The sequence below is a fragment of the Eleutherodactylus coqui genome, chromosome 2 (assembly GCF_035609145.1).
Source record: "Eleutherodactylus coqui strain aEleCoq1 chromosome 2, aEleCoq1.hap1, whole genome shotgun sequence".
NCBI lineage: Eukaryota > Metazoa > Chordata > Amphibia > Anura > Eleutherodactylidae > Eleutherodactylus > Eleutherodactylus coqui.
Genome location: NC_089838.1, coordinates 15914612 through 16058790, shown reverse-complemented (window position 1 = coordinate 16058790; position 144179 = coordinate 15914612). Strand labels below are relative to the sequence as shown.

Genomic DNA, 144179 nt, shown 5'->3' with positions numbered 1-144179 from the left:
CTGTGACAGTGCTGTCACAGTGTTCAGTGACAAGGGGACTCCCTGTGGGGAATATCTACATGGCAGCGGCGGAGAGGTGAGTATATATATATATATATATATAGATATGTATATATTTTTTTTTACACAAACCTAGGATGATTTTTCAGGGAAGGGCTTATATTTCAAGCTCTTCCCTGAAAGTCACTGCAGGGGTTGCCGGCATCCTATTGCTTTCAATTGGGCCGTCGGCAGCAGCTGCCGCCGCTTTGCAAGCAATGCTGCATGGACCTGCATTCACTTGTGTTTGTGCACATACTTGGGCACATGGTTTTGTGCGCACCTTTTTTTTACTGTTTAGATTTTTTATGGGGAAAATGAAAAAAAATTTTTGGGAACTTTTTGAATTCTTTATTGTTTTTTATACTTTCATTTAGTCCCTAAATAATCATTTCATCATTTCCTTGCTTGTGCTATGTACAATACTTCACTATTGCAGTATATAGGGTTATATAGCCCATCAACATCCTCCTCCCACTGACTGTTTAGACGCAGTATCAGCTTTGACAGTGGCATCAAAAGAGTTAATTGCGTCAGTTACCAGTGACTGTCAGCTGTCAGTAACAGCTGATAGCCACTGGGTATGGAGCAGACTCAGCTCCTGAGCCCACTCCCTACACACTTTAGGACTGCAGGACGTAAATTTACATTAGGCGTTTGTAAAGTGGTTAAACTGTGACAAAGGCACTACCATAGTTTGATTCCTAAACATGATGCTTATCAAACTACCAAGGACCACTTGTCATTGAGTATGCATGTGAGTGCTTCTCATGCTCCGCCCCTGCTGATGTCATCGCTCCCTCCCCACCCTGTTGACATCACTGAAGGTCCTACAACATATATAGAACACAGATCCTGATGGACAGGAGAACAACAAAGTTAGGGCTCTTAAAAAGGGAGGACAAAAATAACGAAATGAGAATACAACTAAGCCGTTATTATCTCAGACACAACTCAGCGGTCCTGACAGAAGACACTGACCTCCTGCCACCACAGAGATTAGGCGGGCTGAAGGGCCTGTGGTGACGTGTGTGTGTGATGTGTGTGAATCAGGATGTAGCAGAGCTGTGTGTGATGTGCTGTGTGGGAATCAAGATGGATGTAGCAGAGCTGTGTGTGTGATGTGTGGGGATGATAATGGACATAACATGCAGCACAGCTGTGTGGCGCATTGTGCCACCAGAAACACTGGTACTATAATTTCCTAATAATTATTACTGATTTCACATCTAACAAGCTATGATATTTTTGTAAGTCTAGAGTTGTGAAAACAGTGAAATCGCTGTGATGTTGTTTCTGTAACTCGCATTCATTGCTACTGGGGTTATGGGAACAGTGTATAACAGCCAGTTTCTGCAATCACGACTACTGTGGAGGTGGGAGACTTCTCTTCTGGCAATAGCTGCAGGTCGCCAAGGTGGGACCAACATTTATCAGAAATTAAAGGCATATCCTGTAGCAGGGGTGTATATAGAAATCATGGGGCCCTGTAGAAAGAATTAGTATTCCCCTAAAGAAAATACTAATCTAGCTATTATTAGACAGGCTTTATTTGACATAATTTTTGATAATAAAATGTGTATTCTTTGGAAACAGGGAGAGCATAAGTAGATTATGTTTCATTCAGGAGTCTCAGAAAGCTGGGTGACAACACCTATGGGATTTGCTGATCGTATTGGTTATCACCCAGCTTTCCCAGAGTCCTAAATCTATACCAAGGGGGAGAGCATCAAATCATCAAATCATGCTCTCACTCTTCGTGGATTCATCATTCTGGGAAAGCTGGGTCATAACTAATATGTTCACTAGATCCAACAGGGGTGGTCGACCAGTTCTTTTACAAACTTCTGAATGGCATATCATCCCATTTTTACCCTTTCCCTCCTGCACTCTGGGCCCCATTGTCTCCTTTGTCATGAAAAAAATTAAATACCACCCAAGGACAAAGTAGGTGTGCTTAGGAGCATGGCTTATAATGACATATGTTTTAACCTCAGTTTTTGTAGTGGTCACAACCAGTAATAGTGGCCCTAATAGTAATAATGCCCCCAGTTGTGGCCCTAATAGTAATAGTGACACTATACTAATAGAGCCCCCTCTGTGCTCTGCACACCCTGAGCTATGGGCTGGGCAGCAACCCCACAGCTATATATCACTCATCCTCTCTTCCCTTAGCTCTGTATGGTAGCCATAATCACAGCTGTGACACATGGCCCCTTCCCCTGGCATTTGTGATACATTTAGGATGTGCAGGACACAGACACCAGGAGGAGAGGTCAGGGGTCCCAGCTCTGATTACAGCAGCCGAATGGGAGCTAAAGAGATAGAGAGTCAGTAACATACTGGGTGGTATGGGGTTGCTGCCTGGTCCTGCTTCCAGCTGACAATTATTTTTTACTGGCCATGGCCAGTAAAATCTAGATACCTGCAACCAGCCCTTGTATATAATTTCTGCTGCAAACTCGGCATGCAGTTACATCTCAGGTAATATGCCAATGATTAGAGTTGTGACTTGATTATATGAACAGTTTTGTTACCTAAGGCCCTAAAAGTGGTTCCCTTGGCCTATAATAAAGCTCTCAGAAGCTACTTGTGTGTTGTGGACCTCTTTTTCGACTTGTGAAGAGCTTATTGACCACTAGATGCCACTAAACTAAGAGATTTTGCCCAGTTAACAGAGTTTGAGAGGGGGTACATTATTGGAATGAGAAAAGCTGGATGGTCATATTGATGAATTGCCCACCACCTGGGCTGTTCTGACCAGACTGTTAGGAGGTGTTGGGACTAGTAGATGCATGAGGGCACACACACAAGGTGACCGGGCCTCGACAGACCAACAGTAGAGAGGGTCGTCTGATCATGCGAAAAGCATGAGCAGCTCCACCTGTTTCATTGTCCACCATCCAGAGACAGGTGGTACCTTTGTTACAGGAACTGTGTCTGTCGGAACCATATTCAGTGCTTGGTAGAAGGGCAATTGGTCTCATAGAACCCATTACATGTACTGCCTTCGACACCCATCCACTGTCACCTCTGTTTGCAGTGGTGTCGCGAATGATGAAACTGGACTGCTATGGAGTGGAACTGGATTGTCTTCAGCTACGAATTTAGTTTGGGCACTGACAATGGCTGTGTTTGCATCTAGAGACATAGGGGTGAGTGCCTCGATCCTGCCCTCAGTGCCAGTGTGATGGTCTGGGGAACATTGCATACGGCAGTTGGTCACCTCTAGTAGTGGTACTACGTGTTGCATCTCATGGCAGGACTTCCAAGAGGCATGTTCAAGCAGGAAAATGCCCGACTGCACACAGCAAGGGTGTTGCCTACACAACATTGCCACAATTCCGCGGGCTTCATAGTTGCCAGATTTATTGCCAATAGAACCTGTATGGGACCATCTGACATACCAACTTTGACAGCCTACATGTTTACACAATCTAGAGGCTCAGTTACAGAAAATGTGGAGCACTATGCCACAGGATACCATACAGAAAATGTATGCCTCCATGCCCACCCATATCACATCTTGCTTCCAAGCTATGAGACCCAACATAGTACTAGAGCCTCCCCTCAAGGGTTCAGTGTGCTGCAATAAATGATTCTTTTGCTCTGATGTTGTAATTACTTATATCAATGTTATAGTCATACATATAAACCTAGGATCCTCCGGACGTTCCATAACAGCAGTTTGCCTAGACCTTACAGTCTTCCCTCTCCCCCATCTCTCTCCTTCCATGCCCCAACCTGGCTGCTGAATACTACTCCACTACCCTGAGATACGTCCTGGAAGAAGCAGCACCTTCTGTTACCCGAGCCGTCCACCGCAGATCACAACAACCATGGTTCACGCCCCAAACGCGCTTCATCCAGCGATGCTCTAGGTGTGCTGAACGACTGTGATGCAAATCCAAATGTAGTGGCCCAGGTGGTCCTCCAGAATAGTCACATCCACTTTTGTCCTGGCATGCCTGTCTATGCACTTTCCTTAGGCATAGAAAGTGCCGCGCGTCAGAGAAACCCTGTTTCTCCCCTTCCTAAGCTGAGATCTTAGTGCTGGCGATAGCTGGTTACCTATTGGCTATATGTCATACCTCCACTGATTGCTGAGTGAATCCAGGGCGGGAATGCTTAACATGAGTCCCTATGCAGAGTAGGTGGAGAGGAGGAAAAAGTGTTGGAAAAGAGAGAGAAAGTGAAGGAGGAGTCAGGAAGGTGTGAGGAGAGGAGTCGGAGGAGAAAGATGTCTGTAGCAAGTCATAGTCGGAGAGGAGGTGTTTTAGCAGTTCAGCCGTGGATGCAGTGTTCTACAAAGCCAGCAACGGAAGCGAGATTCCTTTCCGCTCCCTTGTCACCCCTGCAGTAAGGAGATCTGAATTGGAGGCCAGTGTTCCACTAAACAGTGAGTGTAACTACCTGGTGAATTCAAAGCGGCCATTTTCAACCATCATCCAACACCTGCATCATACACTTCCAGTAAACCCATCAGCTAACCAATACTGAGTAACCTCTAGGAAAATAGAGAGAAAAGCGTTGAAGAAAACTGTTGTGTGAAGTACAAATTTGTTGTTTCAACGTGTTAAACCACTGTATCATTGCTAGCTCTGCTACATCCTCAATGCTACAAAGTTCAACTGTATTTCATTTGTTACATCACAAAAAGCTTCAGTAAATCCGCGTGCTCCCAGTTTTACTAATTTAACACTGGACTCGTCTCAAGTTATTCCACCATCATTAGACTTGCGAGTTCAGGTTGGAGTACTGGCGTCACCCGTGACAAAACAAATTGTTTATGTTCAACGTATCCTCATATGTTATTCTTGCCACTGTGCAACGGCTGAGCAGAGCCCCGTTATCACCACTGTCAGGAGGAATTACAGAGCCACCCGTGACAACCATTTTGCAAACCCTGTTGTCCCCCCCCCCACTTTGGCATGCTCAGCTTGGCTGTGGCATACTCTTAGCTTTGGCATCATGAACAGGATAAAGCCACCTCAGTGCCACATACACGTGGTTGCAGTAATGCAACAAACCTCAATTGCAACCACTATTTTCAAAAATTCAAAACTCAAAATAATCCTCATTCCAAAATGTCGGATAATACAGATAACCCCGCTGACATCCAGCCAGTTGTAGTAGATGCCCCTCTGGACTCAGCACAGGTTGCTACGCCAGTTGCCATAGCACCTGCAGATGCAGCCCCTGCAACAACTAGTCCCTCTAGTTTTGCGCCTCTAACCATACCCTACTCTTTAGGAGTACTGTGGCAACCCAAATATAGTGGCGAGCGCCTTACCCTCAGAGAATTTAGAGGAAAGGTGGGAGCTGTGTTACGCTTATACCTGTTAGCAGAAAATAGAAATTACTTATGGGTCAATTAGAGGGTCCCGCTGCCAGAGAAGTTAAAACATGGCTGCATGAACACAAAAAGACGGTAGAGGACATTTTCGAAAGGTGAAAAACTATCTTTGACATGCATTCCATGTCCGAAATCAAAAAGCGCTTCTTCAGTAAGAAACAAAAGTTTGGGGAAACTTTAAGGGAGTGCGCATTATCTTTACACCTGTGATCAAACAAATTGTTCATGTTCAACATATCCTCATACGTTATTCTTGCCACTGTGCGACAGCTGAGCAGAGCCACGTTATTGCCACTGTGAGGAGGGCTTACAGAGCTACCCATGACAACCATCTTGCAAACCCCATAGTCTCACCCACTTTGGCATGCTCAGCTCGGCTGCTGCACAAACAGCCCACAGTTTTCACCCACTTCAAATTTATGCTCAAAACCTACAACCTCGCCTTCCACCATGCCAAACAAGTTTATTTCACCTCCCTCATCTCCTCACTATCCCACAACCCCAAATGAATCTTCAATACTTTTCACTTCCTCCTCAGCCCCAAAGAACAGGCCCCCATGACGGATCTCAGTGCTGAAGAGGTAGCCGCCCACTTCAAAAGAAAAATCGAAAACATCTGCAAAATCTCCGAACATTACATGGCTAGCCCTGATTCCGGTCTCTTCAGCACTGCATCCATCACTCACTCACTATCTATACTAGAACCAATGACAGAGGAAGAAGTCTCCAGACTGCTTTCCTCCGCCCGCCCCACCACCACCTACACTAGCGACCCTCTTCCCTCACATCCTCTTCTGTCCCTTTCGCCAGCAGTCACTACCAACCTCACCACCATCTTCAACTTCTCCCTGACCTCTGGTATTTTCCCCTCCTCATTCAAACAATCCATCATATGCCCACTGCAAAAGAAACAGACCCTTGACCCAACCGATGCTGCCAACTACCAACTCATCTCAAACCCCCCCCTTCATCTCCAAACTACTTTAACGCCTGGTCTTTTCCTGCCTCACATGCTTTCTTTCTGATAACTCTCTCCTCGACCCAGTCCAGTCTGGCTTACGCCCCCTACATTCGAACGAAAGTATCAAACAACCTCATGGTGGCCAAATCAAGGGGCTACTACTCCCTACTAATCCTCCATGACCTCTCCGCTGCATTTCACACTGTTGACCATGACCTCCTCTTTGCTATGTTTCAGTCCACTGGCCTAAAGGACACCGCTCTCTCCTGGTTCTCCTCCCACCTCTTTGACCGTTCTTTCAGCGTCTCCTTCGCTGGCTCTATTTCCTCTCTACTCCCCCTGGTTGTTGGGGTCCCCAGGGCTTGGTCGTTGGCTCCCTTCTCTTCTCTATCTATACAGCCCCAATCAGATATACCATCTGCAGATTCGGACTCCAATACCACCTCTACACTGACAACACCCAGCTCTATACCTCTTCCCGCGACATCTTTGTACCTTTTCTCCAAAACATCACCAACTGTCTGCTGTCTCTAACACCATGTCCTCACTTTTTCTCAAACTTAACCTCTCAAAAACTGACTTCTTTGTCTTTCTGCCTTTAACCAGGTGACCCCCCCCCCCCCCCCCACACACACACACACAACATCTCCATATGACACCACTATAACCCCCAGACAGCACGCCCACTGCCTTGGGGGCACACTGGACTTGGACCTCTTCTTTACCCCCCATAGCCAATCTCTGGCCCGAACATGCCACCTGCACCTCAGGAATATTGCTAAAATGTGTCCGTTTCTCACCAGGGACACGCTAAAGACACTTGTTATCACCCTCATCCATTTCAGACTCGAGTACTGCAACTCACTGCTTATTGGCCTTCGCTGCACCAGACTCTCCCCTCTCCAATTCCTATTAAATGCGGCAGCTAAACTCATCTTCCTATCCAGCTGCTTCTTGGATGCCTCCACGTTATGCCAGTCGCTGCATTGGCTGCCTATACACTACGGAACTGAAGATTCAAACTCATCATTCTCACCCACAATGCTCCCTATGGCACCGTGCCACTGCATCGCTTTGCACCTGTCCATACATCACCCAGCCCGCATGCTCTGCTCTGCTAACACACTCAGACTAAACACCCCTCTAATACGAACCTCATATCCTCGCATCCAGGACTTCTCTAGGGCAGCAGTGATCCTCTGGAACACTTTATCCAAAAAAAATCTGCACAATCCTGGATGCACGGAACTTCAGACACGCCTTAAAGACGCACTGGTCTTCAACGAAGCATACCAAATCTCCTGATCTAGTCCCCAACCCCCACAATATGCCCGCTGCCCTTCCTTATAGCTTTCCACTTTTGCCTATCATGTACATTTCCTGCCCGCACCTGCTGTACTATCCCCACCCCGTTTGTGTCCCTAAGACTGTATATCACATGGTATTGTCGCATTGCTGTGTTCTCCCCTTCTCCTACACTTGTTTCTTCTGTTATCACCCCCACCCCCTTTGTTTCCAAATAATTGAATACCACCTGCAGCTTTTGTAATTTTCTGTAGTTTTGGTATAATGATTGTGTCCCCGTGTGCCTCGAAAGCGCTGCAGAATAAGTTGGTGCTATACAAACAAAGATTATTATTACTTTCCAATGACTCCTTTTAGGGGCTGGATTTTTTTGGACAATGAGTGCATCTTGTGAATTTCTTCTTTTCAGGAGCCACGAAGTCCTTCTGATATCCGTTTATTACAGGGATATTATATTAGATAAGCACATTTTTGGTGTTACAAGTCAATAACTATTTTTGCAATACAAAAACTGCAAATCTTAGTGATTTCTGCTTTATCCTGCAGACTTCTGTTTTCTCTGTCTGTCGCAGGAACAGATGCCTGAACTCATCTTGTTGTCACAAGTGGACGTATAGTCATATAATTCCTTCCCCTCGGTTTTCCCGCCTCACTGCTGCCTGTAATCCATACTAGCCTACAGTTTACTTGTCACCTACACAGTTGTCCCCCCTAAATCTTTGTCTCAGCCCCGCTCCTTGATGCCCTGCTGAAGGGAGATTATCAGTTCATGCCTTGCATGCCATGTGTCCGTCTCTTCTCTGCTCTCCGCTGCCGTCGAGCTGGCAGCAGGAATGGGCACTCTACAGTTCACAAGTGAATCCTTTTACGGCTCCAGCCTCCTTTAACCTAGTGCCCAGCCAGTCTGGCCATGTATGGGCACCCTGCAGCCAGTCTGGAAGCCCAAGGGGGGCAAGGTCGTTGCCCAGAAGCCTAATATGGGGAGAGATCACCGAGTGGTAGAGTGGGCAGAGAAGAGTGCATGGGTTATATATAAATATGCTTTAGAGGGGACAGCAGCCTGAGCTAGCTGGAGAGGTAGCCATAGCATCACCTGCACTGCCTGAGATAGTCCGGAGCCCAAGGTGCGTAGACTGTGTGGCTGATCCACTGGGGGAGGGGGAGGGGCCTAAACTTCCTGTACCTGCTGCCCGGGGCGGGAAAAGTGAATGGGGACTAACTGGGTAATAAAACAGACATATGAGGGAATTGGATAATGAGAACTGATGAGTTCTGGGCTTCTAGAGCCAATCTGACATACAAAGCCATTATTACAGTATAGGAAGGTGAATATTTAGAAGAAATGTCACTTAAAGGAGAACTGCTAAATGTACAGGAACTTGGAAACCTGATTGAAAGTCTAAGGCTTGTGTTACACGGGCGTATGCGCATTTACTTGCGCTTTTGCGTTGTGTATTTGTGCAATGGGCGTTGTGTTTTTGCATGTTTTAATGTATTTTGGCACGTGTAAAATCTCACAAATCGTGCACATTTGCAAGTGTAAAAACACAGGTAGCCATGGTCCCATTGATTGTAATGAGCAATTAGTCTAATTAGTTCAAAATGTGCTATTTTATAAATATGCAGGAAATAGATCATGCTGAGTATATTTTTGCGCAACTGAAATGCGTGCACAAAATACGCTAATGTGAATGAATCCAAGTTCTACTCACTGAGTATTGCACATGCAAAAGCTGCACAGATACGGCCGTGTGACACAGGCCTAAAAGTGGGTTTTCTGAAATAGTTAAAAAAGTTATGGCATACCTCGGTCTGCAGAACTAGAAGGAAGTGCGGCTGATTTATTCTTATCCAGTGAGTTTAGTCACATCTGCTCCGGCGTATCATTTACAGCTGCAACAGATGACATTCCAATTAGACTTCGGGTAGACAAGTTGTCTTTAACTGTCTAGGAAATGTAAACTGAAGGAATTGAATATATCAGCACTGACAGATTTTGCGTAAACCAAATTAAATGCCGGATCAATTCCACCAGCTTTTTTTCTTATCAAAGTATTTGTTATTTTAAAGAATAATAAAATAGTATAAAACCTACACATTAAAGCGTTTTTCTGGGAATTTTAAGTTTTTTTTTAAGGGCTTAAAGGGAATCTGTCACCATGTTTTTTGCAGCACCATAAGATAGTGCCCGTCACACTGATTACAGTGATATGTCTGCTGTATGTATCTGTGCAGTAGTTTAGGAGAAACTTGCTTTTTATTAGTAGCAGCTATACACAGACCTGCTCCTGTATGTTCATAATCTGCAGGTTGGCCAGACCCATCCAAACCTCCAGCCAATGATTGGTAGATATCTATCAATACACAGTATTAGGCAGACAGCAATCAATCAGTGGCTGAGGGGCGGGGTAGGTGGAGCTAGCTTGCAGCTCATGAATATTCTTGTAGTTCTCTTTGCATGTGCTGCTAGGGATAAAATCACTGACTGGGTTGATCAGAGAAATGTATTAGGCATAGTATAATCTTGTCTTTAGTAAAGCATTTGACAAAGTATCTCCTACCATCCTTATTGAAAAAATGACCAAATATGGGATTGACAAGGCAACTGTTAGATGGATTCACAACTGGCTGAGTAATCGTACTCAAAGAGTGGTCATAAATGGCTGCACATCCAAGTGGAAGAATGTATCAAGTGGAGAACCACAAGGCTCTGTCCTAGGCCCAGTGTTGTTCAACATTTTTATAAATGATCTGGAGGAGGGAATTGATGGGAAACTGATCAAATTTGCAGACGACACAAAGCTAGGAGGGATAGCTAACACTAGGGAAGAGAGAGGATTCAAAAAGATCTAGAAAAGATTGAACAGTGGGCAGCGACTAACAGAATGGGATTTAACAAGGAGAAATACAAAGTCCTACATCTGGGCAAGAAAAATGGAAAAAGCACATACAGAATGGGAGGAATTAAGCTAAGCAACACATGTGAAAAGACCTTGGTATACTAATAGATCATAGACTGAACATGAGTCAACAGTGTGATGCAGCAGAAAAAAGGCAAACACAATTCTGGCAAGAAAACCATAGTGTCTAAATCACGTGATGTAAATATTCCCCTCCACTCTTCTTTAGTCAGACCTCATCTGTAGCTTGTCAGTGGCTGAGCGGTCATGTGTACAATGAACGGCATGTGACCACCCACCATCGGGGCTGAATGGAGAGTTTTACATTTCAGAAAACCCCTTTAAACATATTTAAATTAGAAAAATAACTACTTTAATATGGGGCTTTTCAGCAAGAATAATGTTGTTCCCGTCTAAACGTGAGTTTAAGAAAGTTGTTCAGGTTTACAAAAATGGTCTGTTTTTTTCAGAAACAGTGCCAGGCTTGGACCTGGTTTTGCCTGGTACTACATTTCACACTTATTTAAGTCAAATTCTTGCACCGCAGTACAAGACACAGCCCATAGATATGAATGGCCCTGTTTCTGGAGAAGAAAAAAAAGCACACTTTGTAAATCATAGATAATCCCTCTATCGCCATCACAGCGAAGGACGTACAATTCACATCATGGGGGTGCGGGGTTTGTATGGATCGGGAAAAAGAGCTAATCCTGCTCCATACCTGACAGGTGCCTGCTGTCTATCACAGCTGACACCCGCCTGCAATACCGGCAATCAGTGTGAATGCTGATCACGGCTGTTAATCCCTTAAATGTTGCTGTCTATTCTGAAAGCAACATTTAAATGTCATCATCTGTATTCCTTAAAGGATTCCCTATGATGAGATTGCAAGGTGCCATTCGATTGCTCAGACCCTCGTATCTGCGATCTTCCAGGATAATTCACTATTGCTTTCTACGAATGATCCCAGGTCTTCTGCTGCGGAAATCCGCATGTGTAATCCAATCTGTTTGTGTGAGCCTGGCCTAATGTTGGAAGGGGATTTACCTGGTGCTAGTAGACAGTGTAGTTGGTGGTTGGAAATATTACTATATGTATGGATGCTGGCTTATATACCGTATTTTCCTGATTATAAGACGCAGTTTTCAGCAGGATAAAGTTTTGTTGAAAATCGTCTGCGCCTTATTGTCAAGAGGCAGGGGGGTCTGATAGATCCAGAGCCCCCTGACTGCTGCCTTAATGATCTAGCAGTGTGCTGATGCTCATCGGGAGAACTCTGCAGCCATACATACTGCGGCTGCACTCTTGCGTCTCCCCACCCTATCAGTGCAGGCTAGGAGCGGTCCCCTCCAGCAGATAACACTGGAGATCACTTGCATATCACCCCTGGGGTGCAGATCCTTCACTGCAAACACAAGGAAATTGTCTTGTAGTCTGAAAAATACATTTATTGGTTTATTATTGCCACTGAGTATCATACAGTCTATTATAGTGCAGATATTTTAGCATATAATGAAAAGAGGAGGTTAAGTCCAACCTTTGATAATAAAAGCCTGTTTTATGTGTATTCCTTCAGAAAGCTACCATCATGTGTGACGATGAAGAGACCACCGCACTTGTGTGCGACAATGGCTCCGGGCTTGTGAAAGCTGGATTTGCTGGAGATGATGCCCCAAGAGCGGTATTTCCATCTATTGTTGGTCGTCCCCGCCACCAGGTATACATAGGCATGATTCACAGTAACATATTTTGGCATGCTACTTTCTTAGGGTGGTTTCACACCTGCGCCCGGGTTCCACCTTCCTACTTCTTTCGGGGAGCAGGAAAGTGTAACCCCCCAGGCCAAACGACTCTATCTCAGGACGGAGCCAAATAGTGCCGAACAGACTCCATTGACTATACTGGGTCTGTTCGGTTTCCGCTCAGCTGCCTGGCTTTTAGACAGAAGAAGTACTGCATCCAGTACTTTCAGCCGGAGGTTCCAACGCCGATGTGAGACCCCCTTACATTGTTAGATTACAATATAATTATGTAATCATAATATGTATAATATATTTCATGTATTACATAAGGAGTCACATAATGATGATCTCGATTTTAATAATGAGAGCAACGCAATTACCACAATTCACTTCTGGAAAGAACATAAATGGTTTTAATTCCGACTGTCTAGAGTAATTGTTGGCAGTAATGTCCGGCACGTACTGCGCTATTTCCCACCTATTTTTTTTTTTACATTTTTCAGGGTGTCATGGTTGGTATGGGGCAAAAAGATTCCTATGTAGGTGATGAGGCCCAGAGCAAAAGAGGTATCCTGACCTTGAAGTATCCCATTGAACATGGTATCATCACTAACTGGGATGACATGGAGAAGATCTGGCATCACACCTTCTACAATGAGCTGCGTGTAGCCCCAGAGGAGCATCCCACCTTGCTCACTGAGGCTCCATTGAACCCCAAAGCCAACCGTGAAAAGATGACCCAAATCATGTTTGAGACCTTCAATGTCCCAGCTATGTACGTTGCAATCCAGGCAGTGCTTTCCCTGTATGCCTCTGGCCGTACCACCGGTAAGAGTTCGCACACACACTGACTGAAAAATAAAAAGTATTTATTGTACTTTATATATATGTAGTTTGGCTAAATTTATCTTCATAAATATATTTTAGTTTAAAGATATTTTTCCAACACTTTAGAATGTATCAGAGAATGTGTGTTGTGAGGGGTGGAGAAGACTTGGGTCATACCATTCATTCATCACATTTCTCAGTGTTTTAATGCCCTTCATCATAATTTACATCTTAGCCTAAATAGTGGAGTTTACACTGTCTTATATGAATGATATTTGCTTGCAGGTATTGTGCTGGACTCTGGTGATGGTGTAACACACAATGTGCCAATTTATGAAGGTTATGCCTTGCCACATGCAATTATGCGTCTTGACTTGGCTGGTCGTGACCTGACTGACTACCTTATGAAGATCCTTACAGAGCGTGGCTACTCTTTTGTCACTACTGGTAAGCAAAACTTGGGCAATTCCCCCCTCTCTGTACATGTATATAGATACATATAGATATACATATATAGTGAGGTGATAAGCTTGGAATCACCTTCTTGCTTGGGTCAAAGGACACATCTCTTTCAACAGCAAATCCTGTATGACTTTAAGGGGGTTGTACCACAATTGCAGGTTATCCCCAATTGACAGGATAACTTCTTAATTGGTGGAAGTCTCACAGCTGAGATCCTCACCAATCTCAAAAACAGGGGATCTGGATCCTGCTCTCTGTTTAACGCTCTAATGTGACTGCAGAGTTCACTTGTCCCTCCGCAGTGACATCACTGTAAATGTCGAGGATGCGCAGTCAGCATTTCAGTGGGGCTAAAGAAAATAGTCAAGTGGCACCTGCTCAGGTATCTCTGCAGTCCCACTGAAAGTGAATTTAGCGCTAGTGAAATTAGCGCACCATGCAGTCTCCTCCTCATTGTCGGGGGCAATAACACAGCAGTGAGGAGAATGGGGACACAGAACCCCGTTCTTGAGATCGGCAGGGGTCTCAGCTGTGAGACCCCCTTCCCCCATCAGCGAGTTATCCTCTATCCTGTGGATAGGGCATAACTTGCAATTGTGGTAAAACCCCTTTAATACTTCCATTAATTTTATTCAGATCGCTACCTCTAGTGCCTACGGAATTTACAAAAAGTCCCAGTTACTTTTCTGCAGTTCAAAGGAGCAGCTTGTTGAGCACCTTCTGTTTGACACAAGCATACCTCATCAAGCTTAGGAGTCTAAGGAGGTGCAAAGGTTCACAGAGTGCCACTTTTTACACCCCACCCCTGCCACTGAAGTCAAGAAATCCCCAACCCCCCAAAAAAAAATGTTATTGCTGGACAGAGAAGAACTAGTGCCAAAAAGTTTGGAGTGTGTCTCCCCAATTTTCCTTGCTTGAAACAAAGAAAACTCCCATGAAAGTGTCACACCTAGATAAATGGGCTAAGGGGTTTAGATTTCAAAATGGGGTAATTTATGGTGGGTGTTCTAGAAGTGAGTAACGGAGCCTGGAATTTATTCAGTTGCACCCTGAAAGCCAAAGGGTATACCCTCCATTATAGGCCTGCCCATGTGTCCAGTAAGCAGATTTTTCTGAGCACAGGACAAACAGGGGTATCTATTTGTTGATGCAAATCCTCATTTTAATGTGCACTATAGAAAAAAATCTGCCTTTAAAATTGACATCTATGAGGCTTTACAATCTTGGCTTGGTGTAGAAAAACAAAATGTTCCCCAAAATTTTAATACGTAATGTTAGATGTTATATCTCCTAAATGGTTTAAAAAACTAAAGTTTTTCAAATGTGCTTCCCGAATAAAGTAAACAGATGGAAATATATATCTTGTCAAATATTTGTACAGTATGTTTTGCACATATTTGGCATATTGCAGTCGAAAATGGGAAAAAATATTTTTTCCCCCCAGTGTTGTCCCTTTTAATAAATATACGCAAACTCTATCTGCCCATTTTTACCACCTAAATGAAGTACAATATGTGGCAAAAAAACAATGCCTGAATTACTTGGATATGCAAAACCTTTTCGGAGTTATTCTACGTTAAAATGACACTAAGGCGCAAACAGGCTTGGTCACTAAGGGGTTAATACACCACAGGGTTTGTATATGCATAATATTTATCTATATGCGTTTTACTAAATCCAATATTGCCCACAACAGCTGAACGTGAAATTGTCCGTGACATCAAGGAAAAGTTGTGCTATGTAGCTCTGGACTTTGAAAATGAAATGGCCACCGCTGCCTCCTCCTCATCTTTGGAGAAGAGCTATGAGTTGCCTGATGGGCAGGTCATCACCATTGGCAATGAACGCTTCCGTTGCCCAGAGACTCTCTTCCAACCATCCTTTATTGGTATGTATTCTGTATTGTTATTTGTATGGTATTGTTTTCGCACAGCAAACATAGAATAGGCTCTATTAAGGCTAACTTTTCCATAATGAATATTCTAGGTATGGAGTCTGCTGGTATTCATGAGACGACATACAACAGCATCATGAAGTGCGATATTGACATCAGGAAGGACTTGTATGCCAACAATGTCATGTCTGGTGGTACCACTATGTACCCTGGTATTGCTGACCGTATGCAGAAAGAGATCACTGCTTTGGCTCCCAGCACTATGAAAATCAAGGTAATGTCACCGTACATACATGTTATATGTGTAACAGAGAACCCAAAAATATAGGCTGGCACCACTTGATTACCATTCGGAATAAAGCCGGCTGCACACCATATAACACCAAATACAAAACCAAAGAGTCTGAGATGTGTAGAATCAGCAAAAAGGACAATCTATATTTATTATTTATGTCTTATGTAAATATATTCGACACAGAACTCAGTCGCTCCCAAACATTTTTTGAAAAAAATTAAAAAAGCTTATTGGAGGGTTCAGTGCTCAAGCAAGCATCAGAATTTTCGAGTAACTGATTACTCGTCCGAGCACCATGCGGGGGAGGGGGGGTGGCGAGGAGGAGCAGGAGAGAGAGTTAGAGAGATGTCTCTCTCTTTTTCCCCCGCTCCCCGCCGCCCCCCGCATGGTGCTCGGACGAGTAATCAGTTACTCAAAATGACCGATGCCCGCTCGAGCATGAGCCTTAAACGAGCGTACTCGTTCATCTCTATTCCCTGCATAATACTTCAGTGTGCTTACCAACAAATAACAATAATCTGAAATAGTCCAAAATGTATAAAAAGTACAAAATAGCAATCCTTGATTCACCCTCAGAACTCAAATGTACAAAAATAGACAATCACAGTTGTAAAGTGCTATTCAAGCTGAATGCTGCACTCACACCTATTCAGGACGCCCTGATAGGAACATGTATAGACCAATGGTTAGAGATTCCCTGTGAGGGGTGATGCTACCTCTTCCCATCATATATCCTCTATTTTGCTCTAATAATGCATCCATAAGGCACCTCTGTGTGTCCAGAGGGGGGTATGAACCCCATACATATAACACATAATGGCTTCGTCAGGCCTGTTAAAATACATCCATAAGAGCTAAAAGCTCACAGTCTGCAGGGTCTCGAAGGGCATCAGGTTGCCAACTTGCCGGCAATTACTTTTTTACCAGCCATTAAAAATTAATTGCCAGCTACAAGCAGACCTGCAGCAGCCCGATAAGCTCAAGTTTGCAGGAGGCCATCACTGCTGTGATCCTTAACATCCCCCCCCCCCCCAGTGTCTGCATACCTGCACATAGTAGCGGTCGCCACTAGCGGACCGGAGCTTGCCGGCTTCATAAGTGATTTGCCTGCCAGGTTGCTGCCAGTCAGTGGCCAATAGGGATGAATCTATTACTCTTGGAGTCACTATGGGGGACACTATTAGTACTGGGGCCACTATGGGGGAAATTATTACTGCTGGGGCCACTAATGGGGTCACAATTACTATTGGGACCACTATAGAAATTTGGGGTCACGATTACTACTGAGAGCACTAAAGGGGTCACTATAACTATTGGAGCCACTACTGGGGGCACTAGTACTCTGCCACCTCAGAATAGTCTCAGTGGTTCAAATATGTGTTGTATATCTTGTGTACTGGCTCCTGTAAAATGAGTGTTTTTTCGTGAGGGGAGGAACTATTTCACCCTTTGCCTCAGACAACATAAAGGCTTGGGGCCCTGCTGTATACAATATATACCTACATCTTTTAATCTTATATTTAGTTTATCACTTCTTCTCTCAGATCGTTACAACCTTTTACATATCTCTTACTATTGCAAATCTTCTTTTCAGACGTCCGTGGAAGCTATTTCCTATTCCCCATGGCATAGTTTAACTGTATACTATTGCCCTTATCATTTATAACATAGCTAGTCTTCATATAGTCATGCAATAAATAATTTGTATCTCCTAAATGCAAAAGTCCTAATGTCTCCTGACCTTTTACAGATCATTGCCCCACCTGAGCGTAAGTACTCTGTTTGGATTGGTGGCTCCATCTTGGCGTCTCTGTCCACCTTTCAGCAGATGTGGATCACAAAACAAGAATATGATGAAGCCGGCCCATCCATCGTTCACCGCAAATGCTTCTAAACTCGCTCATTTGATTCTTGGTATCATTTTCTGTCTCAGGTTGACAATGTTCTTTGCGCTGAGCTGCGCTATATCATCCAGCAGCCATATTACTTTACAAATGGCAATATCTGTCATTCTTCCCCGATACTTCTTGTGACTCAAAAATATGTAAAGTGTACATAAATTGTAATTTATTTTAAGATGTTTTATAACTTCAAAAACATTGAACTGATGGAAACAAAGAGAAATGTCAAGGAACAATAAATGAGTCACGTCCCACATGTGGTGGTGTTTTTTGGCTAACTTTTATGGACAGTCGTCCATAGTATGGGCTCATGAATGTACCTGTGAAAGTAGATTCTTCAAAGTAGTCCCCTTTTGCTTTGATAACAGCTTTGCACACTCTTGCATTCTCTCACTCAGCTTCGTGAAGTAGTCACTTGAAATGGTTTTCCAAGAGTCTCGAAGGAGTTCCCAGAGGAGCACTTGTTGACTGAGTTTCCTTCACGCTGCAGTGCAATTCATCCCAAATGATCTCATTTAGGTTTAAGTTGGTGGTTGTGGAGGCCATGTCATCTGAGACAGCACTCGATCACTTTCTTTCTTGGCCAAATAGGCCTTACATAGCCTGGAGGGGTGTTCGGGGTCATTGTCCTGTTGAAAAACAAATGATGGGCCCACTGAGCCCAAGCTAGATGGGATGGCATGTTACTGCAGAAGGCTTTTGGTAGCCATGATGGTTAAGTGTGCCTTGAATTTTGAATAAATCACCTATATGATCACCAGCAGAACACCCGTCACCATCACACCACCTTCTCCATGCTTTACGATGCGAACCACACATGTAGAAATCATCTGCTCACCTTTTTTTGTGCCTCACAAAGACATAATGGTTGGAACCAACAACCTCAGATTTTGACTTATCAGAACCAAGTACAGATATCCAATGGTCTAATGTTCATTGCTTGTGTGCTTCTTCTTGTTAAAGTTTCTCAGTACCTTCTGAGATCCCCTGCCTGCCCTTGCACAGCTCTCTGTTGAAGTATATGAAAGTTGTATAAGGAAATTAGCAATTAAGCCTTGTAACTACTATAGATTTCGATGGACAAGGCTTCACACGCTCAGGGACAACTCTTTTGGCGGCACTGCAATGGAAAAAGTGTTCTGGGGACCAACATTCTCACGAAGTGGGAATACTTGCCGACTCTCCTGGAATGTCGTAGAGACATTTTAAAAAGAGCCCATGTTCCCAAATCCTAGAAGAAATCTAGGATAAGATACAGGTCCTCCACACCGATTGTGTTTTACTGGTTGCAGCACTTTGAGAACGCCATGATACTCAATAGGTCTATGTTCACATGGTATGCCAGTTGAGCGCAATTCATACCATGTAAGTGTAGACTCCTGTAAGAGCTAGTGAATCTTACAGGTGCCCCAGATATCCCCTACAGAGAGTGCTTTAGGAGAGCAGCCAATCACACTTCCTTTCGGCATTCTCCGCTTACCTTAATTCTACTCTGTTACCATGGCAACCCCTTAGGGAAGCCACGTACATGGCTTCCTATCGAACAGCTGTCTGACAGGCCAGTGGCATGAGGGTCGCGGCTATTTTTCAGGCATGTGACATCATGTTCATTGGTCATATGGCATGAGAACAGCTAAGTTCTATTCAAGTGAAAGTGATTGAATTGCTATATCAGGCACAGCCACTTTACAGTGTGTGGCACTGTGCCTACTATGGACTGATGCATCCGTAGTGCCACCTAAATCAGCTGATCAGCGGGGGCTCTGAGCGATGGACATTAAAGGGGTTGTCCCGCGGCAGCAAGTGGGTCTATACACTTCTGTATGGCCATAATAATGCACTTTGTAATGTACATTGTGCATTAATTATGAGCCATACAGAAGTTATAAAAAGTTTTTTACTTACCTGCTCCGTTGCTGGCGTCCTCGTCTCCATGGTGCCGACTAATTTTCGCCCTCCGATGGCCAAATTAGCCGCGCTTGCGCAGTCCGGGTCTTCTGCAATCTTCTATGGAGCCGCTCGTGCAGAATGCAGGCTCCGTGTAGCTCCGCCCCGTCACGTGCCGATTCCAGCCAATCAGGAGGCTGGAATCGGCAATGGACCGCACAGAAGAGCTGCGGTCCACGGAGACAGAGGATCCCGGCGGCCATCTTCAGCGGTAAGTATTGAAGTCACCGGAGCGCGGGGATTAAGGTAAGCGCTCCGGTAAGCTTCCTTTACCTCCCTGCATCGGGGTTGTCTCGCGCCGACCGGGGGGGGGGTTGAAAAAAAAAAAACCCGTTTCGGCGCGGGACAACCCCTTTAATATATGAATATAGGTCATCAATATCTTAGTGTTGAAAAACTGCTTTAAACATGAGGCATTTACTGTTCCCTGCTATGCCTCCAGAGTTTTTTTTGGTGGCATGTTACATTAGGCCCTGTATGTATGGAGAATATATGGCACACAAGACTTATTACTAGGGCTGGCTTCACACAGGCCATATATGCAGGAAAATTTCCACAGCAGCATTACAATACAAGTTATATGGAGAAGAGTTAACCTCTTAAGAACCATCCCCTTTTTTTCCCCATTTTTGTTTTTTCCTCCCCCCTTTTAAAAAATCATAACTCTTATTTTTTCCTCTACGTCGCTGTCTGCTTATTTTTTACGGGCCGAGTTGTATTTTTTAATGGTACTATACAATGTACCATATAATGTACTAAAAAAATTTTTTTTAATTCCTAGTGGAGTGAAATGGAAAAAAAAGGAAATTCCACAATCTTGGGTGCATCTTGTTTCTATGGCATACACACTGCAACAAAAATGACCTGATAACTTTATTCTATGGGTCAGTGAGCAAACTACAATGCGCTAAATGTATATAGTTTTTTTTTACTGTACTACTTTCATTTTTTTCCAAAGACATTTAATTTTTTAAAATTATTTTCTGCTGCCATCTTCTGACATTTATAACCTTTTTCTTTTTTCCTCGACGTAGTTCTGTGGCATCTCAATTTGTGCGAGATGTCCTGTACTTTCCGTTGGTACCATTCTGAAGTACATAAGACTTTTTGATTGCTTTTTTTTACATTTTTTCTTAGAAACAGGGTGACCAAAAGAGAGCAATTCTGGCGTTCTTCTTTTTTTTTTTTTTTTGATGACGTTCACTGTGCATAGTAAATAATGCATTACCTAGATAGATAGGACTTTTACAGACCCAGTGATACCAAATATGTATTTTTCTTTTATTATTTTGATCGCTCTTGCAGTATAATGTAATGCCATTGTATTACATCATACCGCGATCTGACAGGCATTCTATCAAGCCACCCCAAGGACATGGCTTGATAGGCATTTTGCCATGACAGCTCTGTGGTGGCATGGTGGAGGAGGCGTGATGGTGTGGGGGTGTTTTGCTGGTGGCAATGATGGTTATATTTATTAAAATTCAAGGCACACTTAACCAGCATGGCTACCAAAAGCATTCTGCAGCTGTAGTGGCCCAGAGTTAACAGGGCCCCTCTATAACTGTGGATGTGTTTGTCTTGGACATTTGTATTGTCAGTGTCTTCTATGCCCTCTGAATGCCAGGATGATGACTTTTCCAGTGAGAAGGGGACGGGGAGTGCAGGGCAGGCTAGACAGATCCTAGTGGTGGGGGACTCAATTATAAGGGGGACAGATAGAGCAATCTACCATAAAGACCGGGATCGTCGAATGGTGTGTTGTCTTCCTGGCGTTCGAGTTCAACACATCGCAGATCAGATTGACAGATTACTGAGGGGGGCTGTTGAGGATCCGGTGATCATGGTGTACATTGGCAACAATGAACAAATTAGAGGTCAATGGAGGGCCCTCAAAAATGATTTCAGGGACTTAGGGTCCAAGCTTTGGGTGAGGACCTCCAGGGTAGTTTTCTCGGAACTACTACCTGCACCTAAAGCCACACTAGAAATGCTGCAGGATCTTAGGGAGGTAAACAAGTGGCTTCGGAGTTGGTAAAAGAAGGAGGGGTTTGGGTTTCTGGAGAACTGGGCTGACTTTGCGGTCGGCTACAGGCTCTACCATAGGGACAGGCTGCATCTTAATGGAGAGGGTGCAGCTCTGCTGGGGGAGAAGATGGTTAGAAGGCTGGAGGTGTATTTAAACTAGGGACAGGGGAGAGGGCAAAAAGAGAAACAAGGGGGTAGTCAGTGTAGTTACAGACCTGGGTCCAAGTAAAGGGAATGGGGGTCAAGCAGGGGGTGGGGTTAGCATAGTTAGAATTGACAGAACAGCTAATAGTACCATTAGTAGCAAAATACATTTAAAGAACAAAAACAACTGTATAAATTGTATGACCACGAATGCAAGTAGTCTGATCGGCAAAGTGGGTGAGCTTGAAGCAACAATGACTGATGAAAACTACAATATAGTTGGAATAACAGAAACATGGCTTGATGATAAGTGCGATTGGGCGGTGAATTTACAAGGTTACAATCTCTTCAGAAAAGACGTGGAAACCAGAAAGGGGGAGGGGTATGTCTATATGTTAAATCCTACTTAATGCTGAGACTACGGGAGGATATAGGGGCAGGAGATGAATATGTTGAATCCCTGTGGGTAGAAATACAGGGAGAAAAAAAATACTGGTAGGAGTTTTCTATATGCCACCAAAAGCAACAGAAGAAACTGAAATCTTACTATTAAGGCAGATAGAAGAGGTGTCAAACCGCAACAAACTAATTATTATGGGGGACTTTAATTATCCAAATATAATATGGGATAACGAGACTTGCAAATCTCACAGGGGTGATAAATAATTGAGAACAATTAAAGATAACTACTTTACTCAACTTATGCGGGAGCCAACTAGAGGGAGGGCCACTCTGGACTTAGTACTAACAAACCGGACCGAATAATGGGGGTGCAGATTGAGGGATACTTGGGGAACAGTGACCACAATAAAATTAATTTCCAGCTGTCATTCAATAAGAAACCTTATCAGGGAGAGACAAACAAACTAAACTTCAGTAAAGGAAATTTGATCAGCTCAGAACTACTATCAGTAACATTAATTGGGACAGCGTCCTCAAAAATATCAGTACAGACCACAAATGGGAAAAGTTTAAAAAGATCCTAATCATCTCATGTGAGCAGTTTATAACCTTTAAAAATAAAACCACTACAAGTAGAAGGAAACAATGTGGCTCGACAAAACTGTAAGGGGGCAATAAATAAAAAAAAGAAAGCGTTTAAACTATTAAAACAAGAAGGCAGCGAAGAAGCGCTAAAATCTTACAGAGAAAAAAACACTATGTAAAGAAAAGATCAAAATTGCTAAGGAGGAGGCAGAAAGACTAATCGCCAAAGAGAGCAAAAACAACCCTAATAAAAGAAATAGCTTTCTTTCACGACGTGGGAACCTTTTGCTTTTTTGCTTCTGTTGAAACATCTATTATCTGACCGTGCCTGCAAACACGGATGAAGGAAATTCCCCAGACGCCGCTGCTGAAAAGACGATCGACGGAGAGGAAAAGAAACTCATCAACGGTGAACGTGGACAACAGGTGCGAGGGGTTAAATCCTTCAGCAACGGAGTAATCCTTCGAGCACCATTTAAGTCCACTATATTAATATTCTAATATAGCATGTTTTTAAAGCATGCAAGGCGTATTTTAACAAAAGTTCTAAACTACACTTTATAAAAAACAACCCTAAACTATTCTTCAATTATATTAACAGTAAAAGTATTTGAACCGAGAGCACTGGCCCTTTAACAAATAATACAGGAGAAATCATAGAAGACGATGGGGGGAAGGCAAACCTATTAAATAGTTTCTTTTCAAGTGTATTCACAAACGAAAAGGAAATGTCACACGAGATGCAGAGGAATAAAACGAACCCCTCGCAAAATATTACATCCCTAATAGAGATGAGCGAACACCAAAATGTTCGGGTGTTCGTTATTCGTAACGAACTTCCCGTGATGCTCGAGGGTTCGTTTCGAACAACGAACCCCATTGAAGTCAATGGGCGACCAGAACATTTTTGTATTTCGCCGATGCTCGCTAAGGTTTTCATGTGTGAAAATCTGGGCAATTCAGGAAAGTGATGGGAATGACACAGTGACGGATAGGGCAGGCGAGGGGCTACATGTTGGGCTGCATCTCAAGTTCCCAGGTCCCACTATTAAGCCACAATACCGGCAAGAGTGGGCCCCCCCCCTCCCAACAACTTTTACTTCTGAAAAGCCCTCATTAGCATGGCATACCTTTGCTAAGCACCACACTACCTCCAACAAAGCACAATCACTGCCTGCATGACACTCCACTGACACTTCTCCTGGGTTACATGCTGCCCAACCGCCCCCCCTCCCCCCCACAGCGCACACCAAAGTGTCCCTGCGCAGCCTTCAGCTGCCCTCATGCCACACCACGCTCATGTCTATTTAGAATTGCGTCTGCCATGACGAGGGACCGCAGGCACACACTGCAGAGGTTGGCACGGCTAGGCAGCGACCCTCTTTAAAAGTGGCGGAGCGATAGCCCACAATGCTGTACAGAAGCAATGAGAAATAGAATCCTGTGCCACCGCCATCAGGAGCTGCACACGTGGGCATAGCAATGGGGAACCTATGTGCCACACACTATTCATTCTGTCAAGGTGTCTGCATGCCCCAGTCAGACCGGGCTTTTTAATTCATAGACACAGGCAGGTACAACTCCCTATTGTGAAGTCCCTGTCGACCCACAGCATGGGTGGCTCCCTGGAACCCACTGGCGGTACACAGAAATATCCCATTGCATTGCCCAACACAGCTGAGGTAGTAATGTCGTGCTTAATGCAGGTGGGCTTCGGCCCACACTGCATGCCCCAGTCTGACTGGGGTTCTTTATAAGTGTACAGATGTAGTAAAAACTCCGTGTGCACCTACAGCATGGGTGGGTGCCAGGAAGCCACCGGCGGTACATAGAAATATCCCATTGCATTGCCCAACACAGCTGAGGTAGTAATGTTGTGCTTAACCCTTTCCAATCCAATTTGTATATGGTTTTCCTAGGGGGCTTACTCTTTTTCTGCTGTTATACAACGGCGCTATATGCTGGCTAAAGCCAGTACTGCATGAGCTGACACGTAGGATAGGCTCCGACAGCAGAGAGGCTGGCAATATACAGTAAGAGAACCCCGACGGACGTCTACCAACAACGGAGCTGTACAGCCTTAAACCCTAATGTCTTCACAGGTCACACAGTGGACTGGAAAGGGTTAATGCAGGTGGGCTTCGGCCCACACTGCATGCCCCAGTCAGACTGGGGTTCTTTACAAGTGGACACATGTAGGTTTAACTCCCTGTGGACCCACTGCCTGGGTGGGTGCCAGGAAGCCACCGGCGGTACATAGAAATATCCCATTGCATTGCCCAACACAGCTGAGGTAGTAATGTCGTGCGTAATACAGGTGGGCTTCGGCCCACACTGCATGCCCCAGTCAGACGGGTTCTTTAGAAGTGTACAGAAGTATTAAAAACTCAGTGTGCACCTACAGCATGGGTGGCTCCCTGGAACCCACCGGCGGTACACAAAAATATCCCATTGCATTGCCCAACACAGCTGAGGTAGTAATGTCGTGCGTAATGCAGGTGGGCTTCGGCCCACACTGCATGCCCCAGTCAGACTGGGGTTCTTTACAAGTGGACACATGTAGGTTTAACTCCCTGTGGACCCACTGCCTGGGTGGGTGCCAGGAAGCCACCGGCGGTACATAGAAATATCCCATTGCATTGCCCAACACAGCTGAGGTAGTAATGTCGTGCGTAATACAGGTGGGCTTCGGCCCACACTGCATGCCCCAGTCAGACGGGTTCTTTAGAAGTGTACAGAAGTATTAAAAACTCAGTGTGCACCTACAGCATGGGTGGCTCCCTGGAACCCACCGGCGGTACACAAAAATATCCCATTGCATTGCCCAACACAGCTGAGGTAGTAATGTCGTGCGTAATGCAGGTGGGCTTCGGCCCACACTGCATGCCCCAGTCAGACTGGGGTTCTTTACAAGTGGACACATGTAGGTTTAACTCCCTGTGGACCCACTGCCTGGGTGGGTGCCAGGAAGCCACCGGCGGTACATAGAAATATCCCATTGCATTGCCCAACACAGCTGAGGTAGTAATGTCGTGCGTAATACAGGTGGGCTTCGGCCCACACTGCATGCCCCAGTCAGACGGGTTCTTTAGAAGTGTACAGAAGTATTAAAAACTCAGTGTGCACCTACAGCATGGGTGGCTCCCTGGAACCCACCGGCGGTACACAAAAATATCCCATTGCATTGCCCAACACAGCTGAGGTAGTAATGTCGTGCGTAATGCAGGTGGGCTTCGGCCCACACTGCATGCCCCAGTCAGACTGGGGTTCTTTACAAGTGGACACATGTAGGTTTAACTCCCTGTGGACCCACTGCCTGGGTGGGTGCCAGGAAGCCACCGGCGGTACATAGAAATATCCCATTGCATTGCCCAACACAGCTGAGGTAGTAATGTCGTGCGTAATACAGGTGGGCTTCGGCCCACACTGCATGCCCCAGTCAGACGGGTTCTTTAGAAGTGTACAGAAGTATTAAAAACTCAGTGTGCACCTACAGCATGGGTGGCTCCCTGGAACCCACCGGCGGTACACAAAAATATCCCATTGCATTGCCCAACACAGCTGAGGTAACGTCAGCTGTAATGCAGGTGGGCTAAAAATTAATTTGATTACACTGTAGGCGAGGGCCCACAAAAATTGCTGTATCAACAGTACTAATGTACATCCCAAAAATTGGCCATGGCCAGCCAAGAGGGCAGGTGAAACCCATTAATCGCTTTGGTTAATGTGGCTTAAGTGGTAACTAGGCCTGGAGGCAGCCCAGTGTAACGAAAAATTGGTTCAAGTTAAAGTTCCAATGCTTTTAAGCGCATTGAAACTTATAAAAATTGTTCAGAAAAATTATTTGAGTGAGCCTTGTGGCCCTAAGAAAAATTGCCCGTTCAGCGTGATTACGTGAGGTTTCAGGAGGAGGAGCAGGAGGAGGAGGAGGAGGAATATTAGACACAGATTGATGAAGCAGAAATGTCCCCGTTTTGGATGGTGAGAGAGAACGTAGCTTCCATCCGCGGGTGCAGCCTACGTATTGCTTACGTATCGCTGCTGTCCGCTGGTGGAGAACAGAAGTCTGGCGAAATCCAGCCTTTGTTCATCTTGATGAGTGTTAGCCTGTCGGCACTGTCGGTTGACAAGCGGCTACGCTTATCTGTGATGATTCCCCCAGCCGCACTAAACACCCTCTCCGACAACACGCTAGCCGCAGGACAAGCAAGCACCTCAAGGGCATACAGGGCTAGTTCAGGCCACGTGTCCAGCTTCGACACCCAGTAGTTGTAGGGGGCAGAGGCGTCACCAAGGATGGTCGTGCGATCCGCTACGTACTCCCTCACCATCCTTTTGCAGTGCTCCCGCCGACTCAGCCGTGACTGGGGAGCGGTGACACAGTCTTGGTGGGGAGCCATAAAGCTGGCCAGGCCCTTAAAGACTGTTGCACTGCCTGGGATGTACATGCTGCTCGATCTACGCACATCCCCTGCAACATGGCCCTCGGAACTGCGCCTTCTGCCACTAGCGCTGTCGGCTGGGAATTTTACCATCAGCTTGTCCGCAAGGGTCCTGTGGTATAGCAACACTCTCGAACCCCTTTCCTCTTCGGGAATGAGAGTGGGCAGGTTCTCCTTATACCGTGGATCGAGCAGTGTGTACACCCAGTAATCCGTAGTGGCCAGAATGCGTGCAACGCGAGGGTCACGAGAAAGGCATCCTAACATGAAGTCAGCCATGTGTGCCAGGGTACCTGTACGCAACACATGGCTGTCTTCACTAGGAAGATCACTTTCAGGATCCTCCTCCTCCTCCTCCTCCTCAGGCCATACACGCTGAAAGGATGACAGGCAATCAGCCGGTGTACCGTCAGCAGCGGGCCAAGCTGTCTCTTCCCCCTCCTCCTCATGCTCCTCCTCCTCCTCCTGTACGCGCTGAGAAATAGACAGGAGGGTGCCCTGACTATCCAGCGGCATACTGTCTTCCCCCGCCCCCGTTTCCGAGCGCAAAGCAGCTGCCTTTATGGTTTGCAGGGAATTTCTCAAGATGCATAGCAGAGGAATGGTGACGCTAATGATTGTAGCATCGCCGCTCACCACCTGGGTAGACTCCTCAAAATTACCAAGGACATGGCAGATGTCTGCCAACCAGGCCCACTCTTCTGAAAGGAATTGAGGAGGCTGACTCCCACTGCGCCGCCCATGTTGGAGTTGGTATTCGACTATAGCTCTCCGTTGTTCATAGAGCCTGGCCAACATGTGGAGCGTAGAGTTCCACCGTGTGGGCACGTCGCACAGCAGTCGGTGCACTGGCAGCTTAAAGTGATGTTGCAGGGTGCGCAGGGTGGCAGCGTCCGTGTGGGACTTGCGGAAATGTGCGCAGAGCCGGCGCGCCTTTACGAGCAGGTCTGACAAGCGTGGGTAGCTTTTCAGAAACCGCTGAACCACCAAATTAAAGACGTGGGCCAGGCATGGCACGTGCGTGAGGCTGCCAAGCTGCAGAGCCGCCACCAGGTTACGGCCGTTGTCACACACGACCATGCCCGGTTGGAGGCTCAGCGGCGCAAGCCAGCGGTCGGTCTGCTGTGTCAGACCCTGCAGCAGTTCGTGGGCCGTGTGCCTCTTATCGCCTAAGCTGAGTAGTTTCAGCACGGCCTGCTGACGCTTGCCCACCGCTGTGCTGCCACACCGCGCGACACCGACTGCTGGCGACATGCTGCTGCTAACACATCTTGATTGTGAGACAGAGGAGGAGGAGGAGGAGGAGGGTGCTTTAGTGGAGGAAGCATACACCTCCGCAGATACCAGCACCGAGCTGGGGCCCGCAATTCTGGGGGTGGGTAGGACGTGAGCGGTCCCAGGCTCTGACTCTGTCCCAGCCTCCACTAAATTCACCCAATGTGCCGTCAGGGAGATGTAGTGGCCCTGCCCGCCTGTGCTTGTCCACGTGTCCGTAGTTAAGTGGACCGTGGCAGTAACCGCGTTGGTGAGGGCGCGCACAATGTTGCGGGAGACGTGGTCGTGCAGGGCTGGGACGGCACATCGGGAAAAGTAGTGGCGACTGGGAACTGAGTAGCGCGGGGCCGCCGCCTCCATGATACTTTTGAAGGACTCCGTTTCCACAACCCTATACGGCAGCATCTCAAGGCTGATGAATTTTGCGATGCGGACGGTTAACGTTTGAGCGTGCGGGTGCGTGGCGGCGTACTTGCGCTTGCGCTCGAACACTTGCGCAAGCGACGGCTGAACGGTGCGCTGAACTACACTGCTGGATGGGGCCGAGGACAGCGGAGATGAGGGTGTGGGTGCAGGCCATGAGGCGGTAGTGCCTGTGTCCTGAGAGGGGGGTTGCATCTCAGTGGCAGGTTGGGGCACAGGGGGAGAGGCAGGGGTGCAAACCGGAGACGGTGAACGGCCTTTGTCCCACCTTGCGGGGTGCTTGGCCATCATATGTCTGCGCATGGTGGTGGTGGTGAGGCTGTTGGTGTTGGCTCCCCGGCTGAGCTTTGCGCGACAAAGGTTGCACACCACTGTTCGTCGGTCGTCAGGCGTCTCTGTGAAAAACTGCCAGACCTTAGAGCACCTCGGCCTACGCAGGGTGGCATGGCGCGAGGGGGCGCTTTGGGAAACACTTGGTGGATTATTCGGTCTGGCCCTGCCTCTACCCCTGGCCACCGCACTGCCTCTTGCAACCTGCCCTGCTGATGCCCTTGACTCCCCCTCTGAAGACCTGTCCTCCTGAGTAAGCGTTGCACACCAGGTGGGGTCAGTCACCTCATCGTCCTGCTGCTCTTCCTCCGAATCCTCTGTGCGCTGCTCCCTGGGACTTACTGCCCTTACTACTACCTCACTGCAAGACAACTGTGTCTGATCGTCATCGTCCTCCTCACCCACAGAAAGTTGTTGAGACAGTTGGCGGAAGTCCCCAGCCTCTTCCCCCGGACCCCGGGAACTTTCGAATGGTTGGGCATCAGTGACGATAAACTCCTCTGGTGGGAGAGGAACCGCTGCTGCCCAATCTAAGCAGGGGCCCGAGAACAGTTCCTGGGAGTGTTCCCGCTCCTGAGCAGGTGTCATTGTAGTGGACTGAGGAGGCTGGGAGGAAGGAGGAGCAGCAGACAGAGGATTCGGATTGGCAGCAGTGGACGGCGCAGAACTGCGGGTAGACGATAGGTTGCTCGAAGCACTTTCTGCCATCCAGGACAGGACCTGCTCACACTGCTCATTTTCTAATAACCGTCTCCCGCGTGGACCCATTAATTGGGCGATGAATGTGGGGACGCCAGAAACGTGCCTCTCTCCTAATCGCGCAGCAGACAGCTGCGACACACCTGGATCAGGAGCTTGGCCTGTGCCCACACCCTCACTTGGCCCTCCGCGTCCTCGGCCACGTCCACGTCCACGTCCTCTAGGCTTACCCCTACCCCTCAGCATGCTGTATTACCAGTGATTAGATTTCCCAGGCAGGAAATAAATTGGCGCAAGACTGCAGGCCAAATATAATTTTTGCCCTTTTTGGAAAACGAAAGGCCCCACTGCCTCTAGTGAATGAATTATCTAAGTTTAATAACTGTGCTGTGTCCCTGCTTATGTGTCACAGAACGTGAGGGTAGCAGAGTTATTATAACTCTTGGAGAGCAGGTATTTTTTTTTCCCAATTAAGGAAAGCAAATGGCGAACCCAGCAGTAAAGCGTAGCTGGCTGCGTATGATTTAGCAATGTTTTTCACGCAGCTCACACGTCTACACAGGCGTAAGGACGGACACAGGCTGGACAAATAGATTTCTTTTCAGTTTTTTCCCACCAACAGGCAGCACTGCGTATATTCAATGAACCTGCGAAGTTTAATAACTGCGCTGTGTCCCTGCTTATGTGTCACAGAACGTGAGGGTAGCAGAGTTATTATAACTCTTGGAGAGCAGGTATTTTTTTCCCCAATTAAGGAAAGCAAATGGCGAACCCAGCAGTAAAGCGTAGCTGGCTGCGTATGATTTAGCAATGTTTTTCACGCAGCTCACACGTCTACACAGGCGTAAGGACGGACACAGGCTGGACAAATAGATTTCTTTTCAGTTTTTTCCCACCAACAGGCAGCACTGCGTATATTCAATGAACCTGCGAAGTTTAATAACTGCGCTGTGTCCCTGCTTATGTGTCACAGAACGTGAGGGTAGCAGAGTTATTATAACTCTTGGAGAGCAGGTATTTTTTTTCCCAATTAAGGAAAGCAAATGGCGAACCCAGCAGTAAAGCGTAGCTGGCTGCGTATGATTTAGCAATGTTTTTCACGCAGCTCACACGTCTACACAGGCGTAAGGACGGACACAGGCTGGACAAATAGATTTGTTTTCAGTTTTTTCCCACCAACAGGCAGCACTGCGTATATTCAATGAACCTGCGAAGTTTAATAACTGCGCTGTGTCCCTGCTTATGTGTCACAGAACGTGAGGGTAGCAGAGTTATTATAACTCTTGGAGAGCAGGTATTTTTTTCCCCAATTAAGGAAAGCAAATGGCGAACCCAGCAGTAAAGCGTAGCTGGCTGCGTATGATTTAGCAATGTTTTTCACGCAGCTCACACGTCTCCACAGGCGTAAGGACGGACACAGGCTGGACAAATAGATTTCTTTTCAGTTTTTTCCCACCAACAGGCAGCACTGCGTATATTCAATGAACCTGCGAAGTTTAATAACTGCGCTGTGTCCCTGCTTATGTGTCACAGAACGTGAGGGTAGCAGAGTTATTATAACTCTTGGAGAGCAGGTATTTTTTTTCCCAATTAAGGAAAGCAAATGGCGAACCCAGCAGTAAAGCGTAGCTGGCTGCGTATGATTTAGCAATGTTTTTCACGCAGCTCACACGTCTACACAGGCGTAAGGACGGACACAGGCTGGACAAATAGATTTGTTTTCAGTTTTTTCCCACCAACAGGCAGCACTGCGTATATTCAATGAACCTGCGAAGTTTAATAACTGCGCTGTGTCCCTGCTTATGTGTCACAGAACGTGAGGGTAGCAGAGTTATTATAACTCTTGGAGAGCAGGTATTTTTTTCCCCAATTAAGGAAAGCAAATGGCGAACCCAGCAGTAAAGCGTAGCTGGCTGCGTATGATTTAGCAATGTTTTTCACGCAGCTCACACGTCTACACAGGCGTAAGGACGGACACAGGCTGGACAAATAGATTTCTTTTCAGTTTTTTCCCACCAACAGGCAGCACTGCGTATATTCAATGAACCTGCGAAGTTTAATAACTGCGCTGTGTCCCTGCTTATGTGTCACAGAACGTGAGGGTAGCAGAGTTATTATAACTCTTGGAGAGCAGGTATTTTTTTTCCCAATTAAGGAAAGCAAATGGCGAACCCAGCAGTAAAGCGTAGCTGGCTGCGTATGATTTAGCAATGTTTTTCACGCAGCTCACACGTCTACACAGGCGTAAGGACGGACACAGGCTGGACAAATAGATTTGTTTTCAGTTTTTTCCCACCAACAGGCAGCACTGCGTATATTCAATGAACCTGCGAAGTTTAATAACTGCGCTGTGTCCCTGCTTATGTGTCACAGAACGTGAGGGTAGCAGAGTTATTATAACTCTTGGAGAGCAGGTATTTTTTTCCCCAATTAAGGAAAGCAAATGGCGAACCCAGCAGTAAAGCGTAGCTGGCTGCGTATGATTTAGCAATGTTTTTCACGCAGCTCACACGTCTACACAGGCGTAAGGACGGACACAGGCTGGACAAATAGATTTCTTTTCAGTTTTTTCCCACCAACAGGCAGCACTGCGTATATTCTATGAATAATAACTGTGTTGTGGCCCTGCCTATACAATTCTTTCCCTGCAGTATCAATGGAGGGTGCAATGCTCTGCAGAGGCGATTTTGAGAAGCCCAAAAAAAATGCAGCACAGCCAACAGCAGCCTGGACAGTACTGCACACGGATAAATATGGCCCTAGAAAGGACCGTTGAGGTTCTTGAAGGCTACACTCACTCCTAACACTCTCCCTGCCTATGCAGCACTTCTGTCCCTAATGCCAGGTGCAACGGTCTGCAGAGGCGATTTTGAGAAAGAAAAAAAAATCCCACTGCTAACAGCAGCCAACACACAGCTATCAGTGGCCCTAATAAGGACCTTTGGGGGGTCTTGAAGCCTACACTAACTACCAATTCTTTCCCTACAGCAGCTCCGGTATAAACAGCACTGTCCCTCATCTAACTCACACCGCATCTGAGGCGAGCCGCGGGAGGGGCCGACTTTTATATTAGGCGAACACCTGATCTCGCCAGCCACTCACAGCAGGGGGGTGGTATAGGGCTTAAACGTTGCAGGGGGAAGTTGTAATGCCTTCCCTGTCTTTCAATTGGCCAGAAAAGCGCGCTAACGTCTCAGGGAAGGAAGTGAAAGTAACCAGAACACCGCATGGTGTTCGTCACGAATAACGAACATCCCGAACACCCTAATATTCGCACGAATATCAAGCTCGGACGAACGCGTTCGCTCATCTCTAATCCCTAACACAGGAGGAAGTGCGGAACCGGTTAAAGAGGGTTATAATCAATAAATCGCCGGGCCCAGATGCAATACACCCAAGGGTTCTAAGGGAACTAGGTGATTTCATAGCTAGGCCGCTATTTCTAATATTTATGGATACTATCAAGACCGGGGTTGTACCACTGGATTGGCACATTGCCAATGTAGTTCCAATAGACAAAAAGGGGTCCAAAAGAGAGCCTGGTAACTACAGGCCGGTAAGTCTCACTTTAATAACTGGAAAAATATTTGAGTGTTTCTGAGAGACGCCATCGAAGAATACCTCAAGGAGAACAACAGAATAACTCCTCAACAGCATGGGTTCATGAGGAGTCGATCATGTCAGACCAATCTGATCACCTTCTACGATGACGTAAGCTCTAGGCTGGACCTGGGAGAGTCTGTTGGTCTCGTATATCTGGACTTCTCTAAAGCATTTGATACTGTTCTGCATAATAGGTTGATTTACAAAATGAGGCAGCTCGGACTGGGCGAAAACGTGTGTATCTGGGTAAAGAACTGGCTCAGAGATAGAAAGCAGAGGGTGTTAAATAAATGGTTCATGCTCAGATTGGGCCACCGACGCTAGCGGATTGCCACAGGGTTCAGTATTAGGCTCCATTCTGTTTAATATATTTATCAACGACCTCATAGAAGGACTGCACAGTAAAATATCAATATTTGAAGATGACACAAAATTATACAATATAATTAATACAACGGAGGACAATGTGCGGCTGCAAATGGACCCAGATAAGCTGGGGGCTTGGGCAGAAAAATGGCAAATGAAGTTCAATATTGATAAATGTAAGGTTATGCACATGGGCAGGAAAAAAAATATCACCAATATACACTGAATGGGGAATAGTAAAATGGAAAAAGACCTGGGGGTTCTAGTGGATTGTAGATTTAACTAGAGCAATTAACGCAGACAGCTGCTGCAAAAGCAAACAAAGTCTTGGGGTGCATCAAAAGAGGTATAGGGGCGAGGGACGAGAACATTATCCTCCCACTATATAAGGCACTTGTCAGGCCTCACATGGAATACTGTGTGCAGTTCTGGACACCCGTCCCCAGGAAAGATGTTGCATTGCTTGAGGGGGTTCAAAGAAGGGCAACTAAGTTATTACATGGAATGACGGGACTGGAATACCCAGAGAGGGTATCAAAATTAGTATTATTCGCCTCGGAAAAAAGACGGCTAAGGGGTGATCAAATAACTATGTATAAATACATGAGATGACAATACAAGGATCTCTCCCAGGATCTGTTCATACCCAGGACTGCGACAGTAACAAGAGGGCATCCTCTACGTCTAGAAGAAAGCAGGTTTTATCACAAACACAGAAGGGGGCTCTTTACTGTAAGAGCAGTGAGACTGTGGAACTCTCTGCCTGAGGATGTGGTGATGGCAAAATCCATAGAGGACTTTTAAGAGGGGACTAGACAACTTTCTAGAGATGAAGGCTATCACAGGATATAAACATTAGGTGACCAGTGGGTTGTTGATCTAGATCTTGCAGACAGGTAGGAACTATTAGAGGTTGATCCAGGGATTATTCTGACTGCCACTATGGAGTCGAGAAGGAATTCTTCCCCCAAAAGGGCTTATTGGCTTCTGCCTTTTGGAGTTTTTGCCTTCCTCTGAATCAACAAGAAGGTTGAAACTGGCTGAACTAGATGGACATTGTCTTCATTCAGCCTAACATACTATGTTACTATGTATGCATTTGAAATGTGTATTGCACCTCTGCAGCTCTGAATGGGTTAACATCTGGGTTATGTCTGGGAAATGTATCATGTTGTGTGTCATGTGACCATGTTTCATATATGTGTTTGCAAGGGTGTTAGGGAGAGTCTTTTGGACTTCTTGCAAGAGAGATGTCAGTTGGAGGCAGTCTAAGTTAGTAAGCAGATGAAACCGTGCCTCTTCAGTAAGACTTCAAAATGGAAGAAGCTGACCGATGGCCGACTACTTGCCCTGAGCCTACTTCACCCAGGAAGCCTCAGCTTTATTAGGACATGCTAAGTGTAACAGAGAAGCCGCCACCCCACGCTGAGTGCCACTTCCAAATGTGAGTGTGTACCGGTAGACAGCTGGAGAGAATGAGTGAAGAGAGTAGTCGGGAACAGAATCCCACAGATAACTTGGAACTGTGGCTTCATCTGCCATCCTGAAAATCCTCCCTGTTAGGCCACTATCCTGTGTTTGCACTGGTGTTAAATTGGCGGATGTAACGTTTATGGACTGTTTTGCCTTATTTTCTTCAAGTAAACGAGCTCTACCGATGGTTCCCAGTTTTGCTCAGAAAGTTGTGAGTTTTCAACACCCTCAAGATTCCCCACAGGGGATGGAACGCTGGCAACACGTGTGACAATGAACTACAAGGTAACTGCTAGTTACCCTTTTTCTGTGACCTTACCCAGCAGTAATGTGGACAGGGGAGGAGATGGTAGAGCCACTCGTGACAAGGTCTTTATCTACCTTGTCATCTCCTCGGCTGTGGGCCTGCTCCTTGGACGCTGCACAACGATATGCCATCCCATCTACTTAGTTGGCCCATTATTTGTTTTTCAGTAGGAAACACAGTTTTCACTGGTACTGTATAGAGACTGTATATAACTGGATATACATGTATGTCAGTGCTTAGCCTGTATTAAAATGTAATATTTTTATTCCCAATGCCAGTTTTACACAGGCTTCACCGGAACATTTTTGAGCCCATAACACAGATTGAGTGTCCTGGCCAGACCATGGGTCTAATGACCCAGACTCCGGGCATTATAAATGCCTATGAGGCTCTGAGTTTGGGTCAGGCCAGGACACCTATCCATATTATGTGTGCATCAATGTACCTGTAATATGCTCATGTGAAACTGGCCGTAACATGTTAGCCAAAAAACACCACCACATGTGGGACGTGACTCATTTATTGTTCCTTGACATTTCTCTTTGCTTCCATCAGTTCAATGTTTTTCAAGTTACAAAACATCTTAAAATAAATTACAATTTATGTACACTTTACATATTTTTGAGTCACAAGAAGTATCGGGGAAGAATGACAGATATTGCCATTTGTAAAGTAATATGGCTGCTGGATGATTTAGCGCAGCCTGAGACAGAAAATGATACCAAGAATCAAATGAGCGAGTTTAGAAGCATTTGCGGTGAACGATGGATGGGCCGGCTTCATCATATTCTTGTTTTGTGATCCACATCTGCTGAAAGGTGGACAGAGACGCCAAGATGGAGCCACCAATCCAAACAGAGTACTTACGCTCAGGTGGGGCAATGATCTGTAAAAGTTCAGCAGACATTAGGACTTTTGCATTTAGGAGATACAAATTATTTATTGCATGACTATATGAAGACTAGCTATGTTATAAATGATAAGGGCAATAGTATACAGTAAACTATGCCATGGGGAATAGGAAATAGCTTCCACGGACGTCTGAAAAGAGGATTTGCAATAGTAAGAGATATGTAAAAGGTTGTAATGATCTGAGAGAAGAAGTGATAAACTACATATAAGATTAAAAGATGTAGGTATATATTGTATACAGCAGGGCCCCAAGCCTTTATGTTGTCTGAGGCAAAGTGTGAAATAGTTCCTCTCCTCACAAAAAAACACTCACGCACCAATACACAAGATATGCAACACCTATTTGAACCACTGAGACTATTCTGAGGTGGCAGAGTACTAGTGCCCCCAGTAGTGGCTCCAATAGTTATAGTGACCCCTTTAGTGCTCCCAGTAGTAATTGTGACCCCAAATTTCTATAGTGGTCCCAATAGTAATTGTGACCCCATTAGTGGCCCCAGCAGTAATAATTTGCCCCATAGGGGCCCCAGTAATAATAGTGACTCCAGGAGTAATAGAGTCATTCTTATTGGCAGCAACCCAGCAGGCAAATCACTTATGCAACCTGCAGCTCCGGTCAGCTAGTGACCACCGCTACTATGTGCAGGTATGCAGACACTGGGGTGAGATGTAAAGGATGACAGCCTGGATAGCCTCTTGCGAACTTGAGCTTGTCGGGCTGCTGCAGGCCTGCTTGTAGCTGGCAATTAATTTTTAATGGTTTGTTAAAAGTCATTGCCGGCAAGTTGGCAACCTGATGCCCTTCGAGACCCTGCAGACTGTGAGCTTTTAGCTCTTATGGATGTATTTTAACAGGCCTGACGAAGCCATTACGGGTTATATGTATGGGGTTCATACCCCCCTCTGGACACACAGAGGTGCCTTATGGATGCATTATTAGAGCAAAATAGAGGATATATGCTGGGAAGAGGTAGCATCACCCCTCACAGGGAATCTCTAACCATTGGTCTATACATGTTCCTATCAGGGAGTCCTGAATAGGTGTGAGTGCAGCATTCAGCTTGAATACTACTTTACAACGGTGATTGTCTATTTTTGTACATTTGAGTTCTGAGGATGAATAAAGAATTGCTATTTTGTACTTTTTATACATTTTGGACTATTTCGGATAATTGTTATTTGTTGGTAAGCACCCTGAAGTGTTATGCAGTGAACCTTCCTGAAAGCTTTTTTAAATGTTTTTCAAAAAATTTTTGGGAGCGAGTGAGTTCTGTGTCGAATATATTTACATGAGACACAAATAATAAATACAGATTGTCCTTTTTGCTGATTCTGCACATCTCAGACTCTTTGGTTTTGTATTTGGTGTTATATGGTGTGCAGCCGGGTTTATTCCGAATGGTTATCAAGTGGTGCCAGCCTATATTTTTGGGTTCTCTGTTACACATATAACATGTATGTACGGTGACATTACCTTGATTTTCATAGTGCTGGGAGCCAAAGCAGTGATCTCTTTCTGCATACGGTCAGCAATACCAGGGTACATAGTGGTACCACCAGACATGACATTGTTGGCATACAAGTCCTTCCTGATGTCAATATCGCACTTCATGATGCTGTTGTATGTCGTCTCATGAATACCAGCAGACTCCATACCTAGAATATTCATTATATACAAGTTAGCCTTAATAGAGTCTATTCCGTGTTTGCTGTGCGAAAACAATACCATACAAATAACAATACAGAATACATACCAATAAAGGATGGCTGGAAGAGAGTCTCTGGGCAACGGAAGCGTTCATTGCCAATGGTGATGACCTGCCCATCAGGCAATTCATAGCTCTTCTCCAAAGATGAGGAGGAGGCAGCGGTGGCCATTTCATTTTCAAAGTCCAGAGCTACATAGCACAACTTTTCCTTGATGTCACGGACAATTTCACGTTCAGCTGTTGTGGGCAATATTGGATTTAGTAAAACGCATATAGATAAATATTATGCATATACAAACCCTGTGGTGTATTAACCCCTTAGTGACCAAGCCTGTTTGCACCTTGCCATTTTCAAATGCAATATGTCAAATATGTGCAAAACATGTACAAATGTTTGACAAGATATATATTTCCATCTGTTTACTTTATTCTGGAAGCACATTTGAAAAACTTTAGTTTTTTTTTACCATTTAGGAGATATACACATCTAACATTACTTATTAAAATTTTGAGAAACTTTTAGTTTTCCTACACCAAGCCAAGATTCCAAAGGCTCATAGGTGTCAATTTTTTAGGCAGATTTTTTCTCTATAGTGAACATAAAAATGAGGATTTGTATCAACAAATGGATACTCCTGTCTGTCCTGTGTTCAGAAAAATATCCGTCGTGGCCCCAATCTGCTTACTGGACACATGGCCAGGCCTGTAATGGAGGGAATACCCTTTAGCTTTCAGGGCGCAACTGAATAAATTCCAGGCTCCGTTACTCACTTGTAAAGCCATCAACTTGCCAAAATGATAGAACGCCCCCCACAAATGACCACAATTTTAAATCTAAACCCCTTAGCCCATTTATCTAGGTGTGTACTGAGCTTTTTGACCTCACGGTTTTAATATTTTTTCATCAAATATTACACTTTCATGACAGTTTTCTTTGTTTCAAGCAGGGAAAACTGGGAAGACGCACTCCAAACTTTTTGGCACTAGTTCTTCTCTGTCCAGCAATAACACTTTTTTGGGGATATTTCTTGACTTCAGTGGCAGGGATGGGGTGTAAAGAGTGGCACTCTGTGAACCTTTGCACCTCCTTAGACTCCTAAGCTTGATGAGGTATGCTTGTGTCAAACAGAAGGTGCTCAACAAGCTGCTCCTTTGAACTGCAGGAAAGTAACTGAGACTTTTTGTAAATTCCGTAGGCACTATAGGTAGCGATCTGAATAGAATTAATGGAAGTTTTAAAGGGGTTTTACCACAATTGCAAGTTATGCCCTATCCACAGGATAGAGGATAACTCGCTGATGGGGGAAGGGGGTCTCACAGCTGAGACCCCTGCCGATCTCGAGAACGGGGTTCTGTGTCCCCATCCTCCTCACTGCTGTGTTATTGCCCCCGACAATGAGGAGGAGACTGCATGGAGCGCTAATCGCACTAGCGCTAAATTCACTGGGACTGCAGAGATACCTGAGCAGGTGCCACTTGACTATTTCCTTTAGCCCCATTGAAATGAACGGAGCGCTGACTCGACATTTACAGTGACGTCACTGCGGAGGGACAAGTGAACTGAGGGTCCCCTGTTTTTGAGATTGGTGAGGATCTCAGCTGTGAGACTTCCGCTGATTAGGAAGTTATCCTGTCAATTGGGGATAACCTGCAATTGTGGTACACCCCCCTTAAAGTCATACAGGATTTGCTCAATGAAAAAAATTAAACTAATTCTATCAGCAGCTTTTTACTAATACTAGTATAAAGTGTAACACATAAACTGTATTATTGTAATAGTGACTCCTTTACAGCAAAAAATGTTTTATATTTATTTATTGTGAAATATGGGAGTGGTTATAGAGGAATGATATATTTCCCCGATCTTTCTGTCTTATGTGAAGTAACAGGGAGAGTGTCATCTGCTAGCTGAATAGGTCAGTCAGTAGGTGGATACCAGGAGCAGCGAAGCATTCAGTTGTTGCTCTATCTCTGGGGGACACAGAAAGCTGGTCTGTGTGAGCTGTTGTTGTGGACCAGAAGTACAATTGCTAAACCTGTTTGTTTTGTAGCCGGTAGACTGGGTTCTACTATGTATTAGTTAGCATCGAGCAGGCAAGGTTTTTCTTGTATGTTATGCTTTGCTTTTATTGCAACTGCGCTAAGAAAGGGTCAGCTAGAAAATGTATCTCTGGCTGTTGAAAGAGATGTGTCCTTTGACCCAAGCAAAAAGGTGATCCCAAGCTTATCACCTCACTATATATGTATATCTATATGTATCTATATACATGTACAGAGAGGGGAGAATTGCCCAAGTTTTGCTTACCAGTAGTGACAAAAGAGTAGCCACGCTCTGTAAGGATCTTCATAAGGTAGTCAGTCAGGTCACGACCAGCCAAGTCAAGACGCATAATTGCATGTGGCAAGGCATAACCTTCATAAATTGGCACATTGTGTGTTACACCATCACCAGAGTCCAGCACAATACCTGCAAGCAAATATCATTCATATAAGACAGCGTAAAACTCCATTATTTAGGCTAAGATGTAAATTATGATGCAGGGCATTAAAACAAGCATGGCTGAGAAATGTGATGAATGAATGGCATGGAGTATAACCCAAGTCTTCTCCACCCCTCACAACACACATTCTCTGATACATTCTAAAGTGTTGGAAAAATATCTTTATATTAAAATATATTTATGAAGATAAATTTAGCCAAACTCCATATATATAAAGTACAATAAATACTTTTTATTTTTCAGTCAGTGTGTGTGCGAACTCTTACCGGTGGTACGGCCAGAGGCATACAGGGAAAGCACTGCCTGGATTGCAACGTACATAGCTGGGACATTGAAGGTCTCAAACATGATTTGGGTCATCTTTTCACGGTTGGCTTTGGGGTTCAATGGAGCCTCAGTGAGCAAGGTGGGATGCTCCTCTGGGGCTACACGCAACTCATTGTAGAAGGTGTGATGCCAGATCTTCTCCATGTCATCCCAGTTAGTGATGATACCATGTTCAATGGGATACTTCAAAGTCAGGATACCTCTTTTGCTCTGGGCCTCATCACCTACATAGGAATCTTTTTGCCCCATACCAACCATGACACCCTGAAAAATGTAAAAAAAATAGGTGGGAAATAGCGCAGTATGTGCCGGACATTACTGCCAACAATTACTAGACAGTCGGAATTAAAACCATTTATGTTCTTTCCGGAAGTGAATTGTGGTAATTGCGTTGCTCTCATTATTATAATCGAGATCATCATTATGTGACTCATTATGTAATACATGAAATATATTATACTTGTTATGATTACATAATTATATTGTAATCTAACAATGTAAGGGGGTCTCACATCGGCGTTGGAACCTCCGGCTGAAAGTACTGGATGCAGTACTTCTTCTTCTGTCTAAAAGCCAGGCAGCTGAGCGGAAAACCGAACAGACCCGGTATAGTCAATGGAGTCTGTTCGGCACTATTTGGCTCCGTCCTGAGATGGAGGCGTTTGGCCTGGGGGGTTTACACTTTCCTGCTCCCCGAAAGAAGTAGGAAGGTGGAACCCGGGCGCAGGTGTGAAACCACCCTAAGAAAGTAGCATGCCCAAATATGTTACTGTGAATCATGCCTATGTATACCTGGTGGCGGGGACGACCAACAATAGATGGAAATACCGCTCTTGGGGCATCGTCTCCAGCAAATCCAGCTTTCACAAGCCCGGAGCCATTGTCGCACACGAGTGCGGTGGTCTCTTCATCGTCACACATGATGGTAGCTTTCTGAAGGAATACACATAAAACAGGCTTTTATTATCAAAGGTTGGACTTCATTTCCTCTTTTCATTATATGCTAAAATATCTGCACTATAATAGATTGTATGATACTCAGTGGCAATAAATAAACTAATTAATGTATACATTAATTTACGAAAATAAATAACTATCATTGCCAGCATACATACCGTGTTTCCCCCTAAAATAAGACAGTGTCTTATATTAATTTTTGTTCAAAAAGGTTTAACTTTTTTACATGTATAGCTGCCTGGACACTATTTAAATTGACTTTTTTAATTAACTGTTAGCAGGGCTTAATTTTGGAGTAGGGCTTATATTTCAAGCATCCTCAAAAAGCCTGAAAAATCATTTTGCATCCTCAAAAATTCTGGAAAATCATGCTATGTCTTATTTTCAGGGTATGTCTTATTTTCAGGGAAACAGGGTATTTCCAACTATCAACTATAGTGTTTACTACCACTAGTAAAATCCAACATGAGACCCATCCGGTCCTTTAAGTTGTGCCTCACCATGCAAAGCATGTCATCAGTTATCCTATTGAAATATGTTTTAGGGCGCCTTCAGAATGACGAGAAAATCTAGCCCTTTTATCGCGCTGCGAGAGTGAGTGAAAACGCATAATTATGGAACCAATGAATTTCAATGGTTTCCATTCTCATTTGCAATGTTTTCACTCCTGCGATGCTGCGAGAAAAAAAATTGCAGCATCTCCTTACGTTCTGCGATATTGCCCATTGAAAACAATGGGGGAGGATTGCCCCTTCATCCAGGGGTTTCACCTTGTTGTCAATGGGGGCGGCAGCAGCAGCGCTGGTGCCATTGAAAACATAGTGAGAACATTGCGATCTCCTGCCGCTGCCGTGACAGCTGCAGCAGGGGATTCCTTCATCCCTGCGGGGGGATCCCTTCATCCCTGAACACTGTGACATCATGAACTTCTCCCATTGCTTTCAATAGGGCCCGTGCTGCTGCTGCACCATTAAAAGCAATGGGATAAAGGGAACCCCTGCAGGGATGCAAGGCTGTTTTTCTTTTACATGGGGTTTTTAGAAGGTTTGCGAGAGTGATATCAGGCCATGAATCACCACCCAATATCGCTCTCTCCAGTGTGCAGGAGCCCTTACAGCAATTCTCATTCTTAAAAGAATTATCCGTTTTTGGTTTGTTTTTTTTATGTTACTTTTTATTTCTCCAGAAACAGGGCTATTCATGCCAATGCGCCGGGCCCGTGCCTGGTACTACAGCTCTAGTGCAGGCTGGGCCGGGTCAGGCACTGAGCAGATGTTTGGGGTGTCTCTTTGAGTTCCACTGCCACCGCTTTCCTCGGAGCGGCAGATTGACTTGTTCTGCCAGCCGCTCTCATCTCGGAGGAATGTGTTGGCAGCAGAACCCAGGACACTGAGAGGACCTGAGGCCAGAAGAGCTTACAGACCGCGGCTGGGACATTCTGCTTCCAGACACATGCTGCTCTAGACGTCACTACATCGCACATCCTGCGTCGGGCCAGGAGAGGAGTCTACACCAGTCATGGGCAGGTATGTTGTTATTTATTTTGGGGGGGGGGGGGGGGGGGGGGGTTGGTGCATTGTACAGCTACAAAAATAAAGAACTCAAACACCTCTAAGTAGGCACTTGGGGGCATAATTACTACTATTAAGGTGGCATTTGGGCCCCTTTACTCCTAAAGGGACACTTCGGACACTATTACTAATCAGGGGGCACAGTTACTATTAAAGGGGCACATGGTCGCACTGTTACTATTAAGAAGGCACATGGTGGCATTAATATTTTGAGGGCACTATAACTATTGTGGGGTGCTGTTAAGAGAGTACTGAACTTGCAGGCACTACAATTAAGGGGGCACATAGGGGGCATTATTACTTTCTACGAGGCACAACAGTAGGCATATTATGAAAGGAGCCAAAAAGCTTAGTTCTATGTTTATGTACTGAGCTTGGTTGTGGTGCTGTATGTATGTTATCCTGCTTAGTTGTGGCAATATATTTATATAACCATCTTGGTTCTAGTTCCATATGTATGTATTGAGTCTGGTAGTGGTGCTGTATTTATGTTATGTGTTTCGTTCTGGTGCTGTATTTATATACTGAGCTTGGTTCTGGTGCTGTATTTATATTCTGAGCTTGGTTCTGGTGCTGTATTTATATTCTGAGCTTGGTTCTGGTGAACTTTTGAGGTTGGTTCTGAGATAGTTATAAGTATGTGCCTGGTGTTGTATTTATATCATGAAGTTGGTTCTGGTTCTGTATTTGATATGAGCTTAGCTCTCATAGTGTATCCATGTAGTGAGCTTGGTTTTGATGCTGCATTTATGTTCTGAGTTTGCTTTTGGTGGGTATATTAACTCTAGTGCTATATGCACATGCAATACATAAAGAGGTTACAGGTGCAGCCGCTAACTATAATTCTCTTAGTAATTTGTGCTGCCATTGGCCGCAGCACGCGAGTATGGTTGGGCTGCATGCGACCTTTGACAGAATGCACTTTGACCTTTAGGGTGGAGCACTGTGTGCTTGCCCCCCAGGCTAAAAGTTTGACAGCCAGCCCCTGCTGCAGTTCAATCCCATTAACTTGAAATGTGCATGAAATGTAGTACCAGAAAGAGAACATCCTTCATAAACTCGTGTTTAGATGTGAACCCCATTATTCTTGATGAAGGTCCCCATATTATAGCGGTTATTGTTCTATTTTATATAGGCTCAATGTGTAATTTAGCAATAAACACTTTTTTTGGAATTTTTTTGTAACTTAATTCAAAGTCCTATAACTTTTTTGTTTCCCTGTGGACAGAACTCTGCGATGGTTTGTTTTTTGCAGGACGAGTTGTAGTTTCTATTGCTATCATTTTGGGATACATGTGACTTTTTTGATCGCTCCTATTGCATTTTTTTGGGAGGCAAAATGAAGAAAATAAGCATTTTGCCTCCGTTTTTTGTTTTTACTTTTTTGCTGTGTAGGATAAATAATGCGTTCAATTTATTGTACTGGTCGTTAGGAAAGGGTTTTTTTAGTAATTTTTTTACATGTTCTTTTTTAACACTCTTTTAAAAAAAAAAAAAAAAAATTATATCCCTGTATGGGACTTGAACCGTAGCAGCTATGATAAGACATTGTTGGACTTCTGTACTGCAATGCTTTATTGCTTGTAATCGTGATTATAAGCAATGGAAAGCCGGGACTCCAGTAGCTGGCATCCTGTTGCCATGGCAAATTATCGGCCCTCTGCAATTAAACAACAGAGGGCCAATGATGTCACAGAGGGAGTGCCCTTACTCCATTAACCCCTTACATGTCGCAATCAATATTGATTGCAGAATGTAAGAGGTTAACAGCAAGGATCGGTGTTCTCCCCTATCCCTGTTGACAGCCACAGTAGGTTCACACTTGGGTTTAGCTGCTAATCCTGCGCTATCCCAACGACGTAAGTTTATACCCTGAGGAGGGAAGTGCTTCCCGGCCAGGGCTTACATTTATACCCTGGGGTGGGAAAGGGTTAAATAAATTTATAATCTCCATATTATGCTCTAAGGGCTTATTCACATGAATGTATTTGCCCTGCATATTGTGCGTGCAAAATTTGCGCGCAGAATACACAGAGAATAGAGCCCACTGATTTCAATGGCTTCAGTCACGAACTTTTTATCACTCATTTCACTTACGCAAAAAAAAGCAGCGTGTTCTATTTTTGTGCGTATTATGCATAAAAAATATCACATATTAATCGAATTAAACCTAATTGCCCACAAATACAGAGGGCATGTGCAAGCCAAACAATACAGTAAAACACGCACACGTGCGCAAAAATACAACGCACATTGCGCAAATATGCAGCATAGATGCATGCTTAAATACACCTACACCTGTGTGAAGGCAGCCTAAAGCTAGATCTTGTAAACGGTTGCATGCCTGATCATTAGAGATGAGCGAACGTGTTCTTAACGAACACTTACGCACCCGAACACCGGCTTTTCCGAGGACTTCCGTGTTCGCGCGTAAGTATTCGGGGGGCGCCGGGGGGCGGGGAGAGGCGCGGCGGCGCGGGCGGCAGCAGCGGGGAACAGGGGGGAGCCCTCTCTCTCTCCCTCTCCCCCCCACTCCCCGCCGCAACCCCCCGCGCTGCCACGGCGACCCCCGAACTTTTTTCGCCCGAACACGGAATTGCTCGCGAAGTTCGGTGTCCGGGCGAAAAGGGGCGGAGCCGAACACGTTCGCTCATCTCTACTGATCATACATGATGCAAGCAATAGACATAAATAAGAGGAGCCTCCCCGTCCGAAAACTGTTCATCCAGATCGGAAATGGAAGTAAAATCAGGTTTATATTTGTCAGTTCTTAAGACGAACTTGCTTGAAAGTACACAAACCTATCTTACGTTATACCCTGTTTCCCTGAAAATAAGACATACCCTGAAAATAAAACATAGCATGATTTTACAGAATTTTTGAGGATGCAAAATGATTTTTCAAGCTTTTTGAGGATGCTTGAAATATAAGCCCTACTCCAAAATTAAGCCCTGCTAACAGTTAGTTTAAAAAATCAATTTAAATAGTGTCCAGGCAGCTATACATGTAAAAAAGTTAAATCTTTTTGAACAAAAATTAATATAAGACACTGTCCTATTTTCGGGGAAACACGGTATTAATATTATATTTTGGACATTTATAACAAAAATTGTCTAAAAATAAAAAATATAGACAATTGGTGTGATCAGCGATATGATGAGAAGTTGAACGTTAGTTTTTCATTGTTTTACAATTTTTTTAAAAATAAATACTTTGATAAGAAAAAAAAAGCTGGTGGGATTGATCCAGCATTTAATTGGGTTACGCCAAATCTGTCAGTGCTGATCTATTCAATTCCTTCAGTTTACATTTCCTAGACAGTTAAAGACAACTTGTCTACCCGAAGTCTAATTGGAATGTCATCTGTTGCAGCTGTAAATGATACGCCGGAGCAGATGTGACTAAAGTCACTGGATAAGAATAAATCAGCCGCACTTCCTTCTAGTTCTGCAGACCGAGGTATGCCATAACTTTTTTAACTATACATTACTAAACAAGGACTTTCAATCAGGTTTCCAAGTTCCTGTACATTTAGCAGTTCCCCTTTAAGTGACATTTCTTCTAAATATTCACCTTCCTATACTGTAATAATGGCTTTGTATGTCAGATTGGCTCTAGAACCCAGAACTCATCAGTTCTCATTATCCAATTCCCTCATATGTCTGTTTTATTGCCCAGTTAGTCACCATTGACTTTTCCCGCCCCGGGCAGCAGGTACAGGAAGTTTAGGCCCCTCCCCCTCCCCCAGTGGATCAGCCACACAGTCTACGCACCTTGGGCTCCGGACTATCTCAGGCAGTGCAGGTGATGCTATGGCTACCTCTCCAGCTAGCTCAGGCTGCTGTCCCCTCTAAAGCATATTTATATATAACCCATGCACTCTTCTCTGCCCACTCTACCACTCGGTGATCTCTCCCCATATTAGGCTTCTGGGCAACGACCTTGCCCCCCTTGGGCTTCCAGACTGGCTGCAGGGTGCCCATACATGGCCAGACTGGCTGGGCACTAGGTTAAAGGAGGCTGGAGCCGTAAAAGGATTCACTTGTGAACTGTAGAGTGCCCATTCCTGCTGCCAGCTCGACGGCAGTGGAGAGCAGAGAAGAGACGGACACATGGCATGCAAGGCATGAGCTGATAATCTCCCTTCAGCAGGGCATCAAGGAGCGGGGCTGAGACAAAGATTTAGGGGGGACAACTGTGTAGGTGACAAGTAAACTGTAGGCTAGTATGGATTACAGGCAGCAGTGAGGCGGGAAAACCGAGGGGAAGGAATTATATGACTATACGTCCACTTGTGACAACAAGATGAGTTCAGGCATCTGTTCCTGCGACAAACAGAGAAAACAGAAGTCTGCAGGATAAAGCAGAAATCACTAAGATTTGCAGTCTTTGCATTGCAAAAATAGTTTAGGTTGGGGTTAAAGACTCTCTTATTGATCTGAACATATTGCACACATTACATCAGGTCCGTAGATTTTTATTTTGCTTCTTGCCTGTGACGTGTAAGATGATGTTATCTGAACACCCTGTAACGAGCGTAACTAAAGTCTCATTGGCTCGGGTGCAAGATTTATATCAGATGCCATGTCTAAAGGCGACATTTATAACTCGACAGTTTGGATCCAGCAGTTCAGCTCTAGCAACTTCAATATAACGCAGTTACCATATAATAGATACCAGTTCTACAGTCACACAGTTACAAGGGGCATCTTCTCTGATTTGTCTCATCCGCTTTCTCTTTTCTTCTCCATCCAGCCCAGTTTGTCATGAAGATTTCTTAAGGTTTTAACTTGACTGCACTCACTCTCTATCCTGCTGCTATCCCAATGCTCCTCAAACAGTAAAAGTGCCCAAGTAATAGTACTTGCATACAGTAATAATTCTGGTTTGTGTCCTACATGGTGATGAGAGACAAAGACCCCGAAACAGCTGTCTGTGTATGGATTCTGGCTTGGCTTCCCATTTCCAGTCCTTGTTACAAGGCTTCTGTAAAGAGTCTAACATTGACTTGCAAGAATGCAGCCTTTCAGTAGGTGGCGCTGCAGAGGTATTGTTCCATCTCCCTTATTAGCTTTATAATCTGGCACAACCCTTTTAAGGGAAGAAACCACAGTGGCCGCTACATTGTCACCTACACAACAACACTTGCATGAGCACAGGTCAGCAGCTTTTCTGGAGCTAGAAGTCACTCACTGTGTGAAAAACCTCCAGTTAAAGCACTCCCTAAGGCTGCCTTCCAAGGGCTTTGCGGTATCCCCCGGTTGATCTCCGCCACGGGAGCCGCCACCTGGGAGCAGGAGCCAGCAGACGGAAATATACTGATATACAAAATACTGAGCGCTCACTGCCAAGCAGGTATTTGTGCCGCCGCTGCCAGTCAGGTGATGCAGAAGAGGGCTGCCTGTCACTGGGTTAAAGATGGCAGTGCTCAGTAGTGGTTGCCGGCTGATGGTGTACGATGCGTTCCTGTGACTAGTAATGAGCACTCAATATTCCAAGATGACAGAAGCAGCGCTGCAGGCTGAAATCAGCTGCAGATTTGCAGCTGAATCTGAGTTAAAAGCTAGTGTGGATTTGCAGTAATGCTGCAAATTTTGTGTCAATGTACCCTTATAGTGGGATCCACTGTGGGGTGTCCCCTGTTCATGTAGACCCTTACACCTCTGCAGAGAGCATTTAGAGGGAGGTACAGTGATAAATTACCACTGTGGCTACTGTAGTGAGCAGAAGGGGCAGAAGTAGCCTGAGTGGATGAACTAATGGTAGCGTGGTCACGGTGGTGGCTACTCCAAATAAAATGGCTACTCGCCATTAGGTGGATTGCAATGGACTTCTATTCAGTTCGGGTAAAGTCAGATCATGACGCCAGTACCTTTGAGAATGGACTTGTGTTTGCAGAAGTGAAATAATTGAGACCAATCCACGTAGTTCTGGGTAAACCAAAGGTACACAGTTTACTCAGTACTTGGGAAAATTAATAAACAGTTCACACCTTGCAGATGTTACAGACAATGACAAACTTCAATAGATTTGTTGGTAACATGCATAACAGGCATTGATTCCTTAGCTCTCTTTTTCTCTCTCTGTTAGGAAGCATGCGCCCTCCAGTCTAAGTTATCTGGGGGTTGCTCTGGATAGTTGTTGGTAGAGGTTTTGGAGAGAGGCTAGTGCAGGGTTGTCTGTACACTCTGTTTGTGCAGCATCCAAGAGTAGGCCCTCAGCCGAGGAGACAGCAGGGTAGGGAATTAACCTTATAATGGAGCTCTACTGTCTCCTCCCTAAGGGGGTCCAAGAACCCGACCTCATTACTAACCAGGGCAGATCACGTTTAGTATCCTTGGTTACCTTAAGTCCTGTTTTTGTCACCGTGATGCCAACGTCCCTTCTTCTGTGGCGGATAACCCAACTGGAATAAAGTAGACCACACACAGAGTACTTTTCAAACAAGAACTGGGAACAATCGGTCCTGTTCCTTTACTTCAATGTTTTGTAAATCAACAGAGGAATAACTCGTACGCATTGAATTATTAGTAGCAGTAGGCTTACATTTCTCGTCTGTTTTCTTTCACTCGTGCAGTTCAGGTTTCCCAAGGTATATATATCCACAGTCTCAGTTATCTGTTGGATCTCTCTCTCTTGGAACATGCGGTTGCACATCCACATGTTCTCAGCATGACCTGAGTTCTCAAACCCATATGGGCAGGCTTCTCACAAGCAGGGTTCTAAGCATGGCTGAGCTCTGGCAGGAGCAACAGACCATCTCTCCTCTTCCATCTCAACACCAACTCAACTGACTAACTACTCTCTAACTCCTCTCCCTAACACTTGCTACAGCTCATCATGTGCACACAGACATTAGGACTTACAATACACATAACAAGAAATATTTTCTAGACATTAACTCTTTCATGCACTGCAGTGTTACCACAGATATTGCTTATTCATTTAACACTCCATACAGTGACATGAGGCATACACAAAACAGACATTTACAAGTTCTGGAGGCGACCCCAAACAAGTTTCACCCAGACTTGAGAAGTACACTTTCCGTCCAGCTTCTGCGAGGTCTACCCTGACTTTGGTTCCTTCCAACAAGGTGGAAAAAACTCTGCTTCCACTCCCGGTGGTGTTGGCTCACTACTACTGCTCCTTGTTCCCAATGGTCTCCTCCAACTCCTGACCTCCGGTAGCTGCTCCTCCGACAACCAACTTCTTCACTTCCTGTCTTTTCCTGCACTTTATCTCCCTCTTCTGACTCACTTCCTCTTCCCAGCTTACTTTCCCGGGTTTGTCTCCACTCCACCAATCAGAAAATTAATGACAAGCAACCAACCAGGAGAGGGCTGTTGTCGGGCAGACTAGCTTTAGCCCGGCATATAGGGAAAGACAGCGTCTTTCTCCTACTGAATGCCTCCTAAGTCCCCCTAAGGGCTCATAGCGAAGATGTCAGGACTTGTTAACTCTAAGGGAGCCGTTATATTACCTGATGTTGGTCTTCTGGGCTGATCTCCCACAGATCTGCTGATTCTGGATCCCATTTTCTGCTGTCCAAGGTGGCCAACACAATCTTTAGACTACCTCATCCCAACAGTGGTTGGTAGTGTAAGATAGTCTTCACAAATGGTGGAAATGATGTCAAACTCCCACTGCTGGAATTGAAGCGGAGGTTCCACAGCATTTATAGTCCAGGGCATGTGGAGGAGATTTATGAAATTTCCTTCACATGCAGCAGAAACTTTCTGCAATGAATTCATAGCATTTTTTAAAAAACACAGTGGATTCTAAATCCGTAGCATTAAGGCCTCATGTCCACGGGGAAAATAAGAATTAAAATCCGCAGCGGATTTTAACTCTTCTCCCGCGTGCGGATCCGCACCCCATAGGGATGCATTGACCACCCGCGGGTAGATAAATACCCGCGGATCGTCAATAAAAGTGATTTTAAAAAAAATGGAGCATGAAAAAATCTGGACCATGCTCCATTTTCATGCGGGTCTCCCGCGGGGACGGCTCCCGCGGGCTTCTATTGAAGCCTATGGAAGCCGTCCGGATCCGCGGGAGACCTAAAATAGGAATTTAAAAGCATTTACTCACCCACAGCGGGCCGGGAAGGTCTTCTCTTCCTTACGGCCGCATCTCCCTTGCTTCGGCTCGGCGGATGTGCCCGGCGCATGCGCGCGGCACGTCGACGACGTGCCGGCGACGTGCCGCCGGCGTGACGAATTCATCCGCCGGCCGAAGGAAGAAGATCCGGCCGCGACGCAGAGAAGAAACGGAGCGGATGGGAGGTGAGTTTATTCTCATTTATTCTTATTTTCAGCGCTTATGTCCGTGGGGCAGGAGGGACCCGCTACGGATTCTACATGTAGAATCCGTAGCGGGCCCGATTTTCCCCGTGGACATGAGGCCTTATAGTTCTGCTGCGGATTTCAACCCTTAAAATGCAAAGGCTAAAATCCACAGCATATCTGCAATTAAAGATGTGGCAAAATCCGTAGCATTAACGTGTGGGCTTCCTGTTGCAGAAAGCCCATAGCAGATATACGTCACTAAGGCACATATACCCGCTAAGGCACATTACTCGAGCAAGTAGTGCCTTAGCCGAGTATCTCCCCGGGGTGACAGGTGAGTTGTGGCGGGGAGCGGGGGGGAGGGAAGAGAGGGAGAGAGAGATCTCCCCTCCGTTCCTCCTCGCTTTCCCCCGCCACCCCCGAATCTTTAGAGACGAGTGGGGAGATACTCGGCTAAGGCACTACTCGCTCAAGTAATGTGCCTTAGCGAGTATACTCACTCATCTCTAGTCATAATACTACTTGTAAGTTGCAACAACTGCAACCACATTGACTTTATTGAGAGTACAAGTTAGCAGGACTGCACAGCAATGTATGGTTGCACGACTGTTTCTCTCTGCAGGGGAAGGAGACGTGCCGGGCCGGGAGCTAGTGCACTGAGCCCCCACCCCCTACCCCTTTTTGCAATGAGTGGGGGTGGGATGGAGCGGCTCTTAGCCCCACCCCCATCCCACCACTCTCATTGCAAACAGTGGCAAGGGGCAGAGAGGGCGGGAAACTCAGTGCACTAACTCCCGACCCGGCCCACCTCCTTCCCCTGCAGAGAGAGACATGAAAAACCGGCCGATATACGCACACCGGAATAAGCCCTTAGCCTAAGGCCCCCTGCACACGGGTGTATTTGCATGTGCAATATGCAGAGAATATAACCCATTTCCTATGCACAGATTTTTCCTGTGCATTTCGGTGGTGCAGAAAAAAACTGCAGCTTGCTCTATTTTCCTGCACCCATTTGTGCACCCAAAGTCCCCATAAAATTCAATTAGGATGCGCAAATGCATGCAAAATGCGCTATGAGATGCGTGAAACACTGCGTCATTGCACAAGGGAAAAAAAGCACATCTGGAAGTTTTTAGATTATTTAGCCATTTCAATCGGTACATTTTTGTTGGCCGTGCGCAAATGAACCGCAAAATACAGTAAAATGCATTGATGTGCACACAAAAGAACATTGTTAATTCCCCAAATATGCAGCACTCCATCGCCAGCGAATAGGCATACGCTGGTATGTAGGGGGCCATATGCTGTAGTTGCAACTGATATCACACTCGCCATCTTGCCTTACTGCTGCATGCGCAATTTTCACAAGGATTGCATGTTGTTTCAAGAAAAAAATAATTTTGTGATTTTTCCGTCTTGGACTGTTGGTTGAAGTGAAAAAACACCCATGTAAATGAACCCATTGATGCTGGCTGCACACGGATGGATCGGATTCCGCATGCTGGCCCGCGAGTGTCCGGCCAGCATCCATGCTTTTCTTCTTCTTTTCTGTACTGCGGATGGTCCGCACTGCGAGCCGTTGGACGTGTGCAGTACAGTTTTTTATTTTAAATCCCTGCTTTTCCCACAACGTCGCTAAGCGATGATGTGGTTACCCGTGACCTTTTCACAACGTCATTGCAGAAGGGCCGCAGGTCGGATGGCTTCCATTGAGTGCAATAGCAGACGTCCATGCGGAATCCGCACCAAAATAGAGCATGCTGCGGAAAATTGCGATTGATTACAGCTCATGTCCAGAACAAACGCATTTCAATAGCGTGCTATGAAAGGTATTTGCTATGAAATCCGGAGGTGGATGGAAATATGGCCATGTGCAGCTGGTCTTCTTTTCTAGTGCGATTTCTATGAATATCACGGAAATCACATGTGAAAATCGCCAATGTGAACCTAAAGGTATATTCACATGTAGGAGAAATGCTGCAGTCCTTCTGCAGTGGACAGTCTGCAGAACAATGCACAGATCTCCACATTAAAAAAGCCTGTGGAAATATTTTGCGTCACATTTTGGCCAATTTGGGCTTTTGGAAATTGGCTACCCAGACCTATGTTTAAGGCTGCATTCACACGAACGTATATCGGCTCGGTTTTTACGCTGAGCCGATATACGTCGTCCTTATCTGCAGGGGAGGGGGGGGGGATGGAAGAGCCCAGGAGCAGGAACTGAGCTCCTGCCCCCTCTGTGCCTCCTCTCCACCCCTCTGCACTAATTGCAATTAAAGGAGGTGGGCTGGGGGCAGAGCTAAGTTATGAGAATTAGCCCCGCCCCTGTCCTGCCGCTCCGCCTCTCCCCTTGCAATGGGGAGAGGCGGAGCGGGGGCGGGGCTAATTCACAGAATTTAGCCCCGCCCCTGCCCCACCTCCTTTCATTGCAAATAGTGCAGAGGGGCGGAGAGGAGGCAGAGAGGGGACAGGAGCTCAGTTCCTGCTCCTGGCTCTTCCATCCTCCCCCCCTGCACATGAGGACACCGTATATCGGCTCGGCGTGAAAACCGAGCCGATATACGTTCGTCTGAATGCCCCCTCAGGATAAAATTCTGACTGAAGGGGAGAGGGTATATTACCTGTTTTCCCTCTATCCTGATGACCCTCTGATCCACCTGCTTCCTGCAGTCCAACATGACCATTGTAATTTTTTTAGTTACCTAATGCACACTGTGTACTGCTCTCTGGCCAGCACTAATCATATGAGCAATATTGGCCAATCAGAGAGCAGGTATAGTGCATTAATAGTCTAATAGTCTGTAATTAATAGTCTAATAGTCTCTCATCACGACCTCAATGAGAATGCAAGGCTACAGGGCTAAAGCCTTAGCCTTTAGGCCTCCTTCACACAGGCGACAAAGTCGCATGATTTTCTCGCAATTTTGCACGATCGCGATTTTAACATTACAAGTTCCATAGACCCCTGCAGAAAAAAAAAAACGCTGCGAATTTCGCAGGGAAAAAAACTGTAGTGGGTAGTCACCCTAAGGTGCTAGTCCAAAACCACGCTGGCTGTGCACACGACAAGCAAAGCTTTGTAGCCCATGTTTCCCTATAGTCTTTCTCTGTTCTACATCGCATGAAAATGCATTTTTTCGTGTGGTGCGATGCAACTTTGACAGTAGGAAATCCCACTGTCAAAGCCATAACCTAAGCCCTAGCTGCGGGGAAAATTTAAAAAAAAAGGATACATCACCTTAGAAACGCTGTCCGGTTTCTTCCAGCGCTTGATCAACCAATCACAGCCATTCATCGAGTGCTGGCTCTGATTGGCTAAGTGTCAGCCAATCAGGGGCAACGCTTCCAGGAGGCGGGGATTTTTCAATCCCCAGCCAGAAGAGATGAAGAAGAGCAGGAGGAAGCTGCAGCAGAGCCGGACAGAGCTTCTAGGTGACATATACCTTTTTTTTCCCCCTGCAGCTAGGGCTTATTTTTGGGGCAGGGCTTATATTTCAAGCCTCCCCCCCCCCAAAAAAAAAAATCCTTGCAAGTGGTGCTACAAAGTTGCGTGACTTTGTAGCGCCAAAAAAAGAAAAAAAATTGAAGTATCGCTGCGAGAAAATGCAGCGATATCGCACAAACCAGTTATGCAATATCGTTGCGCTTTCTCCTGGCTATACCGTGTCGCCTGGGTAAAGAAGGCCTTAGGCCTCTTTCACACAGGCTACAAAATCTTGCTACAAAACGCATTTATGTAAAGCCTGTGGTTTCCAATGGGTTCTTTTAGGCAACAAAACATCTATCATGTGAAAGAACCCATTGGAGACCCTGGGCTTCAGGCCGCATCCACAAGGGGCGATTTTCTCCCAATGCAACAGTACTACAAATCGCATGTATGTAGAGCTCATGCTTTTCTATGGGTTCGTCCACACAAGCAATGTTTTGTAGGCTGCTACATTGCGAGACTACAAAATCGCAGCATGCTCTATTGGCCTTGTTCACACGGGTGACAAAGTCCCATGTATGAGAACGAAGCCCATGCTTTCCTATGGGTTACCTCACACATTTGATATTTTGTAGCATGCGACAACCCGACACAAAAACCTCGCGGGTCCGGCGATATGCCCCCGGCTCGGGAGGTTTTGTAGACCACATTTCCTTATCGAGCCTTCCTCTCTGTTGCATTGTATCGCATATAAACGCGTTTTTCGTGCGGTGAGATGCAACTTTGACAGCAGGAAATCCTACTGTCAAAGCCTAAACTAAGCCCTAACTGCAGGGCAAAAATGAAAAAAGACACATACATCACCTTATCCCAGCTGCATCTTCTCCCCGGGTCCCCGACACTTGTCTTCTTCTTCTCTTCTGGCTGCATATTTACACTGTGGAATCTGGATCCTGCAGCAAATACTGCCTATAGACATGCTTTGCAAAATGCCTTTCAATGCTCATGAGCGGAAATCAATGCAGTCAATGGAAGATGTCCGTCCCGCGGTGCGTCACTGCGAATTGAGTCATCCAATTGAGTCTGACTTTTTGTGACCGAGATGCTGCAGTCCCATAAGGTCACATGTTACAATATGTCACCATTGACAGTCATTATGTGTAGCCCTCATCTAACCAAACCATTTACCTACAGCCAAACTCCAGAAGCTAGACAATCATTGGACACACATGGACCTATGTGAGGGGCAGGGCACATGTAGTAGCAGCCCAATCACTGTGGTTGCCGCCCCCTTCCCATGATATAAATGCTGGTCATGGGGCATCTGGCACTATTATGTATCACAGACACCATGGGGTGCAGTAGAGTTGGCCTAGGGGTAGGGCTGGTCCTCTGGTCATGGTGTTTGCTTTTGAGTGATGCAAAGAATTTATGGGCTGGGTTTTCACATCTCCACTGTGGTATGGACAGCATGAAGTTGTCCTTTCCTCTGTCCATTGAGGGCGCTGCATTTTCTCTGACTGTTCTAGGTGAGCATGATTGTTTTCCTCTGCTTTCAAATATGGTTTTTGATGCACCCATAAATGTATACAATGATGAAGCTATGGATCTAGTAATCCCAATCTGCAGATCAGATCTGCCCACCTTGCAGGGATTTCTTGCTGGCCATATCTTGGCATTGGAATCAAATGACCAGGGGTGCATGGGAATCAATGACTATATGGCTTGGCCCATACTACAGATCATCCGCTGCATGTAGACCACATTTTACATGTGCAGCTTCTCTGAATGTTTAATGGACACTAAACAATATAGCATGCCGGTGGGAAATATCAACTTGGCCTCTAGAATTTCTGACTGTTGTCTTTCAGACTTTCACGGGGAGCCTCATGTCCTCGGGAACGACTCTGCTTGTGGATTTGGGATAAGCGAGGAACTAAATGGCACAATGGTTGTCAGTGCTGCTTATGATGGATGCTACATAACTGAGGCGGTAAGGACCCAACGGGACGTGTCATTACTTGTATACTATCTATAACCAGGGAGGAGCTGAAGGCTCAGTTTGAGGGGGATGGGACGCTTCATAACGTCTCAACTTCCCTTTGTGACTTCAGACAAACTCTGCAAAGAACCTAACTCTGCATCAGCGGGTCTTTTAAGTGACCTATCAGCGCAGATCTAGTAGCAGTAGGTCTTAACCACCTTTCCCTCCAGAAAGGGGATCCATTCAGCCAGGGAAATCCCCTTCCCTGCTCTTATAACCGAGCAGGAAAACCAAATCTCCCCCAAATGTATTTGTGAGCATGACCTAAGAGTGCTCTCTCAGATCTTAGTGCAGACTTCACACACTCAATTGAATTCAAATTGAAGGGTTAAAGTCTGCAGCAGATCGGTGTTGTGTGAAGGCACCCTTAGGCCTCATGTCCACTTGAAAAATACAATCCGTGCAGAATCTGCCGCGGATTTCCGTGGCGGATTCTGCGCGGATTTGCTTAAAGTCGTTTTTTTTTTTTTTGCGTGCGGATTTCCGCACACATGGCTATCAATGTGATAGCAATGTTGCCAATCCGCGGCAGAATGGAGCATGCCACGTTTTTTCTCTCGCGCGTGAAACGCAATTCTTTATGAATGCCAATGATTCCCTATGGGCAAAATCCGCTGCGGATTCTGTGGTGGAAATCCACAATTCCATTTAGCTAGTGGACATGAGGCCTTAGGACTCACACTGGTGATCACGATATTGCCACGAGAAAATTGCGGCTTTGTTTCGGCTTTTTTTTTTTTTTTTTTTTCCCTTACGCAAGTCAGTAGGAGTTTCTAATGTTAAATACACTGAATGGAAATTGCGTCTTCATGCGTTGTCATGCAATAAAAAGGAGGCTCCATAGGGAAACATGGGCTACAAAAAATGCAATTAGATGGGACATTGCATGGGTGAAAACAACATAAATGGGAGTGAAACCATTGAAAAATCGTTTTCATTCACTCTTGCATAACATGAAAATTGCACAATTTTATCGCCAGTGAAGGGAGCCTTAACCCTCTCCAATCCAATTTGTATCCTGGTTTTCCTAGGGGGCTTACTCATTTTCTGCTGTTATACAACAGCGCTATCTGCTGGCTAAAGCCAGTACTGCATGAGGTGATACATTGGATAGGCTCCAACAGCAGAGAGGCTGGCAATATACAGTAAGGCTGGGTTCACACAGGGCGGATTTGCCGCGGTTTTGCCACGCGGAATTTCGCTGCGGCAAATCCGCCTGCGGCCGCTAATCTCGGGATTAGCCAGCCATGTGGACGAGATTTCTCAAATCTCGTCCACACGGGATGGCCAATCCGCTGCGGTAAGCCCGGCTGAAGCTGCGGCCGCAGTTTTAGAATATGCAGCATGTCCATTCTTTTTTTCATTCCGCTGCGGCCATGCTCTCCTCTATGGGAGCGCCGGCCTCAGCGAAAGAGCGAGTGGCTGGGCCGCTTCAAAGCCGCAGCATAAGCTGCGGCGGTTCTCCCAGCAGAAATCTCGTGGTTTTTGCTGCGGCGAAACTGCGAAATTTCCGACGAGAATCCGCCCCGTGTGAACCCAGGCTAAGAGAACCCTGATGGGTGTCTTTCAACATCAGAGCTGTACAACCTTAAATCATAATGTCAGACAGTGGATTGGAAAGGGTTAAAGCTCATGCACACAGATGTATGGGTTGCATCTGATGTTCTTGGACACAGTTTATACAGCACACCTTAGAGGAAATCTGCTAAGTCTGGCATTTCCTAGGCTGGACTTGATATGATTTCCCTTGGTGCACGAAGTACATCCTGGCAACCTTTCAGAAATGTATGCCAAGTCCAACCTTGTATAATGTACATATCTGTTGGTTTGGGTTGGCCATGCCTAGCCTAAAAAGGCCTGCCTATCTTCTGAAAAAACAGGGCTGATGCATAGTGGGGTGGGGGTGAGTTGCAAGTTTGGGGGCAAATACCCACAAAAGCTGGTGTAGTGGACCAGAACACTGAGGCCCCTCTTTAATAGTGTCTGTCCACTGTAATGTCAGTGTCTTCTGTGTTGCATGATTGTGTATTGCATAGCTGCAGCACTGAAAGAGTTAACTGTCTAGTATGTGAGATGTGTGTCTGGAAATGTATTTTCTGTTGTGAGGTGGTGGTCACCTGACCATGCTTCATACATGTAATTGCAAGGTGTGTGCAAGAGTTCTGTTCTGACTTGCAAGAGAGGAGTCTTGTGAGTTCTACAAGGTAGCCACACAGGCACCTTCAGCCATGTGTGGCCCAGAATGGAAGAGGCTGAGATAACCAAAGTCAACCCTGGGCTGACTTCACCCAGAAGATGCCAGTATCGCCACTGGACACAGAGAATTAAGAGTTGGCATGCAGTGCACCTTTCCCTAAATGTGTATTGGCCGGTAGAGTTAGAGTGTTGCCAGGGCCAGGACCCACAGATAACAGGACTATGGCTTCTCCTGTCCACCCATGAACCCTCCCTGTCACACCATCTTGAGTTTTGCACTATTTTACTTCTGACGTGTATTCTTGGATTATAATGAAGTTGCTTAGAGTGAATGATCTTCACCGACCGTTCCGGTTTGGCTCAAAGTTAAATCCCTGTGTGGACTTTTTATTACCAACAACTGGATTCACTGCAGAAGATGGAACGGTGGAATCACGCATGACCCAAAGCACTAAGGTAATCCATCATTGGGTTCCCCTGTTTAATAGCCTGCCCTCAGCCCTTTGGACGTGTCACTGGAGACTGTAGAGCCACTGTGACGAGGCCCAACGCTACCCCGCTATCTCCTAGGCTGGAGCCCGCTCCTCGGATACCGCACTGGCATAAAACCTTTAAGTATGCCCCATTGTACATGACCTGCTGGAAGACGTATCATGAACTGGGGAAGCAGATATTAATCGGATATAGTGGGGTTTTATTATAAACTCGTCCATGCATAGCTTAAGTATAATGGTTCTATGAAATACATGGATGGCGCCAGGGCCAAGTATATATTTGTGTGTATGGGCCCTTAGTCACCTCACATCAATAGAATTCTATTTTATGGCACACAGTGAACTCTGTAACAAAAGGTCACTGAATCTTCACAGTATGGACCCTTCTAATAAAGACTTGCATATCTAAAAATCATTGTCTTCAGTAGTAAAGCATCTTACTGTCAGGTTGCAGACTTGGACCTCCACAGATGGACACATGTCCTGGGGACATATCAGATCCAGAGCCATAGTGTACTAGATATTTGGTAGTAATTATATGGGGTGCAAAGGTCACAGTCACACCTGTGCCATAGGGGGCCCTAATGGTCCCTCTGTCACATAAGGCACCAGTGTTATAACTGTAGAGTTGTGGCCTGGGAGCTTCAAGTTGCATCTCTGGAGCATACACAATGGCTTCACACTCCCAGCATTTGGGTATAATTAAGGTAACCAGACGTTCCGATTTAGGCCAGACATTCCTGCTTTAGGACCTTGTGTCTGCTTTCCCCAGGGTCCCAGGTGGGACGGCTATTTGCCCCACTCTTGGGATGTCTGTCCCACTTTCATGACGCGGGGTCATGATTACCAGTTGAAGTGCCACATCTCCCCAGCTGGTATCACTCACTACCACTGCAGCCAGGTGCACATCCTGATATCGGTGTGTGCATCGGGATCTTCCACTGGTTCTGGTGGAGGTGGCACTGCAGTGGGTGCACACACTTCCGCCCGCAGTAGTGCTGAGAAGATGAGGAGTGAAGTGAATTGGTCTCAGTTGGGGTCACTATTAATACTGGAGCCAATATAGGCCAACTGTAGATGGGATCCAACCCACGTCCCTGCAGGAACCAATGCGGCTCTCACTTGCTCCCGCGGCTCCGGCTCTGATGTGCCGACGTGGCAGAATACCTTAAGCTGCCGTAGGTGTGGTGCATATTTAAATGTGGCAGAAATGCTGCTGAATGTCCACAGCAGGAACATTTGTGGCAACTTCTGCATTCAAAACCCCCTTTTTTTTTAAACTGTCCTGTAAAATTTTATACTGGAGGTAAAATCATATGTTGTGATAAGCCCCGCCCCTGACCACACCCCTCTGTCCAGCTTTGACCCTGGGAAAATCTAGTTGCCTTAGGATAATAAAACGATTACCTTTGCTCTATGATCTGCTGTCCGTGTCTTTACAGGATGGAGAATATGTGATGACTCTCATCCTGGAAGAGATTGTGGATGGTGAAGTTGAGCAATACAAAGTGGAAAAGGGATGTCCTGTTATGAATGGTAAATTTTGTTTTTTCATTCCTGTATGGAGAGATACTAACATCAAGGCTGGTGTCGGCACCTAGTGAAGTCTGGCAAATACCAGGGCCTACTTCCCCAGCATAGCTTAGGACCCTCCAATCTAAAAGGGGCTCTTCTGCATCTGACTCTCACAGGCCACTTAAATAACATGAAGGGCCTTGAGCTTGGCACATATGATTCAGGGAATCTGCCTGTGCTATATAGCAGGAACCTCTGTATACCATGTGCTGGAATAGGGTGCATTGCACCTGTCACCCAAAGGCCCACACAAACATGGTGGTGTTGTCATAACCTGTGACTGTACACACGATGAAGATTAATTGCCCCAAATCAGTATGCTTCACAAGTACCACTGACTATACAGCAGGGTCTTCAAGATGCACTCAAGAACTTCATGCTTGTAGGCTTTTAATAATCGTTTCCAGCAGGCCCATTGAGTTAAATTTCATATAAAATGTGACTTGTAAAGTTTATGACCTCAGTCTATCTTGGCCTTGCATAGATTAGTTTGCCTTATGGCTGTCCCTAAGTTGAAAAGAGTAGCCTTCTAAAGAGGCTTGGACCCTGCATATTGCATCATTCTAAGATGTCTATTCCATGGCACTGCTCTAAGTACTTTAATTTTGGGCTGTCTTTGTCTCTAAAATGAGCTAGGTGTTCCAAATCTGGCATCCTATGGGATTGTAACGCTCCAATTGGGTATAGTAGGGGGTATCCTTCCAATGGGTCAGATAGAAAGGAGTTGACTAGATGTGACAAACTCTTAAATGTCCCATGTTAAATGGTGGTCTCTTCTGTTGGTGCTAGGTTATTTCTCTACTCTTTGTACCTTTCTAGCTATGGATGCTCCAAGCCCAAGTATGTGTTCTGCTGTAAGCCCAGCAGATAAGCTTTCTTGTGGATCAAGGCCAGTGTCAAGAGAAACCTGTGAAGAAGTTGGATGCTGTTTTTCACCAAGGGACTTTACAATGCCCTGCTACTATGGAAATAAATGTAAGCCTCTTGTGCATGTTCTGCTTTTATGATGAATGCTAGGAATAAACTTGTATCATAATATACCACATTTTTCTTGCCAGTAGAGTAGGAACTTGTAAACTATGACAGAAGTACTGAGATACCCACAGAAGGTGGTCAACTTTTTTTCACACTTTTCAATAATGTTGTGCTGCCTTCATACACAATTACTGCAGCACCCCTCCCAGAGATTATGTCCACCAAATTCCAATACTGTGGAGGTATAGCCAGACTTTAGGCTGGCTAATGTTCTCAAACAAAGCCTCAACACTGCATGTTATAGGACATGATGCTTGGTCATGTTAGTAGAGACATGGAGCTGTACAAACGTATTGCCACAGGGTAGTTGATGCCACATTGTCCAGAATGTCTCCATACCCATTGGCATTGAGGGTGGACTTCACTATAACCAATGGCCTTAGGTCTTATCCAATCTGCATATCCCCTTCAACTGACGGCCCAGAATTGATGGGTATTGCAATGCATTTGTCAACATAGTGTATATTGCACTGGAATGGTTCAAGGATACATTGTATCACAGTTGACTCTCAAAGATGGCATGCAGTTCTTCAGAACTTGACTGTGGCAAGAAAAATATCCTTACAGCAATTAATCATTATTTAGTACTCTTCCCGTGACTGACCCATTATACATAAGCTAATAACACCTCCCCAGATTTTGGCTTTGGCCACATCTGGAATAGTCTTGCATTGTGTTGGTTTAATTCCTTGTGTCATTCTTCCAGTGACCACACAGTGCACAAGCGACAACAACATGGTGGTTGCTGTCTCCAAAGATCTGACCATGCCATCCCTTAACTTGTCTTCTGTCCGTGTGGTTGGTGTGGACTCATCTACTTGTGCAGGGTTCTCCTCATCCATGAGTGCATCCTTTGTGGTTTTCCTGTTCCCTTTATCCTGTGGGGGCTTAAAACAGGTGAGTAGAAGAGTTGGATGAACTGTTCTCGTGCAAAGCTAGCACAAGTTAAGATACTTCTGCAACAGTGGTCAAATATACAGTCCAAGTATGCACACTCCAACATGAGAATATCTTCATAAACGCTTTACTACATTTATATAGACACTGGAGGATGGATGTAAGTCATGTTTTGACTTCTACAATCGGATAGTCACCATGAACATCAGACACTTCTGATTTCAGCAAAATGCTGTACAACATTGGTACTCAAAATTCAAACTTGCCTCTATTTTGAGGCCCTAAAAGTGGTTCCATCCTTGGCCTATAAAGGCTCAGAGGTTACTTTCACCCAATTAACAATTTGAGAGGGGATGCATTATTGGAATGTGAGAAGCTGGGTGGTTATGTCAACAAATTGCTCACCACCTGGGCCGTTCTGACCAGACTGTTAGGTGTTAGGACACCTGGTGGATGGATGAGTGAACACACAATGTGACCAGGGTTAGGATGCCCTCATCAAACCACCAGTAGAGGATCATCCGACAAGCACCTCCAACTGTTGCGTCCTCTGCCATCCAGACACTGGTGGCACCATTATTACAGGCTCCTGTATCTAGCTAAATGCCTAGAAGAGGTTCTGACAAAGGACATTTGGTCTCATGGTGCCTGTTACATGTACTGTTTTTGGTACCAGCTCCCCATCTAGTGCTGTTGTGAATAACAAAACTAGACTGCTATGGAGTGGAACTGGGTTGTCTTAAGCAACAAATCCAGGTTTAGTCTGGACACTGACTGATGTGTTTCATCTCTGGAGACCTTTGGGTGAGCACATCAATCCTGCTTCCCTTCCCAATCATTACACCAGCATTGGGGGCAGTCTGCCACTGCTAGTAATGGAATGGCAGCTTTTTTTTTTTTTTTTTGCCTGTGTAACCATTAATTAACATGTAATATTGCTTTCAAATCTAATCCATCAGTGTACAACTGTGCATAACATGTAATACCTGAATATACAATGTAGGTGCCAGGTAGTCCTATAGTCTACAAGAACACCATTGAAGCTGTAAGAAATACTGTTTCATGGCAAGGATCCACAATCACAAGAGACAGCACAATGCGGTAAGAACCTCACAAGCATGGTTTGGTGGATGGAGTATCTGTAGTGCATTATAATATCCTATCATTGTCCAGGGTGACTGTAAGCTGCAGCTATTCCCACACTGACACGGTTCCTGTGCAAGTTGGAGTATCCACTCTGCCACCACCACTTCCCATTGGCACCTCTGGACCTCTACTCCTGGAGATGAGGATTGCACAAGGTGAACGCATTAACATCTCCATGTAGAAAACTTGTAAAGGGAAGCTGCATATCTTATGCCTTAATTGGTATTGATGTGTAGACAGTCCTAATTATATGGAGGGTATTAACTAAACTTGGAACTGGCCTCACAATGACCGTAGCTGGTAAGCAAACTGTTACTGGTGCCCTAATACTACCTTTTAATCTCTTGCAGATATGTTGTACTCATCCTACTATTCTGAGAATGACTACCCAGTGACTAAAGTACTCAGAGATCCAGTTTACTTGGAAGTCCGTTTATTGCATAGAACAGATCCCAAGCTAACCCTAGTCTTAAACGACTGCTGGGCCACCAACTCTCCAGACTCAACGCGTCTTCCTCAATGGCCCATCTTGTTGAATAGGTGGCTGATCAGTTACAAGTATAACTACTAGTTGAGTTTGCACCTTACTAACACACTTGTTTACAGGTGCCCCTTTGATGGTGACAACTACATCTCCCAGTATGTACCTGATGGAAGTCCTTCACAAAGCCTGCCTTACCCAACTCACTATAAGCGCTTTATTGTGAAGACCTTTACATTTGTGGACCAAAGCACCCAAATGGCCTTGGGAGGACTGGTAAATGGATACAGAATGCTACATGGCAATGAAGAACCAGAGCTTGTCTTGGTAAACAGGTTTTATGTTCTTTCCACTCTAGGTCTACTTCCATTGTAGCGTTTCTGTCTGTGTCCCATCTGCCATGGACAACTGTGTGACTTCATGTGCTCCAAGGAAAAGTAAGTATACACGGGGTGAAAGCTCGTATGGGGAATGAAAATTAACTTTATACTGTCAACTGCTAAGGCTTAATATGCAAATATGTGGTCTGATTGATGTAACAGACTATCATGACCACTATGGACATTGTGAATGGTCTCAGTCATGGTGGCTATTCTGAAGGTTTGACTAAATGGTCACTGAGCTGAACAGGTCTATTTGATAGATGGTAGGTCACATCTCACAATGCAGAATGCTTCCTGGGCTTAGCACAAACCATATTTGTGGCACACAAGCTGAGTTGCTGCTGCAGTTGAGTAAGTAAGAAATCTGCAAGGTTGGGTGCAGCCAGATCCTTGAGTTTTAAGAAACTCGGAAGCCTGTTGGGTGCAACGTATGCTACAGGAAGCAGACAGCACTGTATGTTCAGTGGCCTAGGTTGGTACTGCAGGCCACCGTGATAGTCAGCCTGCAGTACCAAACTGGGCCACTGCACAATGTACAGAACTGTCTGGTTCCTGAGCAAAACTGCTAGAAGTGAGACAAACCTGTGTCTTCTATGCTAAATGTACACTGCTAATCCTCTACTAGGACGTATGGCTGAAGAACTTGATGTGGAACCTCTAAAAAACATAGTGACTTCAGATGGACCTATTGAGTTCCTCCCTCTCGGCAAACAGGCCTTCAAACAGGAAGGTAATGTTGTACAGTAGGCAATGTAAGGTCTAATCGTACAAGTTGTTTATGGAAATTTTTTCCTCTTTTCAGGTCATGTTCACTCTGAATACTCTACTTTAGATGTCCTCAGAGCAATCACCACTGCAGGAGCAATCGCCTCGGTGTTCCTTGTCCTCTTCGGTGTTTATATTTGCTGTAAAACTCATAGTAAAAAGCACAAATTAAATGCTTGAATAAATCTTTCCTATACCCCGGTCTCTTGTCCATTATGACTCCTCTTGCCACCAAATGTCTGGTACACTGGACCTTATATCTATAGGAAGTGGGGATGGACTACTGATCATATGTACAATAGAATTGACCACACACTCCCAAGAAAATTGAAACGCTAGTTGTGATCAAATTTGGGCAACCCATCACTTCCAGACATGTAACGGCAAGCTACCTGAAAGTACATTCTTGTGCAGCTGGACCCCTGTAGTTACACTAACGAGCCACACTTCACTGTCAGACTTACTCTTTGCTGAGTAATTGTCTCAAGTCACTTACTACATCTATGAATTGTACTGAGAACTTTTTCTGCCTGACTTATGGCATGCGAAAGTCACCACTTTACCACATGCACCAAAACCAACCTTTTTAGTTTAGAATTCCTTCACATGTAGTGGAAATGCTGCAAAATCTACAGCACTTCTGCATCAAACATCGTTGCGTACCACTTTTCAGCTTGCCACGCTCTCCTCACAATCGGCACCTTCTACCAGTGCTGCGGCTGCTGGCCAATGTGCCTACTTTCATGTGCCCAACCTGCCTAGTGGCCACAGGGCTTAATGGCAGTTGCCAGGTGTGGGGTGCAGTGAGGGGCTGCTGACTGCAAGGCAAGAGCAGCAGGCCAAAATCTACACCTGACTGAGTCAAAATCCATACCAATAGTGTGGTTTTTGATGTGGAAATGCTGCAGAATTTTCTGCTGCGTATAAACAGCCACTGGCTGCCTTTCTACGGGCCACACATGCTGTGGAATGGCTACTGACCTTCTGTAGCATTTACAGACCAAGCCATGTGAAGTGGATTTGGAAGAAGTATCTTTGCAGGCTGTGGGAATTTTGTCTGCTACATCCATGTCTAGAATATGCTGCGGCATTCAGCCCTTGAAATACAAAGGTTAAACCCCACAGCAAATAAAATAGGGCCACAACACTTGCATCATATGGATTTACAGCATAACTGCTGCAGGTATTCTGTTGCAGGGCGCCCATACCAACCTTGCCACATACAAAAAACCACTTATACAGGTCCTACCTCAAATTCAAAAAGCGGGCAGAGTGCAGCATTACGGGGCATGACACCTCAATACACCAGAAACTGGAGCACTATAGCTGAAACCTATAACATATGTATGGCTAACGTCACATGAGCAAGTGCAACAATCGGGCAGTGACACTCAGCTCGCTATCGCACTTGCCATCATGTGATAGTCCCATGTATGTGAGGAGTTTTTGCGTTTAAAACCGTTCCCTTTTGGGGAAGCTGTGGCAGAGTGGCTTCGCTCTGAAGACCCTTTTACACAATCTTTCAAAGGAATAAAAGATCTGGCAGTTTTTTGCATAAAGGGCCTTTATCTTCATTTGCATGTAAAAGGACCTCCAGGAAGTGTTCGCAGAGCCCAGCATGTGTTTAACCCCCTTGGTGATAAAGCCTGTTTGCACCTTTTAGTGATACAGCCACGTTTTGGAAATCTGATGTGTCACTTTAACATAGAATAACTCTGTAAAGGTTCTGCATATCTAATTGCTTCTGACACACGCGGCATTGTGAAGGTATATTAAAAGCACCAATTGGGAATCTTGAAAAATTGTTAGTCTTTCTCACTTTCAACTGCAATATCTCAAATTATGTGCAAACCTACTGTACACTTTTGCTAAAGTAAACAGATGGAAATGTGCAATGACACAAGGCCCAGATCTGAGGAGATGGCAGGGGTGGAGATGGCTCCACCAGCTCCTCCTCAGAGGGACACATGCAACCTTTGCCAAGGCACTGCTGGGCCTCTTCCTGGCAACGCTGTGACAGCAGTTACCTGAATGAACAGTGCGGTGGACCTGTTTAACTTAGTTCAGCCTGTCTAAACCCCCACCCTTGTTGTTCCAGAGGGAGGCAAAAACCCCAAGCAGCCATTTTGCTCATTGGAGGAAAAATTCCTTCCTGACTACATAATGACAGCTAGGGTAATCCCTACATCAACATTTTAAGATTAACAACCCTGCTGGTCACATAATGTCTATATAATGTAATATCATGCTCTAGAAAGACATCTAGTTCCCTCTAACTTTGCCATTACCATGTCCTCAGGCAGAGTTCCGCAGTCTCACTACTTACAGTAAAGAACCCTTTTCTGTGTTGGCGATGAAACCTGCTTTCTTCTAGACGTAGCGGATGCCCTCTTGTTACCGTCGCAGTCCTGGCTATAAACAGATCATGGGAGAGATCCTTGTATTGTCCCCTCATGTACTTATACATCGTTATTTGATCACCTCTTAGCCGTCTTTTCTACAGGGTAAATGATCCCAGTTTTGATGCCTCTCTGGGTATTCCGGTCTCACCGTTCCATTTTTTTAAATTTAGTCACCCTTCTCTGTACCCCCTCCAGCACTGTAACATCTTTCCTGAGCACTGCTGTCCAGAACTGTACACAGTATTCCATGTGGGGCCTGACTAGTGCCTTATATAGTGGAAGGATAATGTTCTCGCCCCTATATCTCTTTTAATGCACCCCAAGACTATAGTTGCTTTTTCAACAGCTGCCTGGCATTATTTGGTTGCTCCAGGGTGAATAATCCCAATTTTGATGCCTCTCTGGGTATTCCAGTCCTTTCATTCCATTTATTAATTTAGTCTCGTCTTTGAACCCCCTCAAGCACTGCAATGTCTCTTCTGAAAACCGGTGTCCTCACATGAAATATACACAGTATTCCATGTGAGGCCTGACAAGTGCCTTATATAGTGGGAGGATAATGTTCTCATCCCTCGCCCCTATGCCTCTTTTAATGCACTGAAGACTTTATTTGCTTTTGCAACAGCTTTTTCCATATCACTTTTCCCTAGCTGTACCCCATTTAGTATATATTGGTGACATCTGTTTTCTCCTGCCCATGTGCATAACCTTATATTTATCAAAATTGAACCTTATTTGCCATTTTTCTACCCAAGCCTCCAGCTTATCTCAGTCCGTTTGTAGCCGCACATTGTCCTCCGTATATTAATTATATTGTATAATTTTGTGTCATCTGCAAATATTGATATTTTACTGTGCAGCCCCTCTATCAGGTCATTGATAAATATGTTTTACAGAATGGGGCCTAATACTGAACCCTGTGGCACCCCGCTAGCGACTGTGGCCCAATTCCAGAGTATGAACCATTTATTACCGCCCTCTGCTTCCTTTCTCTGAGCCAGTTCTTTACCCAGATACACACGTTTTCGCCCAGTCCAAACTGACTCCTTTTATACATCAACCTATTATGCGGCACGGTGTCAAATGCTTTAGAAAAATCCAGATATGAGATAAATAGATCCTCCCAGGTCCAGCCTAAAGCTTCATGGGTGTATTTGACCAGGGCCTGGCGTTTTTTTTGTTTTTTTTTATCAAGTTTTTATTCCTCCTTAACCGACTCTGCACTTCCTCCTGTTAGGCGTGCAATATTTAGCGGGGGTTTGTTTTATCTCCCTGCGTCTCATGTGACATTTCTTTTTAGTTCGTGAATACTCTTGAAAAACTATTTTAGATTTGCTGCTTCCCCCATCATCTTTTACACTTTTTTTTTTTCTGCATTATTTGTTAGCGGGGCAGTGCTCTCAGCGCAAATCCTTTTACTATTGATATAATTAAATAGTTTAGGGTTATTTTTGCTTTCTTTGGCAATCAGTCTTTCTGCCTCCTCCTTAGCAATTTTGATATTTTCTTATGTTTGTTTTCCCTGTATGATTTTAGCGCTTCTTCGCTGCCGCCTTGTTTTAGTAGTTTAAACGCTTTCTTTTTCTCATTTATGCCGCCCCCCCCCCCCCTTACAATTTTGTTGAGCCACACTGGTTTCCAGGAAGGACCAGAACGCCACAGGACATCATGGAGGCTGGGGTGAGTACTCTCAGCGGATTTGTGTGGGAAGCTGAAACTTTAACTTTTTAAAAACTTTTATGTGATTGCCATTATGTGGTGGATAATGGCGATCATGTGACTGGGGTTGCTTCCCGCAGCCCCTCATGACAGCTTCAGGCTGTTGGCTACCTCACAGATCTCGGGGCCTTAGTCCACAGTGAGGCCGTCTTTTGACCCCCGTGCGGAATAAGACCCAGCCGATGAGGTCGTCAAAAGGCGTACCGGCAGTCATTAAAGGGTTAAACACACGTCCAGCTGTGCAAACAGCTGCCGGAGCATTCCAATGTTCTCCTGAGGCTAGTGTAAACAAGTTTGGGGAGATTTTCTTGCAGTCTTTTGAAAGATGAGCGAACTACATTCAAATGAAACCTATTTGCTCAGTCTTTTGGCGGCTGGACGATTGATTTCAAGTGAACCAAAATCCATTCTTCAAACAAACACTGCACAATGCCAGCGTTTACATGTAACAATCGCTCATTTTTGGTCATTTAGATGAATTTTGAGCTATAATCGTTGCGTGTAAAAAAGCCATTAGACTGAACAATTTTCGTTGAGAAGCTCTAGCTTGGATACAGGATATGAAGGAGTCATACAGGTTCTGTGTGGTGTCCTGTGGCATATTGCTCCATATTTGCTGCAATTGAGCCTCTGGATTGTGCAAACCCGTAGGCTGTCGAAGTTGGTGACCATACATGTTCTATTGGTGATACGTGGCCTGCCTGGTGGTACATTTAAGTGTGGCAATGTTGTGGAGGCATTCCTATGAAACCCCCCCCCCCCCCCCCGCCTTGTATGCAGCCAAGCATTATCCTGCTGGAGAATGCCTCTTGGAAGCCACCATGAGAATCAACACATGTGGCTGCAGGATGTCCTGAACATATCACTGAGCTAGAGGGAACTGACTGTCGTATGTGGCTGCTTCCCAGACCATCACACCAGTAGTAGGGGAAAAGGCAGGTTTCAGGAACTCACGCCTAGGTCTCCAGACATGAATATGACCATCGTCAATGCCAAACTAAACTTGGCGTCATTGATGAAGACAACCATGTTCCATGTTGTAGCAATAAGGTTTGCAGTGGTGTTGTGGAACGTGAAACTAGAGGAGACTGTACACATTGTGAGAACAAACGTCCTTCAGCCAAGTACCTAGAAATGTTTTTTGTAGACACAGGGGCCTACACCAACAGTGCTATCTGTCTCTGAATGGCGGATAACAAAATAGTTGTAGATGCTTGTGCTTGTCAGCCAATTCTCTCTACTGATGGTCCGTCGAGGGGATCATCAACCTGGTCGCCTTGTATGCGTGCCCTGACGCATCCACTGGTCCCAACATATCCCAACAGTCTGGTCATAAGGGCCCATGTGATAGGCAAATCATCGATACAGGCATCCGCCTTCTTGCATCCGATCTTAGAGTTTGTAAACTGGACAAAATCTCTTTGTGGCTTAGAAGCCTCCACTGCACAAGAATCGCCCCTCTCCAATCCATCCTGAATGCGGCAGCCAGGCTCATCTTCCTGTCCAGCCGCTACTTGGACGCCTCTGCCCTGTGCCAGTCACTGCACTGGCTGCCCGTCAAATACAGAATTCAATTCAAACTCACTACCTTCATCCACAAAGCTCTCCATAGCACACGCCGTCATACATTTCATGCCTTATCTCAATACACCACTCAGCCCGCTCCACGCCCTCCACTAATGAAATCACACTGAGTACCCCTTTAATTCGAAAGTCTCATTCCCGCCTCCAAAACTTCTCCAGAGCATTCTTCTGGAACCGATTCTCTGGAATGTGCTACCCAAAGCTATCCGGGCAATCAGTGACACACAAAAGTTCAGGTGTGCTCTAAAAACGCACGCTTTCAGGGAGGATTACCATATCCCCTACACCAAACCGCTCTTTACTTTGCCTGATAACATGCTCCCTGTTCTGACTATAATCCCTGCTAGCCGCCATCAACCGCCCCCTGCAGTCATACCAATTCAGCCACCACATGGCTTAAGTCTGACCATTGTCTATGTGTATAGCATCCCTTACTCTCCACCCGCAATACCCTACACATCTTCAGCCCTTTTACCTTCTGTATCTCCCCATTATCCATAGTATGTAAGGTCATTGGAGCCCCTCACCCCTACTGTCTCCATCAACTGATTACTACATGTAACAGTGGTTTTTGTATCTTTGTTTTTTGTTTCTGTTCTCCCGTTTTGTAAGCGCTGCTGAATATGTTTGCTTCCTGCATACATATTAATAATAAACTTTATTTATATAATGCAGACAGCTATGTTCTTACTGCAGTGGCCAGGCTTGGTATTGCAGGCCAAGTTCCTATTCACTTTAGTGGGAACTTGGCCTGCAATACCAAGCCTGGCCACTGCAGTAAGAACATAGCTGTCTGCTTCCTTCCAAAACCAGCTCAGTGCAGGCCTGGCATACGGCTGACCATCAGGGGTCCTAGATGATAGACCTTCCCCCTTCCTCCACTGATCTACTGTACTATTGATCACTTGACCTGAGGATAGATCATCAGTAGTTGGACAACCTCTTTTTTTAAATTTGAGACAATCAAAATTGTTAATGCATTTATTTATTTAAAAAAAAGCTTTAGAGGTCTCGGATATAATGAAGGATGGTTTTCCATTAGGTGGTTACAATGACTGGCTAAGCTGAACATCAAAGAACTGAGTTTTTGATCCTATTTCTTCCATGCTGACCTCCATCCTTTGGGTCACTGTAATCGGCATGTTCAACTTCTCAACACTGTGGTGGATTCCATAGCCAAAGTATATAATGAAACCTGTAAAAGAAGCGTGTCTAGTTACATGGAGTAAGAAACGGGTCATTGATTGTTATAGGAGTACTTGAAGATCTGGAAATATTTGGACAGTCACTTGATGGATTGTTTATTTCGGAGGGGGAATGTATATTACAAAAAATAATGAAATAATTTGTATATATCACCAAACATTCAAATCAGAAGGGAATCGGAACAAACAAATATCACATATGGAATTACACTAATAAACAATAGGGGTGAGGGTCCTGGTCACAAGAGCTTACAATCTGTGAGAGACATGAGCAATAAATGTGCTTGTTCTGTAAAATGGTTGGTCCATCTTTTATATAAAGTGGGTTGCATACATAAGGGTGGATTCAGACGACTGTATATCGGCTCGGTTTTCATGCCGAGCCGATATACGGTGTCCTCATCTGCGGGGGGAGTGGGGGGGTGGGGGGAGAATGGAAGAGCCAGGAGCAGGAACTGGGCTCCCGCCCCCTCTCTGCCTCCTCTCCACTATTTGCAATGAAAGGAGGCGGGCTGGGGGGTGGGACTACATTCTGAGAATTAGCCCCACCCCTGTCCTGCCTCTCCTCTTTGCAAATAGTGCAGAGGGGCGGAGGAGAGGCAGAGAGGGGGCGGGAGCTCCTGGCTCTTCCAGGCTCCCCCCCCCACTGCAGAAAGAGATGACGTATATCGGCTGGGCGTGATAACCCAGCCGATATACATTCGTCTAAATCCAGCCTAAAGCTGTATGAGCTGGTTACCAGCTGTTATCTGTCAATGTACAGATATGAAGTGCATTATGATATATGGAGGTTGGAGGATACTGTTGGATGCAGGAATCAGGTTCTGAGGAAAATGGTATAAGGAGAAGAGTTAGATTAGGAGAAGTGATAGGCCTCCCGATACAGATGTGTTTTCAGGGACATTAGTATTTCACTTGATTGTCTGAGGTAACACATTCCAAAGATTAATATATAGAGAGATTAGCTTTAGTTAGACCAGATAGTGGCTAAAAAAGTTGCATATCTGAGTAAGAGCAAAATAGCAATCCAAAAGATATAAGTCCAGATGAACTGGACGATGGTTAAAGATATATATCAGTTGGTAGATCCTAAAACAGACCGCAATTTCGTGCAGCTAAATGCTGAAAGAAGTAGAGGATAGACAATCAATCCCCCTCGTTGATAAGGACTAGTATGATAGAATAACAAGTCCTAATCTCAGTCATGCCATTATATTCTACTGCATGTGATCCAAACTGAACCCTCCACTAAGATATCTGGAGTAAGTATGATGCCAGCTGGTCACTGAAATAAAGCTCAGCCAGAAACTAGATATAACCCAAACTGGATAATAACTTCTAGTACAGCTAAACAGCTAACGGCGCAAGCTAGATCCAAAATGAAAACAAAATAAATGAAAAAAACAGCGGCATGTCAGCCCTGGTGGTGGACTGACAGCTGCTGGGGACTGCTGGTCCCTGGACAGCTGCGGATTGAACTCTGCATCTTCAATGGATCCACCGGCCTGGGCTGTGGCCAGTAGATTTATCACTGGACCCTGTTTTACCATCCTCGGGTTTACTGCCTACTGGCAGAACGCATGGCCCCTATTCATGATGAGCTTTCATCATGTTGACACAGAAGACTCTCTGCTTTATGTGGGTGTGGTCAATTGTGACCATGTAGTTCACAGCATTGAGCCTTTGGTGCACGATATATGGGCCTTCCCAAGCAGCCTGAAGCTTGTTTTGGGTTAGTGGGACTAAGACGCACACCTTCTGACCCACCTGGTTATCTCTTTTCCTGGCGTTTTGATCGTACCATTGCTTCTGGAGGGCTTGGGCCCGCTCCATATTCTTGCACACGAGCAGCGTCAACGTCTGCATCTTATCTCGCAGCCGCACAACATAGTCAATGATGGACACACTAGAGGTGGGTAATTCTCCTTCCCAGGTTTCTCTTACCAGAGTCAGGGGTCCCCGTACTCGCCTTCCATACAGGAGCTCAAAGGGTGAGAAACCCATTGAGGCCTGAGGTACCTCTCTGTAGGCAAATAGCAGGTGCAGGAGGTAACGCTCCCAGTCGCATCGGTGCGACTCAAGCAACATCTTCAACATCTGCTTTAAGATGCCATTGAACCACTCACACAGACCATTAGTCTAGGGGTGATACGGGCTGGCTACCAGATGTTGCACCTGCATTCTCGTACAGAGGCATCGCATGAGGCTGGACATGAACTAGGGCCCCTGATCTGTAAGCATCTCCAAGGGAAATCCTACATGGGAAAATATGACCATTAAGGGCACAGTGTCTTATTTTCAGGGGGGGGATGTGCCTTATACTTATACCTGGTCCGCGGCGTTCTGATGCCTCCCGATGGTCTTCGGCAGTGGCGCTGCAGTAAGCTGCGTCCTCATTGTCTCACAGAGGAGTTTTTGCTGTTGACGGGGCTTTGAATACCTCGCCTCCAGCAAAGCGAGCGCTGTGATTGGATAATTGAGTGCCGGCAGCCAATCACAGCCGGTGCACGATGAGCCAATTGCAGCCATTCAGTGAATGACATCGATTGGCTCATCGATTGTTACATAGGAGAATAAGGAAATACAGGTAATACACAGGATAAATAAACAGGAGAAAGTAAAAAAAAGTTAGCAGACTCGGATATCGGTCCGAGGGGGCTGGGTGGCAGAGAACCAGAACAGAGGGACACCCATATACGTCCGTATAGCTCAGTGGATCGACCTTTTGAACCTGTGGGGTCCCGCATTTTAAAGGGTCCCTGAGTACACACCTCCTCGCCGCCCCCTCTAAGGTGAGTCATATCTCGGTGAGAGGGCCTCTGATGCGAAGATATGCCTGCCATATTTCTTGTCATGATTTTATCTATACATAGATATCAAGCAAGAGGCAGAAATCATAACCAGGCATAACCAGGGATTACATAGTTTGAGGGGTTCCTGAGTACTTACCGCAACCTGTGTGGATGCGTTTTGTTTAGAGGGCCCGCCTGATTCTGAAAATATAATTTATATCTGGCTGCATCCTTCACAGGATCTAGCCCCCTACTAGAAGAATGGTTTTCTAAAACATAATTAACCCCTTAGTGACCGCTGCAGGACGTGTATGGAGGGAGGTAGCGCCGCTATCTCCCTCCATACAGCGCGGGCGGCAGCTGTTTATTACAGCTGAAACACGTGGGCAATAGCCGCGCTCGGCCGTTCGGCCGATCGCGGCTATTAACCCTTTAAACGCCGCTGTCAATTTAAATCCCCTGAATGCTGTTTGGGGGTCCCGCACTGCCCCCCCGCGGTGAGATCGGGGGAGCCGTGCGGGTGTCATGGCAGCCGGGGGCCTAATGAATGGCCCTAGGGCTGCCTTAGCAGACTGCCTATCAAGCCATCCACACAGGGTGGCTTGATAGACTGCCTGTAAAAAAGCAGCATGACGTAATGCTATAGCATTACGTCATACTGCAGGAGCGATCAAAGCATCGCATGTTAAAGTCCCCCAGGGGGACTTCAAAGTAAAGTAAGAAAAAAGATCAATAAAGTTTTTTAAATTGTAAAAAAAAAAAGTTATAAAAGTTTAAATCACCCCCCTTTTGCCATATCAATTATTAAAAAATCTAAATCATAAAATAAAAATATGTATTTAGTATCGCCGCGTCCGTAAAAGTCCGATCTATCAAAGTAGTGCATTATTTTTCCTGCACGGTGAACGTCGTCCGAAAAAAAAATAAAGAATGCCAGAATTACACTTTTTTAGTTACCCTGTCTTCCAGAAAAAATGCAATAAAAAGCGATCGAAAAGTTGTATGTATTCCAAATTGATACTATCGGAAACTACAGGACATCCCGCAAAAAATGAGCCCTTGCTCAACTACGTCGACAAAAAAATAAAAAAAGTTATTGCGCGCACAAAATGACCGCAGAAAATAATTGAAAAAAATTAAATATCTTAAAAAAAAAATACAAGTACTACAGCAAAAAGAATACTATATAAGTTTGGTATCGTAGTAATCCTACTGACCCATAGAATAAACATATCAGGTCGTTTTTGTTGCAGTTTGTGCGCCGTAGAAACAGGACGCACCGAAAGATGGTGGAATGTCGTTTTTTTTTCCATTTCTCTCCGCTAAGAAATTTTAAAACGTTTTTTAGTAAATTATATGGTACAATAAATAGTGCCATTGAAAAATACAACTCATCCCGCAAAAAGCAAGCCCTCATACAGCAACGTCGATGGATAAATAAAGGAGCTACGATTTTTTAAAAGGGAGTAGGAAAAAACAAAAATGGAAAAAAGCAAAAAAGCTCCGTCACTAAGGGGTTAACAAATGCATGGTCTATATCCTCATGCTAATACCACCGAACACATACAGGTGGGGGAGAAAGAATGGAGGGTTATTTACCGCACAGCTCTTGTCCAGGCCAGGTGAAACAATGCTATTCTACATGCAAATATAAACAGGCTGGGGAAAAGCTCCTAAACCTGTCGCTTCCATAGCGACATTCCAACTATTCAAGGATTATACAGTAGATACAAAACTGATTGCTGGATATAAGTCAAGATACACAGAACAAAATGGCCCAAGGGTTTCTATATCTATCTTATATATCATCACATATCATCACACAACTAGAAATGAGCGAACGTACTTGTTTAGGGCGATTTCGCAATCGAGCACCGCTTTTTTCGAGTAACTGACTACTCGGGCGAAAAGATTCGGGGGGCAGCGTGGTGGAGCGGGAGGTAGCAGGGGGGAACAGGGGGAGCTCGCTCTCCCCCCCCCCCCACTCCCCTCTGCAACCCCCCGCTCACCCCCGGCGCCCCCCGAATCTTTTCGCCGAGTAGTCAGTTACTCGAAAAAAGCGGTGCTCGATTGCGAAATCGCCCTAAACGAGTACGTTCGCTCATCTCTACACACAACCCCTTCCAACAGAGCTCTATATTTACCTTTTTATATAAACTAATCTTTCTTTGAGGACTTTTTTTTTTAACTTACCAAGTGCCATCCAGACAGCATATCGAAGCCAAGTGTCAGGACTTAGCTGGACCATCAAGTATATATTAACAAAGATGCTAAGTATCGGTAGAAATGGCAGACAGGGAACCTACAGAGAGAAACAAATGGAATCCTACTATGAAAGGTGGAGGACATTTTTTCTTAATAATGCCTTCATGTAGCATACTGTATTTGTTTTGAGCCTTTCACAGAGAAAACCCTACAAATACTATATAATAATTAATATAATACAGTATAAACTCAATAATTCAAAATTAACGGCTGGTAAAAAATAATTGCCAGCGGTGAGCCGGAAGGGCAGGAACTCCACAAGCATTTAACTAACTCTGTCTGCAGCTCCCTTCTGCCGACCACCACACTCCAATCAGTCTATGAGCCCATAACATCTCCCCAAAGTGTCCGCACTCCTGCACGCAGCGCAAACGCCATGTGAAGATGTCAGGGGCCACAGACTGATTACAACAGCAGTGCCTGCCAGAAGGAAGCTGTGAACGGAGTGAGATTAGTGCTTGTTGGGTTGCTGTCCAAGGTCCACTATCAGAGGCGTAACTTGAAGCTCCCAGGCCCCGATGCAAAACTCGTAACAGGGCCCCCAACTATAATGCTTTACTTATAGTACTGGGAGAAGAGAGGCCTTATGGGCCCCCTAAGGCTCTTGGGCCTGGGTGCAACCGCATCCCCCGCATCCTCTATAGTTACGCCCCTATCCACTATGGAGCATACTATGACTACTGGGACCACTACAGGTTCACTATTCATACTAGGACTACTATGAGGTCATTTTTACTACTGAGGCGCTTAAACTACTGAGGCCACTTACGTGCTCACTAATACTACCGGGACCACTAATGGTGTTATACTACTACTGGAGCCATTAAGGAGGTCACTATTACTACTGGGGCTATTAGGAGGACACTACTGGGGCACTATAGGTGTATACATCCATAGGGTAATAGTAAGTGCACATTTTGTGGAAATACTATGGAGTTTATACGTGCATTTGTGCAAGGAAATTCCACATCTGAACAAATCTCATCTGCATGCTGTGAAATTGACCAGCACTGTGGATTTTAAAATCCCCAGCATGCCAATTTCTACTGCGGATTTTCACCATTTTCAATGTAGTAGAGGGATGAAATCCGCAGGAATATCTGCATGTTACATGTGGATCTTTGCTGTAATTTCGTAAATGAAAAATGCACCTTCTCTTAAAGTGGCAAAGAGGGCTGTCTGCTTGCCTAGGCAACTGTAGGACACTGAAAGCCTCTTTTGGAAAACAGCCTTACAGCAGTGGCTTCCGATGTTGTATGGTGGTCTATCCGCCTACTCATCCCGTAGTGTCTGCTGCCCGAAGGCAACTGAAGGTACCCTTTAACACTAAAAGGCTGCATTCTTTCAGTCTGTTTCTTCATATGCAACTTTCCAAAGCGATCTGTACACTTTTGGTCATTAAAGTGACCCCCTGGTTTCGGGACATCATTTTGTCCTGGGACTGGAAGGTGAGGAAATAGCACCGGCAATTGTAGTGATTTAACTCTGTAGAGGCTAATGGCCACATCATTTCATTATGGTAATTGCTGGACAATGGCATGGTGAAAGATGTGTGCTATAATGTTAGCCCAATGTAAAGCTTCAGTGCAGCCTCCTAAGGGTTAAAATCACATTGCTATACTGTAAGACTGAAAGTGTAACTGTCTTGGGTGTTTCCTCAGCCCCTTCCCCCACCCTCAACTTCTGAGACAAAGAAGCTGATTTTTGCCTGACCACATGTTGGGGAGACAAAGGCTGACTTTTACACTGGACTTGAGAGGGGCGTGGGGAGGGGTGGGAGATTCTATATGACTCAACGAATGAAAATATATACATGTTATTGATGTCATATGTTATATACCGATAAAGGGCAGGTATTATGTGTATTAATAAAACTGAGGGTCTTAGCATTGTACCACCCAGACCCAGTTTAGATCCGAGACTAGCAGCTTGTGTCTGACTGGTTATTATAAGGCATGCACATGTCATACTACTTAATTAGGAAGCTACAAATTACCCTAGAACCTGCTGGAGAAATTTGTATCCAGATCAAGTGCAATGGTGGTGTTAGACCAATGCACTATGCCTGCTCTCTGATTGACCAGAGCTGCTTATGTGATCCTCACATCCAATCAGAGAGCAGTGCACAGTAGACAGAAAATTGCCCAGGACATCTTGAATGGATGAAAACAGGGCACATAATCAGCGGATTGGAAGGGCAGCAGAGAAGAACAACTGCAGATAATATACCCTCCTCCTTTCCCAGGATAGAATCTTGTCTTCAAACCAGAAGTTTGTTTTACCACCACAGGCAATAAGACAGTGGCAGTATGTTACTGAGCTGTACAGGAGATGCCACCCACTTCTCTGATATCACTTCCTGCTCAGCAGCTATTGGCTAAAGCTGTACCTTGCAGACTTCCTGTTCTACCCACCCCCTGCTCATAAATGTGCTATTACTGATAGTTTTCTGTACCATTTCAGGTGCGTCTTCATGCATTCAGACTGTTAAGCAGAAAAAATTGTCTGAGAGTGAAAAGAAAGCTCTTGTGGGTCAAGAGGGATGTTGTCTCTCTTTAAGGAGAGCACCCAAAAAGTGTGTGGAGACACCTGGGGGGGTGAGTAGGTTGGGGAATGGCATCGTCTCTCCTCAAGGAGAGGACTCAGAAGGGGTGTGAGAAGGCACCTGAAAAGTGATTGAGGAGACATAATGCTATGCACGGTCCTCTGGGTAATTTATGCAAATAAAGAAGATGGAAAAAATACCTCTGCAACGCCTCCTATTGGATGGCAGCATTCCTTTAAATCAATGTATGACTTTTTAAGAAGTCTGTAAAACAAAAATTGTTTTACAGACTTGTTAAAAAGTTGTACAGTGATTAGAAGGAATGCTGCCATCCAACAGGTGGCGCTGCAGAGGTATTTTTCCATCTTCTTTATTTGCATGTTGTTTCAGTGTTGTTGATCCTGCATGTGGGCACGGTGCCCGAACTATCGGACAGGGAGTCCAGACTGCTCCTTAGTAATCCTACAATTTTAGTCTAATAGGCAGAACTATATTGCCAAGGAGCCATAGGTGAGTGATAAGGGCACATGACGTGACTAGTAATACTTACCATGAAGGTTGCTTTACTCTGATTCTGTGGCTGTCTCCAGATAAAGATGGTGAGTGCCGCTATCCCAAAGAGAGCCAGAGCAAGCAGAAGAATATACCAAACCGTACCATAGATCAAATACTCCAATCCCACTGTAGCCATCACACTCGTTATGCAGATGAGAACGGCTGAGAAAAGAGAAACTTGTCTGTAGTTACTTGTTCCAATGTTTGCTTGCCTGTTTACCAACACCTTGAGTATAACCCTTCCCCACATTTCAGCAAGAGGGGCATTAATAAGTGCTCATTAACGGGCTGCTTTCACATATGCCTTAAGAAAACACAGCTTGAAATTGCAGTATTTTACAGCGATTTCAAGTGGCGTTTTTGGACGCATTGTACAGCATTTGACAGTGCTTTTTAAGGCACATGCTTCCTCTGGGGATTAAAGCCCTGAAGGCTCTTAACGTGACAGCTCAATGCTGTTTCTGGAGGTAGCCCACAACCTGGAGCTATCATTAGGGCCGTGGGAAGCCCCCCTCACCCCCGGTAATCCGATTGACGCTATCCAATGGATAACACCGATCGCATGAATGTAAAAAAGTTTAAAAAGTTAAAGTTTCAGCTACCCTCATGTATCCGATCATGAGGGGCACTGAAATTACTTACCCCCATCCTCCCCAATGTCCTGCGGCGATCTAGTCCAATGGATAATCGTGATGGGTGATGAGGGGCTTTAAAAAGTGGTAAAACGCGTAAAAATAGAACAGACAGTGCTCGAAAAGTGTTTGAGCACAGGTTTCCAAGGTCCCATTGAAATCAATGGGCTTGTTGTACCACGGTTAGCGCAACGTTCGGAAAGCCACGCTAATCACAGCAAAAAACGGTGAGTGTGGGAGCGGCCTAACTGTTCTGCATGGAAACTTCAGAATAAAGGCTCTTTAAGATAGGCTGATCAACAAAAGATTTAGGAAACGTTAGTATGACAACGAATCATTGTTAATACTATCATTCGTCCCCATACAGAAAGCACTCATCGGCAGCACATTCCCCTGTTTACATGCTAACCAACAAGCATTTTTATGCCCACATAAAAGATGCAGTCAGCCAATGCTCAGGCATTTGCTCGTTTGAGTGCAAACGGAGATGGGCCAATGATTGGGCAAACTAATGTACCTGACTACTCACTGGTGTATGTCAAAGGGCCTAAAAGGCTTGAAAAAAAGAGATCACAAAAACATGTCCATAAGAATTTATGAGGCCATGCAGTGCCATTAAGTATGTATAATTTTACATAGAGGTACATAAAGGGAGTATATACAAAAGGTAAGTATGGCCTCTGGCAGTGATTTTTTTTTAATTGATATGTCCTTTTTCTGTGATTCGTTTCTAATGAAATCTTGCCCTTAGCTAATCAAGAAGATGGAAAGACACCTGCCTGAAAGCAGGGTAGGCGTCCTGATAAGAACAACCCTGCGCTGGAACTTTGGAGCTAAATATCCCTGACAGGACACAGGGACAAAGTACTGAAATTGGGCACACAGAGCAAAACTGACCTACCAAAGAAACGGGAATTATGCACAGATTGGTTGGAAATGGACAAATGCACACAGGCAAAGAATATACAGAATAAACAGATACACGAACAGGATCAAACAGACAAAACAGGTGAGCTAGATATGCTGGGTGTCTGAGACAAACACACATCAATACTGAGTCAAAGAGGGAGGATTCCCAGCTACCTTAAATAGGAAGGTCATTGTCATTTAAGCTGCAGCTGTGCTGGGAAAACTGATCAGGGTTAGCTAGTGCAGTGCTAATAGAAATTAGAAGAAACAAGCAGATTTATACAGAAGAAGCAGAGCCCGAGTCCGCATGGAACAGCAAAAGGGCAGCAGACACAAGTAGCAGATGTATTTGTACCTCTGCCCTTATGCCCCCTTCTTCCCCTGGATCCATAAACTCTGGATTCATCTCATAGGGCTATGGAAGTACTAATATCAGCAGAAATGGTGTATTCCGAGTATGAAGTAAGGTCTTGAAGAATCTTAATGCTACAATTCCCTACAGTGAAACCATTTTGGTGAAGATCTATGGCTTGTCATCGAGAACTCAAGTAACTTGCTTTGCAACGTCCCTTTAAAAACAGAGAACCCCGTCTAGGGCCGAGCTGTCCACAACTCAGCTCTTAATGCCTGTGGTGGCCAGGGAAATAGGTGGAATTATTAGGTTGATTGGGAGGAGTGACATCGTAAAGTCGTTGCCTCCTCTTAAGTGAGTGGAGAATAGACAAAGCATTGTCTTGACTGACCGGGGATCTCTGTGTCACCTTTGCAGGATACCATAATGACGAAGAATTCTCCTGAAGACCCTGGAGATTCTAAGGCACCAAGGAGCGACAAAAAGATTGTATTGGAAGCAGGCACTTCGATTGGCAAGATGACCCCCAATGTAACACTCTCCCAGAGCTCCAATCCAAGGTGGGTTATGCATACAGAGCCAGGGCAGGCCTTGTAACAGGGTACTTGTGGATCTTGAAAGAACCAGCAAAGAAATTTTCTCTGAATACAGAGTACCTACTTTCAGATCCAGCGGTTCTGTGACAAACTGGATGGTCTCGGAAGGGGGACCTCCACTCAGAGTTGTCATCGCCAGAGGTCTCTCCAGACATCGGATAGAAATCTGATATTGGTCCACCAAGGCCTGATGCACGAAATTCCCTGCCGAACATGAATCCAGACAGGCTGACACAGGGTACTACATACTGGAGACGGATAATCTCACAGGTAAATACAATCCTGGAGAAGACTGGTTTATACCTAGGGTAGCCACTCCTACTGACCCAAGGTTTGAGAGTCTTCTCAATTTACGAGGACAGGTACCTACATGATGACTCGGAGCACCACAGTACATACACAGCTTTTTAGAACGTCTGTGCATGCACTCCTGCTCTGTTAGTTTGAGCTGATCAACCTGCATGGGTTCAGAGTCACTAGACTGTAAGGTAGTAGGCAAGAAAAAAAGTGGTGTCTGCTACTTGGGTACCAGGCGGATCGACCTTTTCTCCTGCATAGCCTTCTTGGTCCTCTTCTGGAACCGGAGATCAATTCTCGTGGCTAGGGAGATCAAGGCATCCAGGGAAGTCGGAAACCTTGCAACCAGCCAACTCGTTTTTGATGCAATCTGCCAAGCCCTACCAGAATGCTGCTATCATAGCCTCATTGTTCCAACACAACTCCGAGGCCAGGGTTCTAAACTTGTAAGTGTACTGCCCCACGGTGAGACTACCCTGACGTAGACATAGCAGGGAGGAGGAAACCGAAGTAGTTCGACCAGGCTCATCAAACACCCTTCAAAACGTCTCCACAAATATACATAGGTCATTGACCATAGGATCGTTTCTCTCCCAGAGAGGGTTCACCTAGGCCAATGCCTATACAGACAGGTGAGACATCATAAAAGCCACTTTAACATGGTCACTAGGGAGCTAGTAAGACAGCAGCTTGAAGTGTAGTGAACACTGATTAATAAACCCACGGCATAGACTAGGATCTCCCTCATAGAGTGGGGGTTAGATAATCGAGGACCAGATCCAGCCGCAGAAACTGACTGTGGGAACAGAGATGGAGTTGCATCTGCTGTCGAAGACTGCGGTACCACTGTGTCAGTAGATCTGGAGTTCAGGTGAGAGTTCAGATTGTACAAATAAGACAAGATTTGTTTTTGGTGATCTTCTTGCTGAACCAATTCTTGAAATAAGTCTAAGATTTCGCCGCAAGCCGGGTCAGCGGAATCCATGCCCTCAGTACACTAGTACGGACTCTGAGTGCAGACCCACTGTGCTAACCAACCAACCTCGCTTTTAGACCGGACCTGGTGTGGCTGGCAGCTGACCCCTGCTTAAAAGCAGGGTAACTGCCCTGATAAGAATGACCCTGCGCTGGAACCTCAGGGATAACTATCTCTGACAGGACACAGGGACAAAGGACTGAACATAAGGCACAGAACAGGACTGACTTAACAGAGATGGGAACAATGCACAGACTTGAAGGAAATGGGCAAATGTGCTGTGAGCACTCAGCAGGGTTAACTAGTGCAGTGCTAATAGAAAATAGAAGAAACAAGTACATTTATACAGAAGGAGCAGAGTGATGTCCGAGTCCACCCGGAACAGCAAGAGGGCAGTAGACCTAACAAACATCATCATAGGAGGCCACTAAATATAGCAGAAGTCACCAAAAATCTATTATTGAGGCAAATGGATGAAGTAGCAAATTACAATGAGGTAATTATTATGGGAGACTTTAACTATCTAGATATAAACCTGCAGATCTCATAAAGGTAACACGTTTCTGTCAATAACTAAAGGTTATTACCTTACCCAATTTGTTTAGGATCCAACTAGTGGGATGGCTATTTTGGACTTAATATTAACCAACACACCTGACAGAATAACAGGGGTACAAGTTGGGGGCACCTGGGAAATGACCACAAAATAATACATTTTATCTCATCTTTCAAGATAGAGTTTTATAGGGAAGCTACAAAAATACTAAACTTTAGGAAGGCCAAGTTCAACCAGCTATGAGAATGCTTAGTCTGGGTGAGAATCTGTGTAAGTGGGTAATTAACTGGCTCATCTCTAGAAAGCAGAGGGTGGTTATAAATGGTACATACTCTGATTGGGTCACCGTTACTAGTGGGGTACTACAGGGGGCAGTACTGGGCTCTATTCTTTTTAATATATTTATTAATGACCTGGTAGAAGGATTGTGCAATAAAATATCAATATTTGCAGATTATATAAAACGATGTAAAGAAATGAACACAAGAGAGGATGCAAAGTGGTTGTAAGACGATCTGAATAAGCTGGGGGTTTGCGCAGAAAATGAGGTTTAACACTGATAAATGTAAGGTAATGCCCAAGGGCTGAGGAAATACGTCACCATTACACACAAAATGGGAAACCACAGGGTAACACTGACACGGAAAAGGTCTTGGGGATTTTAGTTAACTGTAAGCTTAACTGGAGCAACCAGTGTCAGGCAGCTGCTGTCAAGGCAAATAGGATTATGGGGTGCATCAAAAGATGTATAGGGGCGCATGACGAGAACATTGTTTTTCCTCTTTATAAGTCAGTGATCAGACCACACATGGAATATTGTGGACAGTTTTGGACACCGGTACTCAAGAAGGACATATCAGAGCTTGAGCGGGTTCAAAGGTGGGCAACTAAAGTAATAAATGGAATGGGTGGATTATAATACCCAGAGAGGTAAAATTGGGGTTATTTAGTTTAGTAAAAAGATGGTTACTGAATAACTATGAATAAATATATCAGGGGACAATACAGAGATCTCTCCCATCATCTATTATACCCAGGACTGTAGCAAGGGGGCGCTCTAATAACTATGTATACATATATCAGGGGACAATACAGAGATCTTTCCCAGGACTGTAACTGTAACAAGGGGGCACCCTCTACATCTAGAGGAAATAAGGTTTCTGCACTAACATAGGAGGTTCTTTACTGTAAGGCTGGGTTCTCACAGGGCGGATTCTCGGCGGAAATCTCGTGGTTTGGCTGCAGCGAAAAACCGCAAGATTTTCGCCGGGAGAACCGGCCGCAGCGGAAAAAAAAATGAACATGCTGCGGCCGGCAAATCCGCACCGCAGCAGCTGCTTCTGCCGGCTTAGCCGCAGCAGACTTGCCGTCCCGTGTGGACGAGATTTCCGCCCCATGTGAACCCAGCCACAGAGCAGCAAGACTATGGAACTCTCTGCCTGAGGACGTGGTGATGGTGAACTTGATAAAAAGAGTTTAAGAGGGGCCTCGCCACTTTTCTTGAGTGCAATAATATCACATGTTATAATCACTAATTACTTCAGAAGGGTTGTTGATCCACGGATTATTCTGATTCCCTGATTGGAGTCGGGAAATCCTTTTTTCCTGACTCCGTGGGAAGATTGGCTTCTACCTCATTGGGGTTTTTGCCTTCCTCTAGATCAACATTGGTGGTGGAGTGTAATAAGCTGAACGAGATGGACATGTCTTTTCGGCCTCACATACTATGTTACCGTCTATGTGCAAGTATAATACAAAGCAGCCACTCCCCTTAATATATGGTGCGTGTATGAGTAGCTGCTCATCAGTATTTTGCACCTGTGCAGTGCTCCTCCATATTGCACTTTGACTGGTTGCATGCTGAGGGATGGGGTACTTATGCCTGCCCTTCTATTTGTATCAGTATATCAGTAAGTATGGCATTTAACAATGATTTTTTTCTGTGTCAAAGGGCCTTAAAGGCTTGTACATAATGATCACAAATAGAGTGACCATAAGGATCCATGGGCTCATACAGTGCCTTCATGTGTGTACAATTTTACATAGAGGTACACAAAGGAGTGATTTTTCCATGTAATATTACAGGTATAGTCTCCCTCAGAAGCATGTTTATATTATGCTAAATTTACATTTATTAGTAATAAGGAAATAGAGAACACTAACTTAATGCAAGAACACTCCGTGTCACCAGTATGGAAGAATGTGCCGGCTTCGTGGATGATGTGTTAACACTAGATTCTTGGATGTTTCCATTGGTCATCAGACTGATTTCTGTTTGTAATTGGTACCTGAAGTTACAAAAGAAATAATTAATAAATGCTTATAATAGGAAACATTTATATAGTTTGTAGGGGTATTTTTCCCAAAGTGCAGGTGGTTTAAGAGATGGAGCACATATTACAATTTTTACTTGGCAGCTAAATCAGTGTCATTGGGTTGGAGCCTCAGGTGTAATAGCCGCAGATCTGGAGAGTAATCAGGAAAAAGCCAGGAGTCAGCAATGGGCGGTCTCAATTTGCAGTACAGATGGATGAGGCGGGTAGCATAGTCAAAAGAGAAGCCAGAAGTCAGCAGCGGGAGATCTCGGTTTGCAGTACAGATGGATGAGACGGGTAGCATAGTCAGAAGGGAAGCCAGAAGTTGGTATCAGGTGGTCTTGTAGCAATATCAGAGGGGCAGGCAAAATTGGAGGTTGATCAATGAATGCTGTGGAGCAGAATAATAATGCGCTGGTGCAGTGGCAGGGTCAGGCTTTTATAATGAGCTCAATCAGGAACAGAGGCAGGGTCAGGACAAGGAGGCAGGAGCTAGATAACTGGATTAATGAAACAATGCTGAGAGACATGCAAAGGAACTGTCCACAGGCTGTATGGCTCAGCAGAGAAAGCTATCAACTGGTGCACAGGAGGACCCTGATTCAATTCCAGACAGTGGGTCCCTCCTTCAAAGATGGCATCCGGACATTCCAGGGCCTGATTTACCTGGGTACCTCTTGTGAAACTCCCCTGTGAGCCTTGGTGCCTTTTTTTTTCTTCTAGCTCCAAATAGTTTTCCTGTGGCCCGTATTCCTGCCACTGCACCAGATACTGAAGTTTTCCTCTATGTTTTTGGGAGTCCAAGATTTCCTCAATGACAAACTATACATGCCTCTGAACCTTCACAGAAGGGGGAGGAGGTTGTTGTCTCCCCGTGGAAAACTTTGCTGGATCCTTAGGCTGCCTGGGAGCTTGAAGCAGGAAAGCTGCCTCGCCGACCCTCCCTGAAATTGGGAAAGGTCCAATAAACCTTTGGTCAAATTTTGGAGAAGGTACATGGGTCTTCAGATTTCTGGTGGATAACTATACCTTTTCTAACCCAGAAAGGAGGTGCCACTTCTTTGTAGGCCGCCTGAGCTTTCCGTAAAGCTTCCTTTAATTCCTTTTAAATATCCACTAATGCTACCAGTGTATGGTTGACCATCAGGACAGGAGTATTAATAGGGAGGCTAGGAACATAGACAGGATACATATATAGGTGAACTCCACAGTTGTTAAGTAATCCATCCAATCGTCCTGGAGATGGGACTCTGAAGTAATGAAGATACTGCTCCAGAGTCTGGTTAGTTGTCTTCGTCTGGCCGAGGATGAAAAGCAGAGGAAAGACTCACAGTAGTTCCAAATGCTGTGCAGAAGTGTTTCCAGAACTTTGAGTTGAACTGAACCCCTCAGTCTAAAATGATATCATCAGGAATTTCATGTAGTTGAAAAACTTGCCGGATCATCAACTCCACAGTGTGCTCAGTGATGGGAATCTTTTTTATGGGGATGAAGTGAGCCATCTTCGTGAGTCAGTCCCAGTCCATGACAACAAGGATGGTAGTATTCCTTCTGAGTGGGGCAAGTCCACTATAAAGTCCATAGATATAGATCCACATGGCCTGGATGGAACTGTAAGAGGTTGTAGGAAACCCAGAGGGTGAGCTCATGGTGTCTTGTTCTGCGCACATACTTCACAAGTGGTGACATAACTCTTCACATCCCTCCTGCAGTCAGGCCACCAGAAGGAATGTAGTAGGAGTTCCAAAGTCAATGTGACCCCAAAGTGATGGCCAGCTTGGAATCATGGACCAGTTTAAGGACTTTGGAGACAAGAACACCTACTATATGTTCCCAAGGCTGGCCAACACAAAGTCCATCCTTGAACGAAAGCTTCACGTCAGTAGAAGGATGACTCAAAAAAGGATCATTTTCATATTCTCCCTAGAGCTTTGTTAGAAGGCCTTCAGAGTGCAGGATACCCAAGATTTGACCTTTCTTCAGGCTCTGAAAATATCGTGGACAATGCATCCGCCTTGCTATTTCTGGAACTGGGGTGGTAGGACACAATGAAATTAAACCTGGAGAAGAACAGTATCCATCATGCTTGTCTCACAGATAACCTCTTGGCAGTATGGAGAAATTCAATTCAGTCAGTAAGAACCGTTACTGGATGATGGGCTCCTTCCAATACTAGAATCAGACACCACTCTACAGTGCAAGAGATGTCCTATCACTTGTCCATCAGATACACATACCCTGCTCAGCAAGGTGCCTGGTGATGTACAGTACATCTTCCAGTGGTTATCGTGACTGGGATCTAGACCACCCACACAGTGTCTGACTGTTATGTAAAACACAATTATGCACCAATAATCCCCAGCACTTACTTATATTACTCTTCCACACAGCCATAAGAAGTCCATGTCATCCTCCAAATAAACTTTAGCAAGTACACTAGTTAACTTCGCTAGATTAACGTCTTCATAACTTTACATCCCCCTTACATACAGTCATGGTTAAGAGTTTTGAGAGTGACTCAAGTTTTGGTCTTCACAAAGTTTGCTGCTTCAGTGTTTTTAGGTCTTTTAGTCAGATGTTTTCATGGTATACTGAAGTACAACTATAAGCATTTCATTAGTTTTAAAACTTTTATGGTGAAATACATCAAATTTAGACAAAGACTCAATATTTACAGTGTTGACCCTTTTTTAAATCAAGCAATTTGCCCTGACATGCTGGATATTGGCTTCTGGGCCAAATCCTGACTCAGGGCAACCCATTCTTGCCTAATCAGCGTTTGACGTTTTTCACAATTTCTGTGTTTTTGGGAGCCCACTCCCTTGGATGAAAAGCAACCCCACACATGAATGGTCTGTACTACCTTACCTCAGTAACAGGACACAAGAAGACACCAACGTGTAAGCGAACAAGGTCCCAATAGACATCATGTCTACCAAGGCTTTCAGATCAAATAGGAATGCCATGAGAGCTGCAAACCAGAGAGTTTGTTGTTATAAATGTTTGCCTACTTTATTATTATTTTACACATTAAATGTAATTAAATATTCAATTCTTAATTAATTCTGTTATAAAACACGTATTTTCTAAGATGTCATTGTGGCATGAAAGAAAGACAATGACTTTTGGTAAGAAGATCATAACCTGTTCCTGAATTCCTAAAGACTATAAATGTTCAGGTGGGCATGCTGGTAAGGAATAGGAGCAAAAATTCTGGTCAGGAAGTGGTTGCAATTGCTCGGGTCCCCTAAGCTGCCCTGGATGGAGACAACAGGGTATAGTGACAAACCCATTGATTTCCATTTAGTGATCTTGTAACTCTTGTAAGTGTTTTGACGTACACACCAGTGAAATCAGTGTATCTGTCACAATACCATGCGGTCTGCAGCCAAGGCAGCTTAAAGGATCTGATAGGTTCCCTTTAAAAAAAAAAAACATCTGGTATATAATATATGCAGTACTCACATAATGCCACCAAATGGTGCCAAAATATAGTAATATTGCCATGCAATGTGCAACTAATACTACCATGAAGATTCAAATTAATATTGCAATCCAATACTTAAATAATACCATCATATATTGGCACATAATTTTGGGCAGTTGCAGGGAAATGGGAATGATGGTAACATCCCTGGAGCTCTAAAACAGTGTAGAGGTTAACCGTGACTTCCCTGACTTCTCTGGTGGACTACGGTGGTGAAGGAGGTAATGGAGGCATCCCTGTTTGCTAGAGTAATGAAGGGGTTAACAAAGACTTATAGATAGTCTAAAACAGGGAATGGGTAAATGACAACATCCCTGGTAGTCTAGGGCAGTGAAAATGTCTTTGTAGTTAAATCCCCGGTGGTCTAGAGCAGGGGTCCCCAACTCCAGTCCTTAGGGACCACCAACAGGTCGTGTTTTCAGGATTTCCTCAGTGTTACACAGGTGATCTAATTATTGTCAGTGCCTCAGACATTACCACAGGTGTTCTTACCATAGGATATCCTGAAAACATGACGTGTTGGTGGTCCCTGAGGACTGGAGTTGGGGACCCCTGGTCTAGAGCAGAGAAATAAGGTCAGTAGTAAATACCTGGTGGTCTAGAGGTTAATTATCTAGTTTAATTATCTTAGATAACCAAAAATGTGGCAGAAACTAGCAGTTTAGAAGGACAGCACATATACCCCATCCCTTCCAGTCCTGGACAGAACTGTGTCCCAAAACTGGAGGGTTACAATAAGTGTTTCTTCTTCCGATTAGTGCAGAACAGGAGATGTGGAGAACTGTGCTGCCACAGAACATGATAGCCAAACAGCTTTCTCCGTGGTTGGATGAAGCTCTCAATGCTCTGCTTGATGACAACTGGAAGTGATTGCAGAGCAGAATATTATCTTAGTCCCTTATCAGGCTATTATACACTAAGGCTCTATAAAAATTTTGGGCCCAGGGACAGCCCCTTACATCAGTCCTGGCTAAAATACTGGAGAGAATACAAAACAAATAATTATATACCTGCCACAACTCCAGATGTCATGGTGGCAATTACTGGACTCTGCCGGCTGCTAACACGGGACAACGGTTGAAAAAGTAGTCCATCTCTAGCCATAGCAAACAGAATCCGAGGCATCGGGAAAATAGACCCTAGAAGACTAATAAAAAGTATCATTGGCAAACTACAAAGGCAAAGGTTGCAGGGTAAATTATGAAAAGGGGGATACATAAAGTAGACATTTCTCTCAACATTTAGCAAATCTTAAGATCAAATCAGATTCCGATGTACAGCAAGTGAGCAGACACACGGTGATATATGTTATATTGACCTCCATATACCATGGTGTAAACCTACAGCAGTATGTATACAATTAGTTTTTTTGAGCAAACCTAAACAGTCAAGCCCTGTTTCAGGTCGAAATTTACCAAAACTTTGCTTCAGCATAAGCCCACTAAAATTCTAATTCTTCTTCCTCCTCCTTATTTTCTCTTCCTTTTAAAATTAAGGGCAGCAGAAGGAAAATTGAATATAAAGAAGAACTTTCGCTCACATGGCATAACAAGGCATTTTAACGATATCCCTAATGCAAACTATCGAGATCTAAAAATCCCTCCACTTGAATATATATCTACAAAATCTGATGTTAATTTGCACCGTAAAGAGATGTTTTGGATATATAGATTAGATATAGAGATGAGCGAGCGTACTCATTAAGGACAATTACTCGATCGAGCATTGTCCTTAGTGAGTATCTCCCCGCTCGGAAGAAAAGATTCGGCTGCCGGCGCGGGTGAGAGGTGAGTTGCGGCCATGAGAAGAAAAATGCTCTACTTATCTATTCCTCCACCATCATTCTACTTACAAGATCTTCACCTCCCTTATCCTCTCCTGTCTCCTGCAGTCAGGGGGCTCACTTTACCTCCAGCTGCCTGATTCTTCTCCTTCCTGTGAGGTGTACATTTGGTTGGCAGTCTGCCAATGTACATTACGTCACAGCTCACAGGTCAGCAGGAGGACTGCCTATCTTCTTCAGAGATTGCTCATGCGAGCTGCCTCTGAAATAGATTACAATTCCTTCCTAGGCAGTGAAGCTACAGCACAGGGATGTGACCTTCACTGACCCAGCAGGAAGGAGTTTGTGATGAGCAGCCTTCATAACAAGCTGGGCCCAGCCTGCAGTGAGCTGATCTGGGGCACTGGAGAAGCTCAACCAGGAGAAGATGTGATAAAGAGACAGACAGGGAAGGAATAGGTAAGTTTAGATAATTTTTTTTGTAATGACAAAACCCCTTTAATGTTAAGTTACAGCGCAAGGATTTACTAGTCGGATCCACACGAGCGCGGATCTTTTTTCCTTCCATTCGAGCAAGCTTTATTACAAGCGTCCCACGTTGGACTGCTTGGATCCCCAGCGGCTCTCCTGAATATAGGATCGTGGAACCTACGACTTATCCTACACGCCGACCAGGACAACAGGTGACGGGGGGAGCCCCTTAACACAGGGTTATCCCACCGTGCACCAGGTGAGTTGATACTCATTTTTTATCTACTGGTTGCCGACAAACACATAATTTTGGTGCTTTTATGCTTGGCACACTCCTGACATATTTTTTTATTTATTTAGAAGGAAAAGGAAGTTGATTCTTTTCTCCTCTTTTTTCCTTTTCTTTTCCCCTCTTCTTCTCGTCTCCTATTCTTGTTTATCTTTCTCCTTTTTCCTTGTACTTTTTCTTTTCCATCCTTCTATTTCTATTTTAACATTGCCTTAGAAACAGCTCAAATGTACTTAGATACATACCTAGGCGACCTAAGAGTGCTATACATGGGGTTTTATGGCTCTTAGGCAGTGTTATGCACCAGTTGTACGGGTATTGGTGAGGCTCCGATTCAGTTCGAACTAATAGATCCCTGTCAGCGACCATACGAACTGATGTATATTTATATCAGTAAGTATGGCCGCAGGCAGTCATTTTTTTTTATGGATATGTACGCTTTCTGTGAGTTGTTTGTTCAGTTTGGCTGTTTTGCAAAACAGCCAAACTGAACTTTTCAAAAGTTTGCTCATCACTATAAGCAAACATTGATATGCATGGCACATTACAGGGTTAGAAAAACGAAACTTCCCCAACTCAGAGGCCTCTGGAGAGCATTCTACTGCTCCAAATGAGCCGAAACTTGGATAACAGCTACCTCAAATGATGCGCTCGCCATTTATGAAAAAAAATGTAGTAAAAAAAGCTGGTGGCACTATAGTGGACCAGATCTACTGTGACAGACCTGCATCAATGTCAGATCTGAAGGACGGCATTCACAGACATGTTGTAGGGATATATATATATATATCTCAAACTACTAACGACCACTTGTCAGTAAGTATGTGAGTGCTTGTCATGCTCTGCCCCTGGTGACATCATCGAAGGTCCTACAACATATATAAAACACAGGGTCTGACCCACAGAAGAACAACACAGTTGGGGCTCTTGAAAAGAGGAGGACAAAATGAGAATACAACTAAGCTGTTATCTCAAACACAACTCAGTGGTCCCGACAGAAGACACTGACCTATCGCCACCACAGAGATCCGGTGGGCTGAAGGACCTGCAGTGATGACACTGCTGTGGGAGGAGCCATTGTGCAGTTTGGTAGAAAGTACTGTATACTGGATAAACTGACACCAGCTACTACCAGGACCTGTGATTACATCACTGTCATGTGATCACCTGTGTGGGTGGGGTCAGGAATCACATGACCGGGGGGGATCACTGTATCAAAAGGAGTCAGGTGATGTGTGGAATACCATAGCTGTGTGTATGATGTGTGTGAATCAGGATGTAGCAGAGCTGTGTGTCATGTGCTGTGTGTGTGATGTGTAGAGTCAGGATGGATGTAAATGTACAATATAACAGAGCTGTGTGTGTGATGTGTGGGGTCATCAAGCATGTAGTAGAGCTGCGCATGTAAAGTGCTGTGTGTGTAATGTGTGGGAATCAAAATGGATGTAGAAGAGCTGTGTGAGTGATGTGTGGGAATCATAATGAATGTACAATGTAGTAGAGCTGTGTGTGTAATGTGCGGCAATCAAGATGGATGTACTACAGCTGTGTGTGGCATGTAGTAGAGCTGTGTGTGTAATGTGTGGGGTCAGGGTGGATATAGTAGAGCTGTTTGTGTAATGTGTGGGGATCATAATGCATGTGCCATGTAGCACAGTGGTATGGCGCATTGCGCCACCAGAAACACTGGTGCTATAATTTCCTAATAATTACTAGTATTATATAAAACAAAATTGCAAGTGTATCATCTACAGTGGGTGTTGTCCACATTTCGTCTCATTTAGAGCAGCAGAACTCCCTCCAGAGCTCTCTGAATTGAGGAAGATTAATTTTGCTAACCCAGTATATATATGTGTGAGGACTCATGCACGTGGCTGTATTATCACTCTTTTTTGTACGGAGCTCTATTAGGGCAGCCATACAGGTCCATGACGCCGTTTCTGTACTCACATATATATCTCTGATTGCATACGGAGGTTTTTTATGTTGCATTTTGTACGAATCCCACAGAAAAAAGAAGTTGCATGCTTCATTGGACTCTCTATGTACAGAGGTATTCTACCTCAGGAGCATTGCTTCAAGTGGAGAACATCTCAAAACATAGGGAGAACCTGTGTAAGCCGCGGCAAGAGAGGGATCTACAATTATAGGGGGCCTCTCCGATATGAGTTCACACCACACAGCTTAGGGCTCATTCACACGGGCGTATGCGTACAATGCTGCGAAGCTCTCTCAGCGTTGTACTCAATACAGACCATACACTCTGCGGGCAGAGAGCTGGCAAAGATCGCTGTTATTGTCATTGTGCATGCCCGGAAATCTGACGTCATAGACATGCGCAGTGTGATTTTTATTTTATCTTTTTCAAATTCTCCGCTCTGTTCAGAGCAGGGATGCGTATCGAAACTCTACCCCTTCTCTGCGTATCATTGGTAATGATACACAGAGAAATAGAGCGTGCCGCGATTTATTTCTCCTGCGTATCGATACACAGTGCCCACACGCAGGTGTAAATGGTAGAATGAAAGTCCATTGACTTTTAACCCTTTGCAATCCAATTTTGGATTCAGGGTTTCCTAGGGGGCTTTCTCTTTCTGCCATTATACTATGGCGCCATCTGCTGGTTAGAGCCTGTACTGCGGTATGGGACATGCTAGAGAGGCCCCCCGACAACAGAGCGGCCAGTAAGAATACCCTGCCGGATGTCTTCCGACATTGGAGCTGTGTACAGCCTTCAATCAGAATGTCTTCAGACGTCAGACAGTGGATTGGAAAGGGTTAATGCCTCCATTCACCGCGTGTTATGGAAGGGAGATATACTTGCATAATACACAGTGACAATACACCCATGTGAATGAGTCCTAAACCAACCTTTCTTATATGCCTTAAGTTTAGTGCAATCTATAGTAGGGGATGGTGCTTACTTTTCAAATGTGGGAGTCAGTGTATAGTCACTTTGCAACTTTGCCGACTTCATAGTCCATAGGCAAGTGAACAACTTTTAAGAATGTTTCGATCGGACTTTTTCTGAGTCCCCCCTTATGTGTGGTGTTTGTTTTTTTCAGTATCCATTCTTACTCGTCTATCTGCATTTTTCTTCTAAGTCCCTACTTACCCAAGATGGAATTGGTCCTTATTGGCTCTTATAGGCTTTATTATATACTTCCTACTTTCTGAATGTGGGAATCAGTACCTGTCCACTCTGCAACATTTGTAAGTCTATAGGCATACGCACCAATTTTAGAAAATTCTTTTATGTGTGGTGTTTGTTTTTCTAGCACCTACTTACACAAGTCTTTACTTACACAAGATTTGATTGGTTTTTATTAGCTCCATTATATACTTTAAGTTTATCGTATCTATGGGTGCGTTCACAAGAGCGTATATCGGCTCAGTTTTCACGCCGAGCCGATATACGTCCTCCTCATCTGCAGGGGGGGGAGCCTGGAAGAGCCAGAAGCAGGAACTGAGGCTCCTGCCCCCTCTCTGCCTCCTCTCCGCCCCTCTGCACTATTTTCAATTAGAGGAGGCGGGACGGGGGCGGGGCTAAGGGCCCGCAAATTAGCCCCGCCCCATCCCGCCTCTCTTCATTGAAAATAGTGCAGAGGGGCGGAGAGGAGGCAGAGAGGGGGCGGGAGCTCAGTTCCTGCTCCTGGGCTCTTCCATCCTCCCCCCCCCCCTGCACATGAGGACAACGTATATCGGCTTGGCGTGAAAACCGAGCCGATATACGTTCGTGTGAATGCACCCTACAGTAGAGGATAACTACTTTCTGAATGTGGGAATCAGTACATGTCCACTCTGCAACTCTGCCATTTTTAGGTCTATAGGCATACACACTACTTTTAGACTAATTGGGACTGAATTTTTCTAAGTCCTTTGTTATGTGTGGTATTTATCTTATTTAGCACCCATTTTTTCTAGTCCGCCTGCATTTTTCTTCTAAGTCCCTATTCACACAAGATGGAATTGGAGCCAATGGAGGCCCACTAAATATTAACATATACGAGTATAAAGTAATACTACTTTTGATTCTTGCTCGGGTGTCTAGTTACTTTTGACAGGATAGTGTATTAGGGAGCTGTCCTCACCCATATGGCATGCATTTTATGCGACAAAGCAAAAATAACCATTCCCTATCTTACCTTGTGGTCAATGCACACAAAGAGCCAACGGCGACAATGTATTTGGCCACACTCCATCCAACATACTCAAATGCAGCCGGCAGTGGACTCCGGGAATCCAGGAGGTAATAGGGCATCATGAGAGTGAGAGAAGCAGATACTCCGAAATATGCCAGGAAGCAAATGGACAGGGATAGCACGATTCCTAAAGGTATGGCTCGTTGTGGGTTTTTCACCTCCTCTCCTGAAAATAGATAGCGTTCATTCATAGACCTGTAGACATAGTAATCACTATTTCCTTTGCTGCACTCGTACAGACAAACTCACTAATTTTAAACCCAAGAGCCAGAATATTTGTATTTTCCATTGACATAGACGAATGATTATTAGTTTTTGATGACATTTGATAAGTCGAAAAACTTTTTGTAATTTTTTGAGGGTATGGACAAAAACAGAAATTCTGCAATTATATGGGTTTGTTTTTGTGTTCACAATGCGGTATAAAATGGCATGTGGGTGAGTATGATTACACAGATAGTAATTTCATATATGTTTTTTTTGTTTTACTACTTTTGTACAAGAAAACCACTTTGTTTAAAAAAAATCTAATAAGTTTTTATCGCACTGTATTCTGAGAGCAATAACTGTTTTACTCTGTGAAAACCTGCTTTTTATTGGATTAGTGGACGTTTTCATTCATACCATTTTAGGGCTCACCAAAATGAGCGTAGCATTTTGCGCACCTATGTGTGCAAGAAAAAAACCCGCCCCATGCATGTTTAAAATGCGCGTGACCGAAGCTCCCTGCCCATTGCTTTTAATTGAGACGGCCCTACTGCAGCTGGCCCCATTGAAAGCAGTGGGGGGCAGGCAACCCTTACAGTGATTTTTCAGGGAAGGGCTTGAAATATAAGCCCTTCCCTGAAAATCATCCCTAGCTGGTGTAATAAAAAAAATTAATATATATATATATATATATATATATATATATATATATATATATATACACACACACACATTACTCTCCAGTTGGGGCTCCAGCGTGTCTTCTCTATTTCATGCTGGGACTGCTCTGAAGCATTTTCTGATGGCCGGAAATTTAAAAATCTCCGCCTCCAAAAAGTGCTGGTTTGATTAGCTGAGCGCTCAGCCAATCACAGGCAGCAATCCATTGAATGACAGCTGAGCGCTGTCTGTGATTGGTCACAGCGCTCAGCCATTCAATGAATGGCTGAGAGCTGCCTCTAGTTGGCTGGGTGCTGTGACCAATCACAGGCAGCGTTCAGCTGTCATTCAATGAATGGCTGAGCGCTGCCTGTGATTGACTGAGCTCTAAGCCAATCAGAGCCGAACTTTCTGGAGGTGGGAATTTTTTAATTCCCAGTCATCAGAAAGTGCTTCAGTTTCAGAAGAGCATATTTTACACGTCTATAATAATCCGTAATACAGATGTGTTAAGGATAACATTACATCTGTATGTCATCAATAGTTGTATCTGTTTTTACAATGACGCAGGTACCCTCAGCCCATACGCTATTAATATTACGTATGGGCTGAGGATACTTGCGTCATTGTATTGTACATGACTAACTGCAATACAGTTAAGTGCCGTACGCACTGTGAGTCTGGCCTAACGGAAAATTACCCCGTAAAGCTTTTATTCATCCAAGTATTGCTGACATTGTTTTTTCACCACAAATTGAACTTTATTTATTATAAGCGCCAAAAAATTCAGGAAAATTTTAAAAATTTGTTGTTTTTTCATTTAATCAATGGCAGTATGTCAAATATGTACATACATACCGCACTAATTGTTTATTTATTTTGGAAGCTCAATTAAAATAATGTGCATGTTTCGGAGCAATTTAGGCGACTTTATAATTTACGATTAATTTTAAATATTTTGACCCATACTGTTTTTCGTTTTCAGTTATATTTAATGTAGCATTTTTGATGCATAAACATGGCATTGATGACTGATATAACTAATTATTGTAAGGGTATGAGCGCACGTAGTAGATTTGGTGTAGATTTTCTTTACACTACTGGTGCAGATTTTTACGCAGATTTTGATGTGGATATACAACAGCCTTTACCCCTACATTTGAAAGGGTGAAATCAGCTGCAGATCTGCACCACAATCCATTCCCTGTGACCGTACCCTTATAAATGTCATTTATTTCTAGATAAATTATTACAAACTAACCCTATACTATACAATTACCTATACTAATGGCCTTTTTACAAGGGACAATTAGGCCTCATGCGCACGGTATGCACAGATTCCGTGTGGTGAATGCCGCACGCAATCCGCCCGTGCTCGCTGCCAGCGACCCTGCTAACCTTTAATTTTTTCTTTCCTTGAAAGGCCGCGATCGCCAGCTGAGTGCGTGACATAAATTTACCTTCAGTGATTTCGAAGGAATTAAGCTTGTTCACTCATAATACATTGCAGTACTTCTGTATTGCAGTGTATTATGCCTATCAGCATTCCTATTAGTCTATAATAGGTGTAGTAATTGCTTTTGATAAGAAAAGTGGCAGTGTCTTGCTGTTACAGGCTAAGTTCCCGTTCATTGTAAGAAGAACTCAGCCTGCAATACCAAGCCTGGCCACTGCAGTGGGAACAGAGCTGTCTACTACTTGCAGAAATCAGCTCCATACATGAAAGCAGCAGTCCAGAGAACAGTTGATCATTGATGATCCTGGGTGACAGACCCCAACCGTTTTATTGATGACCTATCCTGAGGATAGGCCATAAATAGTTTACTACATTTTCTCTTGTTTTATTGAGTCCCTTATGAGAAAAACACATTACAAATGGTTGTCGTTGTACCAAGTACATACATACCTGTGGTTGCAATGCAGTCAAACCCAACAAAGGCATAGAAACAAGTAGCTGCTCCTGCCAGTGTGCCACTAAATCCAAATGGCATGAATCCACCAACTCCATATGTACCAGTTATATTGCCACCTGCAGAATGGTTACTGTTGGTATGATGGTTAAAAAAATGTTTTTCAATAAAGTCATGTTAAATCAACATTGACTGCTATTTTCTAAAGGTGCAAGCCATTTGGATGCTCTAAATACCTACAATTACAAAGTATCATGGGTATTATGTCCGTGCTCAATCGTATCTGAAAGGATTTAATAAAAGGGGTCTACTACTACGAACACAAGAGCATATACAGAAAAGTGGACCCTACAGCAAAAATCTAAATGTGAACTTCCCTTGTTAGTGTTTATAAGTGTGAGCTGACTCTTTCTTGCTACCTCACTTCATCTTGCTGCAACTCTTTCTGGATACTGTATGGGTGATCTGTGCTCGTATGCATCTCAAACTTGTCTCTTGGAATGTCAGGGGCCTGAATTCTAGATTTAAAACAGTGCCGATCTTCAACTTCCTTAAAATTCACTCCCCCTATATAATACTATATCCAGAGACACACCTCCAGGGCACACCTGCGTACCATGCTACATATCCTAACTACGCTTGAGGGGTCAGTATCTTGGTGGCTAAGTCGGCCCAGTTTGTTTTCTGACCAATACATATTGGCCCGGGGTGGGGGGGTATTTCTTGATCCTTTAGGGCACCTTTTATGGCCGTCTCCTCACGATAATTAATATTTATCTACCGCCCCCTGCTGATATTAAAATGCTCTATGGGGTGATGGTACAGGTGGCTTTCCTCGATCCAGCCCCAATAATATTTATGGAGGACTTCAACCTGATCTTGGATCCAGTGTGGGACTGCCTCACTCCAGCTGCCTCGGTACCAACTCGTTTGCCTACATGGCCCCACTCCTACCTATTACAGGAAATATGACACTTGCGACACCCACTTGACTCCACCTATTCGTGTCACACGCTAACATATAATGCCTTCTCCCATACTGACCTACGCTTTGGCTCCTTGAGCTGTCTCCCTATGGTGCGTGATGTCTCCTACCTGCTTAGAAGCATACCAGATCATTCTCCGCTCTTGATCTTCAACCTTGGAGTTGATGGTTAGTGCCCTATGTGGAGACTTAACCCCCTGTGGCTGGCACAGGAGGAAGTGCATGAGTATGTGGAGCAGAAGGCCAGGATCTACTGGGGGGTCAATAAGAGGACTGCCTCAAAGCTAGTTGTATGGGATGCTTTTAAGGCTTTTACCAGGGAGTCCTTCACCTCTGCCATAGCCGAGCATAGAAGGTCCCTGTGGGCCACCTGATTAGACTTGGACTCGACTCAGCAGAGGCCAAACACATAGCAGATCCTTTCCTGGAAACTTACTTAAATCTAAATAACCTGCGATGGGAATATAAACTGCTACTTATTGAATATACAAAAAAGAAACATCTTTATTTCTGCCACCAGGTTTTTATTCCCCTCACCAGGGGGATAAAAACGGTCACTTGCTGGCCTACTTGACCAAAGAAGATCAATCACTTCGACGAATTACAGCGATACGTGATGCCTCAGGCGCCCTAATAAATGACCCCAAACTTGTTGACCAAACATTTGCCCAATTTTATAGAGATCTATATGCCTCCAAACTTAACTGCTCTGATGATCAGCTAATAGCCTATCTTGATGATATCCCCTTCCCTACACTGAGCCAGGATAAGGTGACCTACCTAGATGGTGCCCTGAGTACAGAGGAAATATTGGATGCCATCAATCGCCGGGTGTAGACAGGCTACCTGGGCAGTGGTATAAAAAGAATGTGGAATTCTTGGCCCACTCGACTTCTAACACTATATAACTCAATCGTGTGGGAGGGTGCTCTGCGAGATACCATGTGCAAGGCACTAATTATCATGATCCCTAAAACTGGGAAGAACACTACAGACTGCGGCTCTTATCGCCCCATCTCACTCCTTAATAATTACGTTAAAATCCTTGCAAAAATATTGGCTACGCATATAAACCTAGTTGTTAGGGAGATCGTATATGCTAACCAGTCTGGCTTCATGCCTGGAAAAGTTAAAGACCGGAATCTAAGATGACTTTTCAGTTATCTGACGTATGAGCACACTAACTGTGGGACGCGCACACTGGTATTTATAGACCAGGCAAAGGCCTTTGACTCAGGAGACTAGAAGTACTTGTGGGTAGTGATGCAATGATTTGGATTCGGGCCAACTTTTATTAAAAGGGTTGGGATCCTGTATGACTCTCCGGTGGCCAATATTAAAACCAATATCCATGTTTCTGCCCAATTTCCCTTGGGTAGGCTGCCCATTGTCCCCTGAGTTGTTTGCCCTTGCTATAGAGCCTCTTGTAATCCAAGTTCGAACATCACCAACTGTAAAGGGATAACTATGAAGAGTGCATAGCTCTATATGTGGATGACATCTTTCTCCAGGACCCGGAGTCTTCTCTTGACTCTGCATTAGTTATCTTTGATGCATTTGGCCTGCACTCTGACATTAGGGTTAACTGGGACAAAACCCACCTAATGGCAGTGGTTGGCCTTCCTCTGCCCACCCTGCTGAGTTGGACAACTCAAACAATGTATATAGGCATAAACGTGTCAGCGGAGGTCTTTACTTTTTATGACCTTCATCTAGTGACCCTCCTGAGCTTACTCTAGTAGGCAGAATCAATAGGCTAAAAATGAAACTACTGCCGAAATTCCTGTATATCTTGCATAATTCCCCTACCCTAATTCCAAACACGTTTTTTACAAGCTACGTGGGATTGTACTATGTATTTTGTGGAGGGGCACTCCAGGCAGGATTAGATTGGAGACCCTGTGCCTTACGGTGAGCTGGGAAGGATTAGCCTTACCCCACCTCTACTACTATTATCTGGCTGGCCAGTTGGTGTACGCTGGATGGTGGCTGTCTTTGTCAGATTATAACCCAGTGGTGGGCCTGGAGCGCAGGGTGGCAGGCCCTAACCAGAGCCTGAGGGGACTGCTAACGCATCATCCCTCATCTTCTATTGTCCCTTTGCCCATTCCTATACTGGTAACACTCGAAATTTGGTGCTGGGCCTTGCAACTAACCCCTAAGGAGAGAGCCATGTGGTCCACACATATTCCCCTGTGGAATAACCCCAATCTGCCGAACCTGCACCGTTTTCCAGAATCTGCTTTTTGGAGACTTTGGGGCGTTAACGTCCTCTCTTACATAGTCAGTGAAGGTAATGGGAATGCCTGTTTAGATATTAAGGAGAAAATGAGTTGGAGGACACCCGCTTGGCCTGTCTTTTAAGCTAAATCTTTCATTTTAAGAGTCTCGCTGTGTTGTTTGGGGAAGTGGTAAGGGAAGAGGGGGGGTGGGGGGGTGGGAGTGTTGTTCCTCTTTGGGGTTTTTCTTCTTTTTTTTCTGTTGCACTTGGTCTCCGGACTTAAAGTCCCTCTTTTCTTTATGTTTTTTTGATTATCAATAGTTGACAAAGTTATTTAAGATTTTATAGCCTAATATTATGTGTCAGGAGGAATGTACGCACATACATTAATAATGATGGCTTTTATATTTCTGTATTTATGCACTGTGATGTAACTCTGCGATGGGCACCTGAGGTGCCAGCTACCTCTGTTTGTTTGTTAATTATTTTGGCTAAGTAAACGTCCCCTAAAAAAAAAAAAAGTTAATTTCTCTTGAAGTTGTTTCGTATTATCCTATATCGTGGTACAAGTGGACACCCACTTACAAAAGTGCATTATGTTATTATCGTGTGGGCAAACTAAGCACGGGGCCCACATGATCGCAACCAAAGGGACTGGGTACGCACACGGGTTTCATGCAAAGTGGCCCTGTTCTACACGGGAGGATGGCAGTGTCCTACCTAAGCGGGGACATTGCCCCAATAAGGGCAGCCCAGCGGTCTTCGGATCTGGGCCCTAGCTGATCCTAGCAGCCACACACCAGAACAGGATGCATTCACATGCCACATGACAGGGACTGAACCACAGGACACACAGAGCCAGAATACACAGCATACAGCAGCCACAGTGCAAACACTAGTAACAGATGATAAGCTGAATATAAATGTGAGGTGTTAGTTCGTACATTAGCCAATGAACTTAAGCTGCAAGCCCCGGCAAGGCCCCTCGTTTCTTGCAGTCCCTACACTAGCAAGACACGTCTACTAGAGGGCCCTAGGGGCCAACCTAGCGCAGACATAGCAGACAAACTCAGCAGAGCAAACTGACACAAAATAAACGTACAAACGGACATGAACAGCAAGGCACAGATCACACAGCAAGCTGCAACAAAACACAGATAGCAGGTCACAGCAAACTTCAACAGACTCATGACTGCTCACTCTAGGGGCCATACAGAGACTGACCATGAGCTGGGTTTATATGTGAGCACAGACCCAGGAGATCGGCTAGGAGGAAATCCCACACCCAGCCAGCTCAATCAATTAACCCTGTGAGGACTGTGCTGCTAGGAAGCTTAGAACTACAGATCCCAGCAGCACATGTAACAATCAGGATCATAAAGCTCAAGGCAGTTTCTCACTTGCTAATGTTGCAGTATTTAGCTTTAATGGTTGCTGCCAAGCATATGTAATAGTAGGATTCATGGTATCTTCTGCTTTATGGCTCAATACCCAAGTTAAGTTAAATTACATCAATTACTTTGGTACAGTTGAAAGAAAAAGTAAACGAACCCTTTGGAATGATCAGGATTTTTGTATTGATTACTAATAAAATGTGGACTGATTGATTTGTAAATCACAACTACTGTATAGACAAATTAGCTAAACTAGTAACACAAACAACTGTACCATTCCTATCTTTTATTGAGCACATTGAGTAATCATCCACAATGTAGGGAGTAAAATCAAATGTGTTAATGCCTTCTAGAATAACTAATTTGCAAAAGATATTTAAATTAAGGAGATGAGGTTGGACTTTGCCTATTAAATGAAGACACACAAAGGCTGGTAACTGACAAATCTGTTCTTCTCTAGAAAGATTGGTGTTAGTCGTGTCTCAACACTAACAACTTTCAGAAGATATATCATAGAGACATATGAAGCTGGTAAAGGCTACAAAAACTTTGCTTCAGACCTGGGTGTACATCAATCCATAGTTAGACTTCAAATACAGAAAATTCAGGACGGTTCGACTCTCCCTAGGTGTTGGTATCCTGTTAAGATAACTCCAATAGTACAGCAAGCAATCATGAAGTAGGTGAGAAAGAACCTAAGGGGAAGAGCAAAAGACCTACAAACTGCAAGAACCTCTATTTAGGCATCCACTGTTAGAAAAACACTGAAGAATGGTGTCCATGCTGGCCAAACAAAATTGCAACCCATGTCATATGCTTTTGGGAAATATTCTATGGACAGAGGAGTCACAAGTGGAACTTGTTAGCACTAATGCACAATGCAATGTTTGGAGGAAGAAGCCCACTGCACATCAACACCAAGACCTCATCCAACTGTGAAGCTTGCTGGAGGGGGCATCATGGTTTGGTGCTAATTTACTACCTCAGGGCCTGGATGTCTTGTGATGATTGAGGAAACAATCAATTGTAAAGTGTATAAAGACCTATTACAGGAAAATGTAAGGGCAGCCTTCCATGATATCAAGCTGGTGATGCAATAAGACAGTGTCAAAGCACGCAAGTAAATTGTCTATTTTAAGCATTCTTTAGTTGAAGATATATGTTTTGGAATGCCCAGGTCAGAGTCCTGACTGTAACCCTATCAAGATGCTGTGGCAAGACCTGAAAAGGGCTGTGCATGCAAGGCCTCCCAGAAATCTTGATGAACTTTAGCACATTTTCAGGGACAAATGGTCCAAAATTTTTTCACATCATTGTGCGAATCTTACTAGCAGCTACAGAGAACATTTGGTGGAGGTGATTGCTTCTAAAAAGGAATCTACCCATTATTAAATTTAAAGCTTAACTTACTATTTCTTGTAACTGTGTATGACCCCCAAATACAGGCTAAAAAATACCTCCTGCTCCAAATGGCTACATTGAGTTCTTCCTCTGTGATCTCCCAGTTCCTCAGGTCTCCTTTAACACATCCACTCACTATAACAAATGCCAAGACAATCATGTTGATGGTTGTGAAGACTTTATTCACTGTGGTGGACTCCTTTACTCCAAAAGAAAGAAGCCCTGGTATGGAAAAAAAGACAATATATGATGCACCTTCAAGTCACAAAGTTGTATCTGATCTATCTATTGCATATCTAGCTATCTACCTACCTATTCAATATACTAATACTATTCAAATACTATCTACATCGAGTTGAGACTATATGGCCAACAGAAAGCAGACTCATGCAAAATATATTGAGCAGTACTTGAATAGTACTGAAAGCTGCATTACCAGACAGACACAGTCCATGGACAAGAATGGGGCTATAAATGAAAAAAAAATTAACAGACCTTTTTTTTGCTCTCACATAACCCCTAAATCCTAAAGTCATAGTACCCCTTTAATACCTGCAAGAATTAGTATGAGGCACACAGCGAAGATATCTGGGTATTCTGCGAATCCTGGCACATTAACAGGCATCGTCCTGCTGAAAAAGTTTCCTATTTTTTTCCCAACGAGCTCATCAAATGTAGCGCTCCAAGCCCGGGCAACACTGGAAGTGCCTAAAAGAAAAAACACTTAGTGGTTAAGGATTATTGCAAATACAGACCATACTGGATTATCTTGCTTATGCGAAATGAACTTTGAAAAAGTATTTCATACCATTCTTATTGAAAAAATGACCAAATATGGGATTGACAAGGCAACTGTTAGGTGGATACACAACTGGCTGAGTGATCATACTGAAAGAGGGGTTATAAATGGCTGCACATCCAAGTGGAAGAGTGTATCAAGTGGGGTACCACAAGGCTCTTTCCTGGGCCCAGTGTTGGTCAACATTTTTAATGTGATTGTTACCTGCAAGAGAAACCACTTAATCTTGCAGATATGATACCTTTTTAATAGCTAACAAAAATACATGATGTTATAGCGAGCTTGCGAGCCTCTCGGGGTTCTATGGGAATATTCTCTGACCCTCCGCTTCTGTATGACAGGCAACCTCCAAATTTTAGGAACCTTATAATGAGGAGTGCATTACCTTCTGACACAAAAAGGAACTTATCTCTGTAATGTAAGGAGCTGCAAGACCTGCTGACATGTACTGACCGCGGACAGGATACGGATCCCCAACACACAGCAGGACTATAAGATCCCAGGGACAGTCACATGTTCCACGTCTGATGTTGTGTACCAAATCCTGTGCAGTAAATGTCCTGTTGGGGGCCTTTATGTTGAAGAAACAGGGCAAAAACTGAAAGCGAGGATGAGATCGCATCGCCCTACAATTAAACACAGGAAGACAGAATTACCTGTGGCCGAGCACTTTCTAATCCTGGACATAACATAGGAGATATGAGAGTTTTGATATTGAAGAGTGGTTTGAAGTCACAAAGCCGTAGAAAATTTGGGAATATAAATGTATAACAACTTTTGACACGTTCCACGGGGGATTGAATTATTGCAGAGGTTTTATGGGTGAATGGCAGGTATAAGACATCTATAACACAGATAAGACTGCTGGCCTGGTGAGCCCCCTCAAACAGTAATTCGGGGACCATAAACTTTCACTCCCTTATCAGTGTCTAGTTAAAAATGTTTGTGCACCTGTTGCAGCATTCCTTGCCTGATGACCCCCCAACAGTAATTCAGAGACCATAGGACATTCACTCCCTTATCAGTGCCTAGTTAAAAATGCTTGTCTCTGTTGCAGTATTCCTTTTTATATTCAAACCAATAACATCATTGTCTGTGACTTGTGTGTCATAAGTGTGTATAAATATTCATGCCTCTTCGGATCTATTCCATTTCAGCCTGAAGAAGAACCTTGATAGGTTCAGAAACTCGCTATAACATCATGTATTTTTGTTAGCCATTGAAAGGTATCATATCTACAAGATTACATGGTTTCTCTTGCAGAGAGTAATCACACGGTACCAAACCTTTGTTTTCATTCAACATTTTTATAAATGATTTACAGGAGAGAATTAAGGGAAAACTGATCAAATTTGCTGACAACACAAAGCTAGGAGGGTTGGATAACACTGGAGAAGAGGGAAGATTCAAAAAGATCTGGGCAAGATTGAAGAGTGGGCAGCAACTAACAGAATGGTATTTAACAAGAAGCAATACAAAGGCCTTCATCTGGGCAAGAAAATTTTAAAAAAACACATACAGAATGGGAGGAATTGAGCTAAGCAGCAGCACATGTGAAAAAGACTTGGGTATACTAAGAGATCACAGATTGAATATGAGTCAACAATGTGATGCAGTAGCAAAATAGACAAACACAATTCTGGGATGTATTAAGAGAAGCATAGAGTCCAGATCACATGAGGTAATTATCCCCCTCTACTCTTCCTTAGTCTTCATCTGGAATACTGGGTCCAGTTCTGGGCACCCCAATTTAAAAAAGACAATCGACAAACTTGAGAAAGTTCAGAGAAGAGTTACCAAGATGGTGAGCGGTCTGCAAATCAGATCTGGGAATATTCAGCTTGCAAAAAAGAAGGCTTAGGGGAGACTTAATAGCTGTCTACAAATATGAAGCAATGGGATGAAACTGAAAGGGAGGAGACACAGATTAGATATTAGAAAAAACTTTCTGACAGTGAGAGTGATCAATGAGCGGAAAAGGTTGCCACAGGGAGACTTCTATGGAAGTCTTCAAACAGAGGCCTGACAGACATCTATCTAGGATGATTTGGTGAATCCTGACCTGAGCAGGGGGTTAGACCAGATGACCCTGGATGTGCCTTCCAACTCTATGATTTTATGATTCTATGATTCACTTTCAAAACATCACCCTCCCTAACATGTACTTATTCACAGTTATAGACAATTATTACTGTGACTTGACTTTTCACAAGATCCAGTCATCCATAAAACTATATTCAATAGTAAACGTAAACAGAAATTGGGCTGTTCTGGGTTTGAACAACTACCTGAGTTAATTTGCCATACAGCATTTGCATTGTTTATTAATACACTACATGGCCAAAAGTATATATACACCTGAACATCACACCTATATGAGCTTGTTGAACACCTCATTTCAAAACCATGAGTTGATGGTTGATATAGAGTTGTGGGCCCCTTTCCATGCCCTATTACATGCTCCACACCTCTGGAAATCCATGAGATTGTGGAGAATGTTTTTGGAAAGTGATGCGTATTTAGTAAAAACAGAAAGATTTGTAGAGTCAGGCACTGAGGTGGGATGAAACTTTTGGCTTTCACTCAGTGCTTCTATTGATCCAAAAAGTGTTGAGAGGTTGAGGTCAGAGCTCTGAGGAGGCTATTCAAGTTTCTTTGCAGTAATCTCATTGTACCATGTCTTTATTGACCTAACTATGTGTTCAGGGCCACAGTCATTACGTTATGTTGACAAAAGTATTGGAACACCCACCAATCATGTGCTGTCAGGCAAAGGGGATATGCAAACTAGATGTGTGAGCATTAGGTATAAAGGAGAGTATCACATAGGCATATCTCTGTACAGAAACCAGATCAATCAGAATGCCACCAGGTGTGGAGTTGGTAGACTTCCAACGAGGAGCGTAATCTGATGTCACTTGAGCAAGCAATCAGTACGAACATCACAATACTTTTGGACCTTCTAGAGTCCACTGTTGGCATTTTTATTCAGAAATGGAAAACATCTGGTGTGTGTGCAGCGCAGCCATGTTCAGGGAAACCTTGTAAACTGACAGAATGTGGGCAATGAAGCCTTGTACAAGCTGTGAAGGCATCATGCACATCGTCTGCTGAAACACTCCCTCTTGGACTGTGAATGAGTAGAATCAAGTATTGGTGTACTGTGATTCAGCTGACCATATCTTATGATCAGATGACCACACTTGGGTATGGTGATTGCCTGGAGAGTGGTTTCTATGCGACTAGAATGTCATACTCGTACATGCCCAACATACCCATCCTTCCCCACATCACTATCTAAAGCTCTTCTCAAGTAATGGAGGCAAATCCCTCCACACATCTATCAGAATTTGATGGAAAGCCTACCTAGTAGGGTTTCTGCAGTCATTGAGGTGAAAAGCGGCCAAACATCGTATTGGAAAATGTGAATAAAATCAAATTTCTTCACCTTCTATGTGTGTCTCAATATTTTTATTGACATAGTGTGTTTCTATGTTCTCCAGGCATCTGCTAAAGTTCGTGTTGTGGCCACTGGCCATGGCCAGTGGCTTCCCCTACCTCTACCTCCTCCTGCCAGTTGCAGCCATCAGCATTCCCTCCAGTTCCTATGTGACAAATTTCATAGCATCCCTCCTCTTGTCAGTGCTGCCTTTAAAATGTGCACACACACCAGAACTGCCTCTTAAGGGGTGCACATGCTCAACTTTTCTGTCCCCATTTAATCTGGATATTCCTTTAGTCAATTAAGGCAATTTCTCCCACTGCAGGGTTCTTGAGCATTAAGTTCCATTAGGTTCTGCAATGCTGCTGTTGTTTTGTGATTAAATTCTGGTTTTAACCCATGCCTATTCAATTAGTTTCCCAACTTCTTCTGTCCTGACCTCAGCTTGTACCTTGACCACAATTTATCTGATTGTCGCCTGCCCTGACCCTCTGCCATCTCTCTGCTTATGGAAAAACTCCACCTGTCCTGATCTTGGACTCCGATATCAACTACATCTTTTTGGGTAACAGCCTGAGGTCCCCTTCAGTTAAGATCATATCCTTCAAAAAGGGGTTAAAGGGTAAAAAACTAGGGAAACCCTACATGCATCACTCATGAGTAACCCTAAGCCAACTTGGTCAGTGGCACAGTGTGTCCACACCTGAGTACAAAACCAATAAAGGAATGGATATAAATGTCAGTCAAATAACAGTAATTTATGTTATGCATCTACAGAACACAGAGACAACCCAGCTCTTGCCTATGACGTAGGAAAGTATCAGGTTCCAGCCTGTGATGAATGCCCACAACTCTCCAACCGTTACATAGCTGTACAAGTAGGCAGATCCAGTTAGTGGCACTCGAGCACCAAACTCAGCGTAGCACATTCCAGCAAGCACTGAGGCCAGAGCCGCAATCAAGAAGGATAGGATGATGCTTGGACCCGAATCCACCTTTGCCACCTCTCCTGCTAGGACGTACACACCAGCGCCTAAGGTGCTTCCTACACCCAGTGCCACCAGGTCCACTGATGTCAGACATCGGCATAGGCTAGATCCCTGTACACCTTCTAAATTAATTCTTTTTGTTCTTGTTAAGCTTTGGTAGAAGTAATGCAGGGTGTCACAGGACGGCATCTGAAAAGAGCAAGCATAGAACATAATCAAATGTGGGATATTAAGTTCAAAGCACACCCATGTAATACTATATAATATAAATATTGCTCTGGATCATATCAAACCTTGATACATTAACATAGAGGTTCCCTAACTTTTTCTACCTGCACTGTGGATGATTACTCAATGTGATCAATAAAAGACATCAATCAGACCGTATCTTGTTATTAACCAATGCAAAAATCCAGGGAATTCCAAGGGGTACACTTATTTTTCCTTCAAACTCTTACACAGCATCAGATCGTAGCAATGTTAGCATTAATGGGAACATGCGCAGGTGTCTTCTCTGCTGCTGTGGCTCTTGAGATTTACTTTCAAGGGCCAAATTTACTGGATTAGAAATCTCTGTTTCAAGAAACCTATTAGGGAGCTCTATGGAAGAGTGTTGCTTGCTTTGGAGGACCCACAGTGCATCAGTATTTTACTTGGATAACCCATGCATTTCAATGGGAACTGTGCTTCATTTCCCCTGTGGTGGCACTGAAGGAAAATTGAACAGTTGCTGCTAGTGTTAGGTCTGCTACCCGTGTCTGCTGCCCCTTTGCTGTTCCAGGCAGACGCGGGCGTCACTCTGCTCCTTTGGAATGAATGTATTCTTTTCTTCCACTTTCTATCTGCACTGCACTAGTTAACCCTGCTCAGTGCTCACAACCCAGCTGCACCTAAATTGGTAATTACTTCTATATTTAGCTGAGCTGGAATCCTCTATCTTGGCCTCAGTATTGTTGTGTGTTTGTCTAAGAAACTCAGTGTGATTGTTCTCAGTGAGAGAAACCAAGTAATCTCACTGAGAACAATCACACTTTGCTCTATTGGCTAACACGGTACCAAACCTCTTTTTCTCCGAAACTCAGCACATCTGGTCGCTTGTCTCAGGACTGTTTAGTCTATTTTGATGCTGTATCTGTTTATTCTGTATGTTCTTTGCCTTGTTCTTTAGCCTGTGTGCGTTTGTCCATTTCCTTCCAGTCTGTGCACCGTTCCTGTCTCTGTGGTAAGTCAGTCCTATTCTGTGTGCCCTGTGTTATGTACATTGTCCCTGTTTCCTGTCAGAAATAGTTAGCCCTGAGATTAAGACAGTGAGGTCGCCCTTGTCAGGATGCCTACCCTGCTTTTAGGCTGGGGTCTTCCCATCTTCCTGATTAGCTAAGGGCAAGATTCCCCATCTGAGATTGCCTTGCAGAGGTACATCTGACCCCTTTGGTCAGCTGACAGCAACACCAGGTCTGGTCCAAAAGCCAGGCTGATTGGTTAGCACGGTGGGTCCACTTTCACTATCCGTAACAGCTAGATTCAACATTCAAGATTACAACTGATCACTGGGGGGTCAAAATAGGGTAACGTACTATGATCAACTTGTTGTCAAGGGCAGGGGTGTCACTAGCACTGGAGATCCAGGACATATGTCCTGGACCTGCAGTCCAGTGCCCTGAAAACTAAAGTAAGTGTGCATATATAGTTGATAACAACAGTAGAGTAAGGAGTCAGAGGCTCACTGCTCTACCATTCTCTGTGGTCGAAATCACATAGAATATGCATTAAAAAAAACAAATTGTACACACCTAGTGCCCACTCCATTCAGTGGCTCCTTTTCTTCACACTCTGTCACAGCCTCAGCACAAGCGGCATGACGTAGTGACATTATCACACAGCCTGTGACAGAACGTCCCATCCCAAGCTTTTGGCATCATGGCACTCAAGATGTGAGCACTGATGCCAGCCAGACCTGAAAACAGGTGATTCACCAGAGCTTCCAAGGGGCAAAGGCAGATACGTATCTATTTTTTTGCTATTTTACACCATGCCTGGCCTTTAAAATATTATTATACTCAGACAACCCCTTTAAGTACAATAATGCATGTAGTAGTTAATGCCTGAATCTTCCAAAATGTGGCTTATGTGTATGAGGTTGTGTTTACACGAGCGACCACAATATAAAAACTTGGACTGATATCGTATGTGACTGATAACATGCGATTTTATCTGCGATTGTGATGCGTTTTATGAGAAAATGTGCAAATAAGTAAGATGGAACAATACCTCTGCAGGGCCACTTATGGCCTTATAAGTCTCCTCACTCACCTTCTAGGTGTCTCCTCACGCACCTTTTATGTGCTCTCCTCCAGGAGAAAAGATACCCTTCCCGACTTACGAGAAAAATCGCATGTTGTCCAATAGAAAAAATGTAAAAGAAAAAAAAATCGCATCACATTCACTTGCATTTTTTGTTTTCCCCAATAGACAAAAATGAGTGATATTCCCCCCAAAATAGGACTTGCTGCAATTTTGGAGTGTGGCACATAAGTTGCTGAGTAGCTGTGATGGTGAAGGGCACAAGCAAGCATGAGTGGGTGATGCAAGGTTAGTGTGGTTGGGCCTAGTGCCTCAAGAGGACCCTGCTATCCTAGAAAGAGTGATAGGGAGCAACTGAGTTGTGTGAACTGAGAGAGAATTCCCAGAAGCCTCCTGTAAGAGCAGTGAGACTGTGGAACTCTCTGCCTGAGGACGTGGTGATGGCAAAATCCATAGAGGCGTTTAAAAGGGGACTAGATGCCTTTCTAGAGTCCTATGATATTACAGGATATAGACATCAGGTGACCAGTGGGGTTGTTGATCTCAAATGTTGATCCAAGGATTACTCTGGCTGCCATTATGAAGTCAGGAAGGAATATTTTTCTCCAAATGAGCTAAATTGGCTCATTTTTTTTTTTTTTTTTATTGCCTTCCTCTGGACCAACAAGAGGGTGGGGGGTTGAAACAGGCTGAACTAGATGGACATTGTCTTCATTCAGCCTAACATACTATGTTACTATGTGTCCAGAAGATTGTGTGCCTGGAGAATTGGACCATAGAAGCTGTGATAGCTCCAACTGTGTTGCTGAAGGAGAGAGAGCCCTCTATCAAAAAGATTGTGTTAAACACTATAAAGTGTTGAGTGTCCATTGAGTCACAAAGGCCTAATAGTAATTAAGGCCGCCTGCACACCGGTTGGATTTTTGCTGTAGAATCTGGGCGGGAATCTACAGCGAATACCGCCCATAGCATGCTATGGAAAAGTGATTCTTCCTGCACACGAGAGGAAACCAATTGCCATTTCTACTCATGGAGGAAAAATGGCAGCATGCTCCAGGAGTTTAAAAAAAAAACAATCTGTACTGTGCATGTCCGACAGTGGCTGGTCACAACCATCCGCAATACAGAAAAGAAGAAGAATGACAGGTACGTAGGATCGCCAGCAGCGGTCAGAGCCAGAAGTGGGAACCCGCTTGCGGAAAACAGCTCTGCCATGTGCAGGCGGCCTAAAAGAATGCGAATACCCAAATAGGCCAGATAATTATTAAGAGACTGTGCGAAACTAAAGTATGAGAAGGTTGCCTGTAACCAAATGATTGAGACTTGTTCCTGTAAAGGATGACAAACTGAGGCAGTGTTGGCAAAAAGCAAAGTCAGCACTGCTATCATGTTTGCAACTGAGCAGAATGTTGCATTCTAAATCTGAGCGTCGAGTTGAAGAGCATGTGCCACTGATTCCACTACCAAGTAAGGCCAGTCTCACACAAATGTATAGTGAGGGTGGTAACAAGTTCTGCAGAGCCTTGGGTGGAGGCTCGGGCATGACAGGGAAGTGGAATGGAAGGGGTTAACCGTAAGAAGAAAAGGCTGAGCTCGTGCGAGGAAAAGGGGGAGGTATTACAAAGGAAAAGGTGGAGCTAAAAAGAGCGAAGAACCGTGACATCAGAGGTGAAGAGATCGCATGAAGATAAGCAAGTCAGGAGCTGTGAGGAAAATAAGCTTACTGGTGGATGTGGATGGGATGATCGAGTAGTTCTGTGCCGCTGCGATGGTTCAGTGTGCCAGATGGCTACAGAGGATGATCGCTGAAGCACTGGGAACATCCATCAGGAAGAGAAGACCAAGACCAGCCAGTGAGGCTAAGTCCGGAGCATTTGCCGAGGGTTTGCCGAGGGAGCCGAGGGAGCCCTTCTAAGAATCCTACCATGTTGGAGGGAATGATTTGGGAAGGAGACCTTTTCGGGAGCTTTCTCGGGACATTCAGTATGATATGGTTGGTGGACATTCAGTATGATATGGTGGTATGGTTGGATATTGTGCCTCATAACACTAGGGAAGAGAGAGTATTTAAAAAGATCTAGAAAAGCTTGAACAGTGGCCGACTAACAGAAAGGTATTTAACAAGGAGAAATGCGAAGTCCTACATCTCGGCAATAAAAATGAAAAAAGCACATACAGAACGGGAGGAATTGAGCTAAGCAGCAGCACATATGAAACAGTCTTGGGTATACTAATAGATCATAGACTGAACATGAATCAACAATGTGATGCAGCAGCCAAAAAGGCAAACACAATTCTGGCATGTATTAAGAGAAGCATAGAGTCTAGATCACGTGGGGTAATTATCCCCCTCTACTCTTCCTTAGTCAGACCTCATCTGGAATACTGTGTCCAGTTCTGGGCACCCCACTTTAAAAAAGCCGTAGACAAACTGGAGCAAGTTCAGAGAAGAGTTATAAAGATGGTGAGCGGTCTGCAAATCATGTCCTATGAGGAACGGTTAAAGGGTCTGGGAATGTTTAGCTTGCAAAAAAGAAGGCTGAGAGGAGACTTAATAGCTGTCTACTAATATCTGAAGGGCTGTCACAGTGCAGAGGGATCAGCCCTATTCTCATCTGCACAAGGAAAGACTAGAAGCAATGGGATGAAACTGAAAGGGAGGAGACACAGATTACATATTAGAAAAAACTTTCTACCAATGAAGGTGATAAATGAGTGGAACAGGTTACCACGGGAGGTGGGGAGTTCTCCTTCAATGGAAGTGTTCAAACAAAGGCTGGACAAATATTTGTCTGGGATGATTTAGTGAATCCTGCATTGAGCAGGGGGTTGGACCAGATGACCCTGGAGGTTCCTTCCAACTCCACCATTCTATGCATCTATGATTCTATGATAAATCGTGGTGCAATGCAAGGTAGATGGAGAGATTAAATAAGGTGCGGATAAAGTTAAATAGAGAGATAGGTAATTTTTGGAGCATTGATGGAGTTCAACTGAACGCTGTGGATATTGACATATGGTCATTAGCGATCCAGGAAGGGATCGAGAGGGTGCTGTTTGTGTGGGGTGCGGCACAGGTCTAAGGTGGTCAGACCATGCTTGCTATGGTGGGCGAGTTATTGATGGTTGGTCTTGGGTCATTCACCTTTTGGCTCTGACAGGGGGTAGTCCCTGCAGAGACGGTGGTGTATCTAGCCTTGTAAAGGCTAGTGGGTCTCCAAGTCGCTTGGAGGCATTTGGTATATATATTTCCTTCAAAATGGTGAGGTGACAGATGTTGAGGCTCCAAGGACGTTCCCTTGTGTTGGAGGTGAAAATTAGTTAATGTTGATGGTTAACAAGGAGGCTGGGAAATAGCCCAAGGATAATGACAATGGAAGCAACCTTATGTCCTGTTGTCACAGAGCGGCCATCATGAGGTACTAGTATGATCTTTCCTATGGGATGCTTCTCTTCTGTGTTCCATATACTGTTGTCAATAGGCTACAGAAATCTGAAACTCTAGTCAATGAGTAAACCTTGATATAGAAGACTGGACATGGGCAGGCAGAAATTTAAGGTATAGTGCTAAAAATCGAATAATATGTAGAAAAACTATTACTTTTGTATATTTCCAACTGAACGTGCACTACCATATAGAAAAAAACAGACTAATATCCTACAGTAACCTCCATGTAGTAGGAAGTGCATCTCCATGAGTAGTTTGGTGGTATTTTGCATTGAGGCCCAGGAACTTGAAATTACATTACTAGATGTAACTAGCCATCCTCTTATCCTTGAATGGCCTCAAACATTCTCCAAGTGCTTTCATTTGTAAGCATGAAGCGTACCGATCCTAACAACATTATTATTTCTTCTCCAACTGCAGGACCAGAGCAGAATATTAAGAGACCATTGAATATAATGAAAGATCCCCACATGGTAAAGGACTGGGGCACAGAGGTAGGGATTACAATACATGCAAAAGGTTTGACTCAAATGGTACATAAATTTAGAGAATAAATCATTATAATGGTCTAAAAGGATTAGCATTTTGTTTTTCCTCCTTTCCAATGAGAAATTCTCTCCCCATTATCAGAATAAGAGGCGATAGCACCCCCGAAACTGGTACTGGACTTGATGGTTTGTGGAAAACTGCTCAATGGCACTCTGTCCTCCTCACCCAGGCTTCTTAATTGTTGCCATATCATCAATACGGACTACTTCTATCATAGTTATATGGTATCCACTTTCAGCCATCAAACTTCTATGTATGGGATCTTCCAACTTTCCCCTCATGGTCGATGCCAGGGCAAAGAGGAATCATGCTGTTACGTGTGCTGCTGGGATCTGTAGTTCTAAGCTTCCTAGCAGCACAGCCCTCACAGGGTTAATTGATTGAGCTGGCTGGGTGTGATACTTCCTGCTGGCCAATCTCCTGGGTTTGTGCTCACATATAAACCCAGCTCATGGCCAGTCTCTGTCTGGTGTTCAGGGTGAGCAGTCATAGATCCTTGTCTGTTGAAGTTTGCTTCTATCTGATCTCCTGACTTTTCATCCCTGCCTGAATTCCACAGATTTCTTGATCTCTCCAATCCTGACCATGGCTTGTTATTTGACTATGATTTCTTTGTCTGCTGTCTGCCCTGACCCTAGGCCTGATGTATGTTGTGAAAGCATTCTGTCTGCCCTGACTTGGACTCTGTTCTACAACTACATCAGTGTCTACACCCTCCAGTACCATATCATGGTATTTCTGCTTCAGTTGCATCAGCAGCCATATAACCAAGGTTATTTCTGGGGTAATGGCCTCGAATTTACCACAGCAAAGACCATATCCCAGTTCGTGGAGTTAAAGGGTAACAACCAAGGGACCCCAGGTGCAGCCCCCAGATCCGGCTCTTATCTAAATCGGCCTTGTGGCACAGTGGATAAACATGCGCTGCCATGACACATACTGATAATCCCAATCCTGATTTTCTCAGGAAATTGTTATATACTGGATGTAAAGGGTGCAGTTTATACAAATTTCCTCTAAAAACTGGGCCTCTTGAGGCCTTCCCGGTTTGGGCTTAAGTGTTTCAATTTTGGTGGTTCAACCACTGAGTGATCACCTATACATCTTTTTCCAGTGGTCAGTAATCGTCCTTATCCTGATGCTTATGGCTTTTTAGGCCAGCTGCACACGGGCGATCCAGATTCTGGCTCTGACCCTGGCCAGCAACACTGCAAACCTCGTCTTTACTGTAATGTGGATGACCGTGGGTGCATCCTGTCAGTCATGTGCAGTACAAATTTTTATTTTAAATATGTTGTTCCCAAGCCATTCCTAGGCGATAATGCGGGTACCCGCAACCTATTTGCACTGTCAGTTGCAGATGGGCTGTGGATCAGACAGCTTCTATTAACTTCAATGGAAGCCATCCATATGGAGCCCGCAGCAAAATAGAACATGCTGTGATTATTCCTCAGCTCGCAGAGATCACAGTTCCTTTCCACGGAATGCTCTTTTCTGCGGATCCTCCATGCGCACGCCGACTGCGGACTCCGCAGCAAATATTCGTTCATATGTAGTCGGCCTTCGGTCCTGCATCAGAATACCAGCACAGGTCTCCCATGCTGGTAGGAGCAAGGACCTAGTTGTCTTGATGACAGCTAGGCTCCAACTTTAATAGCAGGGACCAGAGAAGCATCTGATCCTAGATGTTTAACCCTTTACATACTGTGGTTAATGCGGTCGCGGGATGTAAAAGGCTGACAGAGAGAGGAGGTTTTGTAATTTTATTACAGGGTCCCCATAGATTGCTTTAGCACATGAGGCCTCCAAGTCTGCCATCTGGCTCAGCCTCATGGACCAATATAATACACTGTAATACTGAAGCAAGTGTATTGCATTGTATTATAGCAGCAACAAAAGTTCTGAACTTCAAATTGCTAGCAGGACAAATGTAAAAAGTTTTTTTAAAAAGTCTAAAACATTGTGAAAAATAAAAATGAAAGACGAAAAGGCAATAGAAATATCAGATGTTCACAATAAGACCCTACTTCTGTTAGACTAAGCTTCACTATGTCAGAGAGACAGAGCAAAGGGGTGCTCTTATAAATATGGGAAAAAATGCAGCAGAGGGTTGGCTAGGGCCCTTAACTCGAGGACCCTGCGGACATATGTTTTCTCCATCTGGTCGCAGAGAGGAGGGCAGGTACATGCTAACATGGAGATCTTGGACAGTTTTCATTCCTTCTATCACAGTTTGTATAATCTGCCAAAAGACCACACGGGGACGTTAAAAGAGACACACGGGGTGAGGGATGCCTATCTATTACAGAATGACCCTGAAAGTATCCCTGTAGAAAATAGACGTTTGTCAGAGTAGGATTTTGCCTTCGAGGAGATGACCAATATATTTCAGACTCTCAGGTGGGCAAGAGCCCCGGCCCGGATGGTTTTACGCCACACTTCTTTAAACTGTGTGGAGAGTCGATAGTTCCTATGTTAGACGCTTTTAATGCCATTTCACACGAGTGCTCTTTCCCACCACAGGCCCTGCAGGCCATTATAACGGTTATCCCTAAACCTGGGAAGTAGCAGCTACAGGACAATCTCACTATTAAATACTGATATCAAGATTTACTCTGGGATGTTGGCGGCCCATCTGAGGCCATTTATCCCCTCACTGATAGACAAGGACCAGGTGGGATTTGTTCCGGGACAATACAGGGGACAATACAATTAGAACTTTGGCCATCGTGACCAGGGCGTGTCGCTCGGGAGACCCACTGTGCTTACTGTCCGTAGATGCCGAAAGCATTTGATAGGGTGGATTGGAAGTTCCTTGAGGCGATTCTGCGGACAGTTGGCATAGGCCCATGATTTTTGAGTGAGATTCTGGCCCTCTATCGTGGCCCTACTGCTAGAGTGTGAGTTAATGGACAGTTGTCCTAGCCAATACAGACCAATAACAGCACTAGGCAAGGTTGTCCCCTGTCTCCCTTCTTCTATATATTAGTGATGGAGACGTTAGCGAATTCACTGAGAGCCAATCGCAGCATCCAGGGGGTCAAGATAGGCAGCGCGGAACATAAGGTTGCTCTGTACACAGACAATCTTCTGATATAAATCACCAACCCTAGAGTAGTACTCGCATGTATTCTGAAGGAATTTAAGGATTTTGGCAAACTATCTAACTTCAAAGTTAACCTTAATAAATCTGAGATACTTAACGTAGCATTACCTAGGGAGGAAAAAGATTCCTTACAATTAGCATTCCCCTTTGCCTGGAGGGAGGATGGGATCAAGTACCTGGGGTCGGTGATAACAGCGGACCTTGATAATCTCTTTGAGAAAAACTACAGTCCATTGATCACAGCCCTAGAGAAGGACCTGCATATATGGAAGACTCTCCCACTGTCTTAGTTTGGGAGGATAAATACGATTGAAATGAACTCCCTTCCTAGGTTCTTGTACGTCTTTCAAACAGTCCCTATAAAATTAACAGGAGCGTTCCTGGCACAGATTCAGCGTCTGGTAATGAGATTTATCTGGGGTAATCATAGGCCCAGACGGAACTGGAGGACCCTTATTGGCCCCAAGGAAGGTGGAGGGATGGGGGTCCCAAACTTTTCATTGTATCATAGGGTATCCTTGACCAAGTGTGTTTTAGATCTGCTTCATGGAAAAGCGTGTGAAAGATGGGTTGAAGCGGATAAAGAATCAGTCATTTGGTGGGCAGGGATACGTCTGGATTCCGGGCAGGAATAGACACAGAGACTTGGGATTATCTTCCTTCATAGATAATTTACTCAGCACATAGATTGGTCCTGCCAATAAATCAGGACTAATTTTATCGCTGGGCCTGCTCACTCCCCTAGTAAGTAACCCGAACGCACCGGCCTTCTTTAAAGGTACCTCTTTGATGGCTAGGATGATAGATCCTGTTCCTAGGATATGGGATTTAATAACAGGTACACGGTTAAGGACCCTACAGGAGATATTAGATGGAGGAGACCCCCCGGCCAGAGCTTGGTATCAGTATTTACAATTATTCCACTACATTAGGTCTTTGGGTAGCGTACTACAACTGGGGAGACCAATTACGACCTTCGAGAAGACCTGCATGTCAAACCCGGACACCCCATTGAATGTTTCTTCTCTCCATGAATCACTATTAGAGATGCATATATCTGGAAGAAACAGGACATTGGAGTTGACCTAGGAAAGGGAGCTAAGAATAGATTTTCCGGTGAAGTCTTGGGAGAAGGCTTTTGTCATGACCCACAAGATGAACATATCTAGCAGAATACAGGAGCTTAATAATAAAATTCTAACATGATGATATAAGACTCTGGTGGAGTTAGCCAGGGCATACCCCCGGTATCCGGATCTTTGCTGGAGGTGCCTTTGTAAGCGAGGGACCTTTGTCCACTTATGGTGGTCCTGCACACTAATTCAGCCACTATGGCGAGAGGTGGGAGCTCTGTATGCAGCTATTTGTAAAAACTCGCTCCACCTTACCCCTGAAATGGCACTGTTGTCCATGATTCCAGGGTCGTTGTCACAAACACAAATCTCCTTATCGCACTTCTTTATAATAGCGATGAGGCAGATTATCCCTAGGAGATGGAAGTACACGACTCCCCCTTCAAGACTGATGTGGCTGGAAGCCTCAGACAACCTAAAACACATGGAGGAACTTTATGCCAAAGACAAGATGCAATTTTCTAAAAATTACGATACTTGGGCAGTTTGACTACAGTTTCGGGCTTTGTCTGGGCCGGGTGCATGGTTTATTAATGGCGTCGTCGCCCCCTGAACCGACTTGACATACCCTCTAGCACTGAAAACACTCTATGATCCGATGGTGAAATTGCCTCAGTGGTTTACTCAGACTGGACAGACTTCCCCTGTACCCTTACCCACCCCTCCCCCACCACACACACACTCACACTTCCTTCTTTCCGGGGTCTTTCCCACCTCTTCATAATCTCATTCTATTTCTTTACAAGGTTTAGATACTTTCATTTTTCTTCCTAACCCACAGATAATGGGATATTCTGCGACAAATACAAGGGGGATTATGTTATGTTTTGTTTTGCTATGTTTTATCAGAAAATCTGTACAGGTTGTTGATTAATCCAGAAACATACAGGAGTGAGGCAATGTAGCCTTGTCTTAATTATACTCTGATTTCTCTTGTTAATGTATTGTTATATCTGATGCAGCTAATAAAATCCTTTTGAACCATAAAACTTTGTGAAAAATTAAAAGTCTTTGCATTCAAAATCACCATGTAAAAAAAGAGTGCACGCCATAAAAAGAAGTGTAAAAAACATGGTGAAAATAGCTAATTTTGCATATCTCGCCTCACAAAAATTATAATAAAAAAGTGTCATATCTTTCACCAAATGGTACCATTAAAAGTCCAACTCAGGGAACATTCAGACGACGGTATATCGGCTGGGTATTCACGCCGGCCGATATACGGCGTCTCTCTCTGCAGGGGGATGAGGCTGGAAGAGCTGGGAGCAGTGCTCTGAGCTCCCGCCCCCTCTCTGCCTCCTCTCCACCCCCTCTCCGCCCCTCTGCACTATTTGCAATGAGAGGAGGTGGGATGGGGGCGGGGCTAAGTTCTGGGAATTAGCTCCGCGCTGTCCCGCCTCTCCTTATTGAAAATAGTTCAGGGGGGTGGAGAGGAGGCAGAGAGGGGGCGGGAGCTCAGAGCACTGCTCCCAGCTCTTCCAGCCTCCTCCCCCTGCAGAGAGAGACGCCGTATATCGGCCGGCGTGAATACCTGGCCGATATTAGGTCGTCTGAATGCACTCTCATCCTGCAAAAAAACCCACTCCTCAAATAGTACCATTGATGGCTAAGAAAATGTAAGGGGTCTATGAATGCGACATTTAAGAGAAAAAAAAAAGATTTATTTTTTTTTTCAAGTAGCAGAATGGAAAAAAAAAAACCAATATAAATTTGGTATCAATATAGTCATACTGACTCTTAGAATTAATTTCACATATTATTTATACCGCATGATGGACACCGTAAAAAATAAGCAAAAGAACAGGCCAAAATTGCAGATTTTGATCTTACCTCTGGAAAAAAAAATGGAAGAAAAAGTGATTTAAATGTTATATGTTCCAAAAAATTGGATAAATGAAGACTAGAGCTCATTCCACAGAACAAATTGGTTTCTACCTCATGCGGTTTTTTTTTACCTTCCTCTGGATCAACATTTGGCGGAAAACAGGCTGAACTGGATGGACATGTTTTTGTTTCAGGCTTAAACATTAGGTTACTATGTCCTGTCCTCTCACATAGGCGTGTTTAGCAAGGCGTTCCAAACGCCGCACTAAATGCTATAAATGCCTCCATTCATATCCATGGGGCTTCTCAGACAAGCATGTGAGTACGACATTTCTAATACTGCAATTTTCAAATGCTGTCTGCTCTAATTTAGTGCATTTTTGAGCGATTTTAACACACCTCATCACCCATTGCAATGATGGGGTGCGTTCAAAAACACTGAACGGGTATGAAAATGCCTTTCAAAAGTGCTATAAAACACTGTTTAAAAATGTGGTATTTTTACATACGCCTGTGTAAAAGCTGCCTTAGAGCTGGCAACAGTCTATGTTTCCTCGTGGACCCTCATGGTCCCATCATTTACGCTGCCTTGACCTTCATTACAGATCACTAATTCCCAGGAGATGCTACACATAGAGGCAGAATAACTTTCTACAACCCAGAGAAAACTTACCTTAAGAGTTGTGCTTCCACCTGCCGACAATGCCGCTAATCTGTTCCTCCAACAAGGACTTCTGCATTAATTCCCAAAGCATTTTCCCCCTCTGTGTAAGCCTTTCTGATATGTTAACCCTTATTATACAGCAAAGAATTATGGCACAACGTTACCATAAAACTAAAGACAAACTTCCAATGAGCCTGTTTCCCAGCTGCTGGAAACCATTGAATAAATAACGGGAAAGAAGGGGTTAAGGCCATTTGAGAAGCCCGCCCAGGCCCATACTAAAGAACTATTCAAAGTTTGCTATGTATTTCTCAAATCTCATAATCTCCTTTCTTGGGGAATGTGCTGCAGCTCTGGCCTCCGCTTGTAATAAGCAGTGGTAGTCAGCAAATTGTTGACTTGGACCCTTTTGTTGGCGGCAGGCACAAGAGGGCGAAACATTTTCTTTGGTAGAAGAAAAGTTAAAGGAAACAACAATTAAAAACTTTGATAACATCCGACTCATGGATGGAAATTTCTACTGATGCTACTGATTACGCACTACGGTTTCTTGTCCTTTCTGCATATTCTGTAATATACAAAGTCCGCAGTCATATTTGTCATCCTATTAAATAAAAGGTTATTGCATCAGTGTTACAATATCAGTTTCTATTGGCTCCAGATACCCAAATTGTACAAGATCTAAAGTGGAATATGTCTGAACTATTAGCCTATTTGCAGAATTGCATTGACATAGCAATAGGTCCCCTGCAGCTCCATACTCTTCATCCAGAGCTCTGGATAAAGCAAAACCTAACTTTGAGGTATAGTACAGTAATTAAATGTACAGCAGCCGAGAACCAGGCCTTCAGCCAAAGAGACAGCGGGGTACAAGATGGCAGCGGTTCAGGGTGGCTCTACCATCTACTCTACTCAAGGGCTGAAGCGTAACCCGGCTCAGCCATTAGCAAGGGAGATAAGATTGTAGCAGACTTGATAACTACATTTTAGTTCTAGATTATAGTCGTGACGCCAGTGTCCCTAGACGAGTTATCAGTCATGTGCGATGAATAAATGAGTTTACAGACAAACAAAATGCTTTTCAAAACCGGGGACACTCGGTTTCCTTTTCCTCACATTCCAACTTTGATTTTCCAGTACAGGCAAATTCACTAGTACTTCTTAACATGAAGTTACAGGCTTCGAAACAGCTTCCTGAACTCCACTTTTCAGAACACATTTGACAATAGACGGTTCTTCTCCCAAAGCATACTCATCCTCACTTACTGTTATCTGAAGGGCACTTGGTTGAATTGCACAGTCTCTCATATTACTCTCACTTTAGCTGTTAGCTGTTACAGACTTCTACACTTCCCCTCCATATGCAGTTCAGCGGGGCGCATACAATTCTTGCATTCTCATACCGACTCTTAAGCAGCATCTCCTGCGCCTTCATTCCTGGAGGAGACAAGCCTTCTAGCAGCAGAGACATAGCCGCGGCCTAGCCCTTGCAGGAGCATCAGCCCATCTCTCCTGCGTACACCTCCTTCTCTGATGACACACACCGCACTACTCCATTCTCTTACTAAGTCCTCCTCTATTCTACTCAAACCACCAGTCACAGCACACTGACAAGACAAAGAAGCAAACACACTTAAAGACAAACAGACTTACAAATAATGGAGGGACCCTACTCCAGGTCACTACAAATGCATTAAATGGGTTGCCTGGGCTCTTTCCACTGAATACTTATCCTCTAGGTAAACCATCAGTAGTTGATGGACCTCCACTCAGGACCCCGATCCATCAGTCGGTCATCCATCCCACTGTGCAGTGCAGCAGGCCAGACATTTACATCAGCAGACAGGGGAGGAAATGAGAGACAGCAGGCTGGACAATCAGCTGATGGATGGGGGCCTCAAGCAGTGGACCCCCATACATCAACTACTGATTGCCTATCCATAGGATAGGTCACCAGCTGAAAAGAGCTGAGACTACCCCTTTAACCTGTTAATGACCTATGACGTCTGTTTCACCATGGGGGCATGAAATGGGCTTAGGAGCCAAGCTCACTCCATACCTGGTGGCTGTCAGCTCTTTCTTACAACTGAGAGTCACCAGCAATGCCCCAGTTTGGAGTTAGCTTAAAGGGCTTGGCTGCCCCCTTTTTCTACTGATGACTTAAGTACCACGGTCAATGCTAACTGTAGTGTCTAAGCAGTTAGGAATAGGGGGCCTCCAGCACCCCATCAGCCGCCTGTGCAAATGCCAAGTGGGTGAGACCACAGAGATTGCAAGATGGTTGTCATGGGTGGCTATGTAATCCCTCCCAACAGTGGTGATAACGGTGCTCTGCTCAGCTGTCACACAGTGGTAAAAAATAGCGTATGAGGATATGTTGGAAATAAACAATTTGTTTTGTTACGGGTGACGCCAGTACTCCAACCTGAACTCACAAGTCTAATGATGGCGGATTAACTTGAGACGAGCCCAGTAGCTTGTAAACTGGGAGCACGCCGATTTACTGAAGCTTGTGGTGATAACAAATGAAATGCAGTTGAACTTTGTAGCATTAAGGATGTAATAGAGCCGACAATAATGCAATTGTTTAACACGTTGAAACAGCAGATGTACTTTACACAACACTTTTCGTCAACGCTTTTCTCTCTATTTTCCTAGTGGTTACTCAGTATTGGTTAGCTGATGGGCTTACTGGAAGTGTATGATGCAGGTGTTGGATGATGGTTGAAAATGACCACTGAACTAATCCTGGCTATGAATTCACCAGGTAGTTAAACTCCCTGTTTAGTGGAAAGCTGGCCTCTAACTCAGATCTCCTTACTGCAGGGTTGACAAGGGAGCGGCAAGGGACCTTGCTATCCTCGCTGACTTTGTAGAATACTGCTAACACGGCTGAACGCTAATACACCACGACTTGCTGCAGACACCTTTCTCATCCGACTGCTCTCCCTCCTCTCTCCTTGCTCACTCCCCTAGCTCCTCCTTCACTTCCCCTTTTCCAGCACTTTTTTTCCTCTACACCCACTCTGCTTAGAGACTCATGTTAAGGTTTCCCGCCCTGGACTCACTCACCATTCAGTGGAGGCGTGACAAACAGCCAATAGGCAACCAGCTATTGTCAGCACTAATAAGCTTTGAGCCTAGGAAGGGGAGAAACAGGGTTTCTCTGATGCGCGGCACCTTCTATGCCTAAGGAAAGCGCATAGACAGGCGTGCCAGGACAAAAGTTAATATGACTGTTCTGGAGGACCCTCTGGGCCACTACAGCTGCAGTATTATTTTGGAGTGTTAATTAGTTGCCATGGCAGCCTTGGAGACTAGTGAAGGCTTCCAGGGCTGCCATGAATCCTATTAAACCCTGAGGCAGGGTTTAATAGGATTCCAGTAAGAGTACTGTATGGCCATGATAGAAACCACTAGAAATGAGGTGGCTGCATGGCCAGCAGGGGGGAGACTGTTGAGTGCAGATCAGTAATACGGTTTCCAAAGCTACTGAATTATGGTATCAGTGTGGCTCGCTGTACTACACTTTTTGAATAACTTCGATTGACCTATGTAGAAGTTACCGAAACAGCATAGCAAAGCGTGCTCAGCTGTTTCCATCATCACAGTCAGCCCCAGCCATCCTATACAGCATGGCCTGGGGTGGTAGGGACCCAAACTTGAGATAAGTGCAGGCCCCAGATGAGAATACCCTTTTACAATCCTATTCCACCAGGGAAGTGGTTATTAACACCTACATTATCTTCAACTACCATGGAATTAAAAATTAACTTGCCTGTAACTGTAGACCACCAGAAAAACTTGTATGGATCCCTCTACTATCCTAGACCAACAGAAAGTAGATATAAACCCCACCACTGCCCTAGACCACCAGGAAAGCTGAAATAAACCGTTCTACCAACTAAGGCCTCCTTCCCACGAACGGATTTCCGCCGCGTAATTCGCGGCGAAAATCCGCTGCGTTGCCCGCAGCTATTAGGTTCTATTGAACCTAAAAGCACAATGCTCACGATGCGTAATTCCACCGCGGAATTACGCACCGCGATTTCTCCCGTCCTCACCCGCAGCATGCTCTATTTTCTGCGGGTGAGGACGGGCTGTACGCACTGACGGCTTCCATTGCAGTCAATGGAAGCCGTCCGTTCACGCTATCTCCCGCTGTAACCAGCGGGAGATAGCGTGAAAAAACGCTTTCCCGCCCACCGCCGCGCGTCATATGACGCCATATGACGCTGCCGGCCGCGTCACGTGACACGGCCGGCCGTGCACGTGACACGGCAGGTGACGCGGCGGTGGTGGGCGGTGACGGGCGGTGACGCGGCGGCGGTGGGCGGGGAAGCGATTTCACGCTATCTCCCGCAGGTAAGTATAGGGGCTCTGGGGGGCGCCGTGACGGGCTTCATTGCGTAATATTACGCGGCGGACCCCGTCACGCTCGTGGGAAGGAGGCCTTAGGCTACCAGAGACGCAGAAATTAATCTTTCCTCTACCTTATACCAAAAGGGTATCTGTTATGAATCGATCTACTGTCCTAGATTAATAAGAAAGCTGGTATTAACCCCTTCACTACCCTACACCACTTCTTATACATGGAACCCCTCCCCAAATTGTCAGGACCAATAGTGGCATCTAATGCAAGGCTGATCCCCGTTCCATTCCGACTTCGCACCCAGGATTACTGGAAACAAAATAGACTGGTATTTTCTCTTAATCTATCCCTTTTTGTTTTATACTGTTTGTGCGTATTTGTATGCTCCTTATCCCCTTATATAAATCACCTTTTGTGTATTTTTATCTAAGCACTGCTAACTCTTTTTTTGTAGAAAAAGGATTTAAAACTTCATTAATCATCCTCGAATGCTTTAAGGGATCCCTAACTCTGAAATGTGGTAATTGTGTGTGAGGTGGCTGACCTACCTTTCGGAAACGGTCAGTGGTGGCAGCAAGCTGTGTTGAGTTGCGCTAGGCCTCCCAGGGTGCAATTTGGGCTCCATCTCGCATGAGTGTAGGATCCAGGAAGCTGAAACTAATTTCACCCTGCAGGTCTACCCCTGGGTGTAGACCCATAAATCCGATCCATGCCAATTAGTAGTAGCGGCCTTGTGTTCGTGTGACAAGGGCCATAAAATCAAAAACACCTAGAGTCACCTCTATAGCTCCTCCTAGTCTCTACAGTCCACATCACACTAGTACCCCGCTGACTTCAGGTAACACGATCATGTGATCGATTTAGTCAGTCCTTGGCCTAACCAACACTAAGGCTGAGGATTGGCTACAACGATCATGTTTGCTTACATGTGATAATATTTGGAAGTCCGTGGTGAACTGGAACAATACTTAATGCAGAGGCTGGAGGAGAGACATAGTTAAGTATACAGTAGCTGTTTTTTATTTTAGCTCACTTCTTCCTGCACCAGCTCCAGAACCCAACCAGTTCTTCCGGATTTCATCCTGGTGGGGTCAATGGACCATCCACTCCAGCTTTTAGTACATGACAATAAATCTGGATTTACACTCTCTAAAGTGACTAAAATATGTTGAATTATTTAGTTACCTTACCGATCCAGGTCCCGATCCGCATGTAGACAATGAGTAGACCAACGGGTGCGTTGACTCTTGAAGATCAATTCCAGAGGTTCTCCAAGGAATACAGTGAAACAATGTAAATCCTAATCTAATCTTAGAATAATAGAGTATAAAAGAATTCCTGACCGTCAGGTCTCTGTAGAGAACTGCTGAGCAGAGACTGTAAGCTGGCACTCATGATACATGGAGCAGAGGAGTGGTCTAGAGTGAACATAGAGTAAGGACAGACCTATGTAAAAGAAAGGGACTTTTTGAGAATAGATTTCTATTCATCCTGATCCCCACCTACCGATGCCCTCCATCAGCCCCTACCGCCAGCTTCAACAAGGAGATCATCCAGAAAGACTTTTTTCCCACAACACTATCCAAATTCTGTACAAGTAACAGAGAGCTGATGTGCTGCCTGCTGGGGTGAAGACTGCAATTAACAGACTCATTGTAGCAGCAAATTCCTATCATGTATGTTACATTCTTTCCTATAATATGTATAACTTTATTATTGTTCCTTGCAAAACACACCTCAGCTGCTGCAGAAGCTCGTTTTAATCAGGAAGAGATTCTTGTGCACTAATGACGGAAATTAAACACCTCATTATCCTTTTTGCAAAGAAGACCTGCAGCAGTTGAGATCCGTATAATGATGGTTTTCAGCAGCTGGGGCACAGTACTGCATTAAGGGGTTATACCAAGATTAACGTTTATCACCTATCCACAGAATAGGTCTGATCGGTGGGGATCTCATCGTTGAGATCTCCCTCTTTTGTCACTGTGGGCTCTCTCTGCACCCACCCGCAGTCACATCTGATTGAATGAAGTTGTGGCCGTGCATGCACAGCCACCTCTCCATTCATTTCAATGGGGTTGATGGAAATAGCCAAGTACAAGCACACAGCTATTTACAGCATTCCCACTGAAAATGAATGGATCAGCAGTGCTCATGCCCGACCATCGCTTCACTTAAAGGGGTTGTCCCGCGGCAGCAAGTGGGTCTATACACTTCTGTATGGCCATAATAATGCACTTTGTAATGTACATTGTGCATTAATTATGAGCCATACAGAAGTTATAAAAAGTTTTATACTTACCTGCTCCGTTGCTAGCGTCCTCGTCTCCATGGTGCCGACTAATTTTCGCCCTCCGATGGCCAAATTAGCCGCGCTTGCGCAGTCCGGGTCTTCTCCTGTCTTCTATGGGGCTCCGTGTAGCTCCGCCCCGTCACATGCCGATTCCAGCCAATCAGGAGGCTGGAATCGGCAGTGGACCGCACAGAAGAGCTGCGGTCCACGGAGGCAGAGGATCCCGGCGGCCATCTTCACAGGTAAGTATAGAAGTCACCGGAGCGCGGGGATTAAGGTAAGCGCTCCGGTGAGCTTTCTGTACGTCCCTGCATCGGGGTTGTCTCGCGCCGAACGGGGGGGGGGGGTTGAAAAAAAAAAACCCGTTTCGGCGCGGGACAACCCCTTTAATATCCTACTCACAGACAGCGGCAGAGAGAACAGATCACCGATGATCAACTATTAAAGACCTATCCTGAGGTGCACGACCTCTTTAAAGGGAGCCTGTTGTAGTGGCTTGAAACCCCTATTCTTGGCCCCTCCATAAATGTCATACATGTCAGGTCTTCTGTGTAGATGCACTGTGTAAACTGTCTTGTCTCTTGTTATGTGTATTGCACAGCTGCAGCATGTGAGAGGTTAACGTCTGGATGTGGCTGGGATATGTCTGCAAAAGTATCGATTTATGTCAGGTCATGTGGTATGCTAGACACTAAACATATGAGTGTTTGAGAGCAAGGTGTGGTCAGAGTCAGAGAGTCTTCACCATCTTCAACGGTAGAGAGTGGGCTCGAGTAATGTGCCTTATCTCTAAAAGAGTCCTCATAGATACTCATGACACCTCTTGTCATATGTACTGATGTGTTATGTGAGGTGTATAGCCTGTCAATCAGGTTTCCGTGTTTTTTGTCATACTGGCATTTTGGGACCGTTTGCACGCAGCTTTAGATTTACTTTCCAGCATTGTCAGAGAATGTCCCATGATGTTGGCAATTATCCCAGACCGCACAAGAATGGAGCTTTCTGTTAGCTGGATGGATTTCAACATCTCAGCAACTTTGAGATGTTTTGAAACAATCTGACCTGAAATGTTAAAGCCAGTAGCCAGGTTGTGGTTAACTTAAAGGGGCACTAACTTTTCAGACAACTTATGCTCATCTGAGGGGCATACCTAAAGGTTCAGGGGCCTGGGTGCAAAACTTTAGCTCGGTTTCAAACCCCACCCCCGGGCCTTCACCCTCACCCTGCCCGTACTCATACCTAGATCATGCTGCATATAACTGAGAAACGAATTTCCATATATGATCTGCCTCTTGGCGTAATCTTTCCAAACTGCATGAAAATTTGTCACTGTCACACACACACCGTTTTTTACCACTATAAGCGCAGCGAGTGACGTACTAACCGCGGTTTAACACTTCCATTGATTTTAATGGGGTTACTCCAACTGACGTGGAAATACATTATTTCTAACGACTTTGGAGAGCTGTCTGTTCTACTTTTACGTTTTCGTGTTTTTTAACGCACCTTATCACCCATCACAATGATGGGGTGCATTAAAGAGCGTTATCAAATGCTGTACTGTGCGTTCAAAAACGCTGCTCGAAATTCTTTTAAAAATGGCACGATTTCAAGCTGCATATTCTGAACGCATTTGTGAGAGCGGCCTCAGGGCCTTTACCCACTAGCGATATCGCTGCGCTTTTTTAAAAATGGGACTTTCTAATATTAAAATCGCATCGCACAAAAATCGCAAAAGCACAAATGTGCGATTTTTGTACGATTTTAACATTAAAAAGTCCCATTGAAAAAAAACGCTGCGGTATCACAGCGTTAAAAAAGTGCTAGTGAGTAGAAGCCCTGAGGGTGTGTTCATGTTTTTGTACTTTAGAGGCACAATTAAGAAAAACACATAAAAAACCTGCATCCGGTATTTAAAGACCACATACACTATTAAAAACCGCATGTTTTTTTGATGCGCTCTTTAATTATGTGTAAAAAGTGTGAAATTATAAACAGTAAATAAAGTGAGATATATTATATAACTTATACCAGCGATAGATAGAGAGATATGAGACAGAAGATAGAGAGATATAAAATATGGATATGTGAAAGATAGATACCGTTTTCCCTGAAAGTAAGCCATAGCTAAAGTACATGAAAAAAAAAAAAATCGATACTCACCTGCCCTGTGGTCCCCCACGCTGAGATATCCTCTTCTTTCTGCTGACGGGGCTTTGATTACCCCGCCTCCAGCAAAGTGAGCACTGTGATTGGATCGAGCGCCAGCCAATCAGAACCAGCCCTCGATCATCCACAGCCATTCAGTGAATGACATCACTGAATGGCTGTGATTGGTTCATCGAGCGCCGGCGACCCCTGATGGTATGCCTCATCTACTAGTTTGTGTTAGTCTCATCATTTCAGTAATACACTTGCATTAAAAATGTTGTTGTTTTACCACTGTAAATCACGTTTGAAGAGACTGCCACTAGGTGTCTCCCTTCTAGCTTCTCTGCAATCCAGTGTGTTGTTAGGTACAGAGCTGCTGTAGTAACAAAGACATAGGAACGGTTTCTTAGCTATAGGGGGAGGAGCTATCTTCACATGGGGCGCTCCCTAACACTCACATGCTGCAGGCTGATCAGGACCTATGTCATGTTTTCAAGTATGATATCTATGCTCAACTGCCAAAGTCATATGTTCTAACTGTAATCTATTTGTTTCTTTTGAAGGTGTCATGTTCCAAGACATAGATGGTGGTTTATTGATGTACATCCTGATGCTGGCCCCTTTCTTTTATTTGTACTACAGTTGCTGCAACATCTTTTATAGATGAAGTCACAGATATAAACCTGGATTATTGTTTAAGAATTAAAAAACGTCAAAGAAAATTTCCTTGCTAAGGTAGTTTTAATTTTTTTTTAGATGGCTTCAGATATTAAAATGATGGATCATGCAAAATCACTCCTTCTCTATCCTCATCGGTCTTTGTCACCTAACAACTCGACCCACCATTTCCACTCCCGCCATGCAGCTTCGTACACTCCCCTTGTACCCTGCATCAGTGATCCACATATCAGGTACTCCACTACTTACTGACCAGTTTTCAAAGCTGAGTTAGACACACTTTTCATTCTACATTCGCTCCCGAGGCCACGTCTCAGAATCTCTCCCCCTAAAAATGAGAGAGAGCATCTACTATTGAATTTTGTATGCCTTGTACATGCACCACCACCACCCACATATTTAATAACAGTGCTTGTAATACCAGATGTCGCAACAAACTCACCACCGGGGCTGAAGATGCTGTTAAATTGTTAATGGCCTAAACCACGCGCAAATTATCGCAGTGAAAACGCATAGAGATGAGCGAGCAGCAAAATGCTCGGGTGCTCGTTGCTCGAGTCGAACTTTCCGCGATGCTCGAGGGTTCGTTTCGAGTAACGAACCCCATTGAAGTCAATGGGCGACTTGAGCATTTCTGTATATCGCCGATGCTCGCTAAGGTTTTCATTGGTGAAAATCTGCAAAACCCAAGAAAGTGATGGAAACGACACAGAAACGGATAGGGCAGGCGAGGGGCTACATGTTGGGCTGCATCTCAGGTTCCCAGGTCCCACTTTTAAGCCACAATAGCGGCAAGAGTGGGCCCCCCCCCCTAACAATTTTTAATTCGGACAAACCCTCATTAGTAAGCCACACCTTAACTAAGCACCACACTACCTCCAACCAAGCACAATCACTGCCTGCATGACACTCCGCTGCCACTTCTCCTGGGTTACATGCTGCCCAACCCCCCGCACGACCCAGCGTCCACAGCGCACACCAAAGTGTCCCTGCGCAGCCTTCAGCTGCCCTCATGTCACACGCTGGCCTCATACCCACACCACCCTCGTGTCTATTTATAAGTGCGTCTGCCATGAGGAGGAACCTGAGGCACACACTGCAGAGGGTTGGCAGGGCCAGGCAGCGACCCTCTTTAAAAGGGGCGGGGCGATAGCCCACAATGCTGTACAGAAGCAATGAGAAATCCAATCCTGTGCCACCTCCGTCAGGAGCTGCAAACGTGGGCATAGCAATGGGGAATCCATGTGCCCACACAGTATTCATCTGTCAAGGTGTCGCATAGCTCAATCCAGACCGCAAGGGAAAAGCCGTCAGCGCTCTGCCCCCTACCCAAGTCAGTCAGTGTCTTTGTGCCAGACAGGTCAAACACCGCGATGGGAACTAAGTTTGCACCAACAGCATAGGGGGGTCCTAGGAAACCCAAGACATGAACCAAAAATTGATCTGAGCGGCCAAACATTGCAGACTTGCACCGCGCCCACGACATAGGTCTCGGCTCACAGCTTCAGCAATCCTAGGCAGGAAGCGGACTTTCACTGCACCCAGGACATAGGCCTCTGCACAAACCCTCAGCAATCGCGGGCCTACAGCGGACTCCAATGCTAGCGTAGCTGTGCACGTCTCATTAGCGCTGTATTGCTCCTGTAGTTTGTCCCAATGTAGTCCCCCGGATAGTAGAGCTAACGTCAGATTAAATACAGGTGGGCTTTGGCCCACACTGCATGCCCCAGTCTGACCGGGGTTTTTTATAAACAGTCACAGGCAGGTACAACTCCGCAATGGGAATTCCGTGTGCACCCACAGCATGGGTGGCTCCCTGAAACCCACCGGCGGTACATAAATATATCCCATTGCAGTGCCCTGGACAGGAGAGCTAACGTCAGATTAAATACAGGTGGGCTTCGGCCCACACTGCATGCCCGAGTCAGACTGGTTTTTTTTATAAGTATACACAGGCAGGTACAACTCCCTAATGTGAAGTCAGTGTGGACGGACAGCATGGGTGGGTCCCAGGAAGCCACCGGCAGTACATAAGTAAATCCCATTGCATTGCCCAGCACAGCTGAGGTAACGTCAGATTATATGCAGGTGGGCTTCGGCCCACACTGCATGCCCCAGTCTGACCGGGGTTTTTAATACATAGACATAGGCAGCTACAAATCCCCTATGTGAAGTCCCTGTGGATCGACAGCATGGGTGGCTCCCTGGAACCCACAGTGGTACATAAATAGATACCATTGCAGTGCCCTGGACAGCAGAGCTAACGTCAGATAAAATACAGGTGGGCTTCGGCCCACACTTCATGCCCCAGTCAGACTGGGGTTCTTTATAAGTAGACAGATGCAGTTACAACTCCGTGTGGACCGACAGCATGGGTGGGTCCCAGGAAGCCACCGGCGGTACATAAATAAATCCCATTGCATTGCCCAGCACAGCTGAGGTAACGTCAGATTAAATGCAGGTGGGCTTCGGCTGACACTGCATGCCCCAGTCAGACTGGGGTTCTTTATAAGTAGACACATGCAGTTACAACTTCGTGTGGACCGACAGCATGGGTGGGTCCCAGGAAGCCACCGGCGGTACATAAATAAATCCCATTGCATTGCCCAGCACAGCTGAGGTAACGTCAGATTATATGCAGGTGGGCTTCGGCCCACACTGCATGCCCCAGTCTGACCGGGGTTTTTAATACATAGACACAGGCAGGTACAAATCCCCTATGTGAAGTCCCTGTGGACTGACAGCATGGGTGGCTCCCTGGAACCCACCGGCGGTACGTAAATAGATCCCATTGCAGTGCCCATCACAGCTGAGGTAACGTCAGATAAAATACAGGTGGGCTTCGGCCCACACTGCATGCCCCAGTCAGACTCCATTAAAAGCAATGGGCTGCCGGCGATCGCGGGAATCCCCGCCTGCTGAATGAGCTGCCTCTGATTGGTCACAGCCTGACCAATCAGAGGCAGCTCTCACTCACACCCATTCATGAATTCATGAATGGGTGAGTGAGTGCTGCCTCTGATTGGCTCAGCACAGGGCCAATCAGGCTGTGACCAATCAGAGGCAGCTCATTCAGCAGGCGGGGATTTTAAATCCCCGGCAGCTGAATACTAGAGAGAGCAGTTCAGGAGAACTGCCGCCGGCCGCGGCTGAACTCCGTCTGCCGGGACAAGGTGAGTATATATGTTTTTTTTATTTTTACACATTTCTGGATGAATTGCAGGGAAGGGCCCCGGTCCCGGTCACGCGATTTGCGGATGCGCATCCGTCATGCGATCCGCAAATCGCGGGAAAAAACGCCCGTGTGACTAAGGCCTGAGAACGCTACAGCCTGCACGCCCGATATACATTAAAAAAAAAACTGTGCAAAACTGCTCACAGCAGCCACAACAGTAATGCACTAGGTGAGCTGTGGCCCTAAGAAGGGCCGTTGTGGTTCTTGAAGACGCTAACACTGTCCCTATAGCAGCAGCATCAGCAGCACTTTCCCTGATCTCTCCCAGTGTGTGTCTGTGGCGAGCCGCGGGCGGGGCAGATTTAAATACGCGGGGGTCACTTGATCTCGCCAGCCACTCACTGCAGGGGGATGGGATAGGGCTGGAACGTCACAGGAGGAAGTTGTAATGCCTTCCCTGTGTTTCTATTGGCCAGAAAAGGGCGCAAATTTCTTAGGGAAGGAAATGTAATTGAGTCGAGTGCCGCGTGGTGCTCATCTCGAGTAACGAACATCTCGAACACCCTAATGCTCGTACGAGCATCAAGCTCAGACGAGTGCGCTCGCTCATCTCTAAAAACGCACCTTCCTATCTTTCAAAAAGCTGAAATGTCTGCGTGAGGGAGGCCTTACTGAATTTAAACAAATTAAAAAGGAAGAATAAAATGTTTATCAAATGGAGAAAGGGGGTGCATATCAGTAGTATAGCGTCTACATCTTTCATCAACTGTCCTCTTCTAGCAAAATGACAGGTGCCGTGCCCCTTTACCCTGACTTTTGACCCCGCCCTTTGATGTGACATTTGGCAGTATTCTGAAATTTTGGGGCCCCATCCCCATTCCAGACCTGTGACGTATCATGAGACACACTGTGAATACAGCATGTATTATGATAATAAGCCTTTATTGTATTTATAGCATGACTTGATGTTATGTACCATTTAAGTCGCCTTATGAATATAAGGGTTTATGTATAGAATGTATTCCCAGCTCTAATAATGCTTTATGTATAGCCTGATATGATCAGTATTATAGAGATCACGCAGTAGACAAAATGCAAAGTTTTAAAAAGCTTTATTGAGTGCAGGTATAAATACATAAACGACGTGCAAATAAAAAAATATGGTTTATAGAGCTATTACATAAATGGATACAAACAATGTATGATAAAAATATGGGTTACAAAATTATTACATAGATATGTATAACGATGTAGAATGTTAACAGACACAGGTTGAAGCAGCAGTAGAGATGGTGAGGGAACATTTAGCTAACTTACATGAATTACATCCTAGGATACTAAAGGAAGCAGTGGAGGCAATTGCAAAACCACTCCCTGTATCTTTGAAAATTCCTGGAGAACATGAGTAGTCCCAGAAGATTGGAAAAGGGCAAATGTTGTCCCTATCTTCAAAAAAGTGAAGAAGGTGGATCCAGGAAACTACAGGCCTGTGAGCCTGACTTCTATACTGAGAAAGATCTTTGAACAAATTATTAAACTGCATGTATGCAGGTACTTGGATGAGAATGGAGTCATTAACCAGAGCCCGCATGGATTTATAAGAAGCAAGTCATGGCAGACTAATTTCCTTTTATGGCAGAATCACAGATTGAGTTGATCAGGGAAATTTTGTGGATATAGTAAAGCTTTTTACAACATATCTCATACTATCCTTGTTGTAAAAATTGACCGAGTATGGGCTGAACAAGTCAACTGTTAGTGGATTCACAACTGTAGGGATCGTACTCAAAGAGTGGTCATAAATGGTTGCACATCCAATTGGAAGAATGTATAAAGTGGGGTACCATAAGGCTCTGTCCTAGGCCCAGTGTTGTTCAATATTTTTATAAATAACTAGGAGAAGAGACTTGAGAAGAAACATTACATTTTGTGACAACACAAAGCTAGGAGGGATAGCTAACACTAGAGAACAGATACAATTCAAAAAGGTCTTCAGAAGCTTGAACAGTGGGCAGTGACTAACAGAATGGTATTTGACAGGCAGAAATGCAAAGTAGTAGATCTGGGCAAGAAAAATGAAAAAAAGCACATACAGAAATGGAGGAACTGGGCTAAGCAGCAGCACATGTGAAAAAGACTTGGGTACACCAATAGATCATAGACTGAACATGAGTCAACAGTAGGATGCAACAGCAAAAAAGGCAAACACAATTCTGGGATGTATTAAGAGAAACATAGAGTCTAGATCACGTGAGGTAATTATCCCCTCCTACTCTTCCTTGGTCAAACTTCATCTGCAATATGGTGTTCAGTTCTGGGCACCCCAGTTTCAAAAATACATTGAGAAACTGTTGCAAGTTCTGAGAAGAGTTACCAGGATGGTGAGCAGTCTCCAAACTATGTCCTATGAGGAATGACTAAAGGATCTGGAAATGTTTAGCTTCCATAAAAGAAGGCTGAGAGCAGACCTAATACCTATCTCTAGATATCTGATATCTTCTCCCTCCCCTTGTTAGCCAAAATTCAAGAATAGCATGATCACTGCCTCCTAAGGTCCCAGCGACTCTTACTTACTTTACTATTCCCTCCCTGTTGGTAAGAATTACATCCAAGATTCGCATTTCCCCTTGTTTTCTCTCCTACCTTTTGGAAGATAAAGTTGTCAGCAAGAGCAGATAAGAATTTGTTGGATTCATTACTTTTGTCTGAGAGAGATTCAAAATATATGCCTGGCTAGTTAAAGTCTCCCATGATCACAATGTCATACGTTTTGGAGAACTTAGCCATCTGATGTAGAAAGAGTTCCTCCATATCTTCTGCTTGTCCAGGCGGCCTATAGTAAATGCCTACAATGGTGTCCTTTCTGTTGTTCTCTCCTTGTACTCTTACCCAAACAGTTTCTACTGAACTCCCAGCTCTGAAGCTTGAATCTCTGTGGAGATCAATGTTTTCCTAACATACAACACAACACCTCCTGCCCTTTTATTAGGTCTGTTTCTTATAAATAAGTTGTATCCTTCAAGCCTTGTATTCCAATCATTTGTATCATTCATATGACATCATATGTCTTTTCTTCCTTGTGTTCCATACTCTGTGCATTTGTGTAGAAATATTTTAGTTTGTGGTGTTAAAGCTTCATTCCCACGAGCGTATATCGGCCCGCCGTTTTCATGTCCGGCCGATATACGCTGTGATCTGATGCATTGGATTCCAATGCATTAGATTATATGGCAGCATTCTCGTGATGTAAAAGCGCCCGGCCGGCCAATATCGCGCTGGACATTTTTACGTAAGGCCCAAAAAAATAGTCCTGGAACTATCTTTTGGGCTGGAATACGTCGGCCACTGCATGGGCTCCTATGGAAGCCCATGACAGTGGCCGGAGGTGAGAGGGAGTTTAGCAGCGTAGCTCCTAAACTCCCTCCCTCTGCTCTCCTCCCCGCTCGCTCTTTGCAAAGGGAGGGGGCGAGCGAAGCTAGGCTCTGCCCCCTGTCCATAGCCAGGAATGGGGGGAAAAGAATGGGTGGCGCTTAGTTCCACCTCCGCCGCCTCCCATTGCAGAGTGCGAGTGGGGAGGAGAGTAGAGGTGAGCCTGCTAGGGGGAGAGAGGGGAAAGGGGCGACGGCATGGTAGCCTCGGCATATATGCGCCGGGGCCCATGCTGTGTGAACGGCGCCCAGACGTTAGATTTGTGCACCTGTTCAGGAGCTTTAATGCCCCAGATGGTAGCGTATATCGACTGACCGTGAAAACGGTCGTCCGATATACGCTACCATCTGGGGCATTAAAGGTTTGTAGATTAAAGGTTTATACCGTTTGGCCGTTAAAGGTTTGTACTGGGCAAGGTTTGTAGATTAGCTAAAGACTTTATACAAAGAGGCTGAGAGTTTATCGCTGGTGAACGGTTGTGGCCATAATATTGTCTGGCTACATAACAGGGGCCAAAAGGAAAGGAGCAACTAGTGGTTTTCAGACCAGAAATTTTGCTTAAATGTGTTTTAGGTCCCATAACATACTTGCAGAGCCCTTGAGCTGCCAAAACAATTAAAACCTCCCTACGAATTATCCCATTTTGAAAACTAGACCCCTTAAATAGGGTGTACTGAATATTTTAATCCCACAGTTATTTGAATGAAAGCAAGCAAAGCAGAAGGAAAAAATATTTTTTTTTGCAATTGTCATTTTAAATAAGCACAGTTTTTTTTTGAACAGCACTGTCGTGGCTTGTCAGTCGCGACAGGATTATGTCATGGTGGCCACTGTGCAGGGTCAGACCTGTCGCCATATGGCTATGCAGAACAAGGGTTAATGCATGTTGTGCAGAGATTACTTTGCTATCTCTCTGTATGCTGTATATCTGCATGCTGACTATTAGTCATACCTGGAAGAGGGTTATGGGTGTGGTTCTCTAGTTGCTCTTCCTATCAGCAGGTGTGGAAATCTTTATATTCATAACCCGCCCTTTCCTCCTTGCTGGTTATTCAGTTCACTAGAGGAGAGGTTGGAGTTGGTGAGATCTTCTAGCCTGGGTATAAACAATAGAAAGGAAAAAGCAGCACTTGACTGAAATGGGAGCTTATCACCCAGGCTTGAGGATCACACCAACGCCATCCTCTCCTCTAGTGAACTGAATAACCAGTAATGAGGAAAAAGCAAGGTATGAATATAAAGCTCTCCACACCTGCTGATAGGAAGAGCAACTAGAGAACCACACCCCAACCCTCTCCCAGGTATGACTAATAGTCAGCATGCAATTATACAGCATACAGAGATAGCAAAGCAATCTCTGCACAACGTGCATTAACCCTTGTCCTGCATAACAACAGGATGACAGGTCTGACTCTGCGTTGCAGCAACCATGTCACGTCATTCATTCGGAAAGAGCAGCCTGTGATTGGCTGAGCACCTCAGCTAATCATATTCAGCTCTTTCAGCAGGTGGGGATTTTAAGTCCCCGCCTGCTGATAGATCAGCACCACAGTGCAGGGGACAGCAGGAGAAGACACGGCTGAGCCCTCGGCAGCTGAAGGGAGGTGAGTATCTTTTTTTTTTTTTAAACTACTTTTACTTGATTTTTCAGGGAAGGGCTTATATTTAAAGCCCTTCCCTGAAAACAATTGCCGGCAGCAGAATCCTCTACCACAGCTGACATGTGTGACAGCTGCGGTAGAGAATTGAAGAATTCCCCTGCTGCATCTGCCACAGATGTGGCAGATGTAGCAGCAGGGAATTCTTTTAACTAGTGGGGATGAAGGATACATCTGCTGCATGCAGCAGATGTGTTCTTCATCCCCACGGGAGACACAGCAGCGGCGGACAGGTAAGTTTTTTTTTACACTAAATTTTTTCTTTTTCAGGGAAGAGCTTATATGTAAAGCTCTTCCCTGAAAAACAATTCAGGTGTGCCAGCAGACCGTTGTCTTCAATGGAGCCGCTGGCAGCAGCAGCAATATTAGACCGTGCTTCACAACCTGATATCGCACTCGTCCGTGTGAAGTTAGCTTAAAGGTGTAAACAGAAATCAAAAAAGTATAAAATAGTAGAGTGTATGAAATAAGTAATTAGATAATTAAACCTATGAGTGAAAGCAGAAAAGAAAGACCCCTCATTAAGTCCAATAGGGCTCCTGCTGTTTGGTCGAAATATCCAGTTAACATCTTCTCTCATCAATTTGGAGTCTACGTTCCCACCTCATGGCCCACATTTCACAATGCAGCTTCTCAAAAGTTTTAAGAACTCAATATTAGCACCATGCATGTTGTTCATATGCTCAGAATGCTCAGTTGTCGGCAGTGGTACCGGCATCTGGACAGGGGGTTAATATTGTAAGGCCAACTATCGGTGTGAAGCATATACCGGCGGAGGAGTGAATGTGGGGTGCCGTCTGGCCCCACTGTTCAGACTGCGGCACCTGCAGGGGTGTTGTCATCTGGGCAGGGGGTACATGGTGCAAATAATTTCAGCAGAGGAGCAGTCGTAATTCTGACTTCCGAGGGGAGTCTCTCGCCGTGTAGTTGTGGTTGCGACTAGAGGGTCTGTACAGGAAGAGAAATTAATTAAAGGTTTCTAAAAACAAAAAGCAATTAATGCAAAAATGCCGGTGGTGGGAGTGGCCTAGCATCCCAGG

The 144179-nt window shown here is 44.8% G+C and overlaps 4 protein-coding genes across 4 annotated transcripts; 2 read left to right on the top strand and 2 right to left on the bottom strand.

Moving 5' to 3' along the window:
* The first annotated feature begins 8639 nt into the window (after positions 1-8639).
* On the top strand, positions 8640-17937 carry LOC136611131 (actin, alpha cardiac muscle 2). The gene is made up of 7 exons (XM_066590414.1): positions 8640-8785; positions 12138-12278; positions 12807-13131; positions 13417-13578; positions 15290-15481; positions 15580-15761; positions 17533-17937. Exons 2-7 carry the CDS (start codon positions 12150-12152, stop codon positions 17674-17676), a joined length of 1134 nt encoding a protein of 377 aa, XP_066446511.1. The 5' UTR covers positions 8640-8785; positions 12138-12149; the 3' UTR covers positions 17677-17937.
* An 18274-nt stretch (positions 17938-36211) lies between these two features.
* LOC136611130 (actin, alpha cardiac muscle 2) lies at positions 36212-47586 on the bottom strand. Its single transcript, XM_066590413.1, has 7 exons — positions 47458-47586; positions 41949-42089; positions 41096-41420; positions 40634-40795; positions 38374-38565; positions 38094-38275; positions 36212-36593 (listed from the first exon to the last, which is right to left on the bottom strand). The coding sequence occupies exons 2-7, from the start codon at positions 42075-42077 to the stop codon at positions 36450-36452; spliced, it is 1134 nt and encodes a 377-aa protein (XP_066446510.1). The 5' UTR covers positions 42078-42089; positions 47458-47586; the 3' UTR covers positions 36212-36449.
* Positions 47587-59791: 12205 nt separating this feature from the next.
* LOC136609903 (zona pellucida sperm-binding protein 4-like) lies at positions 59792-66598 on the top strand. Its single transcript, XM_066589192.1, has 11 exons — positions 59792-60098; positions 61579-61672; positions 62531-62686; positions 63453-63643; positions 64647-64744; positions 64817-64944; positions 65140-65329; positions 65396-65546; positions 65629-65707; positions 66279-66383; positions 66456-66598. The coding sequence occupies exons 1-11, from the start codon at positions 59955-59957 to the stop codon at positions 66596-66598; spliced, it is 1479 nt and encodes a 492-aa protein (XP_066445289.1). The 5' UTR covers positions 59792-59954.
* A 6571-nt stretch (positions 66599-73169) lies between these two features.
* LOC136609902 (cationic amino acid transporter 2-like) lies at positions 73170-126854 on the bottom strand. Its single transcript, XM_066589191.1, has 13 exons — positions 126787-126854; positions 123151-123310; positions 112172-112547; positions 107681-107836; positions 107185-107350; positions 101124-101260; positions 98294-98516; positions 92616-92752; positions 90987-91089; positions 87967-88091; positions 81481-81647; positions 78314-78422; positions 73170-73318 (listed from the first exon to the last, which is right to left on the bottom strand). Exons 1-13 carry the CDS (start codon positions 126852-126854, stop codon positions 73170-73172), a joined length of 2076 nt encoding a protein of 691 aa, XP_066445288.1.
* Positions 126855-144179: the final 17325 nt, after the last annotated feature.

What these genes read in the sequence shown, in the direction of transcription:
- LOC136611131 (XM_066590414.1), top strand. Translation starts at nt 12,150, where the DNA reads ATGTGTGACGATGAAGAGACCACCGCACTTGTGTGCGACAATGGCTCC. An exon ending in TTGGTCGTCCCCGCCACCAG is followed by an intron (nt 12,279 to 12,806) that starts GTATACATAGGC and finishes TACATTTTTCAG; the next exon opens with GGTGTCATGGTTGGTATGGG. An exon ending in CCAGCACTATGAAAATCAAG is followed by an intron (nt 15,762 to 17,532) that starts GTAATGTCACCG and finishes GACCTTTTACAG; the next exon opens with ATCATTGCCCCACCTGAGCG.
- LOC136611130 (XM_066590413.1), bottom strand. Translation starts at nt 42,077, where the DNA reads ATGTGTGACGATGAAGAGACCACCGCACTCGTGTGCGACAATGGCTCC. An exon ending in TGCCTCTGGCCGTACCACCG is followed by an intron (nt 40,796 to 41,095) that starts GTAAGAGTTCGC and finishes ATTTGCTTGCAG; the next exon opens with GTATTGTGCTGGACTCTGGT. An exon ending in CTACTCTTTTGTCACTACTG is followed by an intron (nt 38,566 to 40,633) that starts GTAAGCAAAACT and finishes TGCCCACAACAG; the next exon opens with CTGAACGTGAAATTGTCCGT.
- LOC136609903 (XM_066589192.1), top strand. Translation starts at nt 59,955, where the DNA reads ATGAAGTTGCTTAGAGTGAATGATCTTCACCGACCGTTCCGGTTTGGC. An exon ending in AAATGGCCTTGGGAGGACTG is followed by an intron (nt 65,547 to 65,628) that starts GTAAATGGATAC and finishes TTTCCACTCTAG; the next exon opens with GTCTACTTCCATTGTAGCGT. An exon ending in ACAGGCCTTCAAACAGGAAG is followed by an intron (nt 66,384 to 66,455) that starts GTAATGTTGTAC and finishes TCCTCTTTTCAG; the next exon opens with GTCATGTTCACTCTGAATAC.
- LOC136609902 (XM_066589191.1), bottom strand. Translation starts at nt 126,854, where the DNA reads ATGTCTCTGCTGCTAGAAGGCTTGTCTCCTCCAGGAATGAAGGCGCAG. An exon ending in ACAACAGTGCCATTTCAGGG is followed by an intron (nt 112,548 to 123,150) that starts GTAAGGTGGAGC and finishes TGCTCTTTTCAG; the next exon opens with ATGCCGTCCTGTGACACCCT. An exon ending in TTGTGTGCATTGACCACAAG is followed by an intron (nt 92,753 to 98,293) that starts GTAAGATAGGGA and finishes ACTTTTTATTAG; the next exon opens with TCTTCTAGGGTCTATTTTCC.